The sequence below is a fragment of the Lepisma saccharinum genome, chromosome 6 (assembly GCF_977018435.1).
Source record: "Lepisma saccharinum chromosome 6, izLepSacc3.1, whole genome shotgun sequence".
NCBI lineage: Eukaryota > Metazoa > Arthropoda > Insecta > Zygentoma > Lepismatidae > Lepisma > Lepisma saccharinum.
In genome coordinates, this window is record NC_139234.1 from 51,723,515 (window position 1) to 51,867,693 (window position 144,179).

Sequence of the window (144,179 nt, forward strand, 5' to 3'; positions counted from 1 at the left end):
AAAAGTAAATTTATCAATGAAAGAAAAAGTTTCAAAGTTTTCTTTTTTGAGTAGATCCTAGACTATCAGGAAACAACGTTTTCTTGTTGTTTTTTTTTTTAAAAAATAGGGGATGCACGAAAAATATTTTTTCTGATAAATGGCAACGTCCCCATTTTAGATAACAAATTTGAGGTCTAATGCAAAATTTTGTTTCAAACACTTTTTTGAAAGAACAAAAGACCAGTTAACAATGAAAAATAAAATAACTAACATCTACACTAACAAATAATCTCTTATATTGAATTTAAACACTTAATAAACAACATACGAGGGTCACTATATATATTTTGAGCCTAACAATGAAAAAACGAATTTGGCATTGAAAACTGCTTTACTGTTTTTCGAAGTATTCTCCTTTATGGTCAATACACTTTTGCATTCGTTCGAACCATTTGTCAAAGCAGTTTTTCCAATCTTCTTGAGACACCTCCATAATATGGTTTTTGAACGCATCAACGCCGTCTTCCGCCGACGAAAATCGTTGTCCACGGAATTTATTCTTGACATTCGGGAACAAGAAGAAGTCATTGGGTGCCAAATCAGGACTGTACGGCGGATGATCCATCAATTCGATTTTTTGACTGTTCATAAAGTCGGTTGTTAGACGAGATGTGTGACAGCTGGCATTGTCTTGATGAAGAATGATCCGACGGCGTTTGTTTGTTTTCCGTATTTGACCGAAGACCTCTGGCAAACAAATTGTTGTGTACCATTCAGAGTTGACCGTTCTACGTTCCTCTAAAGGCACAGTTGCCACATGACCAGTTTTCTCGAAAAAACAGGCGACCATTTGTTTCGATGTGCTTCGAGCGCAAACAACTTTTGTTGGATTGGGTTCATCTTGAAACACCCATACAGTTGACTGCTGTTTACGTTCCGGCTCATATGCTTCGTCACCTGTTACAATCTTATATACGTCTTTTGAAGCACCACGATTGTATTTATTGAGCATTTGTTTGCACCAATTGACGCGAGCGTCTTTTTGAGTTTTTGTCAAATTGTGTGGGATCCAACGAGAACATACCTTTCTCACAGCTAAATGATCATGTAATATTTTATACAGGGTGTTGCAAAATACCTGTTACAACGCTTGGGAGGTGATTCGACATGTAAAAACAAGGAAAAAATGCCATGTGAAAAAATGTCGAAATCGGCACCGTTTTCGAGTGACAGGCGTGCGAAAATCGCCTCACACTATGTGTAAAGCACAATAACTCAAGAAGGAAGAAAGATATCAATGTCGGATTAAAAGAATACAAAGAAAGTCGTGCCTGACGAATACAATGGTGCATCAATTGAGGCCCAGTGTAAATTGCGCAAGGGGACTCTCAAAGAAAGTGGAGAATCCCCTGATGGAAAATACAGGAAATTTACTACTATCTGCTACATAATGTTGAGATCGGAATGTAGGCAGTAAAAAATGACGACGTATGTCCACATGTCTCACTACTGCTGGGACACCGTCCCACACTCGGGAAATAGGAAATTCACTCGAAAATGACGCTATGCCATCAAATTACGCTCAGATTGATTTCAACTAATTGATACAGAAAGCCCCACTAGAGGCGCTGTGAGTGTAGGTCACCTGTTACGTATTAGTGTTGGTGGATACTACGTAGAGAGTGTAGTCGACCGTTGTTTTTCCTGTCTGTTCTGCGTCTCGCAGCGTGGAGTTTAGTCTGGCGTGTGTGTATGTATGAATTGCGCCAAGGAATATTGTACGTAGAGTACGTATTTCCGTGTTCTTTCTCGGTTTGCAACAACTGCGTGGACACCTGTGTGACATTACGTGGGTGCTAATCACGGTAGTTGTGATCCGTCACTCGGAGGGACAGTGTCCCTGTTGCTGGGCAGTTCTCGAACAGGACAATGGTGGAGTATTCTACCCACTAACTTGCTGATATGCATCTCGTTTATGGGTAGGCAAACCGAAACAGCCGTGAAGCACGGCGTTCGTATCACGAACGTTTTCCCAATAGGCGGTTACCAGAACATGCACTCTTTCAAAGACTTGATGCTCGACTGCGTGAAACTGGATCTCTACTAGCCCGTAGGTGGGATTGTGGAAGACCCCGCACTGTGCAATTTGAAGAGGACGTGTTGGACGCGATACGAGTCCGTCCTGACACCAGCACACGTGTCATTGCTCGTACTCAACAAACCCACCATAGCAATGTGTTCCGCGTTCTTCAAGAGGAGGGGTTGCACCCATAAAAAATTGCATAAGGTGCACTACATACTGCCCACGTACTTTTCTCTACGCTTGGATTTCTGCCAATGGTACGTGCAACAAACTCTTGCCATTCCAGATTTCCCAACAAGAGTTTTGTGGACCGATGAGGCAATATTCACCAGGGACGGCATGTTCAATAGCCACAACAGCCACGTCTGGGATATGGACAATCCGCATGCAATCATTGTGCGCCATCATCAACATAGGTTCGCAGTGAATGTGTGGTGTGGCGTAGTAGGTGACCACTTGATAGGCCCGTACATTTTGCCCTCTACTTTGTGTGGTGGGAATTATCGGTTGTTTCTACATGACGTATTGCCTGAACTTTTGGAAAACGTGCCACTGGCAGGTAGACAACGTATCTGGTTTCAACACGACGGCGCCCCCGCACGTTTCGACCGGGAAGCCAGGGCCTTACTCAACGGTATTTTCGGCGATCGTTGGATTGGCAGGGGTGGACCTTTACAGTAGCCACCTCGTTCCCCCGACCTCACACCACTGGATTTCTTTGTGTGGGGAGAAATGAAAAGGCTCGTGTATGAAACCCCCGTGGAAAGTGCTGAGGATCTCGTTGCTCGTGTTAGTGCCGATGCTGGGACAATTGTTGACATGAAAGAGGAATTTGCGCGTACCAGACAATCAGTGCTTCGCCGATGTCATCTTTGTCTTCAAGTCAATGGCGGACATTTTCAACAAAGTCTCTGAGTATACCGGTGTTTGTGAGCCCCTATCAGCACCGCATAGTGTCCTTTAGGAAAGGTGCGAGTGAAGATGCTGGATATCGCTGTACTTCATACCGTCGATCTGCATGTGCAGAGGCTGTGCGCTTCTCAGTGGAATCCCTTCCAGATGTGCTGTGCCTGGAAATGTTACATGCCATTGTGTGCGTTTTCTCGCCATTCTCCGTCTTCATTCCTTCGAGGATTATCCACTTTCTTTGGGGAGCTCTCTTGTAGTATACGTATGTACAGCCTGACGACATGCGGCCATTGTTTAACTTTCGTTTTTCGTACTGCAAAGTAGTGTGTCAACATTAAGGGATTGAAAACGTTTTTTTATGATTTTCCCGTATTTTTTTCCATTTGGGATGGTGTCCCAGAAGTAGTGAGACATGTGGACATACGTCGCCATATTTTACTGGCTACATTCCGATCTCAACATTATGTAGAAGATAGTAGTAAATTTCTTGTATTTTCCATCAGGGGATTCTCCACTTTCTTTGAGAGTCCCCTTGCGCAATTTACACTGGGCCTCAATTGATGCACCATTGTATTCGCCACGTACGATTTTGTTTGTATTATTTTATTCCGACATTGATATCTTTCTTCCTTCTTGAGTTATTGTGCCATAAACATGGTGTGAGGCGATTTTCGCACGCCTGTCACTCGAAAACGGTGCCGATTTCGACATTTTTTCACATGGCATTTTTTCCTTGTTTTTACTTGTCGAATCACCTCCCAAGCGTTGTAACAGGTATTTTGCAACACCCTGTATATGCTGGTGGAACTAATGCCTATGGTTGCCTCAATCTCACAGTATGTCACATGACGATCTTGCAGTATTAGGTTTTGCACAGCATCAATGTTTTCTTGAAGAACAACTGATTTTGGACGACCTTCGAGAATCTCGTCGGTGAGCGAATGGTGGCCACGATTAAATTCGTTATAGCTACCAGCGTTTCACAGTGGCAAAGGATGGGGCTTCATCGCCAAATGTGGAAGTAAGTTGATCGATGCACTCTTGTCTTGATAATCCACGTCGAAAATCGTAAAAAATCATCGCACGAAAATGTTCACGAGTTAATTCCATTTTATTGTTGTCGCGCAATCTCTAAGGCAACATAAACAACACAAATGAAGCTATTGACAAAACATTTGAAGTACGTTATGGTCAATAATGCCAGACGATTCCGTGCAAACGTCAAATCGCGCCTAACTTCAATCAGTGTTGCCAAGGCTCAAAATATAAATAGTGACCCTCGTAATATCACAGATTTATCTGAAAACTAAAGCATGGGTGTGTGTGTGTGTGTGTGTGCAGTGGCGGCGATTAGGGGGGGCAGTTGCCCCCTCACACTTTTCTCCACTTTTGCCCCTGCACTATGCTAAATCTTATCTACAAAGAGAAATATACTGTTTTTGCCCCCGAGTTTTGGCACCTTGCACACCGCCCGGTTTTGGAACCAAATCGCCGACACTGTGTGTGTTGGGGGGGGGGGGAGTGAGGAACGTGCGCACTTGTGGCAAGTTAATATCGTATTTGCTAATGCGCGCGAATATTAAATAGTGTAAATTATTAGAATAATGTTTGTTCCAAGAAGCTGGGTTTGGGGGAGGGCGGGGGATTGGGATTGGCAGAAGGGCTTCAAAAACTGTATTCTAAATCCTGGCGTAGAAATCTCTAACTACGACTCTGGACAGTTACCATAAAGACAGAAGCCTCTTTATGACGTCGCACATAATGTAATCGAACAATGACCGTTTCCGTTCAAACTTGTATTTCTTTTCTTAACCTCCGAATTCGCTTCGCTGACCACAATGCGACTAATAACCCGGTATGAGTTGCTTTTAAACAAAGACTTGCTCTCTCATACTCGGAATCCCATCAAGCCGCAATTAACGTCAATTTTCAAGCTGCCTTGATCATTGAGAGGCGTCCCCAACAATGGAAGCACTCTCCCTGGGTGCTTATCCCCTCTGGTGGTGGTTTCTGGAAACAAGGAAGCTGGCCGTCACGTGTCGGAGGCTAACGGGTAACAGTTTTATGAAACCCCGAATTATCTGTTTAATTTTTTTTGCGCCTCGGTAAGGGAGAGTGTGCGTTTGGTATGCTTGTCCGTTGCTAGAGCACCTTTACTGAACCTAGAGCTGAAATTGTATCAACTGTGTTATTTCGTCAACGGGAATCGAACTAGGGTATCAGTGGCGTGCGCAGTGGTTTGCAGGGGTTATTGTTAACATCCTTTGATGAGCTTTCCTTAAGAGCAACGGCATAGAAAAACGTCATGCAGGGAAATAGGGTATAAAGAATGCGCCATCAACTCCTTTCTTACAAGCTCTCTTGGCTTTCCTGGAATAACAAAAAAAAAAAATACATTATAGAGGGACCTTATTTTTCTCAAAACCTAAAACACCGAAAAATGTTAATTGTTGCAAGAAATATGTTTATATGTGCACAGTGACAAGTTCTGAACACATTTTTAATGCATTAGAAATCGCGATATAACGCGAATTTGGCATGGCCTTTTCACGAAATTCAACACATTTTGTGCTTAAATACCACGAAAGTACATAATAATTGTGTGTTAGGCTTAAAAAAAATAATTGTATCATATTTATGGCTTCGTAATGTGCGCGTTTTCCAAAATTCTAACCCCCCCCCCAAAAAAAAAAAACATGGTGCGTGTTATACATGGAATAATACCAACAGCTATAAATGGATGTTTCCCACGATTTCTCACATTCTGTCGGAACGTTTTGCATCACCGAGAAAGACGAAGGGGTCTGGCGGTTATCGGGTGCACACCTACCGTCTCTCGGGTGCCGTAACAACGGCATTTGTCGCCCAAGAAATAATGAAAAATAACTTCTCTAAAATTGTTTCTAACAACTGAATCTGTCACGAACAGAAGTAGGCTATGTGACCTACATGAAGAGAAAAAAAAAATTCAACACCGATAAATCGAGGTCGCTATTTATTTATTCATTTTCTTTTCTTCCTTTTATTTCCTTAGCTTTTATCCTTTCCGTGTTTCTTTTCTGGTAACTTTAGATTTTCATCTTTCATGTACTAAATTCTCATTTATGTTCTTTCTCTTATTGATTATTTCTTCTCCTATTCCTCCTCTCCTATTTACTGTCTTGTCTTATGCTTCATTCTCTACCTCCCTCGTTTTCTCTACACGCGGTCTTCGTATCTCACTTCACTTCTTTGGTTTCATTCAGTTTCTCTCTTCTGCGTGTGTCTGTATATCTCTTCCCATGTGTTTCTGTCTCCCTTCCTATCCCTCCCCCTTTTCTGTCACGATTCTTTTCCCAGTTCCTTTCTCTCTTTGTATGTTTTGTTTCTTTATTTCTCTTATCTGACTTTTTTATATTTTCTCTCTTGTGTTGACCTGTATTTTCGCATAGGTTCAATGACTAGAGGTTCGAATCGCACGTTAAACTGTAGGCCCAGCTTCTATTAGCATATCATAAAGACAACTTTAATACATATATGTCTGTCTCAGTTCAACACATCATTTTTCAATTTATGCCTGATTGATGCATTTTTCAAAAGAACGATACGAGATGTTGATGTTCAAAATTCAAGGGTCATTCTTCTATCAAACTGCACTTTATTTTATATTCCTCTTGCCTTGTCTGTCCTATAGAGTTAATTAGAAAGGAAATCAAACTTTAATACACATACTGCTTGGAAATTATGAATGATAAGGATTATGACGAAAAAGGGAAATATTAAAATTCTTCTACCAACACATTTTCGCCGACCTTCGTGACGGAGTGGTTATCTCAGCGCGCTGCGACGCCAGGGATCCCCGCTTCGAGTCCCGGCCAGGGTATGGGGTTGTTCTTTGTGAGTATCGATTTCATCCACTCATCTTCATCGTCACGATCGACCAAAAGTGGCAGAAAAGCTACGTCTTTTCCCTAGTTCTTCCGTATATACCTTCTATATCTTGTTATATACGATTCATTGTCCACTATAAATGATTCTGTCGCGTTGGCTATAAGGTGGGAAGGAGAGGGTGTGCGAAGACTATTTCACGTTGGGCCAGAGCACTCCCTTGACCCCCTGGTGACAGCGCTCCTAGTCCTGGGTTCGTACCAGGTTCTCAACAATAGAACTGATCGATATACTAAATCTATTATCACGTTATTGAATGTTCATCCTCTGAGAGGGGGTTTCGATGGGGGGAGGGTGATTCATTTCTCTACCGTCAAAAAGAACAATGGAACGCTCTGGCCCCGCCTACCGTATTGCCACAACTCTCGTGCAGAACAGAAGAGAGAGAGGGGGGTAGGGGGCTCAAGCGAGAAAAAAATGATCATATTGCACGTGCATTAGCAATCACCTTTTGTTTTCTAATATTTATCCAGTTCGTTTCGCATTTGTTTGCTGATTGAAACTTCTTCCTCTTCGGCAAGCAAGCTGCCCCGATCGCAGTGTGTGTTGCGTGTGGGATTTGACATTGTAATTTCTAAAATCAAATTTATCGTCCACTCACGACTTGAGCTCGCACTCTGTCTAGACAAGAGTGCGGGAAGAAACAATCTTCCATATGTACGTACCTTGAACACGTCATCGTGTAAACAAGTGACGAACAAGGCAACCCCCACGTCCGCCATCTACACTCTATTTATAAAATGACAAATTTGATGTGTACAGGCATATTACACTGTAAAAAAAACATTTCCATTTCTCTTTTCTTTATGTATATGGCCTTTATAAAGTTTTTTGTCAAAAAATTAGCTTCTGTTATATCGAGACAGCTTCTATAGAATAAAGCATTCAATATAAATCGCAGCCTTTTTTGTTTTAAATGTTTCTTCTCTTCATTGTATTAATTTGTCCCTTCACAATACAGTCTGATTTTTAATTCCTCTTTACACACTGAAATTGGTGTACGCAGGGGGGGGGGGGGAGCTCATGGGGCTACAGTCCCTCCAGAAATTTTGAGAAAAGCATAATTGAAGACTAAAATTGGTAAACGATGTAAGTGCCAAAATAATTCAAACATCGTTTTCCACGTTAAACTGTGCAATGTGCCATGCCTTATAATGTGAAAAACGTGAAGAGTGGCTGGTAGCCCTGTAAGTAGTTCAAAGGGCGTGTAAAGAGGTCACTAGTGTGAACGTTCTTACGGGCTGATATACTGAACGATGCGATTTCCCAACACTTTCGCTTTTGGCACTTACAACATTTACCATTTTAGTCCTCAATTTTCCAATGGAAATAGTAAAGTACTCGGGAAAAAACCAAACTGGTAAATGCAAACGCCCGCCCCTTTAAATTACCCTCGATTACAATTTTTGTCTTTGAACAACTTTTAAAACGCGGGTTAAAATTATAATTACGAAATATTTTATACTGTATCCCCCACCCTAGAACGCAGCTATGTAATATCTATCTTTACAATTCCAGCAACTTCCAAAAAATCCTGCGAATGCCAGTGGCATATGATAGATTAATCGGGGCTGGACGTACGATTTAGGTCATTGTGGGAGTGATGTGATCAGCACCACGCTCCCGCCACCTACCACAGGATTGCTTTCAAGTAACCATTTGTTGGAGGTTGGGTGAAACCTGGTAAGGTTTATGCAGGGACATTGTCAGTATCCTTCGGATTAGATCCCGAGTCTCTACTTGTGACATCCCTACGGGCTGGACCTCGGTGCATAACAGTGCATAATCAAGGGAAGGAAGAACTCAAAATGAACCCACAATCTAATAATTACCGCGGTGTAAAATATACCCATTCCGGGAACTTCTTGAACGTTTCTTGGGAAAAGAAGTGGAAATTCTGACGGGGTCGATACATTCCAAAAAAGAGAGAGCACGTTGGATTGTCGGAAGTAATGTGAGGATCTCAAGAGCGATCATCAGGCGCGTCCAGGAAAAATCGGAACGTTCCTTTCACACAACTTCAAACAACCTACCTGTCGAGTTGATCCGTCCCGTTTCCAGCTAATTGAGACTTGCTTCTCTTCTATGTTGCTATTAATCGTTCGGGTTTTTCTCGTAGCGAGGCGCTCCTAACAATCCGTAATAGCAACCCGTCTCTCACGTCTGCGTTTGATGGTCCGTCACTGGCTGTCTTTGAGAAGTTGGCTGCAAGTAATTTGACTCAAATTATCACACTCGAACCGTACCGATCGCAGCGGATGGAAGAGAAAGCGAAGCGAGAGTCCAGTTTCCCACACTGTTCCTAGAGGGAAAATCGTATTTTCATGCGTACCCCACGGAAGGGGCCTCGACCAAGACCGCTATCACGTTTGACTCGAGACGAGAACTACACGAGACCCTTCGAGACGAGACAGACTACTCCCGACTCTTGTGACGGCGCCAAGGGAAAGTGGTTGGGTGCAAGGCGAGAATGTAACGCTTGAAAACAAGCACGATATAATATTTAGCTCTTTTTATTCGCGAGACCTGCTCTATGCCACGTTGTTTGTATGTGCCTTTTTCAGTACTGAGAGAGGGATGAAAATGGCCTAAAATAGTTATCCTATTTATTATTTCATAATGTAACGTCCTTGTAGAGATGAAGCTGGTGATATGATATTCAAGTTATAATAATATTAATTACGAAAATGAAATGTTTCGAGGAGTTTATTTATTTATTAGTTTCTGCGAAATAAAGATGACATTGGAAGAAAATTATTTTCTTAAGTCACTTAGCCAAAAGCATTTCTCCTATTCGCATGTATTTTGAAGAACGCGTCGAGCACGTGATGTACCTCCAAGAGTTGACAAGCCTCCTTCTCAATAGCAGCGACAGACAAATGACACAGCCTTCCATCTAGCATTCTCTTGCGAGCAACACTTTCAAATATTTCAAACACTGCCCCCTCCCCCTCTTTCTTCTGGCGACGTCACTTCTCGTACCCGCTACCAATGAACAATATCATTTGTCATCCTATTGTGAATAAGTAAACAAAAATTAGCAGGAGGAAGAATAGTAAGCAGAATCACTTTCGAAAAGAATCGCTCATAGAAAATAAGGTAAAAAAAAAGGTAAAGTGCTCCCCTGTGCTTAGCACCACGCCATGAAGGCGTATAGGGGGTGTGGGGGTAACGCCCCACATTTTCTTGATCCGGTCATGAGTGGGGGTGATGTGATCAGCATCACCCCCTGACCGCCTTTACTCCCCAGGGTTTCCCCCAGGTACCCATGTCATTGGACGCTGGGTGGGCGCCGGCGCGGCTTCCAACGTTAAAAAAGTTCCCGGATTTGAACCGGCCGGGAATCGAACCCGGGACCTTGAGCATGGTAGTCAGGCGCGTTACCGACTTTTTTTTTTTAATATTCTCTATTTTATGCAGTATTGACTACTTACATGATCCTATGATAACATTACACATATATCAGATCTAGATTACATAATTAGGTCTACTTACAAGAAAAGGGCCTGCAAAAAATTTGCATAGAGTGTTTTGCGGTTTGCTAGGTCCATCTGGTAATAATGCTCACTGTAGTGATATTGCAGCGAAATTTGCATTGGCGCTGAATTATGTCCTAAAATATAATAAATATATTGAGCTACTAAAAACTGGACCGCTCTTACTTTAGTAAGAGGGAAGAACACAAAGTCTGGTAACAGTAAATGATCTACAGTAAATGTATCGGGCGATGTTCTACATATAGTACCAAGGCATTTACACAAATACTTCCATTGATCGACCGTTGCGGGACATGTTACGAGGCGATGTCGTAAAGTGTATTCAGCTTGATGACAATTGGAACATACAGCACTGTCAGTCATTTGGTATCGCCACTTTCGAGCACCGGTCGCAATGGCATCGTGAACTACTAGGTACCACAAAGATCGAACGCGGTTAGAAAGATGAGAGGCAGATATATTTCTCCATACGTTTGACCACACTACATTTGTTCGGAGAAGCACAATTCGTGGCTGCTGGTGTAACCTGCAAGTCAATTGGTTATAGAAAAATTTCACTGTCATGCCATCGACATCCATGTGAGGTGAACCGATTAGGAGATATCAAAACTCGACAATAGTTGTCCTCAAATAGTTGTAGTGGGAAGGGATCTTCCCGGGATAAATGGGTGTTCGCAGTTCCACTTCATCTATCAGAGTATGTAGTAATCTTGCTGTTAAACTATCAGGGTAGTGCAGAAGCAACTCAATGTTCCGTTGTAGAAACAAGGCTGAGGCTTGTCTCTCCACTTGGCGCAAGTTCAGGCATAGCGTTTCATGTGCGACATGAAACAAATGTGCATGCCATAAAGCGCGTTATCATCTTTCGTACTTGCGCCGCGACTTTCGCAGGGACAGGCAAAACTTGCGCAGCATACCACAACTTCGATAACGCAAACATGTTCACATACTGTATTCTAGAGCGTAAGGATAATTGTCTATAACGGTTCATGTTCAACACTGCCTGGATTTTTGGGAGTATAGTTGTAAAACTTCTGGAGACAGTCTCTGTGATGGTCGTAGTGAAGTTTATTCCCAAAATGGTCACTTTATCAACAATGGGTATAGTTAGTTACAGGTTCAGTCCACAGAGTGGGGTTACGCCCTAGGGGTAAGATTTTAGATTTCTTGTGGTTCAAACTAAGTCCCGTCTGCTTTCGTAACGTTTCAAGTACTGCCTCCATACGAGCCAAGTCTAGCCGATCTTTCACGATTACGGTCACATCATCTGCGTACGCACATATTTTGTGGTCTCTCCCAAGAAGCCTGATTCCCTGAAGTTTTTCAAGCATCATTCGTAAAAATGGAGCCAGAGCTGCGCAGAATGCAAATAAGGAAAATGGACATCCTTGACGGACAGAACGCTGAATAGAAAAGGCTTGCAACAGAAAACCGTCGATAGATAACTGAACTCGAGCTTCTCTGTATAAGCTCTGTATAGATTGTACAAAGAAATCGCCACATCCCACTTTTCCAAAGTATTGGAAAAGATAGTCATGTCTGAGGGAGTCAAAGGCACTTTTGAAATCTAACGCCACTAAAGCAGCTTGAGAACCTTCAATATCTTGCATAGAAGTGATGATGTCACGTACACTAGTTAGAATGTGAAATATTTTACCACTTGTACCATATACATATTGATACGGCCCTAATAAAGTATCCGCAAAATGTTGCAACCTTCGGGTGATCAGACGTGCAAGGATTTTATAATCAGCACATAGTAATGTGATTGGCCTGAAGTCTTCTGGCTTTCTGGGCTGAGATATGTTGGGAATCAAAACCATAACACCAGTAAGACTCGTTCGTCCAATGCGTTTCTTCGTAAACACAGCATTGAGCCAGCGTGTGAACAGTGGAGCTACCGTTGTCCAAAAGGTTTGAAACAATTCTATCGGGACACCATCGATTCCCGGAGCTTTACCTCTTTTTCCACCGTGAACAGACTCGTACACTTCTTTCTTTGAGAATGGCTGTTCTAAATAGCGACGGTCATCTTCCGTTAACATGGGAAGGTCCATCCCTTGCAGTGGAGTACGATGGGAGCGTTGATCTTCCTTCTCTTTAAACTGATCTGCATAAAAGTCCCGTAAGTAATTTCGTATTAACTTGGGTTCGGTTAGTCTCCCCGTGGCTGTATCGAGACACGTTATCCTCTTTCGCTGTGCACTGCGTCTCTCTGCTAACACCTGCACCAACGAGGCTTCTTCTTGTGCGTCAAACATCGGAAGACGACTCCTAACATTGTAACCTTGCATACGCTCTCTGTGCATGCTCAGCAGCACTGCTTGCACTCGTTTCACTTCTTGGCGCACTGGCTTCCCTTGTATTAGCTGTGTTGTTAGTTCGTGAAGCACTCTGTAGTAAAAGTTATATTTCTTATTGAAATCTGAGTATTTTTCACGACTATATGCTAAACAGAAATATTTAATGGAAGGTTTTAGAAAAGTGTCCCACCACATAATAATGTCAGTTTGACGTACGCTCATTTCTTCCCACTTCTTCCATTTTTGTTTAAATTCGGTACGTAATTGTTCATCTTCCAATAACCGTACATTGAACTTCCAAAATCCCCACCCTCGTCCAACTGAAGGTACATCCAAACTCATGTCGAGTTGGGCACTTAAATGATCACTAAAGCACGTTGGGAAAATTCTGATCGCAGATATTTTGCTAATCATGTGTGCACTAACGTAAAAACGATCAAGCCGACTCGCTGTGTCGGCACGTATGTATGTGTAACCGTCTATATTCGGACCTTTAGCCACCCAAACATCGTGTAGTTTAAACCCTTCGACCAGCGGCTGCAAGCTAGGTGATGTATGGAATCCTGGATATTGGTCCTGTCTTCTTAGAGTACAATTAAAATCACCCATCAGCACAATGTTTTGACGGGAGCTACCTAATGCCTTCGCCATGTCTGTAGCGTAAAATATGTTCCGAGTATTTCTAGCGTTGGTACCTGATGGTGCATAAACATTACAAAACCATATGTTTCCTATTTGGATACACGTGATACGACCAGACGGGTGATGGTAAACTTCCGATATACTGTATGTAGGCCTTCTTTCACAACTATGACGGTTCCTAGAGAATTGTGAGTTAAATTGTTATACACGGTATATGCACTGCCCAGACAGAAATCATCGGTCCCGACTTCTTGCAGGAAAATTACATCCAGGTGACTTTGCTTAATATAATCTAAGAATGCATGATGCTTGACACTAGATTTCATCTTGTTAATGTTTATTGTTGCAAAATGATATATGGGGGTCGTCATGTGGGATTCTGTGCTATTGTACCCGGTGGGAATGTTATGTGCAGTTACTAACGTTAAACTATTTACCTTTTTCAATTTCACTACTACATGCGACAAACAGAACCCTAATAACATGATAACGCGGACAACACACTTCATAACTAGGATGTGGTAGACATATATCACACATTGACCTCAAGCGACCAATCAGAGCCGCCGCGAGATTTCGCACTCTGTTCTCGTGTCGCACTCATCGTTCTACGCAGTCGCCGAGACACTGGAGACACCGAACGATGAGGACCATCTTGCCGCCGTGTCGACGCCGTATCGTTCGTAGGGAGACTGCGTTTCTTCTTCTTTTTTGGTTCCTTCGTTGTTTTCGGCAGAGCGCCTGATGCGGGGGGCGCCGTCTCGGAGTTCCCACCTTCACCTGCATAATCATCATCTGCCTGCTGCATCGGACTATGGGGCACCTCTAGGTTAACGTCCATTGTTTCTTCCCCATTCTTCTCTGCTACGTGGGCTGCCTCCATACATTCGTCAGTACTTCCATCATTTGATGCGATTTGCTCTTTGCTGGTCGACATTTGTGGAACACCCTGTATTGTCTCATCACTGCCACGTGCAGGTGGTTCGTTTTGTTGCTTGGTCGTTACACCTGAGAGTATTGTAGGCTCACTGGTTCTCACTTCTTCTGTGCTGTTCAAGTTATACGGGATGGGTCGGGCTCTTCCTGCATACGAGTTGTCACCCACTTTTGCTGATGATCGCTGTCGATTGGGGCATTGATTGAAGAAGTGTTCCTGGGAGTCGCACGCTGAACAAGTCTTAGCTTGACCATTATATGTGACCCAATACCTCCCTCCACTTATAGACACATAAGAAGGTATTGAACGGGTCAAGGTCATCTTTACAATTTTTCTTCTCATACGTACTGGATATATATGATCTTCATTATACTCATCTACTAATGTATGTATGGTTCCATATTCGTTCAAAACTACTCGTATCGGGTTATCGTCTAATTCACTTGGGATCACATGAAGTCGCACTATTACTGTTGCACTGTCCGCCCATGTCATTAAAACCTCATGGGCACCTTCCGAATCATTATACACATAAGATCCATTCGATTGATTCAACAACCGTTCACACAGAAGCTTTGAAACTAGCTTCAGATACAAACATTTTCTAAAGTGATCTAACTCGATACTCACGACCTGATCCGGTGTTAGTTTCAATGTGTCGTTTATCCATTGGTGTAATCCCGTCGACGTGGGTTTGTCTCTGATGTTGCTGAAATTTATTTTCAGTGTGTTGACCCTTTTAATCGCCATTTGACGTCTATGTATTAACTTCCACAAGACACTTACGTAAAGCACTGGCTACGCGTACGCGTGATCGGGAGTTGTACGAGCGAGCGTTCGCACAACTTCCTTGTATCGCAGCTCTCGCCAGACTGTGTCCGACTGAGCCACCGCGGTCACATAAGAAATAAGTGTAAAGAGAATTTGTTGATTCATTAATTTGCTATATTTTACTGTCATTTTGTAAATTGATGAAAAGACAATCACAGATCATTATACTGGCTGAGTCCAGACGCCTCAGCCTCGTTGGCCTCCAACACGGATTTTATTATGTGGTAGTGAGGTTTGACTTTTATGTGCCTTTTATAGTGTAATAAGAACATGTCAGGTTTCATGTATGTAACTCTTTTTCGGGGATCACATTTATATATAAGTTATAACAGTGGTATAAATAAAATTATTTATTATGTTTTTGTTATTGTTTTATAATTAGGACTCTATAAAATATTTCAGTATTATCTTTAATCTTATTTAATTTTGTAAGTATTTGTCTCCAATTTAAAGTAATTGCCTTACTTAATATGGAATCTTAATAATTATTGAGTGCAGAGAAAAAAGAAGTGAGTATATTATACAGAACACAATTTAAAGGGGGAAAAAGTGTGAAGAGAAAATAAAGTTAAAACCTCGCAAGACAATACAAGAAAAGCAATAATTGCCGAATGTAATAAGCGAAAAATTATAATTCAAGTTAGGGATAAATATTTTTATATATATAAATGCAAAAAGGAAATGGCGAGAAGGGAATACAGGAGAATGAAACATCCACAATGATAAGAAACCCGAATAAGGGAAAAGTGGAAAAAGGAAGAGTGACAAAAAATAACCGCGTAAAGGAATAAGAATGAAACAAATGCGCAAGAAAGAGGAGACATTTCCATTTAGAGTTTACTTTTCAACCAGCTTAACAAGTTCACCCCCATCTGCGAAGACAGCGATTCTTCAAGGAGCGAACGAATACTGTCGGCCAGATCGCAAAAATCTTGCGTAAACTACCTACCAGTTCGACACAGAACGACTGTGGCGCTAATAGGGCCCTGCGGGGAACACACGAACCTCATTCCCAGCCGCCATATTTCATCTTAATGGCAAGCAGCACCGTAATTAAATCCATTACCATATGACTCATGGGTCTGTCTGCAGGTAGTGAGGCAACGCTATGTGCTTAGCGCCCTTGGTAAAAGTTGTGATGTACGGTCTTGTGTTTACCGAAAGATATGTCCCAATAATTCCTTTTTTTGTCATCCACAATTTCTTACACAAAACATGCAGGTTTCAGTATCAGATTAACTATTACGTATCGTAGATCAAAGATTTGGCACTAAATGCTTGATTTGTAATTCGTAGGCTTTCAGCAGTGCCGACGATTAGGGGGGCGAGGGGGCAGTTGCCCTCCCCCAATTTTCGCCACTTTTGCCCCCGCACTATACTAAATCTAGTCTACGAAGGGAAATGTACTGTCTTTGCCCCCCCCCCCCCAGTTTTGGTACCCAATCACCGCCACTGGCTTTCAGTGTGTAAATAATATTCAAGATATTAATAAAGACATGCACCTTTCTTTTTTGACGGAAAAAGAAAATTCGAGATTGCACACTGTAGCTCATTTGTGAATAGTGTGAGGTACACTTCCTTTGCAATATTTTGTCATAAAATAACGCAATAGCATGTGTAAAATAAAATTTACAGCTTTTTTTTCGGGAACTCCAAACTTCCCAAACTCAGACTTCTCCTGTGAGTTGTGCAAAAAAGTAAAGAAGACTGATTAATTATGCTAAAAAACCGTAGCTGTGACGTCATCGCACAGGTGATCGTTTAAATTTAGACTTCGAAGTAATTATGCCACTAGCTATTATGTTGATTGACTAGATTCCTTGAGGTGTTCGCTTGATTTTAGTTGTTAATGTACTGAATGACAATAAATTGTTTTAGATGTCTCGGTAGGGGTGATCATTTAACATTAGACACCAGGAGTTTTTTTTTCTATTATGCTAAAACATTCTTAAGTATACCCATTATGCCATACGCCGGTTTGATAAAAAAGATGTATCAGTTCCTAGGATTTTCGAAAGTGTGTGTGTGGGGGGGGGGGGGGGGTATGATGGTAAATGAGAGTTGTGCATTCTTTCCCCCGTATATTTTCCCACATTTTTCTGTATTTGACGTCCTTCTTTAGGAAAACTAAAACAAAAGGGGATTATGTCCCTCACAACCCTCCGCTGAGTAGTGTTAGTAGGTACAGAGTTCTGGATATTTTGAACAGTGAACCTAGCATTCTTTCAGGCCACACCCTTTACAGGTGTGAAGATGTTGATGTGGATGCCTAGAGGAAAGTGCCTATTCTGGCGTATGCAGTTTGTGGTGAAGTATAGCTTATCATTTCGGTGAGAATTTTCCCTAAGGGCTACCATTTTGAACCCCTTTGACACATTCAGGAAGACAACCTGCCGAGTTGAATAATGACAAACTAGCTGAATTATTCTGAAGAAGTCAGAGCTTAAGCAAATTGTTGATAAGCCAGTCAAAACTTTGTCGACGTGGCGTGAGATTGAAATAGTTAAAACCAGATGGCGCACGTAAGTTGTTAATTCTGAAAAATTATAAACTTTAAAATATTAATGTCTCTGGGATAATCTACTTGAATAACAATCTCGTAAATAGTTAGAGTTTCTACGATTTGATACATTCTCAGTAAAGAAGTATTTATAAAGGCTCAAAAATCTTTCATCCGCGAAACCATCAAGGACACTTAAAAGAGTAGAAAATTCAAATACGTTCTGAAAACTTTTCATGCTCCAAAAATAGGCAATAGTTAGGCAGGAGAGTTCATTGAACTAACTGATGTCTATAAAAACTACTATATATATAACTACTAACCGAAAAGGTTTATTAAATTGATTGATTGATTGAGTTGGTGTATTAAGTCCACTTTATGCACAATAAGGCTAATCGGGACTGGGCCTACAGTTTAAAGTTGGATCCGAACCACTATGTGCCTCCACCGGGAATTGAACCCGGGACACTTAGATTACAAGACGACGACACTACCACCGCGCCCTCGGGGAGTCCCTAAAAGGATTATTAAAAAATAAATATAAATTTGTCTTTTATCTGTTCACAATGTCAGATTCAGTATGCACAGGGTTTTGGAAAACAAGAAAATAATTCAAAATGTCTTCCCGTATAGAAAAGAACACACAATTTTATATTTCCTTAATAATTAATTCAATTCACAGTCACTTCAAATCATAACACTGCACCATAACATTAATCTATGATGAATTACACCATAATTCAGATAAATGAAATTTGAAAATGTAATGTTATGCCTTATACTACATTTAAATCGTACTGTGGAATTGCATAGGGCTCCACATCTAGTCCCAAGTGGAGGTGATGTGTTTATCACCATGCTCATTGAGAGAAACATTTCTAAGTTCACTAATTCCAGAAACTGAATCTGGGAACCCCGCGTGGTAGTAAGGCACCTTACCAGGGGTGCTCACAGGGGTTGGGGATTTTTCCCTTCAAATAATATAAAATTCAACATTTATATATTTTCTCAAAATATATGTAAAAATTTTACACCTTAAATGTCCCATATTTAATCCACTAGATGAAGAAAGGTAAGTGTTTAAGTTAATTATCGAAAGGATGGGGGGGGGGGAGAAATATCCAACTCTTACATATTAAGCTTTAATTGACACTTGGGTTCTGGGAGAATTCTTAATTAAACGTTGGGGTGGGGTGGCAGTTTGTTTTCGAAAATCGAACAATTTAAAAATATGGACAGTTTAACATGGTATTTCATTCAAATAGACATTAATTATTACGTATTCATCCAATCTATTTTGGGGGCATTATGATGAACGATACTAGGGGCGGTCTTGAGTGATGGGCACCCCTGTTTAGGGAGGAGGGGCAGATCAATTATAATGTTCAGTAAAGCTAAGAAAAAGTTACTTTCGGTAGATACGCTGTCGTAATTAAATACTTTGTGGGGATTACGATATGGTTTGAGGGTGCTAATGATATGATTTGGGGAGGCCGCATGATTTGGGGGGATGCGCCATTGGGGGGGATGGGAACCCCTGCACCTTACCCACTTACGGTACTCGTGAAGCTTTAAAAAGCTGTTATATTTCTGCTTTGATTATTTTAAATAGATAGATAATGAGACAAACTCATCACACTAACCAATTCCGCCTAAAAGGTCTCAAGATCGGTTATTGTTTCTCTCTCTCTCCTCTTTTTCTCATTTCACTCTTTCCTTCCTTTTCACACTCCTCTGCTTTATAATTATTTTTCTTTAACTCTCTCTCAGTTCTCTCACTTCCTATTATTTCTCTATTCCTTTCTTTCTCTCTTTCTCTATCACTTTTCTTTACTCATTAGGGTCTCGCCTATGGCGTAGTCGTAGCATTGTTGCCTTATAATCAAAGGGTCCCAGATTTGATCCACGGTGTTGGAGGTACATTGCACAGTGTCCGCACCGCATGCACTTTCTACTTAAGTCCAGTTCCGATTAACTTATCAGAGCATAAAGTGTAAAGAAACTTTTCTCTGCCTTTTAACCCCTAAAAGACAAGCTTTTTTGTTTCACATAACTTATTTAGCTAATTTAATTGTTATATTACATAAGTTCGTTAAAAATTAACTGTACATCATATTCGGCCTTAGTTGGAATTAGGAACACATGAAACTCTGTGAATTAAGACAATTGGCCACACATTTAAAAAAATACAGTATATAAAATTGATGTGAGGAACGGTAAAAGTTTTACATTAAATATCGTACATTTCCACGCTCACAAAGCTCGACCTTGAACATCAAACTTCATTGTTGCGTAGTAGAACAACGTCTAATAATGGCGCTGTAAAATTACTTTCATTTTATTGTTTTTTCTTAGCAATAAACATGCTCTGCAATGCTTATATTCCAGAAGAGGGGGGAAAGGGTGATTTATGTCTTCTCATTCATTCTGAAAGGGCATATACAGGGTGTCCTCATATAACACCGACAAACTTCCACAATGCGAAGAGTTCAAGACGAATAACTTTTGGTCAAATGTCTCGTTTCGACAACAGGAGCATTCGAAAAAAATACCGCACTGTGTGCGTGTGTGGGTGTCATGGTGTGTGTGTGTGTGTGTGACATACTTATACATGTACATATGTTATTTTTACATGCGCCGATTTTTCAAGGGTAAATATTGGACTGTCCCAGATTTTTTTTCTTTTTTTTTAAAAAAAAAAAGAAGAAATTCTGGGAACCTCTATGTAAAACTGCTTTCATGGCTGAGCGCTTCCAGTGGTCGAGACACGATCTGGTCACCGCAGGTCCTTGTACACTCAACGGAAAAAGAAATAGTAGGCGAATTGTCCATCACCATATTCAGTCTGTCTGTTTTCCACAGTGTGATTGTCATTAATGGAAATAAAAACGTCAATAAATAGAGGATAACATATCTGCTTCACATCAACAAACTTCTATATTTTAAAACAACACAGGGAGTAGAATAAAGCAGAATGAAAATAGTGAAGGAAAATTTGCCCACTATTATATTTGACGCTGGCTGTACGCATTCAAGACGACAAGGTGCGCCGTAAACCCAGCTCTAACTTACTATAACATGAATCTGATATTACGTTGCTACGTGCGGTAGAACATGCATGATTAGCTCCGTAGCGTGTTAAACCATAGATGAACGCGCTAAGGCCAATTTTTCACCAATCCAAACGTACGTCAGGTATGTCCGAACTGAGCACTGGATGATGAAGAGCACATTTACCTCTTGGTCCGGCCTTAACTGTTGCAAAAGTCGAGGGGGTCCCCTATCCCCATTATGGACTCTCATAATCTCCGATAATAATTGACTTGTGATATTTGCGATGGTCAGACAGCTACCACGGCGACCGTTAATTTCGTGTTTGTTAATGACACCTATCCAGCGAAGATGACACATCTGACACATGGATTTATGGGAGCTGTTGCCCCTCCTTCCCCCGCCTTCCTTTGGAATTGAATAGACACCTGTTTATGCGACCACGTGCCGAGCAGAACCACTTGCGCAATCTTACAGGTCCCAGGCGCCCATATGATAAATCATCTTTTTTATATATAAGTTAATGTAAATCCATGTGTAGAACTGGTTCGGCGACCGTTTTTTTTCCCTTAGCGTCTCTTAGGCGTGTTCTTGCCTTTGTCGTAACATGATTTTGTGCGGGGGTTACATATCCTCCCTCCCCCTTTCCGTTTTTTAACAAGCTTGCGATGCTCCTTTGTTGTCTAGGAAGGCCAATTTGTCCATGTTAACAGACATGCACTAGCTCACCTAATGTGCCCTATTTATATTGATCAAGTACAAGTTCATATTCCTGATGTACATTGGGATGCATAAGTATTACCAAGCAAATTGTCTTTTTGTTTTACGCAGTAAAAGGCTCAAGAATTGAAACAAAATGTTTTTAAAACACCTATACGTATACGTCCCTTAGGATGCTAGAGAAAATTTAATGAAAACAGTCATGAGCAATTTTACGAGCAATACCTATGCTTCCCACTGTACAATATATTTTGTTCTGTGAATTTGTGTATACTTTACACAAAGCTTAATACATATTTTTAAAATTTTTGTAAGCTAGAACAGGCACGTATCTAGAAATATGTTTGGGGGGGTGAACCAAGTGTCTCAAAATAATAATAATAATAATAATAATGTTTAAACAAAAATAATTATTATATTAAATTAATTAAAATAGTATTCATTAAAATATTCAAATTAATTAATTTATTTTATGAATAGGTAAAAGGACGGTACAAGAATAGTGATATAACAGCACGTATTCATTATCTAGCTTACGTGTAGTTAAGGTCGGCAAAATTTGTACAAGAAAAACTGTCCTGGCAAGGAAATTAATGTCAAATACATAAAGAATTGAATATTTATTAAATATAAAAAAAGGTTCTTAGATCCGTTGACGAAAAGTAAAGTTCCTGGTGGTATTTTATGAATGTTACGTTGTAAGTAGTAATAAATCTTGCATAAATCTACTTTTCTACTGCCATTCAAAGTTGTGTGATTACAATATAAACCTTGCCTTCCAATAAGTTTGGCGGAAATAAATCAACACGGATTAAAGAACAAGAATATTTTCATTATTATTTCATTATTTAATTTTTGTAATTAGTAAGTCTTTCGGGGGGGGGGGGTCCGGACCGCATGGACCCCCACTACATACGTCCTTGAGCTAGGATAAGGTAGGATAAAAAAGTGAAAATGTAAAACTGAGCTAAGAATTTCAGGACCTAAAAATCATCAAAATATGGAAAATTAAATTGCCCTTATGACCTAAAAGCTTCCTAAATATGCCTTAAAACACTGGCGTACACAGGACGGAGCTGATGGGACTACAGCCCCTTCCGAAATTTTGAGGAAATCAATATTTTCAAAAGAAAGCAGTAAAAAACTCGAGGTAAACAAGAGTGGCAAATGCAAATCTCTTAATATGACCCCCAAATTCCATTTGTATCTTTTAACAACTTTCAAAACGAAGGTTATAAAATGTGAAAGTGAAAAATTACCATTATAAATAGAGTGAAAGTTAGAAAAGTACACTTCTTAGTGGCTTACAAAGTGGGGATTGATGAGGGTTAAACACCCTATTGCTTACCTTCTTATGCAAAAAAGCTGGATACATGAAAATGCCACGTGAGACCATAGAAAAACAAATATTACCACGCTGAAAAGTATTGTTAAAACCCTACTTCCTGTATGAAATTATTGCCAAGTTAACAACAAACAATTATAATAATAATCTTATTATTAGGCTATCGCCTAATGCCTCTTTGCTAACAGTATTTATATTTTGGGGCTATATTTATGTACTCCTATGACGGCTCCTATGTACTCCTCCTGTCACAGTAAAAACGATAATAATAATAACAGTAATAAATAAACCAATACGTAGCACAATAAAACATTAAAATGCTGACCAAGAGCAAATTTATTGTATAAAAACGTAACATTTCCACCCTCTAACAGGGTCTTCTTCAGACGAAGATTCACAATGAAAAAAATTTCCTTTACAGAATTTATTGTGAATCTTCGTCTGAAGAAGACTCTGTTAGAGGGTGGAAATGTTACGTTTTTATACAATAAATTTGCGTTTGTCAGCATTTTAATGTTTTATTAACATGGAAACAAGACTTAACAGTGTTACAATACGTAGCAGCCTGTACAAAATGTTTGAATATGGGATAATGAAAATCTATTGAATTTATATTTTTAATTATTCTAACAAACTAGTTTGATTATCAATTGTTGAGAACCTTGTCCTCTTAACGTTTAGGTAATCAATCCTTTCTATTTATTTATCTGTATCCGTGACATTTACATTGCCTAATACAAAATATGATGCATATCCATTACAGTAATTGTTTTTCTTTTACAATTTTCCAGTTGAGTAAACTTCGTTCATTGTTTTCATAATGTAGACAAAGATTCAACAGAAGACCATGGACTTGCTTTGAAATCTGCTACTACGGAACATTTTCCGACTGGTGGTGCCATCTACCGTGAATTAATGGAAACACGTACAGGTTGCAGTGCGACGCAAGCTTGTACGTGTTTCGTGAAAATGGGTGGGTAGTCACTTATATTTTCTTACTTTTTACCTAAATGACATTATCTTTCGAAGTGATAAGTTATATGTATATGCATATGGTTGAAAAGTAACAACATGCAAGGTGCAAGAATTGCAAGTTTTTGTAGTATCTTATTTGTCTACACTTCGTAGAAAATGGAATTAACGTGCAGAATGACACAAGAATAGGAGGCTGGAGTAGACTTGTATTCCTACAGCATATTAATAAAACTATCTCTGTCAGTGTGTGTTTGTTATCTCTTTCTCCTTATTCCTCTCTTTCTTTTTCTTTCTGTTTCTTTCTCTGTTTATTTCTGTGTCAGTGTCTGTCCCAACCTCTTTCCTCCTTCTCTCCATCTCTCGATGTCTCTCTCTATTTCCCCTTCTTCTATCTCCATTTCTCTCTCTGCGTATGTGTGTTTGTGCGTGTCCGTTTCTTCATGTTCTCTAGGAAATTCTCCTTTCTCTCTCTCCTTCTTTCGCACTCGCTCTCTCCCTATATATCTCCTCCATTCTCTCTCTCTGTTTGTGTTTGTTCCTTCACGTTCTCTACTTCTTTTTCTGTGTCTTTCTATACGTTTTCTCCTTTCTCTGACTCTCTTTCTCTGTGTGCGTGTCCCCTCCTCTCCGTCTTTATCTCTACTCCTCCTCCTCTCTTCAATTCTTTCACTATATGTGTGTGTGTGTGTGTGTGTGTGTGTGAGAGACCCTTTCTCTTTCTCTCTCTCTCTATCCTTCTTACACTATATATCTCTCTCCGTCTTTCGCTGTTCTTCTTTCTTTCCTTTTCTCTCTCTCCCCTTTTCTCTCTCTCCCTCTCTCCCCTGCTCACACTATATATATAGTGTAGGAAGGAGAGAGAGAGAGAGAGAGAGAGAGAGGAGGGGAAAGAGGGATATATATATATCCTCTCTCTTTACTCAGTCTCTCTCTATCCCCTCCCCTCCCCTTTTCTTTTTCTCTCTCTCTCTCTCTCTATCTCTATACGTGTGTGCTTCTTCACGTTCTCTCCTTCTTTCTCTCTCTCTCTCTCTCTCTCTCTCTATCCTTCTTACACTATATATCTCTCTCCGTCTTTCGTTGTTCTTCAATCTTTCCTTTTCTCTCTCTCCCTCTCTCCCCTCCTCACACTATATATATAGTGTAAGAAGGAGAGAGAGAGAGAGAGAGAGGAGTGGAAAGAGGGATATATATATATCCTCTCTCTTTACTCCGTCTCTCTCTATCCCCTCCCCTTTTATTTCTCTCTCTCTCTCTATCTCTATACGTGTGTGCTTCTTCACGTTCTCTCCTTCTTTCTCTTTCTCTCTCTCTCTATCCTTCTTACACTATATATCTCTCTCCGTCTTTCGCTGTTCTTCTTTCTTTCCTTTTCTCTCTCTCCCTCTCTCCCCTCCTCACACTATAAATATATAGTGTAGGAAGGAGAGAGAGAGAGAGAGAGAGAGGAGGGGAAAGAGGGATATACATATCCTCTCTCTTTACTCCGTCTCTCTCTATTCCCTCCCCTCCCCTTTTCTTTCTCTCTCTCTCTATCTCTATCCGTGTGTGCTTCTTCACGTTCTCGCCTTCTTTCTCTTTCTCTCCCTCTCCCTCTATCTCTTTGTGTGTGTCTTTCTACACTTTATCTCCTTTCTCTCTCTCTCTCTCGTTCTCTCGTTCTCTCTGTTTCTTGATCATATACCTCTCTCTCTCTCTCTCTCCTTCTCTGGTTTTCTATCTTTCCCATTCTATGCAGTTCTCCACATGTCCTTACCTTCTCTTTCTCCTTCTCCCCTCTCTCTACCTCTATGTCTCTCTATCTCCCGAATCGATATAGTCCCCACATTCTCCGTTTCGTTATGAGTCCATGGCATGCAACTGAAAGAATCGCCGCTACTTTTTAGCGGAGCAGAGCTTCCAGTTTTAGATGACAATAAAACGGGAGATAGCAGGGACCATGTCACGGCCGAGGGAATAAGAATACAGGGCTTGATTAAAAACCCCTTCGCACGCCATGCCCATTGAGAGCAGGCTGTGTGTTCCTGGCCTTACTGATTGTTTCAAAATGAGAAAGGGAAGGGAAAAAAAAGAGTAGCGAAACCTTGGGAAAAAGATGGAAGCACAAAGAACAGGAAGCAAAGAAGAAACAGCTGGGAAAAGTGGAAAAAAATAACGCACAAGCAAATCGGAATATCATGAGTTCCGAATGATAGCAAAGGGGATTATGGGAAAAGAATGAGAAAAGGGGGAAGTATAGGTGATGTTCGATTGGTTAGTGTGGGGTTTGGTGGGATGATAAAGCTGGTGTATTTCTGCTGGGGGAATCTTCTTTTGTCTTTTGTTTTTTGTTATTATTTTGCCAGACTGGACGTTGAAATGAGTGGACTTGTTTCTTTCAATTTATTTTCTAACATCGGGTACAAAAGAATCTTGATATTGATGGTGGTATAAGTAATTCTACAACTTGCATTATTTTTAAGATAGTAAGTAAGTGGAATTTTAAAATTTTGGTTTTGATTGTTTTATGAAACTACTGTGTCCAGGAATTTATTTAAGGGCCCTGTGATTTCCTTCTCTAATTAGTAGTGTGTGCTTTACCTTTGCTTGTCAATAGCCAAAATAGTAACTTACTTATAAAAACGACAATAGATGGCAGCACAGACACATCAACGAAATCAAGGTGGTGTTTGATAGTAAACAGATTGGAATTCATTAGAAAGTGAACTCTACTGGAACATCACACTGATTAAAATATTGAATTTTATCTTTTCTCTACTATTGGTTTGACTATAGAAAAGATAGTCATTATACTAGAGTATTCTTTGAAAAGAGGCAATAATATCTAAATCTAATGCTCCTTTCAGGTAAGAAAGCCTGATCACTAAGGGTGCTGCTGTGCGGCATCAATTTTAACTTGGCCTACAACTGTCGAAATGTCCTTATTTAATACAAGAACAATTTTACTGATTTATTAAAAATTATTATGGTTTTGAAAGTTTAACAAATGATAAACGATAATATTCACAGAAGTGATACTTTTTAGTCCTAAACTCATTAATGGAAATAAGTGCCAATGGTTTAATAGTAATAGGAATGAGAGTGAAATAATATCCAGTCCCGAAAATAGCTATGTTTCATTTGGTTTATTTTACATAGCTTTTCTTCCATTTTTGACTAATCGCGACGATGAGGATTGTTGCGTGCCCAGAGAGCTCAGCATATGTAAATAGTTGCAAAGGTCAAACAGAGATTTATTTATTTATTTATATTAAACACTACTGCAGACAAATGCCCAGTTACAGTGCTTTGAGGTATTGTATGAAAGTACAATCTCAAATTGGGTCCATACAACGATATAAGGAACAGAAAATTAACAAGATTACAGCGTTGTACAAATAAAGATAGCGACCACCAGGCACACGGTTTAATTTCTGAGTTAAGTTCATATACATGTTGACAAAACAAAGTTAATTAAGAATTGAGGAAAGAAACTATAAGAAGGAACAGAATAATCGTTACATAACAAATAACAACAATATATAATACAAGGGTGGTATATCATAAAGTATACAACATATTTGGTTACAATGCTTTTATACAGGGTTCACATAATATGTTTGCTTTTAGGTCTAAATAAATCAATGTCAGGGGTATTACTGTATTAGAGACTATATTGTACAACACGCACATCCTCCTTATGGGATCCGTTTCAGCCATCCTGGTTCTACCGCATGAAATTTGGAAGAGGTCATTTCTGGGTCTTAATTTTGAGTATGGAACATAAAAGTTTATTATTGCGAGAAGTGCGGAGGAGTCTTGTTTTTCCATTGACAAGTTTGGAAAGGAAGGTTAACTGGTGCATCTGTCTTCTTTTTTCAAGGGACGGGACACTCAGCATGTTGCGTAAGATGTCACCCGAAGTGAATTTTGAATTATATACTAGGGCAAATCAAAAAGTAAGTTACACCCCCTGTATAAAATAAACAAGACACATTAGAAATAAAATAATTATTGGAGAAAAATGCAGAAACATTTAACTTGTTTCGACATACTCACTAAGGTATTCCAAGCACTTTTCGAATCGTGTGACCAGTTTTTTTATTTCTTGTGTGTAAAAATTCCATCCAATTTCAATTGAGTTGACTTTTGTGCTCATCGGTTAACAATCGTGGCACCCAGTGAGAGCACAGTTTACTATACACCCAACTGGTCATGAATCAGCATGGACATTATCGTATGATATGTTCAGTTCACTTGCAATCTCTTTTAATTTTCACGTGGTGGTTGGCAAGAATGATTGCATTCACATGCTCCGTTTTGTCGATAGTGTTCCAGTTGCAGTCGCTCGACACACTGTTCGTCGTTCACGTTCGTTCTTTCCTCTTCGAACATCTGGCACCATTTCCTGATCATGGTGTGTGACATTGCATTGTCACCATACACCTCGACAATTTGGATGCCTTCGTGTCCACAAAAAGCGGACGACTGTGCCCAACTCAATGTTGGACGCCACCTCAGTACGACACGCCATACTAGCAAGGTGACTACTCTCATATTAAAGCAGGTGCAACATGGCTGCTTTGGGTATGGGGAGAATACATTCCGGAGAGTGCTGCCACCAAGCGTGATTATTTTCTCTCTTTTAGTACAGGAACATGGCTCGGGTGTAACTTACTTTTTGATTCGCCCACGTACTAAACTTAAGAATTTATTTTGGGGTTTCTCTATTTATTCGATTTCTTTTTTGAATAACTGGTTCCAATAACTGAGGCATATTGAAGTTTTGATCTTCCTGTGTGCTTCACTGAGGATTCGCGCAGTGTGTGTCTGGAAATTTTAAGCTATGTCAAAGATGACTCTAACATCAGTTACAGTATTCTCTCTTAGGATTTCTACGTCGGAAATGCTATATGAGTATTGAATGGGACGTTTGTTACGAGATACTACTTTGCATTTCTTGAGACTGAGATTAACCTTGTTGTTCTTGCAGCAATCAAGTACTTAGTTAAGTTCGTTTTGTAGTTTTGTGCAGTCGTGATCGCTTTTAATGTGCGAAAATTTTGACATCGTCAGCAAGGATTAACTCTTCTGAGTTTTTAGGGCGTCGGGTAATTCATTAATGAAAATCAAGTACAGCAGGGGGCTAGGTTCGAACTTTGGGGACACCGGAGCTGGCTATGAAATGCATGACATATTGTCGTCTATTCTGTAAATATGAAGCAAGTCGTTTTATAAGTTGCGGGGAGAGGCAGATGTAGGCTAGTTTCTGTATTAAAGTATCGTGGTGTACCGTGTCGAATACCTTTGAGAAGTTCGTGTTCCTTTATCGTCAATAGTTGACGCAACGTAATTTGTTAATTCGACGAGACTAGTCACTGTTGAACGGTTTTGTACAAATCCATGCTGGTGTGGAGAAAAGATAGGTTTGACATGCGAGTAAATATGATTATAAATTATTTGCTCAAAGAGTTTAGCTGGAGCTGACAGTTTCGCGATTAATCTGTAGTTACTTATGTCTGTCTTATCTGCTGCTTCGGGGATTGAACAAATCTCCGTCGTTTTCCAACTTGCGGGGAATTTTTCTGTTTTCAAGATTAAATTAAAGAGGGTGTGGAGAGGGAACTTGAGCGCTTATGAGCAACCTTTAATAACGTAGACGGGATTAGGTCAAGTCCAGCTGTTCATTTCGGTTTGAGTTTTTGGTGGCTTGTTCGATTTCTTTTAGGGAGATTTCTTTTAGGAAGAAGTTCCAGGGTACCATATTTTGACACAGTTTGCTGTAGACTTTGTACTACAATGTACAATGAACAACATTTTTATATTTATAAAAACAAAATTTTAATCTATTTTTTTCTTGTGTGATGCACGGGACAGTTCTCTCCCTTAAATTGTCACTCCACTGCAGGTGATGTCTGGCTCCATAAACTCTCTCAGAATGTGCCAACACTTATTTAAAAGCATCTCAAGGACAAAAGATTTGGTATTTTAAACCTATACCAAAGGTAACCTTATAATACAGGGTGTTCCTAAATTCCCTTTACCATTATAATCAAACATAACTCTGAAACCACATGACATAGAGCAGGGCGGTTTTTGCAAAGTGTTCTACAGATCAAAAAGTTCTTTATGTTGCCATGTGTATTCTAGGCACATTTTTCTTAATGGAGGACTGATTCCAGGGAGAATTTACTGTGATATACATGAACAGTACCTACTCCCCCAGGTAGAGGAGTTGCAGCCATCCATTATTCTCCAAGACGGAGCATTGGTCTCATGATGTTCGGGATATTCTGAATAGACATTTCCCTGGAAGATGGATAGGCATTGACGGACCAATTGCCTGGCCCCCGCAATCTTCTGTTATCATCCCCTTGGATTTTTTCCATTGAAGGTACGTCAAGGATTGTTTATACCCCTGTTCCAGATCTTGATACACTTCGCAGAAGGCTCATTGCAGATGTGCAAGCAGTTGATGTTGATGTGCTGCAGCAAGTATGGGTAGAATTGGAATATCGCCGCGACATCCTGAGGGCAACCAGAGGGGCACACGTTGAGGTGCACTGATGAAAAAAAAAATATCGAGGTGAAGAATATTTTGCAAAAAACCGCCCTGCTCTATGCCATGTGGTTTCAGAATTATCTTTGATTGTAATGGTAAAGGGACTTTAGTAACGCCCTGTATATTCTACAAATCTGTTATTTAATTCTGCATAATGGTATTGCAGATAACCGCGTAGGACTAAATTTCTGTATCCTGCACTGAGGAGCAGAGAAAGTGTAACATTGTTCACAGCTGCTTCAACATTCCAGGGTGAATGTCAGACATATGTTGCATGCTCAGATACAAGGTTTAAAGGGGGAAATACTGTTGCTTGCTTTGTTTTTGCTCTGTATGAAGCAATTGATCCAAAATCAGAGACCATCCTCAATGCTGATGAAGTTATATGGTCGGATGAACCATTTTCAAAATTAAAAAAAATAGATGTGACCTTGTTTTTACAAGAACTTTGTTGTAAATACAGAAAAAACATTCATCTGGAAATATTTTGCAACTTCACATGGGAAGGAAGTAGTGGATGGAATTGGTGCACAAGGAAAATCACTTGTTCGTATTCATGTCATGAGTAAAAGTAAATCTGCGCCAATTGTACAGACTGCTTCAGATTTTTCAGAACTAATTAGAAATATCTTGCCCAAAACTAAAGTTATTTTCATAAATGAAGAACCAATTTCAAGAGAGCGAAGTTGGGATGATGCTCAGCCAAATTGCGGGCATCAAATCAGTACATGCTATAAAAACTATTCCAGATAGAGGTTTATATGCCCTTTAGAATGCGAGTGCAGGCTGTAGCATGGGTGACTGGGTCATACTAAGATGAGGTCACACTATCCCGGTGAAGTTACGAGAAAGGTTGATCATGAATATGGGATATCCGTAATGGTGAAGGCTGGTGACACCAACCTCTGGAAGTGGCCTTTGAAGACTGATAAAAAAGGCCTCGTACAAGGTTCAGGATGTTATGCACGGGACAAGCAAATTATTTGCACTGGTATTTCACTGGCTTGAATGAAATTGTAATAATTACATTTCCAGTACTTTATGCTGTGTATTGAAAGTATATTTTAGTTTGAAAATGTTTCTTTTTATAAAAAAAATTCTTGCTCCGCAAGAAAAAGTTAACATTTTTTGCGTGATGCCCGGGACAAGGCCGCAGGGTACTTTAAAAATGACAGTTTTGCAGTTTATAAAAACACTAATTCCTGTATTTCCATATTCAATATGCAGCTAAGTAACCAAATATGCTAACTACAAATATCTATAAAAACGTACCCGTACCTGACGTAAGATTTCAGAGATTTTCTCTTGTAAAATGACATTTAACTTTACAGATGTTTTCTTCCTAAATATTTACGTTTTTTTTTTCTTTTTGTTTTTGTTTTTCATTATGGTCTATATTGTACTACTCTACCTAAATACCATGAATATAAAATTAATACTGGAACTTCGTTATTGTATACCATGGTTTCACTTTTCAGAGAATTGTCCAGTGGTGGCGCTTTCCAATCGCGACCCACAGCACCTTTTGGTTGCGCGCCACAACCGCCACACCGACTTGGCTGTGTGACAACGATGACAACTTGGGACAACCGTGTGGCACCAAGTCAACACGTTCGGTTGTATTCAGTATAGAGGCGGCGCGTTCTAATCGACGTCCCACGTCTGGGTTATTACCATAGATTACCTATCAATAGGACTTGGTATTAGTGATTTGAAGGATAAAAGTTGAAACTGAATTTAATACAGGATAGTCTAGTCTTGAACTTGACGAAGGGGTGATATGTATCTACGAGGGTATGAAAATCATTGAAGCGAAGGACCCGCGATTGATGAGATATATGAGAAGCCCAATCCAGAAGGAAGTCTCAGCCTATAAGGAAGTCCCAGTCCAAAAGGAAGTCCAAGTCCAGAAGTAAGTCTCAGTCCAGAAAGAAGCTCCAGTCCAGAAGGAAGTCCAAGTCCAGAAGGAAGTCCCAGTCCAGAAGGAAGTTCAAGCCCAGAAGGAAGTCCAAGTCCAGAAGGAAGTCTCAGTCAGGAAGCCCCAGTCCAGAAGGACGTCTCAGTCCAGAAGGAAGCCCCAGTCCAGAAGGAAGTACCAGTCCAGAAGGAAGTCCCAGTCCAGAAGGAAGTCCAAGTCCAGAAGGAAGTACCAGTCCAGAAGGAAATCTCAGTCCAGAAGGAAGTCCAAGTCCAGAAGGAAGTCTCAGTCCAGAAGGAAGCCCCAGACCAGAAGGAAGTACCAGTCCAGAAGGAAGTACCAGTCCAGAGTCCAGAAGGAAGTCCCAGTCCAGAGTCCAGAAGGAAGTCCCAGTCCTGAAGGAAGTCCAAGTCCAGAAGGAAGCCCCAGTCCAGAAGGAAGTCCAAGTCCAGAAGGAAGTCTAAGTCCAAAAGGAAGGCTCAGTCCAGAAGGAAGCCCCAGTCCAGAAGAAAGTCCAAGTCCAGAAGGAAGTCTCAGTCCAGAAGGAAGTCTCAGTCCAGAAGGAAGTCCAAGTCCAGAAGGAAGTCTCAGTCCAGAAGGAAGCCCCAGTCCAGAAGGAAGTCTCAGTCCAGAAGGAAGTACCAGTCCAGGAGGAAGTACCAGTCCAGAGACCAGAAGGAAGCCCCAGTCCAGAAGGAAGTCCCAGTCCAGAAGGAAGTCCCAGTCCAGAAGGAAGTCCAAGTCCAGAAGAAAGTCTCAGTCCAGAAGGAAGTCCAAGTCCAGAAGGAAGTCCAAGTCCAGAAGGAAGTCCCAGTCCAGAAGGAAGTCCAAGTCCAGAAGAAAGTCTCAGTCCAGAAGGAAGTCCAAGTCCAGAAGGAAGTCCAAGTCCAGAAGGAAGTCTCAGTCCAGAAGGAAGCCCCAGTCCAGAAGGAAGTACCAGTCCAGAAGGAAGTACCAGTCCAGAGTCCAGAAGGAAGTCCCAGTCCAGAAAGAAGCCCCAGTCCAGAAGGAAGTCCAAGTTAAGAAGGAAGTCTCAGTCCAGAAGGAAGCCCCAGTCCAGAAGGAAGTCCAAGTCCAGAAGGAAGTCCAAGTCCAGAAGGAAGTCCAAGTCCAGAAGGAAGTCTCAGTCCAGAAAGAAGTCCCAGTCCAGAAGGAAGTCCAAGTCCAGAAGGAAGTCCAAGTCCAGAAGGAAGTATCTGTCCAGAAGGAAACCCCAGTCCAGAAGGATGTCCAAGTCCAGAAGGAAGTCTCAGTCCAGAAGGAAGTCCCAGTCCAGAAGGAAGTCTCAGTCCAGAAGGAGGTCCCCATCCGTGTGTAAAGGGAGAAAAGCCGTTGGACGAGTGATTGAAACGGAAGGACATTAATTGGGATACAAAACATTGTGAATGTTTAATCGACGACAGTGAAATAAGTATTTCAATGTGAAAAAAATATTGAAGCAATTATGATAAAATTAAAATTCATCTGAAAGTTGATTATTCTTATATTAATGCATATGCATACGTTGTCAACTACATATATTATATATGTAAAAAGAAAATGTATAATATGATTTGCTAATAGTCTTCATTGGAAGGCGCACTGTCTGGTTTCAATTCCAAAAAAAAAGAACCCTCAACCCTGTATTTAGCTGTGGTAGAAAGATTTGCACCCGAAGAAGGCAGCAGGATGATAACTGATGATGGGATGATCACAATAAATACCCATAGCTCTGATACAGAACCGGCTAACCGCAGAACAGAAAAGTGCAAAAGTAAAGAAGAATATACCGGGTGTCCCAAAAGTTCCTTGACCGAGAAATAAATATTTGTATTTGAAAACAATGCACCCGGTATACAATGTGACAGTGTTTCACGGCCCAAACAGCAGCCGAAAATTTTGGGGCTTCGAAATCACTGACAAGAAGCTGCCAAGGGGCGAACGTCAATAGAATAGAATAGAAATAGAGTAGAATAGGATCGCATTTATTATTGAGCGGGCGTGTTTTCGCCTCGCGGGCCGCTCTTACAACAAACCCCTGTCAAGTACATATTACAATTGATACCTTACACTTGCCGAAAATCACTTTTACAGTAGAAAAATACAGACAAATTAAACATTTACACAAATGTAAATAATTAATACGCTGAATATACAGATTGAAATCTAAAACCGAAATTAGAAGGCAAGAGCAAATTATTTATTTGATTTTCATACATTTACTTAGATCTAAAATTGCATTATGACGTTAAAACACAGTAATTCTCCCTCGATTTCAATAATATAGCGTTATCATACTGGCTGATTATTCAGGGGTGGGGTAGCTAATAATGCTATGTGTTATGGCGTTGTCAAAAGTCACACCTTGCCATTTTCAATTGTTGACCAATTTGCAGCACCTTTCCTGTACCCCAACCGGTTTCTGACAGTGTCATCAACCGAACCCACGGATAGCTGCATTGCATCCACAATTTGTCTTATGGTCTGTCCCAGCTATTTTTACCTACTCCATGAATGAAGAAAGAAAGCTTCGTGGATGAATATTTACTTCTGAAGAACTGAACAATGATGTGGCGGGTATTCGAAAGAAGTTCTCAAAGAGGGATTCAAAGCAGCATTTCAAACGTGGATAGGAAGATGACACAGGTGCACTCAGATGCAATGAGAGTACTTTGAAGGATTCTAAAGCCCCTCGTATTCGTTTCTCCTATCTTCTTTTCTGTTTCAGTACCTCATTGTTTATGCTTACTTCCTATCTACTTGACCATCTTTTCTGCATTTTGTTTTCCGTTTTCTGTATCTTTTATGTCCTTTTTGTCCTTTTCTTCTCTCTCTATCTCTCTGTTTTCTGTCTCATTTTATCCTTTACTCCCTCTCTATTTTATCTCTCTCTCTCTCTCTCTCTCGTGTGTACGTGTTCTCTTTTATTTTTCTCTTATCTCCTTCCCCTATCTCTCTCACTATCTCTCGGTTCTTTTAATTCTTGGACCTCTGCGATTGCATAGTTGTAACGTCGCCGCCGCCTGGAAGTGGCACACTACATTTCGGAACTCACTTTAAACTGTAGGTCAAGTCCCTATTAGCCTATCTGTGCATAAAGTTGACTTGAAAACTAAAATTCTTTTATTCCTTGTCTTTTCTCTTATTCTTTACCGTTCTTCTTTCCCTTAAAACTTTTCTCTTTTATAATGATAAACACGACGCCAATATCTTCTATTTGACACAAGTTTTGTTCCCCCTTAGAAAAGTTTTTGCTTGCGTTCCAAGGCTGTGGCTCTCGCCCCCATTCGATCAAGAGATCTCGGTGAAGGCACACAAAGAAAAAATCTTCGGCCAAAAAGTCTCCGCGCACCTTCCCCTCCACGCGGGAAGACGATGACTGGAGTTGCGGGTCTGCGCAGGTTCTTTTGCCTGTGGTTCCTCTTTACGGCTTACTTTCACTGCAGACTAACCTAAAAAACTAACACAAACTTTATCACAAAGTCTTAAACGGGATGAGAGTATCGGGTGTAAATCGCGGTCTCTCATCGAACTTACTTCTTTCTATTTTCGGTTACTTCATACCGTTTTTCTACCTCCATGTGTGTGTGTGTCTGCTATGTTTTCCTTCGTCTTTCTCAGTCTGTGTCTCGATTCATATGTTTATTTCTTTCTCCCTTATTTTTCATTTGTTTGCATTTAGCTAACTCTGTTTTGTTTCTTAACTTCTCTTCCATTTCCCCTTTTTCTCGTTTCTCTTTTTTTCTTCATTCTCCCACCCTCTATATTTTGTTTCTTTATTTCTCTTCTTTTTCTCCATCTCCAAGTTTTCCATTACTTCTCTCTTCCCTCTATCTCTCTCTCTGTTTCTTTATTTATCTATGTTTTCCTCTCCCCTCCCTCTGTTGTAAGTGTGTTCTTCTCATCCATTCTCTTTCAGTGTTTCTCACTTCCAATTTCTCGTTCTTTCTCTCACTGTGTATCGTTCTTCACTTCTTTCCTCTCTATATTCTATTACTTCATATCGTTAATCTACATCTAAGGTTAAGCGTGCCCATGCAATAAAATAGACAATGGGACAAACAGAATGACCTACACAGCATACGAACCTGAAAGCCCTGGTTTCGTAACGCGTTACGCCAACCACTTCGGCAGGGAGATCGGTTTGATATCGTCTCAATGAATACCAAAGAGACTTATCTTGGCCTCGGTACCATCCACTCTGCTTTAGGAAATGAATAAGTAATGTAATGTTCCTACAAGATTTTTAAACTTCACCTAAACTATCCACGACTATGGCAACACTTGAACTAGAAACCGAACACAATTATAACCAGAGATAAAACTCAAGACAAAAGAAGCCACAATTAAACGATTAAAATAAAAGAGGAACGAAGATCAAGACGAGAGACAGGACTTCAATAAAAGCCTAGACGCATTCTACCACTACATTCGACAGGTACGAAACAGCATTAGGCCACTTAATAATGTCCCGAAGCAGTAACTGCTATAATTCCGAACAGACCGAGTTATCACATGGTTTTATGGCATTGCCTACAGGTACGCAGAGCCATGCAGGAACGTTTCTCTTATCCAAAACTGGTTACAGGTTCACCCTCCCTTCACCCGTGCTCCTGCTATGCAAAAGTGGAGGAGTAATGAAATTCAAAATATTTTACAAGTGTACGCTTTTTATTTTTCTGAAGGGTCTGGCAATATCTTTGAAGGCGCACGTGTACTTCTGCAAGGTTAAGTGGTGGTAAGGTATTCGGTACGACTGGTAACCGTGCATTTCGTCTTTGTAACTTCACGAAAAGTGTTTGCAATGTAAGGCAAAGTTAAAATAAATGGTGTACGATTTGAAATAGTATTACTAAAACTTTGAGTTTGCAAGCATGATGTGTAACGTCTATTGTCAATTTCTAAACAATGTTCATATGATGAAGAGGTTTTCTCTGCATATCAGTCAGGTGATTTTCGGATAGGCTTCCGAGCTTTCGAGAGTTAAAGTCGCGCTACGACGCCAGAGGTCTCGCGTTGGAATCCCGGCTTGGGAATGGGTGTTCTTTGCGAGTGTTCCTTCATGAATTTCATCATATCATCACTCATGCACATCGTCGCGATTAGTCAAAAGTTGGTGGAAAGCGACGCCAAATAACAGGGATTGAAGTTGAGAGTGACGGTAGCTCTCGAAAGCTCGGAAGCCTATCCGGAAATCACCTATTCATCTTTCGCCGCTCGGAAAGCTTCAAGAATTGTTTCAGTGTTCATAAGTTCATATGGTTAAAAAAAAGAAGGTACAGTCACAAACAATAAAAGTGGGACACATACGTGATCCTGAAATACTGGCTTCTCTACTATGCGTTATGTGTGTTGCCTAACTCTACGGCCATGGGCCAACTTCAATAGCAACTTTTCAACAGAAAGTTCTGCTATCGATTGATTGATTTCTTTATTTTACTTCACCTTTTGTGCCACTTTTGGCTAATTTGCGAAGATGGGGATGAGTGATGATATTATGAAATTGATGAATGGACACTTACAAACATCCATGCACAGGCCGGGATTCGAACCCGGGACCCTTGGCGTCGTAGCGCGATGTGATAACCACTTCGCCACGAAGGCCGGCAGAAAGTTCTGCTATCGCCGCAGAGTTAAGCAACACAGATAACGCACAGCAGGAAGCCAGTACTTGAGGATCACCCATTGTTATTGCCGGTGACTGTACGTCTTACACGGTTAAATGGGATGTCGTACGTACGTAATTGCATGCAAAACCCAAGATGTATAAACTGACATAAATACAGGGTGTATCATAAGAAATAGCGCAAACTGACACAGTTGAAAGTACACGATAATAGAAGCAAAATGGTCTCAGTAAACATGGGTCTGCAAACGAGCCGTTTTCGAGATAATTGCGAATGTGTGGTTACAAGCCGCCACTGACTTCACTGTTTGTAAACGTCGTCCTAGTTGGTAAAATGCTAATAATGTGTGCGAATGTGTGGTTAGAAGCCGTCACTGCTTGCATTTTGTAATCACCGAGTGCTTTACTCCTTGCGCGTTCCGGGGGTGTTAGAAATAATTCGAAACTCAATGCGGAATCGCGTACAGTATTGCATCCAGATTCAAGGACGACACTTTGAACACCTCCTTTAACAGGTACGAGTGTACAGTAACATGTAACATACTATCGTTTGTTAAAGTAAGTAGAATGTTCAATAAAAGCAATGAAATCTCCAATGACTTTCTTACTGTATTATTAGTATTTTACCAACCAGGACGACGTTTACAAACAATGAAGTCAGTGGCCGCTTTTAACTAAACATTCGCAATTATCTCGAAAACGGTTCGTTTGCGGACCCATGGTTACTGAGACTTTCTTGCTTCTATTATCGTGTACTTTCACCTGTGTCAGTTTGCGCTATTATTTATGATACACCCTGTATATTGAATCCAGTAACACATTAAAGTGCATGAACTGCAAATGATGCATTTTTGAATCATTAATATACACGCTGAAATGCACAGAATATATCTATACTTACCCAAAACGAACAAAAACCAGCCTAAAATAACACACACAAACTCTATCGCACTTAAACACAACCAAGACAATAAACCACGAAGCAACCCACCTCTACCTTACCCAATCAGACGTCTTATTTCTTCCATCATCTGTAGCCTGTCATCAATTCAACGTTCTTCTCGTCGTTGGGTTTAAACTGAAGAGGCAGTAAACCGATATAAAATAACGCACTAGAAATGCTTCTATGATACCTCAAACACTTTGAGTGTATTTTTGTCATCTTTGAAAATTCCTCGTACATTTAGCATGTCAGATCTGGATCCAGTGGAGAAATTTAGGTGGGAAGGAGGGGGGTCACTATATCTACTTCTGGATTAAGGTTTGAGTAAATATTTGATACCTAACACTGTTCGGATCCACAGTTACGATGCAATCTCAATGTAGACCATACACTTAATTTCAAAGGTTTTATTGACAAATTGTAGCCCAAGTAGTATTCCTATGAGCTTCGATCCTTAGGCTCTATAAATGTAGTCGACACAGACCTTTGAAAATATATACGGATACAAGGTCGCTAGTGTAAACATTTGATTAGGATATATTCGCGCCCTAAACTCGAGATCCTTGCATAACAACATGACATTTGGAAAATACACTGAATGGGTTAACATCGCTACATTATTCAGATGGCCTCATCTCAGCACAATGATTACGAACTTATCATTGACAGTTGGCAACACTGACTGCAATATACCAGATATCGACACCAGATCTGATGATGTCTTTGATGGTTCGGTATATGAAGGCAATTCAAAGGCCGGAAGAACGGTTTGACTACGAAACTGAGGCAATTTGAAATGGTAGAAATGGTGAACCATTCCTTTACGACTATTGTCTACCGCCGGCTGAAAAAAAGAACACACTCTAGGTAGGAGGGTGGAATGATGTTGATTATAAAAAATAATGCCTTGGAGGGATTTTTCCAGTCCAATTTCAATAAAAGACCACGGTGGACCAATCTGAAGTTTAGGGGAGGTATGCCTCTTGTTGACCTTGAAACGGAAGCGTCGGTAATCGTAAATGAAGCCTGGAAGGTGAGGAGTGGGGGGATGTGCGTGCATGTTCCTTCTGTGTGTTCCCTCTGGACTGCTCTACCAGTAGCGTCCAGTTCTGTAGGTTCATCTGCATTGGATATTGCCTCCTAGGAAGGGTGGTGGGTTGTCCTGTGTGGATGGTCTCTGCACGCGAGAACACTCCCAGATCGATATAGTCACTCATGGGAAAGTGGGCTTTTGAACAAGCTAAGGGTCGTTCTCGTATGCTGCAGTGTTTTAAATTTTTGATCACAATTCCGACTACAAAGAGAAGAACTGATGCAGTTTCACGAGGTGCAGTACCTGACATGAAGAAGTAAGAAGTTTGCAACATCCATCGAGTTCTACTACAGCTTCTGGTGAACCTCTGTCCACTTCAAGGTCCACTCTTGCTACGTCATCCACCATTTCCCATCTGGCCTTACGACTGCGACCGATACGAGACGGACATAATAATGATTTGATTTGGTTTGACTTATTTTATCTCGCCAAGTTGAGAATGAGTGATGATATACGATGAAATTGATGAGGGGACACGCACAAGAACACCCATGCGCAGGACGGGATTCAAACCCTGTAGCCCCGGGGGCGCACGCAGTGCGCTAACTACTCTGCCACGGAGGTCGGCAAAGATACACGAACGAGACCTGAGAAGTCGATACTTTTGTTAACTATAATGTACGATATTTCAAAATTGTACCTACGCAGAACCCAAAATTGAAACAGACATCTATTTTTTTACTCCAACAACACATTAAAATGCATGAACTGCTAATGGTGCACTTCTGATACATCAAAATACACTTAGAAAATGCATCAAGCTGTACTTTTATCAGCTACTGGTTCGTACGATGCATTAAAATGCATAACTTGAACATTTCAAAGAAATGATATATGCACGTCAAGGACGTATTTAGAAGGGGGGGTCAGGGGGTTATATAAATTCCTCTGAACTTATTGTAAGACAAGGATTATAGTGGGATCATACAGCTTTTAAGGACACAAAGGACATATTTCGGGGGTCTGGACCCCCCCTCTCCCAACCCGATAGACTTATTAAGTACGAAAATTAAATAATGAAAATATACTCGTTTAGCATTTGTTGTATAATTTCCTCTGAACTTATTGGAAGACATTACATTACAAAGAAGATTTATGTACACTAATACTCAAAATAATATGCATAAAATATTAATCAGAAACTTACTTTTCTCCAACTACATGTAGCATCATTTTTGTTATTCAATAAATATTCAATTATTCATCTATTTGACATTGCCTGGGCACTTGTTTTTATGTAAGTTATTCCGATCTTAACTACAGAAGCTCCGTAATGAATATGCGCTGTTATCTCTATTCTTAAACATTCTTTTTTACCTAATCGTGTAATAATAATATATTAATTTATGTATTGTAATTAGTATTAATTTGATTTAATATAATTATTTTAATTTAAACATTATTATTATTTCTTATTATTATTATTATTTCTGAGACACTTAGTTCGGACCTCCCCCGAAACATATTTCCAGATACGTGTCTGATGCACGTATAACTATATATTTTAATGCAATTTAAATGCATTAACCTTGACTTGATGCATTTCAGTTCTACGTTTAAACCAAAATTACTTTATTATGCAACTTGTTCAGACATACCAAGCAAGATATCTACCTGATTGCTTGAAGATAAGTCACATGTTTTGTTTATCGTAATTCCATTACTAGCAACAGTGAACATGGGCAGCGTGGTTGCATACATGCAGTATAAAATTATAATTTTCGACGGTGCGTAAAGTCGAAAGGAGGTGTTTGCCTTAATGGGCGTCGCGAGGGCGGATCAGTAGCGCCCGCTCTGGAAATTGAAATTGTTTTATCATGTACAAGTTTTTAAGTTTTTGTTTAGTTTTTGCCTTCTATCAATATAAATCAATTAGATTTCACACTTGCATTTGCCTTGAATTCTTGTTTTACTTTCATTGTGCATATATTGTTAATGGTATAGAAAATGAAGTCACACGGTGTAGGTCTGGTGATCTTGGGGACCAAAACATCGCACAAAACACTGTGAGTGATGTGGCTGATTTGAGTGTCGCCTAGCGGCAGGGATATGAACTATCAGCTTAATGAAAAATAAACACACAAACTGTTTGCGTTCCTCGATCGTTCCGGATTGGTTTGATTAACGTAAGTTCAAAAGTTAACTTGCAATAAATTTTTGTAATCCCTTAATTATTTATGAAACACCCGGTCGAAGTCGAAACAAATTGCTTATCATTGTTGTTATGACAAAAACTCTCCTCCCAGAATTTCTTGTTGGGTTGGAACAAGATTGTTGATTGGGAGAAACCCCCCTGTTCTCCCCCAAGGTTTCGCACCCTGCTTGTAAATGTTTTTAATGCTGTCAAAATACTGTAGAATCAATACCTGGTATCAACATCCTACATTTACGGAAATTTCTCACAGTGCATGTAACAATACAGTTCACTGTAATAACATTTCAAAACAGGAATTTCAATTTACATACTAAAGTTGCATTATTTTCTAAAGTCTCCACATTGTATTTATTAGTTTGACGTGTTCGAATATGTGTCTCCATTTAACCGTTTACACATGTAGCTCACACACCTTTCCAAGTGTAAAACATGCGTATCACAATATGCGTACATGTGTATTTCAAATATATTGTGCGTGTTTTGAAGAATACTGCTCCAATTCAAAACGCATGCTTTCTCACCTACTGAACGAGATGTTCCTCGAAATTGGTTCGCATGCACGCACACACGCACTGACTGTCCCGATATGAATTACGTGTCACGGAAAAGGATGTCTTAACATAGGTGCAGTCTTACCTGCTGAATTCTTAAGGAGAAAACAATGAGTGAAAATTATGAAGTACAGGGTGGGCACGAATTAAGGGTGCACCTTATGTCACCCTGTAACTCTTGTATTAATTGAGCTAGTATTTTTTTCTCTTTGTCTTTCTTTGTATGTAAAATGTAACCGACATCGCTGAGGAAGTGGATGTTGTTTAGAATAGCAACAAGTCGCCTAAGTATTGAGCAGCGTGTCAAATGTGTACGTTTATTTTCCATTACCAATAACGTGGCAGAAGTTCTACGACGAATGTTGCAGCAATATCGACCTCCTCCAGCACCTAAAGGAGACACTATGTCAAGAATCAAGTTATTTGATGCAAGGGATGTGTTTCAGACGTTAAAAAATCAGGCAGGCCACGGAAATGAACATTCTCACATGCTTTACCATGGGCGTATTTAAGGGGGGTTTCATCGGGTCCAACCCCCCGCCCCCCCCTTTTAGGTTCAGTAAAATTGCCAGATTAACTGTTCTATCCGCTATGCGCAGAGACTTGTTCGTAAAAATTTCTTCAGACTTATTTTGTCCTCATAAATTAATTACAAGCGTATAGAACGGTGTACGGATGGGAAAGAAATTAATTCCACACTCCAGATGGGACTGGACCTACAGTTTAAAGTGGGATCCGAACCACACCGGTAATCGAACCCGGGGCTTACTATAAAGAGTCAGTGCTAGGGTGCATATATGTTCAGTCCGCAGTTTTCAAATAAAGTTTCCACACATAGTGGATGTAAATGACAATTATGTTGTACATACATACAACTTCATCGGGTCGAGGCCCCCCCACCCCCGCTCCCTAACAAGCTACCGGTCAGTAGAGTCCCGTATTTTTACTTATGAAATATAGGAACCCTAATTGAACCAAAAGTTGACCCTACCCCCCTTACGTGAGCTATATATACGCCCATGTGCTTTACGACACATTTCAATAGGAACTGAAGTGAATTCCTCAATGATAACAGCTCGAAGATATTCAACACTTTAAATAGTATGACTATAGACTCTGTCCTTTAAGTATCGCTAATGAAAGAAGTCTGGGAGAGACAAGTCAGGCGAGCAAGGTGGCCATTGAGTCTTGCGACCCTAAATCTAAAAGGGCCCGACCCTCAACCTTCAAATTTTAAGGCACGAAGGAACCAACCCCTCAGATCGATTGTTTGATTCATCACCGCCATTGTCGCGAAAGGATTTTCTCTTATTGCAGTTGAATCCCGACTGAAAGGCTATGGTTCCAGATTGTTGCCAGCTTAACAATATTCGTTGGAGCCATAGTTGCATACGATGGAAGAAAAATTGTTTCAAAGTTTCAATTTGAATCACATTGGAGATATCTGCTACACAGAAAAACACACACACTCACACACACATACATATAAATAAATAAATACATAGTCTTATTACAAAGTTTCAAATATCTCAAGAAGGGGATTTTTGCCACCACTTTCCAAAATGTTGAATTTTCCCTAATATTACATTAATATTTTTAATATTAATGCATTTCTCACAATCACACAAATCATTTGTGTTACTATTATTTCCGAGGTAGACCATTATTTTCCCTCTGTTGCCTGTACTATACCTACGATCAGAACCTAAGGTTAGAACCGCGTGGTGCCAACCACTACATCATAAGAAGCTGGCAAGTATTTCCCATTCACATTACTACTCAGACTTTCTATAGTTTTTGCGAGCAAACTCAAAGAAAATTACAGGTTATATTAACCTTGTGGTGCTGTAGGATATTCCGCGCTTCGATCACAAGGTGAAACGATAAAAAATTACAGTCATTTCCGCAATATCCCAGCATACATCGTCCCGCAATTATTAAATAATAACTTCCATCCTCAAACGCAAAAAAAAATAACACCAAACATACTCCCCCGTGTCTTTTTCCCCATCTCGGCGTCCATTCTTGCGTCTCTTCTCGCTAAACGAAGTGGGGAGAGGGAAATAACGTTGCCATAGTTTCATGTTTGACGTCATTTTTCTGCCCGCCCCTTTTCTTCAAGGTAAATTCCCATTCAACTCGGCCAGACGAACGGCAAAGCCTGGCTGACTAGCGAAAGGGCGGAGAAAGTCATGCAATCTTTGCAGCGAGTGCTTCTTCAATATTCATTTCTCTGACGTATCCTTTGCTGGGAGGTGGCCAGTCATGACATGCGAGTGTTAGCGCCATCTTGGTATTTTCAAAGGAGTCCACTGCTGCTCCATAGCTGGGAATTTCCAGAACAATCCTTTCTCAGACAACTGAAATTACCACAATCATCTTCTTCAATATCATTATTATCAATGACAACTGAGCACAACTTTTGTTAAAATATTCACATAACACTTAAACCCTGTCTCAGCTAACTGTGGAGCAGGGCGGCGCATAGCGGTAGAGGAGGAGGAGGGAAATCGAGTGGTGAAAGCGCAGCGTTGCCAACCGTACGGTCCTGACCTTAGTACGGCTTATCAATATTAGCACTTGCTGTTATCCCTAATATTCCCCTAAGAAGTTCTTAAACCAATCGTACGGGCCTGGAGTAAAAAATACGGTCCGTTTGCCATGTGCGTACGGTATTGTAGCTTTCAAAAGTTTGCAACACTTCCAGAGCGAAGCAGGGAAATCGGGTAACCCCAGTCGCCCATTACGCAATCCCGTTTCTCTCACTGTTCATTGGTGGAGCCGTCTCGCGTCACTACTTGCGCAGAGACTTGTTCTCGTTCGCCTGGTCTACAGTTAGCTGGTACAGGGTATACATCATTTATGATGCACATATCTGCCTCAAAGTTACAATCCCGTAGCTACATATTTTGGCGCCCAAGGCGGAATTCCCCCCCCCCCCTCCTCGCACTACCAAACACCGACATTTTATGTGTGTACTTCATATTTTTTCCCTGTGCTATGGTTTGTGATATTTACATCGTACCAGGGTAGTCGAGGGTATACGGCGAATTAAGCAGTATACCCTCTGGTTAACCTTACTCAGTAGCATATACATTCTGCTTTCGATTACTGTAGCTTTTATGCTTAAAATACTTGCTTCATATTTTTATTTTATTTTAAGAATCCTTTCGCTAATCCTCAGTGGCGTATACTGAGTCCAAGAACTGGGCTATCTCACTATGTCACGTGGTCCTAAGCTATGAATGGAAATAAATTTACCAACTCCTAAGAAATCAGGTTGCCAACTCATAAGGAATCAGGTTACCAACTAATAATAAATCAGGTTGTCAACTCATCAGAAATCAGGTTTGCCAACCCATAAGAAATCAGGTTTCCAACTAATAAGAAATCAGGTTGCCAACTCATAAGAAATCAGGTTGCCAACTCATAAGAAATAAGGTTGCCAACTCACAGGAAATCAGGTTGCCAACTCATAACAAATCAGGTTGCCAACTCCAGAATCAGCATCATCATCTCACTGATATGAATAATATTATTTACAATTTCCGATCGATTTTTCTCCTGTATTTTATTCTCTAGACTTCAGGCTTCGTAGATAGCCTAGCTAGCCTAGAAGATACGCTCCTGCTAATCCTCTTTTATGCCAAGTGTAAGCATATCATCATCATCACTCTTCTACCATCAATGACATGTTTTCTAGAAGTTAAATGATTTCAGCCATATATGGAAACACGGTCTCTACTAAAGTTTAACGAAACTTAGCGTACACCCATGAAAATTTCGGCTGCATCCTACAAATTTTGAAATGAGGAAACAAAGAAAAAAATATTAAAAAATAATATAAGTTATACTAAAAATATTCGTTGTTTGTATTTCTGATTAAAAAAGAAGTTTAGCATATTTTAGAATATTTCAGTTATGTCTTAGTGTCTGAAGAACAAATTTAAATACGTATCTGCTATTGCTACTACCTTGGGAGAGAGAAAACTCCAGCAGTGTGTTACCAGAATATAGGCTAAGCCTACAAATAAACGAACGAATAAAGGGTAATAATAATAATAATACATAATAATAAATAATACAGTGTGCAGTGTGTTAGCAGAAAGAATTGTAACTTTAAATTATTCAACTCTACTTGGAAAATATATAAGATCGTTATAAACCATGTATTGCACATTATTCTAAGTAAAATTTACAAAATATTTATAAAACTCGACTGATATCTCAATGAAAATATTTAGAACTTAACTTTTTCTTGCTTTCAATGAAGCAAAATCGTCAAAATTGACCACATTTGCAATTTATTTTTCAACTGACAACACTGAGGGATTATCTAACCTGTCCTGATCCATTGACCATCTCAGGTAGATTTTAAAATCATTTTTTAGCTTGAACAGGGAAGGTCATGTACCGAGTGGAGTGGTGACGTCTATTTTCACGTGGTGACACCCCAAAGGACGTATCTAGGGGTCGCTTCATCACTTGAAAATCTTCAGTGAGAACAAGGGTCGAGCAACATCTTCCTTCTCCCCTTATCTCTGCCAAGTGTAAATTTTTCGGTGGCATATTCTGGCTTCGTTGTCTAAAAAAAAGGCCTTGTATGCGCGCTAGCTTTCACCTCGCTACAGGTCTGCAAAGTAAAGTTCCATTAAGCCAAACAGGAGTTTATCTTTAACAAGCACGAACCACATTGATCACATACGCTTAACATTGCTTAAGATACGACACTAGCGCCACAGATTCCAGTTCAGAGCTACAAATATGGTGGCAGAACAGTTGTCCTAGACCCTATGTTTCTCTTCCATATCTTCCCAAACGGAAATGTCAAATTCCTATAGGAGTACACAAAATAAATAATGATTCCATCTGTTTTCTAAAAGTTCCAGATGTAGCTAAAATTTAAGGAATGCAAATTTGTGCATATTTTGAAGAATCTATAATATTCACAAGAAAATGTACAGCAAGTGCAGACGAAAATATGCAAACTTTCTTTTTTAAAAGTAAAAGTTTAAATATTCCTCGAATTTGATGGAAATGGTAAACAGATGTAAAGATTACACAACAGCAAAACAATTGGGAATGTTAGGAACGTGTGGACAGAGGACTGTCTTCAAGTACTCATATATTCACTTGTACAGTATTAGAACAAAGGTTACCTTCGCGAAGTTCAGCAGCCCGGATAGTGACGTCATCAAAAATAAATTAGTGAAAAAGCAGAGGGCGGGCGGTATTTTATCGGATATTTGTTTTTATTTATTTGTCTCTTGTAAACCATGAAAAATGCATATTTGGTTCCAAGAGTATCTATATTTATTAGTTTTTCTTCTTTAGAGGGGGCAGATTGGTCTACCGAGGGTGATATCCGCCTCAACCCCTGGCGTCATCAGTGTGCCCGTACGGGGTGGGGTGGGTGCGGAAGATTGACTTCTGAAATCAAATAGCCCTACATGTTTCGATAAAATAAAGAAAAATCTGTTGACAATGTCAATAAATGTTAATATAATACATATAATACATTTATGTACATTCCCATATATCCATAATAATATGCATAATATCCATATGTATATTGTAATAATTAAGGTTGTATCCCGCTGTATCTGCACCTATTTGTAAGTCATAAACTTTGCTTTCTCTTGGTAGACAAGGTTTTGCATTATGAGGCAACATTGCGGAGGGGGGGGGGGGCAAAAATTGGAATGCCCCCACACCACCTAATCGCCGCCACTGGCTACACACAATCAGCCATTCCTTCCCGGCCTTGCATGCAGACTGGTTCGGCTCGTGACATCTCCCGGGTTGTCCATTTCGTGTCGTATGGTCGCTGCACGATTTGTTTGGGTGTCTTCGCTTGCAGAGTCAGACAAACTTCTGAGAAACCCTGTAAAACCTTAATTAACCGCTTTCTGATCAATAGGAACACTCTTCAGAGGAAAGAAATGATTTGGTAGAGGCCTATTATGTAGGGCCCTTGCTTACCTGTCGTTACCTTTGGATTATGGGGAAGAGGGTGTGTAACACCCTAGTGTTGCACAACCCCTAATACTCTATCTCTCTCTCTCTCTCTCTCTCTCTCTCTCTCTACTTTATACAGGGTATACACAAATGAATGGTGTGGTTATAAATGTCAATAAAAAATATTTTTCAACTTACGTGGTTCAGCAATAATAACGTATGCAGTGCAGGACATGTTACACCGTGTCTGGAACGAGTTTGATTACCGCGTTGATGTGTGTCATGTGACCAGAGGAGACCACATTGAAGGATTGTAATTTTAACTCACATATCAAAAACTGGGACAGTTTCCGCCTTTAACGGTGTTTGCTGCAACCACGTAAGTTGGAAAATATTTTTTTTTATTGACATTTATAACTGCTCCATTGATTTGTGTATAGCCTGTATATGTATATGGGTAGGGTACGGATGTAGGGCTCCACGGATTCATGTTACCTGCCATTTGTGGAGATAATTGATCAGCACCCGTTCTGGCCGCACTTATCCTCCACGATTAACTACAGGTACCCATTCTTTTACAGGCTGGGATAATCCTAGAGCTACAAATATAGGTACATTTGCTAAACGTCTCACCAGAAATCACCCACCACGGAGAACGAACCCGGGTCTCCTGTGTGGTAGCCAGTTAGTTGATTATATATGTGTATATGACCTCTCGCCCACAATCGTAAAAATATGTTTTCTCATAGTAATTACCTTCTCATTATTCATAAACGATTTATGGAATAACGTAGTATATCTTTTCAATGAGAAAGTGCGTACCTGTACTATTAAAAAAAAAATGTTTAAAAATGTTAAGAAAAGTCTCAGTGACTGTTTGCAAAGAGGACTTAAATAGCCTATTGTAGCTCAATGCTAGTTATTATAACGAAATAGTTTGAACTGACTCTCGTGTTAAGATAACTTTTAATATTATAGATTTTTTAAGAAAGGAAAAATTCTGGTTTCCACCTCCAAATCTATAGCCGGCCCCGTGGCGGAGTGGTTAGCACATAGCGCTAGGGGTCCCGGGTTCGAATCGTGGCCTGGTCATGGATGTTTGTGAGTGTCTATTCATCAATTTCATCATATCATCACTCATCCACATCTTTCCAAAAGTGACACAAAAAGCGAAGTAAATAAACCAAATCAAATCAAGTCCAAAACTATATTTTCTTAATTTCCAAGAATAAATGGCAGCAATCATAATAAATAAAACATATGAAAGTTGATATAAAACAATTTAAAGTTGTTCAAAAAGTGTTAATTAAAAGAAAACATTTTCGTTCCGGAATAGTTCGTTCAAAGAATAATTTTACAAGTTGAACTCCAACCCACAGATTAACAGATGAACTTAAAGTACCTGCAGCGAATTAGATGTTATGCTCTCGTTTATACACTGATTTTACAGACTTTATAAACATCGTTAGAAAATTTGTCATCTTCATGTCACCTATCACGTGTGTTTACATAAACATAAAAAGAAATTAGTACAAAATGGGAATCTTAATATATTTCTAAAATAAGCTATTTAGAGAGATTCTTCAGAAAACTAAACTACTTTATTTATCTCAGATAAACCTCCTCATAAAATGTTTCAAAAAAGATAAAGGCAACTTATACAGTGTAGCTGATCATAAACTGTGGATAATCTATCAGTCAAGACGCCATCCGACGTGTTGATAAGAGGCTACCAAGCCTATGTCAGCAACTAAAGGAACTCTGGAACGGGTTCACAGGTTATTTACTAGAGCCTTAATGGCCAGCTTAGAGCGAGAAGATTACATATAATAAATGGACCCGTGAACCTCATTTTTGTGATGGACGATTGGGTTAATATATTCAATAGCGCCTGATGTGTTTTAAATTGCACATTTGCCAGGAAGGAGAGGGGGGAAAAAGAAGCATCTGGGTCCTACTTAATCACTCTTGCGTCATTAAGGAGATGGTGAATTTGGTCCAGAAACGGGAGGCTGATGAACGAACCATCTTTTAATGTTAACAATTTATACTTTGACCTGAAATACTTTTATAATATAGCTGATTTGCAAACTTGAAATAAGATTTTCTGAAAGTTAAGAATGTGCACTTAATTATCCCAAAAGAATTGATTTTCTAACATAGTTGAAAATTTTCTGCTGTCAAACGTCATGTCACTGACATCCATTGTGAACCTTAACAATGTATTTGTCAGTTAACTTACTCTTGTCATTGGCTAAGATGGGTTGAAATGTACAAATTTAACAGAAGGCTTCTCGTAAATATTCATTAATTTGAATACACAGCCACATGGACACTTCGGGGCTTAGCGGTTTGCAGATCCGGCACTGCTAGCATCTATCAATATTACAAATGAGATTTGTGATAATTGTTCATCAGTTTAATTGCTTTTAAAAATTGTAATGCAATTACATTTTTTAAATTCGTAAGTATTACAGGAAATTGTATAGATATTTTTTCTCTAAATATTAGGGAAATAAGGCAAAATTTGCCTCTAAATATTTCCAATTTCCAAATTTTCCTTCGGTATAGTCTACTGTATATCAAATGGAATATGTAGGACGTATATTCGTAAGTGGAATGGTTCCACTACACCGATCTGCCATGATGACCTAAAGTTTTACAAAATGACGCTGAGAGACATCTAGGAGAGATTGCGTATAATGCGAACACCCCTGAAACTTGAAACGGTGTGGTGATTCATAAGTCCGTGATACGTTTTAGAAATTTACTACAGATAAACGATACAACTGACTGGTATTTCCGATGGCAATAGAACGACAAACTCTCCATGTTTTTTGTACACACGTCAAATGCTCTATGCAGATATCTAACCGATACAGCATTTCGTCCCACACGCGTGTTAGAATATCCCTGACAGCCTTCATCTCGGAATTTCTCATACCATTTATTGATACCGTTGTACACAGGTGGTTACTTCTGAAAATCTGCTCGAAATCGTCGCTGTAGAGTCACAGCGGACAAGGTTCTTCCGTATTCAAACGCATAAAACACCTTCTCTCGTTTACTTAGCACCATAATTGCTATATTGCTACTACTGCCTCCTAGCAGCAAATCATGGTAACTAAGCGCTCGTGCGGTTTCCTACAAGAACTTGGAGAATTTGTCGTTCTATCAGCATGAGAATAACTACTATCGTTTGCATAGTTTATCTTGTATGATGGGCTTATTTTTGGAATCATATTTCGTAATTATTTTTCTCTCCTACACTACGGAACACCCGCAGTTGGTTAGCGAATCGGGTTTGCAAGACAATCACAGGTTTGTCACAGGTTTGATCCCCACCATTAGAAAAAAGAAATTGTTCAACTGAAGGTATGCTTTCTCGAGACGTAGTGTAAGAATAGATAGAAGTAGAAGAGCACTAGACATAGATAAAGTTCACTTAACATGAGGCTCGGTAGGGGCTTCAGCCCTCCCGAAATCCTACAAATATATAACTTAAATAGTGTATAGCGGTAATTAATTTTACTTCTTTAGCAGAATTAAACATCTTGTACAATAAGTTGTATTATACTGAGAAATTCATCTTCACGGCTTCTACCCCTCACATTTTCGCCTTCAGATGGCGGCTGTTGATAACGGATAAGTCCCCAATCCCCGAAATAAAATTCTGGCTACGGGCCTGCTTAATATTGTTAGTAGTAGTAACTATACTTCGGATCTGCATATCCAATAACCTACCTCACAGTCGAAACAGTTCCCACAAAGAACAGGAAATGTCGCCCCAGATTTCATCCACACGGAAAAAAGCCGAGAGAGGAGTAAGGAAGATGAGGGAGTTAGCCAGGCAGGAAATCTCCTGTCCATCACACAGTCATTTGCCTGTCTCCTTTCCCCCCATATGCGACAAGCGGAACAATGGGTGAGAGTGAAAGTATTTCTCTTACAAAACCGCATCCTCAATCCCAACTTTAATGCTTCACTTGGCTGTCAAGTGTTAAGTTCAGTTCGATAATCAGCAATGTTGAAAGGAGAGAGAGAATCTTACGACGGATCCACCTATGTCACAACTCATTTCCCAGTAATTAGCAGAAATCTCGAAGTCGTTAAAATCGCATGAAATCTTAAGTTAGTGTATTGTAATCTTTCTCTGCGTGAAGGATATATATATATTAAATATTACGTCTCTGCCAGTGATGAATTTAATGGGTGATATTTGGCAACAATGTTCACTTGGGCTTTCTTTCATTACTTTCATGTAACGCAGAACGTACTTTTTCCGGCTTTGTAGTAATAATAAACACTGGTTGAGTTTTATAAATAAAAGTCAAAATAATGAACAAATTTTAATATCATCCGTTTTGATAACTGCTAACTAGTATATATAATAAAATTCCATTACAATGCTGACGTAATGTGAGCTTGTTGTAACGAATTTCAACTTCCTGCAGCTATTTTAACGCTTAATCCTGTTTTCATGTAACGATTTTACGTTTCATAACTTTGTTATTCTTTAACAATATGTGGATAAACTCTGTGTGTATTAAGAACTATCTCAATAAATACACTAATTTTTGTACATTATTAAGAATAGTGATGTATTGTTTTCGAGTATTGTGTACTACATCGAGTACATCAGAATGGACAAATGGTCTGCTTCGTCACATAACAAAGTTTTGCTGTGCAACAACATATGTTTTTCGTTTGTTTCTTTTAAAAGATATAATTTTGTGACTACTGTCAAGACATTTGAGTAGAGGTTGAACCTACTCATTGCGATAAAAGGGATTTCAATTAGTCCGATTGTCACTTAGTGCAAGTCAGAAAAACAATACTGCATTCCAAACACTGTCTTTGGAACTACAGGGTACTAGAAAAGTCACTCAACCCTAGTTGATACTGCAAGAGATATTTTCAGGAGTTTGTAGTAATCCAAAAGTTCATCCACCAGATATTTCAAAAATGCTTTACTCAATGTCATGCAGAAACAATGGTGCAAGGCAGAAGAGTATTTTTTTGTGACCCAATAGATCGAATTCCAAGTTTTTGAATGCTACTATGTGATTCTATAGTATGTGACCGACTAACTTCGTGCAAACCACCCAGGTGAGTGGAAATAGTGAATAACTAGTAGCCTGGAAATTCTGGCACTAGGAGGCTATCCATCCGTGAGGATAAACAATGGAGAGTGAACGGATTGTTAACACTTCGTGAACTATACAAAAGAAGGAAATAGTTATGTATCTGTTTTGACAGAAGGAAGTTAAAACATCGTAATTAGCGGAGGGACATTTAGCACGTTTATGGAAGGCTTCTTTTTATTTCAAGGTGATTGAATAAGCCCGGGAAATATACTTCAGAGTAACTAGACATTAGATGAGGCGTTGATAATAAGAAGTAGAAAAGAGAAAGGTATAAAGATTGGCAGGAGGAAATATTTAGAAACAAACGAGAGAGGGGTGTAAGGGGTGACCTTCCACGTAGTACACCAAAATGTCAACCTCACTTCCACGTTAGTACACCCTGGACTGAAGACTAACGAGGCTCTGGCGACTGGCCCCATGGCCAGTATAATTTTGTTTGTATTGTCCTGTTCTTTTGTCCTTATGTGTGCTGAGTGCCCCTTTACAGCCTCAGCTTTTAACAGATGTCAGAACATTTTAAATTGTTTAGTTATGCAACGTTAGAGTTGTTCTTTGTAATGGTAAGGGGCTGGCCCCCGTATAATGTGGCGGAAGCAAAATAGCCTAAGTGCTGACGCTCCCAAAATTTTAAATTCAAATGAAATCAAATCAAACGAGAGAAAAGGGGACGAGCAACACCACGCATAACGGTCGAAAAGGAGGGAAAGCAAGTGCGCCCTCCTGCAAACGGCTGGTTGCCTGGTATAGCTGCGGTACGTTGCCCCCTCTATGCGCATCTTATCCTCTCACGCGCTCATTGGTCGAGTCACTATACCTCCGCCACGATAACAGCCGACGCGTAGAACATCTTTTTGGTAGTCACCCGCTGTTGCCACCTCTACCTACGAAGAAACTTGCGGTCAATCAGCCAATTAGGCCTACCGGTGCCCCCTGTTTGGACAACAAGCGGCAACCTTAGAATCCCTCCTCCCCGAAGCAGCCAGCAAGGAAACAGGATTTCGTCAATATAACCGTTCTGCTCTGTGAATGGGGCCGGTTCTTAGGGTGGTCCAGGTATAATTGCGCCGTCGACTTGTTTCCGTTCTCTTCCTCCACAGACTCCTGGGACACAGTATAGATGAAGTAAAGGGTGAGAAGAGAGGAAACAGGAAGAGGTAAGGAGAAAGAGTAAGAGACGTTGATAAGACATAAATAGAGAGAGAGAGAGAGAGAGGAACAAGCGATTCATGAGAAAAAAGGGGAGACAAACAAATTAGAAAGAAAAATATGTGAATTGTAGAAGAGATAGGCAGAAAAGGAAGATAAAATAGAAGGTACCTAAATTACAAACAAAAGTAAATAGAAGAGAGCATGGAAAGTGAGGAAGATAGAAGAAGATAGAGAACCGAGGTAGAAAGAAAAGTGAATAATAGGTAGATGATAGGAAGAATAATGGAGGAGAGAAATAAGATGGAAGGTTAAGAAAACGAGTGAGGAACAGATTAATAGATTACACGACATGTAAGAGCGAGTTGGAGCTAAAGATGTACTCTTTAGCTCTCAAGTTTTGTAAAAATTCCCACCGTCTCTCAAAGCAAAGGGAAAAACAAATTGCATTATGTTGCAAAACACAAGAACTTTTCGAAAAGTCGCTCAACAACTTCACATGCATTCCCGGATGCAAGCACCATAATTGCTGGGTTGACAAAGAAGCCCCCCCCATCCATGCTTCTCATCCCCCCTCTCCCTTCTCCATGCCGCTGCCAAACTCCTACGGACAATTTTCCAACTGCACAACGCGAATCTCCTCCAAGGCAATTTAATAACCGGCCTCGCTTTTAGGACAATAAAAGAAACGAGAGGAAAGTTATAAGGAATGGGGAGGGGGAAGGGGTTGGAAACCTTGGGAGGGTATTAACCTCCACAGACCTTGTCTTGAATAGCACGACAGTTCTCTTCTATATACTACTTCATGAATATCGCTCTGGGTGTTTATGGCTCAAAGTCAATATGTGGGTTTTTATACACCCAGGACTATTTAGTTACTGTCTACGCGTAAAGAATGAACCACGTCGTCTATGTCTAGACAGTGTGTAGACTACAAGGATATTCGGAGGGATGGAAGCAAGGGGAGCTAAAATGTCACCCTACAGGCCAAGGGCGTATCCAGGGTACGGTCCAGAGGGTCCGGACCCCCCTCCCCCACCCGAAATTCCTTTCTTCTTTTTTAAAATACTATGATAGATTCAGCATACTTTCCGATGAGACACTTGATGTGGCAGGTAAAGAGCATTCTCTCTGTGTGTACTGTTTGTGGATTCTGAAAATAACATCCACTAAAAGTTTTTTTTTAGTTTTACACTGGGTAGCGATATAGGCAGCTGAAAATCTAACTACAGTGAGAAACTGTTTTGGTACAGTAAGTGAAGTTTGTGTTTTCTTAAGAAATAATACATGTAGTGGTGAAATACTAAAAACAAATATATTGCATTATGTACCAGACAGAAAAACAAAGTATTGTCAGTGTGTGAAACTCGATTTCTAGAAAAACATGATTCACTTCATGTTTCTGTTAAATTTCTTCGACCTTGTCAGTTAAGTGGAGCTGTCCGGGTGAACTATCCCTAGCAAGTGATATTCTAGCTGCAGTCGAAAAGGGGACTTTCTTAATTGTAATCTTTATCTGTAAAAATGTTTTGTAGTTTCACTGTACAGTTGTCAAGGTATTTAGAACCCTCATCACAATTTAGCCTCTGCTCGTCACAGAACTGCTTCAGAGACTATGGGAAATTTCAGATGAAGAGTTCAGCCAAATATTTCAAACTGCTTCTGAAAAGCATCAACAGACATTCAATTCTCAAATTACGATTTCAAGAATAACAAAACACACACAAAAAAAAGATAACTATCCTCTTACTATTATAGAAGGGGAGAAGCGCCATTGGCTTGGGGGATGGGCACCCGTGCAAGGATGGGTAAAGCCAAATGTTCTTTCTGGATACGCCCCTGCTACAGGCTATTCACTAGAAGGAAGTGTCTTCGCGCAGGCGCCATAGTTTTTGCACAACTTTCGGTTCATAGGCCCACCATATAGTACAATGATATGATAGTGTTTAAAAATGGTTATTCTCGATGTTTTGTGCTCTGTAAGTGTCTAAAATTTCTTGAAACTAGCAAATTTTATTCTATAAATACAAACACAATCACTTAAGTGGGGGGAGGCAGTGTGTACAATATTTTTAATATTTTCCGAACCGAATATTTCCCGATTTAGTCGGGAGATTACCATTTTTTTCGTCCCGAACGTCGGGATTTTAAATATTTCCCTTCCTGATTTAAAACAGAATTGTAGGCATCCAAAGATTTATATGCTGTAAGCGCCTGTCTTCACACCAGTACTTTCAATTATAAATATGTATGAATATGACGACATGCAGCAGTGGGTAGTAAAGGGTGTCATTCCGAAATGATCCCATATTACTTCTTAGTTGCTCATCCAAAAAAGAAAAAAAGCCACGAGCATGTGCTTGAACTGACCACTTACGGTAACATTTAAACCTAACCGAAAGTTTCTGTGCTAAAGTTCCACAATCGATTGTGCCAGTCAATTTGCTTTTGTTTACTCGTGGATGATTAGAAGTTAAGAAAAAGATAAAGGATTTAAGAAGATATACTGTGAACAAGTCTGGTTGGAGATAGATTGTGTTTTGTCTTTGTTGAATGTCTTTCGTGTAGTTTTTATAACATGAAGTTATAAGTTAAATTAATGTTGTTTTTTCTGTTAACGTTTTGCCTAATTGAAGATCATTACAATTGGCGACGAGGATGAGCAACTATCAATGAATAGCAAAAATTTCCTTCAAAAAAATCAACATGTATTCTCTGAAAAGGAATCTCTGTTTGTTTCCATCTGACATATTTCTTTCTGGAGGCTCCTCTTTGAAAACTATTGCATTCTAGACATTGATTTCCCAATCTGTTAAGATCTTCATCTATTAAAGGCCCTTAGTAAAACTCTCTAGCAATTATTTTCATTTTAGGTGTACCCACATGTTCTGCATGTAACAGCTTCAACACTGTATCTCTGCATTCTTTCGGAATTATTATACGTCTTCCCCACATAAGTTGAAGATCAGTACAGTGGATAGCCCCTATATATTCCATACACATATAAATTAATTTTAGTCATGGTAATTTCCATTAATTATTATGAATGGCTGATAATTACAGTAATACTGGTTCTGATCATTGCAGGAACACGATAACTCCAAACTGAAGCAGAGTTTTCATGGGAGTTTCTTTCTGAGTGTCCCTTCATCAATTTCATATCATCAATCATCCTCATCGTCGCGAGTAGCCAAAAGTGGCAGAAAAGCGACGGCAAATAACAAAAATCAAATCAAATCAAATATTTCAAGCAGTTACCGTTGCTGTTTTTACATCCTCTAGCCACAGCACGGGGAAGTGACGTCATGAATGCACGAAAAAGCTTTTGCATCCCTATTGACGGTAGAATATTGCAAATGCTAATTCCAAGGTGCAAAAATACCTCAGTGGAAATCAAATGTTAACATTATCCAATTGAGCGTTCATGTAAAACTTGCGTGATATCATAATGCAGGAATCTTACCCGCTTTGCTGCAAATATTCTGTGAAAATTGTCCCACACCCCCGTCTGGTTTCCGTATTTTAAAATCTCCTTGATCAATGCAAATCACACGTTTCTGGTAAAGAGTTTAACGATGTGACAGCTGAACATGCAACTTCGTGAAACAATCTCTTTCCCACGAAATACCATGTAGGTGGTATGTAATGGGTTCTGCAACAAACACATAGAGGTGTAAATAGTCAAAATAACGGACGTAAGCGCATCGTTGTCTTTATGAAGTTCACATTTTAATAATTTAGTACAAAAATCGGTGTTATTAATTTGTCTTCTCACTATAATTGTATTTATCTGAAAAATATTTCCTAAGGAAACTCGGTTCTAACATAATGAACTGAAGAAGTTGAATGAAGAAATTACGATCTAAGATCGTCAATTTCTGAGGATGCATTTGCTGGTCACTTCAAGTCAGTTTATAGCGATGACAAATTAAGCTACGAAACAACATTCCCCTCGGATAACACTAACGAGCTATGAAGGTTACGTTTTATTTCTCCCTAAATTTCGATGTTATTTTTTACTGCAATTCGGTGTTATTTTTCGTGGTTTAGAGCAAAATTCGGTGTTATTAAGTTGTTGATTTGGTGGTTTAAGTCCACTTTATGCACAGTAAGGCTAATCGGGACTGGACCTACAGTTTTAAGTGGGATCCGAACCACTTGTGCCTCCGCCGGGTATCGAACCCGGGGCCCCTTGATTACAAGGCGAAGACGCTACCACTGCGCCATCGGGGAGGCCCTAGTCGTGTTATTACGTTAAAGTCGGTTATTTTTACATGCATTTTTTTCTGTTCCTTCTATGATTAAGATTTTCACATTGTTTTAATTCTGGAAAATTCAGACAAATTTTAGTTTTAATGACAAAGAAAAAGTTGCTTACCATTGTGAGAAATAACCAAATTTTTCCATTTAGCAGCCACTAAATATGAAATGTTTATTGAATGATAACATCCAAATCTTTGAACACAATCATTCACATCACATTTCCCTAATAATGCCAAAAAATCCCTCTGCAATCTCAAAATACCGTTCTGTGTTCACACGCCCTCCCCGAAACATAACAGGTGCTTCTCCCTGACAATTTTCCCGTTGCTACAAAATTTCCCTTCTGAGAGATCCCCCCCCTCCCCAAGAGCGAATTCTATTTCAGGACAAGGTTAAACACTGTCAGTCATGTCTGTGTAAAACTGCAAAATGAAGCGTGACAATCTCTTTTTAATCGAACTATCACCAGCTAGACTACAAATTACAGATCTAATAGCGCTTCAGGTATTCTTTTTGTAACAGAATAAGTGATATCCCCCAGTTTATATTGCATATTTCGCGGCGTTATTCGCGTTAAAGTGTAAAATTTGGTCTTATTCTGGAAAATAACAGAATTCGCAATTCCGAAACACCGAAAACTTGCCTCCTTTACCTATCCAAATACATTTTAAACACTTTATTTTGCTTTCCTCAACTTTTCGGTGTTATCGTTAAAACTTTATAACCCTGATGCTTGACAAGAGAGGGCAAGTCGATGTAATTTATACTGATTTTTCAAAAGCGTTCGATCTTGTTGATAATGATACGCTCCTCCAAAAGCTTCACCATCTTAACCTATCGGCCCGTGTTTTAAAACTTATTTCCTCTTACCTTAAAAACCGGAAACAGTATGCTATATATGATAATAGCATGTCTACTGTATTTCAGAGCTCCTCGGGTGTCCCGCAAGGATCGAACCTTGGACCACTGCTATTTCTTGTGATAGTTAATGATCTTCCAGAATACCAACTGCATTCAAAAGAACGTCTGTACGCAGACGACCTGAAAATATTTAAGTCTTGTCACGTGTCTGTATAGCCAAAACAAATTATAATTAGCTAAAAAAGTGACTTACAGATGGCAGCACTAGATAAAGTCTGGAATTTCTATTGCTTAAACGATTTAAATAAGATAAAGGGAAACGAAAACCAAATTTGTATATTGTTAATAGATAATTGATGCTTGATTTATATTAACCCGACAACAATGGATTATGAAAAAGGAGAATTAGATTGATTGATTACTGTAACAATCACATGTGTTGCGGTGAGAAGATTAAAGAAGTCAGGAAACGATTTCGGATTTGTGTCTACCTTTTGTTTGGAAACGAGTTTTTCCATCAGAGGTTTTGGTTGTTTCCCTTAGTGGCGTGAAGTCCTAGGCTGCCCCAAAGCACGGCGAGTTGCGCACTTTATTGCAGCACTGCCACTGAAAGAACAGATTAGTTGCAGGGGCAAAATATATTTTGCTGGAGAAAATTTCTTACGGTTAAACAAAGTTTTGTTACTCCTACAATGCAACTGTTTACATAAAAAAATTTGGTTGAGTTCCCTTAACAAAACTATTTGTTTAACCTTATTTCGTTTCACCGAAACATGCATTGTGCACCGTGACAATCTCTTGTTACACTGAAACATATTTGTTGCTTATCGGAAACAAACCTGATGTTTGTACTGGCAAGTGTGACAAAAACAAACATGGAGGATCCCGAAAGAAAGGGATCGAAGATCTTCGATTTTATTTTAAAGTTGTGGGGATTTGAAACCGTGATATCTACATTTGCTGGTAAGTGTAACAGTATTGATGTTAAATGTTGTTAAATATGTTAAGTAGGAAGTGTAAATTATAGAAATGTATAAATACAGGCGTATGCAAATTTTGAGGTGGTTTTGTCTTATGCAAATATGTAATATCTGATCATGCTGAATATAAAATACAATATATCACAAGTGGTGCAAGCGTGTTTTACGTTAACATACGCGCAATAGCTCAGTTGATATAGGCTAGCATCTTGACTACCATACGGACAACCTGGGTTCGATCCTCGGGTTAGGTGATCTGGGCCAAGCAGGCATTTCCCCAACAGTTAAGATAATTTGTATAACAATGTACCTTTTGATTGTAAGCTACTGGCGTAGCAGTGCAACGTGTACCGTGTTAGTTTCTATCACATACTGCATCTTGTTACATTATGGGGTTCGTTGTTCCACTGTACTCCCTCGAGAATTGCTTTGTTTTTTTTTAGAACAACAGAGTTCGATGTTTTACGTAATATAAAATTATTTCCAGCATGCGGAAAACACAAATAACGGATATATCTAATCCCAAAATATGGTCAGCATAAGTGCTTTTTTCCTCTAAATAGACGAACAAAATTTATATCCCCTGAAAGTACGTACCTTCTACTTCCATTTTCCGGTGTTACTTTTCCGATTACTATTATATTATTGTGCGCAAAAAAAGTTTTTCCTGCTACAAAAAGCAATGCATTTCTCCATTCGTTCGCGTCCATGTTTACGCACAGTTGCTGTCATTTGTTTCGGGGTCTTCCTCTCAGCACAAGAGTTTTCCTACCTTGTGTTCCAACGTCAGACGAGGAATGCCTGTTAGGTTAGGTTCCATTAGCATAAATACAATGAAAAATTATTCTTTGGGCTAAGAGAATTAAACTAAGCCAGCCTACAATATAAATGCTTTGTGCGATAAGTGAGACCCTTCGTTTCGCAGAATTCGAGTTTCTTTCATTATTTCAGACGAGGAATGCTTACAAGGTTAGGTTAGGCCTGCTAGGTTGGGTTCCAATAGCATTGACAAATGTTTTTTCCTGCTACTAAGAGCAATGCATTTCTCTATATTCATTCTTGTCCAACCACGTTTCTCCTAAGCAGCCCATATTCTGCAGTCTTACTGTTCTGCTTCATGTTAAAGTAACAAGTAACACTTGTACTTTTCTTCACATTAACACATTTCTGCAGGCTATAAGCAAGGGAACAACACAATCCTCATAAAGCATGAAGAATATTTCATTTCCTTGAGAGGGTTAACACATTATTGTGATGAAAAGGTCAAACAGCGTGAAATGAAATTTTTGAAATTTGTATTGCATTTTTATTCTTTCACTCAGCAACATTCCACAAAATAAGTATTTTAATCTTGTGCGCATAAAAATGGTGCATCATGGGTAGTATGTCATAATGTTTCCTGTGCCTACTCGGTTATTTCCAAGTTTTTACCACAAAAATGGTTGCCAGGTGCAAAGTAAATAGTAAGGTGATTAGAAATGTTCTCCCACCTCAGTATTTCCTTTGGTTTTCCTCAAGAAATATTTATTTCTTCAGTTTTGGTTCATATGTAATACAGTTACTTGTTTTGCATGAACATTCAATTTAGTGCTTGTTTGCTTTGATTGTTAGGTTCAGTGTCTCTCTTTATATATGTATAATCTGTGCAAAATCCCTATGCTTAGTATGTTAAGCAGTTAGATCGAATGGCTCTCTTCATAAACTCTATTACGGTAATTTTATTTATGCTTAGTGCCATTGATTTTACCTACAAAACATTGGCAATGTGTGAAATATAGAAAGTACGTGATGAAATAAAATACTGGTGAAAGTAGTTACTCTGAAAATTTGTTGTGCCCCTTTATTTTGTTGGCCCCCACTCCACCAACATACCACACAAAGGTAAAGTGTTTTAATGGTGGTATCAGAAGATTTTAGAGTACAGAATCATGAAACATATGTTTAAGTAGTTATGGTAGTAAGAATGTATTCTGAAATGGTATGTTTCAAGCACAACGGGAATGCCATTTCACAATTGTACTTGAAATGTTTAAACATATATATCAAATCATAATAAAATCATGAAGATATATGTGAATTAAATGTAATTGAAAGAGGGAAGACTAAAACTAACTGCATAACCTACTCATGTGTGAATACTTCTCCCATAATTTTTAGACACACATTGGTAGGCTCAGTCTTGATTAGCCTACCGACAAACTTTCATTCAGAGAAATAATGAAGAATGAATATTGGCAGGAATCAATAGAAATTTGAGCGTAGCCTTTTTTTCTTTACTTTTATTCTCATTGAGAAAAATGACAATTTAGAATTTGTTTATGAATTCTCAAATAAGAACATTGTGTTTTTACATTTTTTTTCACTCGTAATGTTGTTCTCATACCTGTGGTTGATAGTATACATATTTCACTATTATTTATATTGTTATTAAAGTTTAGAAATGTATCAGAGTGGAAAGTATAGTTTAATATTTCCTTTTTTTGTTTATCTTAAAGATGACTAGTGGCCAATAGCAGTGAACCATGAACATTAGAGCATTTTCACAATACCTGCTGGAGCATGAAGAAAAAGGAAATCTCAAAAGTGGCAGAATTACACATGAATCATTGGCCTGTGCTACAGCACAAACTGAGATATACATTGGTAAGCATTTGTCTAATTGCTTTATGAATAAATAATTATAACATTTCTAAACTATTAAAAGTGATCAATACTTTGTACAAATTAAACATTTTTTGAGAATAAAGTTTAACAGTAGGAATTGATAACTCACCAGGTAAAAATCCTCTCTGGATATGAGTAGGTTAACTGTGCATATGTGGGTTTTGTTAAGATTTCTGTAGCATTGAATAGTATATTTTCCTCTTTCAAATGCACGGCGAATATTTCCAATCGTTACAACGCACTTTATATTTTTCATTGTTGTTTATTTGAAGTCTCTCCTGAGATCAACAAACCTCGTATCAAGTGGTATATCACGGATCATTGTTAAGGTTTTTTTTACTTACTTTATGCACAAATAGGCTAATTGTAACTGGTCCTGCAGTTTAAAGAGAAAGTCAAACTATTGTCATGTGCCTCAAGGCAAATGCAACATGGTAGGCTCACACATGAGTGATGCACACATATATCTTTCCCAAGAGCTTCATTTCCATATTTTGTACTGGTGTATGCAGTATTTTCAATGCTATTTATACGTATTAACAGTATTGGCCAAAGGATATACCGTATTGTGACTGTACTTTTATGATATATTAGTTTCGTAATGTTATGATATTGGCAAGGGGTCCCGAGTTCAATACCTGGTGGAAGCACATAGTGGTTTGGATCCCACCCTAATCTGTAGGTCCAGTCCCGATTAGCATTACTCTGCATTACGTGGATTAAAAACACCAAATCAATCGATTATCATAATATTGGCGAAATATATTATGTCTATAAAACACATTTATTCACTGATACCTCACAAATTGCATGTATCTCTGGTAATTGTTTAAATATACGATGAGTTAATGAAAATACAAGGAAGCAATTGTGTAGCCCAGAATAGTAAAAGTGCCTCTTTCTACCACCTCACCATTTTCTGTGTTGCAAGTTGAAGATAAACAACCATATGCTCAAGTTGATTGGTGCATGAGGTCAGATTTTGTGGTGCCCTTAAAAGAGCATTTCATAAGATGTACAGGCAATATTATAAATATCCTAGTCATTCATCTTGCAGAACTTCACATGAAATAAGATATTTACGTATACCTGTTTTAAAAAATCCTGCTAATGATGTATTGTTAATATCACAACATGGAATGAAAGCACAGATATAGCTATATAGAAATAATATATCTACCTTTTTTCTGTCTTTTGGCTGTTAGTTAAGTTTATTACTTCTGCTTTCATTTTTATCTTTTCTAAATATTAAAGTCTCAAGAAAGCTGGAAAGTTAGAAAAAAAATGAAAATTTTAAATTTTTTCCAGTTGAGGCTAACCTATTTTACATGCAGTATCAGTTGTGAGTTTAGAGATTCATAATGTCTTAATTTGGAACAAGCTAAAATATTCTACATGGTGTAGCAGTCAAGAGACAGATTTTGGCCGTTGCTTCTTTTACTAATTTGTTTTTGCCATACGTTCATATGTGTGTGTGCATACCAGTGACATAATGGTAACACTTGTCTTGTAATTAAGGTCTAACAGGTTTGATTTTCAATGGAGACATATTGCACTGTGGTTGACATTCCATTTTAAAACTTTGAGCCCTTCTGAACATAAAATGAAATTAAAACAAACTTTCACGTGTTGGTGCTTCTTATGTATGTACAATATAATTTCATTATGAAGAACACCCATGCTAGGCCAGGATTCCAAACTCTCTAGACCTGGGGTTCTAGCCCACCGTGCCAACCACTCTGTGACAGAGATCAGTGTGCCAAATGTATAGTTTCATGTGATAAAATTGCAAACGAATGTTATAATCAACTGCTTAGAGGTTTTTGGAAATTAGAAACTTTACTACTCTTACTTGTACACCTTTTACATTAGAATGCATATGCACACTCCATTTAATAATGAAAGAAGATTTCATAATTATTGCAGCACATGATGTTCAAAATTTTAACTGGCTGGGAGGAGGAGGTGTTTAGTTGGGCGTGGGAGTCAGCTGGGGAATGCTTTGCATGAATTTCTGCTAGCTGGGGGATACCCCCATATCTCCCTCTCACTTCAAGACTGTTTTAATGTGACCTGTTGATACCAGAATTACTTGCAATTGCGAGTATTGTTTTAGGAAAAAGACCAGCATATTGATGAAAGTTATGTGAAGGAATTGTACTCCCTGATGGCAAGTAATGGCTTGTGCATCCTTGTAATCAAGGTGTTCCAGATTCAATCCCCAATGAAGGCACAGTGTGGATTCAGTCCCAATCTTCATGTCTGGGCATAAAGTGTACTTACACAATTTTTTTTTTCTGAGAGAAGGCCAATTTGGACACGTTTCAAAAGTTACACAAGCTTAACGTGTTAAATGAGTTATGGTAACTGGCTGTCCCATAAGTTTCATTATGCTGTTCCAAAAGTCTCATTTCGTGCAAGAACGAGATTCACCAAACGTACGAGCCAGGAGGCTGGTTTGTTTGGTGAGAATCGTCTGCTGCTTACGGAAAACGTGCATGCTGATGGATTCAAACTGCACTAGTTTGGAAAATGTATTATAATTTTAACAGATAGCGATATGAAGCCACATGCACAAGATGAGTATACCTTAACTGTTCTTGGAATGCGATTAAAATGAGTAACAGTGTCCAAAGTAGAGTTTATTTTGCCATAGGGACATTGCTTCCACTGGACTTCATGTGGAAACTTTCTCTAAATCAAAACGCTGCACCTGCGCTTCCGCCTAGAGTGTCCCATAAGTCTGTAAAATAACTGGTTTCACCAGATTCATGAGCCCAGTTATTTTCGTTGAATGCGTTAGTTTCGTTAAGACTTTTGGAACACACCTTATGTTTTATAGACCACTGTGCACTGGGCCAGTACTCTTCATTGCTGGCTGTAGCTGGGTATTAGGCCCTAATATAAATCGTACCAGGTAATAAGAGGTCCAGTGGTTACCAATTAACTTAATTCCAATTTTACTTTTGTCAACAAGCATAGACAGAACAAGCTTTTATTATTTACATTTATGCCATTATTTATTAATATTTCAAAAATCTAGGGTGCAAATGAATGTATAAATTTAAAAAAATAGAAAGGGGTTAATTGTTTGGGCAGGATTTCAACTTTTATTAAAAGAGGCTGTTGTCTTACAAAGATTGAGAACCACTGCACTAGGTGGTGAAGATACATCACCACTTGCTTGGAATACTCTGAGTCACTGTGGTCCCTCCCTGACAAGGAGGGAAACTGAAGTTTCTATTTTTTTTAGGCGGTTGGGTGGAAAATATTAATAGTTTTGAACTTCCATAATCCGCAATGCAAGTTGAAGTTGGTCATAAGTGTTTAGAAGTGTCTACTAGAATTTGCAACATTGTTACATAGAATTTTGTAAACTGACCAACCAACCAGCAAACTATATTTTATGTTTTTTATTTTTTTCGTTTTAGATTTCTGGAAACATTCAAAGGCTGAGGGCCAAGAAGAATCTATGCTTTCTTTAAATCAAGTGGTACTCTGACTGCAATTATTTTGAAGTGTTTTTATCATCAATAATGTATCTGTGCCTACAAGCAACTTTTATATGTAATCATTTTTTAATAAGAGCTGTACAATAAATTTCTAATAAATTTGTCAGTGTTAATGTATGTGTTATGTTTGGAAGAAATAATTCCTTGTGTATAGCATTTAGTTTAAATTACTTTTGACAATTCTAGCCATATCATGTAAAATCAAAGTAAACCTCCCTGTGTTCATATATAATTTTGTGTACTTGTGCATTCGAGTAGTATAATGTAGGGTGAAAATCCATATTGGAAATTTCATGCCATTAAAGGAAGATTCATAATGTTTTTCCATTAACTTTTCTTTCTCTGCAACGTTCATTGAACATTACGCTGCATGTTAAAAAATACAGTGTCGTCTTACACAATCAACATCCCGCGTTACAAACATGTGCACACAGGTTAGAGCTATTGTAGTATATACATGTACCATATATAGTATAGTATATAGTATGCAAATTCATAGCATTTCCAACATTGGTGGTGTTCTTTATATTCCTTTGTCCTTGTGTTTCGAAATCTTGGGCCTCCCCGATGGCACAGTGGTTGTGTCCTTGCCTTGTAATCAAGGGGTCCCGAGTTGGATACCCGGTGGAGGCACATACTGGTTCGGATCCCATTTTAAACTGTAGGTCCAGTCCTGGTTAGCCTTTCTGTGCATCAAGTGGACTTAAAACAACAATTCAATCAACCAATCGAAGTGTTGGACCTGGTTCAGGAACAGAATCAGTTGATTTGGTATTCAATGCTGCTGCTCCAAACCCCATACATTCTTGATTGTGGTATATAAACTGAATATTACAATAATATATAAAATAAAACATGGAATATCAACAAGTATAAGTTCAGGTACAAATGACTAAACCAAACCACCCACCTTCCTGTCATTTAATGACTTCTGAACCACATGATAACCATCAGCATTCTGTCTGTGCGACAAAAGGTTGACCTGCATTTTATCTTTGCATAAGAGGACTGTGGTAAGTAATTAAATTTATTTTCCTAATTACGATTTAGTTTAATATACTATAGCTATCAACAGTAGAGCTAATTCCCCTCCTCTATTGAATGGTTTAATAATACTTCAAGATATTATTATTATTTATAATATCAATGTGACAAAATGGAGTACATCACATAGTTGTCTATATGGTGAAATATACTTCTATAAAGGTAATGCAAAAATGTGTAGTGAGATTGCAATGTGTGTCTGCAACATACACAAGACATTGCCTCAAAATAAAGTTTCACTGTTTGAGCTAAGTGAGCTCAACAAGTAGCTTGAGCCAAAAATGAGTGGTGGTCTGGGGGAGAATGGAGGCTATAGCATGGCTCTGATCACATTTCCACTTTGTAAAATGGAAAAAAAAATATATTGGGTCTACTACTTTCATGTCCCCTTTGTACTGCAATTAACAGGAAATTGCTGTACTCCAGGATGCGAAATCATTGAAGACTGGTGAGGGAGGAGGAAGAACTCCATTAACATGAATGCGTGTGAATTATTATGATATGTATATTATATTTATATATATCACAGTATATATTAGAAAGTAGTGTGTGAAATCCTGGAAGACAGGGGAGGATTTTCCCTCGCCAACAATTCTGTCCTACAATCCTTCAAAGATTCAGATGGTAAAGGAATTAATTTGATACTTTATATACTTCAATATATATATATATATATATATATATATATATTGTATAGTGTGCGTAATATAAAATGAATGTATGTATGTACATAGACATTAGCACTGTATATTATGTATATAAATATATAACAAAATATACAATATTAAATATGTGTGTATATATTTATATATACATTAATTCATTCTGTATTTTATATACACCTATGTCAGGAATTAGAAAGTAGCAAACTAATTCCTTTATCAATCGGATTTTTGTAGGACAAAATTCTTGGTGGGGGTAAATTCCCCCCTGTCCCCCAGGATTCCATGCTTTTTAATAATAATAATTCCAACAAAAGATCCTTTACTGCCAACAAATTGATTTGTTTGATGGTACCAATTATTTTGTTCAGAGAACTACACCCGATTCGATACTCCATACAAGAGATTTGGTTGGATGAACAAAATTAAGTCAATCAAATAATTTTGTACAGGGAACCTCAACGTTTTGCTCGCGTATAACAAACAAGGGATTTGGTTGCTGTAACTAGGATTTGTTTCAGCCAACCAGACTTTTCTCTCAGTGTGGGTTAAGCTGGGCGCGTGAGGGGATACGAACCTTAACTGCCCCTTTGTTGCCATAGTTAGCCGGTGGCGCAGTATAGTTATAAAACAGCGACCCTAGGAGGGCGATAGATAGTTCTGCAGATGCCTAAGAAACGTGTAAAGCGGGCAGGCCGCAAAACCCGCGAAGCTGTATTAGAGAGACGCAGGAAAGAAGATGGAGAGATTATCCAGCCACCAGTTTGGGTTCCAGATCCACTGGGCCTGAAACACGACATTGCTAAAGAGGAGAACAAATTTAAACTGTATCCATTAGATACTTCGGGGATATATGAGGATATCAAGAAAAGTAATCCTAAAGATCCCAGGTGTGAACAGGGGCAAAAATAGAAGAAGAAGAAGCATGTAAATAGCACAACAGGTTGTTAGCGGATGTAACAACTAAAATAAATTTTCCTGTAATAGAAGAAGAAGAAGCCTTCCCGAGCTAGAAGAAGAAGAAGTCTTCCGTCATTATCAGAAGAAGAAGCCTTCCAGTATTAAAAGAAGAACAAATCTTTCTGTACTACATTTCATATAAGTAGTATTTGATAAGAAGTTTTCCTACGTTATATGTATCAAGATGAAGTCTTCCAGTATTAATAGAAGAAGAAGAAGCCTTCCTGTAATAGAAGAAGAAGCCTTCCCGAGTTATAACACCATTAAGCCTTGTTTCCATGATATGAAAAACTCAATATGCTGACCAAGGCAGAAATTTATTCTATTATAAAACATAAACTAAACGTAACGTTTCAACCTTCTGGCAAGGTCTTCAGACTCAAGTACAAATGTAACAAGGTACATAACGAGTCCAACCATATTCTCTTTCAGGTGAAAGTACAGTTGACAAGGGAAAGCCACCTGCTACATTGTTCCAGAACTACTTTCTAATAGTCTGAAGGGGAGTATTTTGTGTATATATTTCGTCCTGTTGTGTACCTTGTTACATTTGTACTTGTTACAGAGTCTGAAGAAGACCTTGCTAGAAGGTTGAAACGTTAAGTTTAGTTTATGTTTTATAATAAAATAAATTTCTACCTTGGTCAGCATATTGAGTATTTCTTCCCGAGTTAAAAGAAGAAGAAGTAGAAGCTCATCTGTAGACAAGAAGAAGAAACCTATCTGCAGAGAATAAGTAGAAGCCCTTATAGGAATATAGACATCGAAATATCTTCTAATATATATGTAAATGAGAGAAGATATGTTCAATTAATTATATATATATACAGACAGCTTAAAAGGAATATGTGTATCAAACATGTCAACCTGATGATACAAGAATATATGAAGTGTCATTACTCTCAGTTGTGAGTTAAAATGAGTCGTTTCCTATCTTACCTTAACGTTGTTATTCAGCTTTAATAGCCCTAGGTATCTCGTGTTCTACCCTGGCCTAAGCCGGACTGGTGTTACGCAATAGGACGTGGCAGTATGTGCCTCCACCGAGTATCGAACCCGGGACCCCTTGATTACAAGGCGACGACGCTACCACTGCGCATCGGGGAGGCCTGACCACACATTAGACAGGGTGTCAAGCTTTAAAGATCTAGGTGTTCAGTTTGAAGAAAATAACAGTTTCCGAAGGCACATCGACCGGCATTATGGTAGAAGGTTACAGAAACCATGGGTTTAATTATAATAAGAATGTGAAAGGACTTCAAGAAGACACATTCCAATTGCTGTACAATAGGTACCTACGTAAGGCCAGAATTGGAATACGCGTCTATCGTCTGGTCCCCACAAAACCTAAATGAAAATAACAGAATTGAGAATGTACAAAACAAGTTCATTAGATTCCTAAAACTGAAAAAGGACGGCGTTTTCCCAAAGTATAACTACTCCTTATGACACCCTAAAAAACCACTTCCACGTACAATCCCTGGTAGAAGAAATTACATCAGTTACTACGTTTACATAAAGTTCTAAACAACTCATTAGACTACTCTCAACTGCTCTCAGAAATCCCTTTTTATATACCATTAAGGTAAGACCGCGGAGAGAGCTGTTTCAAGTACCGAGAGCTCTAAGAAAGTCAGCTAATGCGGCATCCACTCCGAAAATGTGTAGGTTGTACAACGAAATTGCAAAATCATATGATAAGGTGGACATCTTCCAAAGCTTACAAAAGTTCAAAAGGGAAATTGAAACTTACTTTCAAAACAAGATCTGATTAGCAGTTCATCCATTTTCTATGTACATAATTGGTTTGTTCAGGTAAAAAAGAATTAATGCTAAGGACCAGTTTCCTGCAAGTTACTATCATTATTTCTATACCTCATCATTTATATGTAATGCGTGGCTCATATGTTTTTTTTTCCTTTTCTTTAGTTGTTCTGTTTTTCGCTGTTACTATTCTTGTCATATCCTGTGTAAGACTTAACCTCCCTATCAGGTTGCTACTTTCTATTACTTTTTCATATTAATTTTTATATTAACTAACTAACTCTCTAGCCTTCTTAAACCCGAAGGTTCATGGCTGCAGCAACACAGGCCTTCCATCTGTCCCTATCTTGAGCAAGATCTATATACTCTTTTCCATCTATTAATTTTTATATTAGGCTACTTTAACAAAAAAGTAAAAGTAAAGTTCTCCCCTGTGCTTAGCACCACGCCATGAAGGCGTATAGGGGGTGTGGGGGTTACGCCCCACACTTTCTTGATCCGGTCGTGAGTGGGGGTGATGTGATCAGCATCACGCCCCTGACCGCCTTTACCCCCCAGGGTTTCCCCCAGGTACCCATGTTATTCGACGCTGGGTGGACGCCGGGGCCGCTTCCACCGTTAGAAAAGTTCCCGGATTTGAACCGGCCGGGGATCGATCCCGGGACCTTGAGCATGGTAGTCAGACGCGTTACCGACTGAGCCACCGCCACCAGGCTACTTTAACACATATTATTATACCTTATCGATTCTATTGATTGCATATTCTGTAATGTGTAACAAACAATGTGAAATACAAGGCACTGTCAATGGGCATTTGCCTGTAGTGTCATGTCTTCAAATAAATAAATAATTTTAACGGCAGATTATTGCAATGTGCTGTTTCACTTTCACGAAATAAACTTGTCACTGTTTATAATTTCAAACTTTAGTTCGACAATGATATATAGATGGTGCATCCACGTAATATGATACCATCACCATTAAGTGTTGACATAATCACTCACAACATTTTTTATTTACAATGACTTTTAACACAAACTTGAAGCTTGTGAGTTTTGATTCTTAAACAATGATATTGCTAGTGCTTCCACTTCTTCTTCGAAAAGACTTCATCTTCTCAATGTAATTGTATTTGAATGTTCTGAAAAATATTTCGTAAGAAAACCGCTGTATAGCAAGACTGGTTTCTCACGTTTGATTCTAGTAAAATTCCGTGTTATAACAGACCAAAAACCTGTTCAAATACTTTATAGGTGGAGAGAAAGAGTAGATCAGACACTTATGATTTGTAGAGACAGACCTCTCTAAAATCGATATTATCTATTAATTAAATAAAATTAGCTTGTCCAACAACTGTCGTTACATCAATAACCGTTGTTTTTGAAATGTTGTAACTTTAATTAACTGTTTTCTTTCACCCACACAAAAGCGTATCTGATGATTACTTTTAATAATCGGGACTGAAACTAAATTTTAGGAATTTGCATTTCTCTTTTGTTTGTAGCTGGATGCTCAACGATTTATTTCACGGGTACAATCGACACGAGGTTGACTCACGTTACCCGTACGACATGTCAGACGCGAGGTCGCCCGGTCTACCATAATCAAAGAGCATCAAATACAAACAAACCCTTATTTACCTGTTGTTAGGACATCAAAGCTCTAGCCCGGCGAACCAATATTCTTCCAGTAATCATTTACATCTGTCCTCCAATGCAAGCCTAGCAAAATAGTCTCTGCCTTCCATGTCACAGTTCTAAAACAAACGTCCCCCACCATCATCTCGAGTTTATAGAAGGTACAGGGGAAAAACAATCAAGTCCACTTTTGGTGAAAATTGAGATTTTGATGCCATGCTATTCTATGTCTAATTTTAGAGAATACGCTCATAGTCCTGCAGAAATCAGCATCGGAAAAATTGTTTTCTGCACCACTCTGCATTCCTATAAAAAGTGAAACATTTGACTTTGTTTTATCTTTCGCTGTACCCTTGATTTGGTTTCGTTTCGAAATTTGCCCTTCGAGACTGAGACAAGAACAACACGGGATTTACTATAAATGGGAACGAGACCGAGAACTAGATTTGGCACTTACAGTTCGAGCCAAAATCGAGAATTCTGCTAATTCTCTTCGCGACACCATTCCTGGGCATGGGTGTTCTTCGTGAGTGTCCCGTCATCAATTTCATTATATCATCACTCAATCCTCATATTCGTGATTAGCCAAAAGTGGCAGAAAAGCGAAGTAAAATGAACCAAATCAGTCAATCAACCTACCGAGGGTGTATGTGAATTCTTATTGGTCAAGGTCATCTGAAGAACTTTCTCCCAGTTAAGAGCAAGCATGGTCTTAATTACAGTATGGTACAGCGTACCACCTCTTCAAAAAGAAACTGAATTCGAAATTCAGACGTAGCAAGCTTACTTGTAATTATCAATCGCAGTATTATAATTAATGCAATGTGCGTCAAATGAAATCACGTGTATGAAATATAAGAATTTTTCGATTGGCATCTACTAATCGAGGGAGCTATGGCCCTCCCCAGCCCCTCCCTTACGAAGGCCTATGATTATTCCTCTCTCCTTTCAACAACGCTACATTGTGCATTTCTTCGTATGGTTGTAATTATTATTATTACTTTATAGCACACAGTAGTGTGTAAGTAAAGTTTTTGATTAATTATACCTCAAACTCTGTGGACGAAACTTACGACGAGGAAGGCAACAGATTTATAAATCGGAATAAAAAATAAAATATAATAAGAAAATAGGGATAGTTTAATCCAGGTTTAGGCCTATATAATTTTTAATAGAGGCACACTTTACTAGTGTACAAAGTTAAACCTAATTCTTATGCAACTCGATATGTTTCACAAATACTGCTTTTCTTTTACTATAGCTTGTTGCTCTTGTGCTTGTAGAAAATTCTCATTGTTTTATTTTTAAGTAGCCTGACATCTCTGATTGACTTCGGCACCTATCTGTTTTCTGATGCAAAATATACGGATGAGATAAAGAATACTAAAATCCTTTCCTTGTAGATAGAAAAAGTCGTTAATTGAACGTGAAATTGGGTTTGGTCCCGTCGAAAGTTGTGCTAAAAGTTACATTCAGAAGATTAGAACCTTTTCTTATACATAACTCTCTGCCTTGCTAGCGAATAGAGGTAGCATGTCAAATTGGACCGAATTTTGCCAACAGCTGAATGTGTATGGGTTTACAACAGGGAGCTTGTAATCTTCTGGGAAATCGAGGAAAATGGCCTTATGGGGGAGGGAGCGGTCAAAAAGTGAGCAGGGTGAAGAAAACAAAAAGGGCAAGCAGTACCTCGCTTCTGGTTGGGCCCGAGTAATCGTTAAAGATGGCGGCAAGCCATGCAGAGATCAAGGTACGGCATGGCTCGAGGCGCTGGGCTCGAGGCGCTATGTCGCGTTCGACCAATCAGAGCAGAGCGTGGATACCCAAAGCGGGAATTCTTTGTTCGGTGGGCGGAGTGTGCGTTTGTGACCCGCCTGCTTTCGCCCACGTTCGCAGTCTTCCCCTCCCGTAGTTGTTTCAACAGAGGTGGCGAGTTTCTTGATCCGAATGGCGCTGAAGAAAGAAAAAAAGCAGCCATGTAGACCCGTTTGACTCATTTCGAAGCTTCCATTGCAAGAGGTTTCTAATGGAAACAAGGGAAACCAATTTCAAGGATCAAATATTTGACAAGAACTGTAAATGCTTTAAAGAATTTATTTACTTAGTTCACATAGACTTATGTAATTGCCCATTGTAGGCTAAGCTTTCTGATTTTATGTCCGAAAAGGGAAGTGGTTGTCGTCTATTTGATTCACATACGAAAACATATTTCTCAACAGTTGTGACGCTGAAGGGGGTCAGGGGGACTACCCCTTCCTGAAAAGTGGCTGCCTTCCCCACGTGCACCTCAGTTTTTAGAGAATGAAATATAACGATATTAATTCCTTTTCCTTTTGCTGTATAAGCAGTTAAAAAATTGAGAAACTGTGTACATTGAACTTCGAAAGCAAGTTTCAAGAATAAGTTTGCAAATAGGACATTAGTGGCAATTTAGTAAAGAGGTACTAATGAAATTTAATGTCCCCCCTCATGGGCATTCTCGCGGAGAACCTAGGTCCATTGACCCCCTTGGAATATATTCTTCTTTTCCCCATTTTATTTGCATCTCTATTCTAATTTTCTTGTATTCTCTTTATAGCTTTCCTCTCTATTTTCTCCACTTCTAGCCTATTTAAATTTTGTTCGCGCTTACTTCGTAATTTCTTAGCCATTTTTTTCTTTTCTATAGTTTCTCTCGCATTTTGCCTTCTCATTTTCTTCTTTCTCTTCTCTCTCTGCCGGACCCCGAGGCAAAGTGGTTAGCACATCGCGCTACGACGCCAGGTGTCCCGGGTTAGAATCCTGGCCTGGACATGGATGCTTGTGTGTGTCCATTCATCAATTTCATCATGTCTAGTGTTGCCCACGGGACGAGACGGGACAGGCTTTTAACAATTCGAGACGAGACGAGATTGATCATGTGTCCCTTTGACAAACGAATATTTTCGAGACGAGACAGCATTTTACAGCATTTCCACGAGACGAGACAGGCCAAAGTCTCGTCTCGTGGGCAACACTAATCATGTCATCACTCATCCCCAAATAAAATAAAATAAAGCAAATCAATCAATCTCTCTCTATCAATATTCTGTTATTTCTTTTCATCTCTCTCTCGCTCTCCCTCTCTCTATTTGTCTCGCCTTTTTTTATACCTTATCGTCTCCGTCCCTTGTTTCTCTGCTCTTTTTCCTTACCTTCTCTCTCTCCGAAAGCCTTCTGTCTGACAGTGGCGTCAGTAATGACATAATCTTTCGATTGTTACCCCCTCTCCCTTCGATAATTTTTCTGTTGCTACCCAATGTTTCCCTGGTATGTTTATTTCTTGTAACATTACGTATTTTCCATATATAAAGGTTCAGCGACTTATCTGCTAATTTCAACAGTCGTATCAAAACGTAGTAGCTACAGTATCATATATTCACTGCTACAGATTAGGAACTTGCGCTCTGATATATTCGTCATTTAACAAATCAGTAAATATCCATTCTCCTTGTCTTGACTCGAGCAATTGAATTTGTTTCAAAATAAGGGAACCTTTTGCAAAGCCGTAATCAATTTAAACATCATTGGAAAATTCCCTTACAATACTTTTTGTGTAACTCTGGCCCTCCCCCCAAATGGTACATGTGATACTTGGGAGGGGGTCGTTGCTGTTTGTGGATTAAAATACATATTAAACTAAACACGGTGTATTATTTATGGAGGTTTATTAACCTGAGCTCTCACCCAACATATTTTGAAGTTAATAATTAGTATTAAATGTATCACCAGAAGCTCCAAATTGGCAAAGTGCACACCTTAAAATACAATATCCCCGCCCTGGAATATCTTCTAAAGATTTACCTACGAAATATGCCATAAAATTGAATATTATGTTACAACGATAGAAAAAATAAACACCCTAACAAGCGACTGGTGAAAGGTTGCATATTGAGAAAATTATCATTAACGTTTAAGTACTGTACAGTATTGTGTGTTTGCAGTTTTTATCTTGCATTGCGACCCTTTTCTGTCAATTTTGACTATCTGGGACGATATAGAGGCGAATGATAATTGGATAAAATTTATGAAATATCAATAAAGTTTGACGCAGAGAAACCCGGAAACAGAACTCAACACACACAGAAAACCAAATACATCATATCGATTGATGCACTAAAGTGTGTTTTATGGCTTCCTCAAAGAATCAGATTCACATTTGATGCATTTGGGTGCTTTTCTTTGTATGTCGTGAAAGAAACACCAAAGTGGATAATTTGATTCAAGTGAGGATTTAGTTCAGTCGAGATGCACTTCAATGCATCAGTTGATGTTCCTTGATGCACCTTCTTGCATCTTTTTGGATGATGCACTTAAACGTTTGGTCTGAGCAACAGAGTTTAAGTGCATCATCGAAAAAGATGCATTCTGGTACATCAAAATGCATCAAGGTCCATCAAAACGCATCAACTGATGCATTGAAGTGCATCTCGACTGTAATAAGTCCTCACTTGAATGAAATGATGCACTTTGGTGTTTCTTTCACGACTTACAAAAATGCATCCAAATGCATCAAATGTGAATCTGATTCTTTGAAGAAGCCATAAAACATACTTTATTGCATCAATCGATGTGATGCATTTAGTTCTCTGAGTGTACCCGATTCCGGCGTCTCAGTGGGCGATAACCTTAAGATAATATGCAGATTTCTGGCACGGAAATTCCTGCTTCGGTTCCGCTCGTTTCCGTGTAGTGGGCGTTACACCATTTGATTTCAATAGAAGCAGACAACAGAAGATCTGTTAACGCATTTCTCCGCGACTCAGTGGAGCTTTACAAAGAAACGCCAAAGTCCATGCAGGGACTCGAACCCGGAACCTTGGGTAGTGAGATCGAGAATCAATCGCTAGGCATGAACGACTATATACAGGCGGCACTCTGTCTTGTCATGATTACAGCTATCATTATGAGTGTGTTAGCAGGTTCAACTTTGCACGACAAGCCTTCCCGATGGCACAGTAACGTTCTTGCCTTGTAATCAAGGGGTTCCGAATACAAGGGGGGAGGCACATACACACAGAACTCAAAATCAAAGTTGATACACTTTTTGGTACATCAATGGGTATAGTTATAACTTTATAAAAATTTATAAACGTATAATTTGGGCTTCTTTCATAATGATCCTGATCTCCATTGGTGCATTTTAGTGCATGACACGGAACAGCAGTTGATAAATATACTACTCTTTGATGCATTTCACTGCGTATTTTCATTCTCAAAAAGAGCATCATCATCAGTTCACGCACTTTAATGCGTTACTGTATAGTAAAGCAGAAATATAGTCACGTTTGTGTCAATCGGCCGGTCTCCGTTGCGGAGTGGTTAGCACAGCGCGCTGCAATGACTGGGGTTACTGGTTCGAATCCCGTCCTTGGCATGGGTATTCTTTGTGAATATCCCTTCATCAATTTCATCACTCCTCTCCATCTTCGCGATTAGCCAAAAGTGGCACAAAAGCGAAATAAAATAAAGCAAATCAATCGACACATTTTGTATTCTGTGTTCAGTGGTTCGGATCCCACTTTAAACTGTGGGTTCAGTCTCGATTAGCCTATCTTGTGCATAAAGTGGACTTAAACCACAACTTTGAGCTACAAAAATTGGTATCCTATCCGATTTTGGTGTAGTAAAGGTGTAAAATGGAAATGAGGAGATTGGTGTAAAATAATGCTTTCCATATTGTTGTTGTTATTATTAATATTATTATTATTATTTGATTCAGAATGAGTCGATTATACAGCGCCTTCACTCTGAACCACAGCAACGAAGGTTGACACGGCTAACGTCTCCTTGGTCTCAAACGTCCACTTGCCGAGTATTCTCGAAGAGACAGTCGCTATCTGATGAATTGTAAAGTCGTATCAAAACCATGGTTATTCGATATAACAAATGAACTCTGGTTTTCTGATCATTCATAAAAGGACAATTGTATTTATTATCAATTTTAGATTTTGCATGATATTTATGTAGATATATAAAGTATATGAAAACTGTATATATTCAAAATTTTTAATTTGATGTAACAGTATCATGTTACATGCATGGCGTATGTTTAGGACCTTGGTGTAGAGCTGATATACGTCTAAAACCAATAAAGTATGAATGAACGAATGAATCATAAAAGGAACCATAAATTGTATTATTTAATTAAATACTGAATTGCATTATAACAGTACAAAGTTTAATATTTTTAATGGTTTCTGCATTCGAAGTCTGTATTGGCAACAGCCACGAGTTTTTAAAACTATAAATAATAATAATATCGACAACAACAAGAGTGCTGCCATTGCATTATTAAAATTTTTATGTAATTATATTTGTCTGTGCAATCAAAGCCATAGTTAAAAAAAAAATATGTTCTCTGAGGGCGCCTCGGTCTTCCGGCCTTGTCAGCATCAACTTTCAATGCATTTCGAGTTCTGTGTGACGCATGACCACAAATAATTTAATATGTAGAACTGTTGTACGCAAAACGTTTATCGCTATCGTGAGTGTGTAGAATAGTGAAATGTAAAATAATTTATGGAGCATAAGTTAATTGCTTGATACAGAAATATTAATTCGGTTTCGCAACTAGCAGTTCGTTGATTGATTGATTGATTGATTTGCTTTATTTTACTTCGCTTTTTGTGCCACTTTTGGCTAATGTGATGATGTGATGAAATTGATGAATAGACACTCACAATTATCCATGCCCAGGCCGGGATTCGAACCCGGAACTTTTGGCTTCGTAGCGCAATGTCCTACCACTCCGCCACGTGGGCCGCCACTAGCAGTTCGAGAAAGAGATTTAGTTCTTAAATCGGTTTACCTTTGCTAAATCTCTTTTATGCTACGGTGTATGGATATGCGTATATCATCATCATTTTTCTACCATCAATGATGTATTTTCCTATATTTAATGGAAACATAATTCAAAGTTGGAAAAACTGCTCCTACCTAAAGGTTCACGAAACTGAGCGTATATAGCCTGTGAAAATTTCGGGAATAGAGCACTGATGGTATAGCCCCTCGGGGTTGGCTGACAACAGGTTAAAAACGCCACAGTAAGCTACAAAAGTATTTAAAGCCACATTGTGAAGAAGCTCCATAACCAAAACAGTCAACAAACTATTAACCAATATATTACATACCGAAATGCCTCATGGGCCAACACGGCACTACGGGGCAGCACAGCGTGCCACATGCATCGCTCGCATGTTCAGCAACAGCCCCCGTCGCATGCTTTCTTCTGGATTTCTCTTTACATGGTAATTTCTCTTACACGTAATATTTCTGTTTTTACTAATTACCACCACTCTTTACCACCTGTCTTAAGTAAATGAAGAGATTTTGTCATACTTTTAAACAGCGACAAATAATAAAATTATGCACACGCAGAACTATATACACTAGCATTGCCTCAACTGGCATGTTGCATGTAAGTTTATTTTATAGTCTGTCATTACTACTGTTGGCCAAGTGATATATATTTTTATGGTTGTTCTGCACGAAATTCTATTTGCTGCTTGGGGAAACGGTGATTGACAGGCTAAGGACTGACTCGATGTGCCTAGCACTTTTTTGCATTTTAGGCTAAATTTACTAAAATATTGTGCTTTCTTAAAACAATACTAAGACAGGTCTGGGGTTAAATAAATCAACATGCATATAGAAATTGAGAAAAAGAGTGGCAGTTAAACATTCACCGTAAAGGTATCTAAATGTATACACACACGCGCAAGCATACATTTCTTGCATCTTTTGATTGATTGATTGAGTTGATGTTTTTTTAAGTCAACTTTATGCACAGCAAGGCTAATCGGGACTGGCCCTACAGTTTAAAGTGGGATCCAAACCACTATGTGCCTCCTCCGGTTATCGAACCCGGGACCACTTGATAACAAGACGACGACGCTACCAGTACGCCAATTTCTTGCATCTTACACGAATTTCTATACTACTGCTGCCAAGGCTTGAAGATAAATTAATAAAAATGCAATAGAAATTAATACTAATAAAATATGCACCATAAAAGTCAAACTATGTACAATTCTTATACACACCATAGAGCAAATTTGCAAAAGTAATATGAATATCATAAAAGTGTGGCCAAACTCTTAGCAAAATCTACGAATAATATTTTATATTTACTTACTGTGAGCTTAATTATGTAAAACTAAGTGTTCAATGATGCTTTAGTGGGTAGGTTCGGAATATAATAATTTTTTGAATTTGGTCACATAGTCAATCATTTTTACATTTTGTTGGGTTCTGAAACTCTTTCAAATTATTTTATTTACACCAAACCATAGTAATTATTGTGGGATGCACAAGTATTGCTCGGAAAATTGTTCATGATTATTTTCATTCATTTTTCTCTTGCATCCTACATGTTTTTTAGGAATAGATTTTGAAGTATGTTGGTACAGAGGCTGTCTGCAGTTTCTTGGCGTTTTATTTCAATTCTTGAAACTCTCATTGGGTTAAACAAAATGCATGAACATGGTGATGGACAATTTGCTTTTTGCATCCAACCGTACATCTCATAAACATTAGAGGAAGTAAACAGTTCATGTGAGAATTATCAAGTCAATATATATCGTAGATTCAGTAACTTGAGCGAATTGTAAGGATAATTACTAGAGACAGGATTTTAAAGGTAAACATCTTCCTCTAAAAAGGACCAAAAAAGTGAAAATTATTGCCCAAAAAATGAGGGGAAAAGGACTAGTTTTTTCCACTCCACTAAAAATACTATTTTAAATGAAAGCGCAATATATATAACATTCATACATAAAAAGGGATACATTAAATTTCGTATTAACGTATCCCTTTTATATATTAATGTTATATATTGTGCTTTCATTTAAAATAATATTTTTAGTGAAGTGCAAAAATAAATTATGGGAGAGTTGTACAGTACCGGCCACCTTAAGCTTATTGATTATAACTGATAAAGGATTAGGAGATAGTCGGATTGAACATAGTAATATGATACCTCAATGCATAGTTTAAGGAACACGGGTTTAATTTCTCTAACATGTTTTCATAACTACAAGATATATATACAAAAAACGAAAAGCTGAATTTTCAATGAGTGGAAAAATTGTCGTCCAGTATCGGCCAGTCAATATTTTAATTTTAGGTGGTGGTAACTATTGATAAATGCTTTAGTTTTATGAAGAAACTGTAAACTATGTGTACGTACAAGGGTGTGGTAGTTAACAAATGTGGAAATAAAGTCCGTTAAAGCGGAGTTGAAATCCCATTTTTACAATAGTCACAAAAATACAAAATATTTTCTTGTTCTACGCATTTAACATGTGCCAAACTCCACATTCGGTACACTGAACCCAATCTTCCTCAAAGGACACTAGACAAATTATGCATTTTGCAGTTTCTACAGTTGTCTTCCTTGTCTTCTTATTTACTGAGGGCATAAACTTATTGTCCAAGTCTTTCATATACGAAAGTAATTGTTTTTCCATTTCGTCATCAAACTACTTCTGAGGTGTCAGGCTCACATCCATAACAAGTTGAATTGCTCTCAATCTATTTCCTAACGTACTTCTTGGTAAACAAGATATACTAGCTGCTTGTCTTGCTGTCATTTTGTTTGTCATTACCTCATTTAACGCCGCTTTCATCTTTCATGGCCTCTTCAGTCCATTTACTTCTATCGTTGCCCTCCTAGTCTGCCATCTTACTCTGAAAACAAAAGCAAGCAGGACTGTAGTAGGTGCGTACAAAATTCTGTGTGGCCGATACTGGACGACACTTCGCTGGCCGATACTGTACGATCATTAGGTGGTAACAAAAGTTCCGATTACATTTTGTTTATAATCAATTTGCTAAACTATTTACAGGTTTTCGTATCCTTATAGAATACCGATAAACTGAATCTGACAATAAAATCAAACACTTACCTCGAATATGAATACCAGGGCCCTAGAAATAACTTCTCTCACGCAGCCACTTGACTCTTCAAAGTAACACAGGCACAGCTCTCACAATACTGCGTGAAAGCGGGTGATCCCGAACTATAGCGCACACGAATACATACCCTTCTCTCCTGCTGCCGTAAACTACTGCTATGTAGCGTCAAATACCCGAACTAGCAATTGGCCGATACTGTAGGACGGCCGGTACTGTACGACTCTCCCCTATAGTCCTTTTTAATTTCCTTTTTTTGAAGGTAAAGTACAGCGATGAAATCTTCCTTGCAACAGCTTACCGCATTCCAAGCTTGCTACCACTTGTACCTGGCTTTGCTATTTCACTGACACTCAATACTGTCGTCACTGTCACACAGTTAAGTTAAAACTATTCTAAAAACCTTCACAATAAAAGTCTATCTAGCAGATAAGTACACTTTCAACCCAACAGGCATGCCGCTTACAATGTGTTTGTTGCTGCAGATCGCATTGTTTCAACAATCGCTGCAACGTACTCCCAACACTCATGGAGGGAATGTAAGGTAGAAGGCGCTTGTTCTTTCTTTCCTCTAAGCTGCACCGAATACACAATTGTTGAATGTTTTGTTTAGGGAAAATACAGTCATACAAAATATTTGATATCTTGTCAATAAAGGGACAAAGGAAGGGGGAAAAGGGGGAAAAGGTATGTAGAATGAAAAAATAGTCAATAAAGGGACCAGAAGGGAAAATGTTTTAAAAAAGGAAACGTGACTTGAAAATGGGGGGAAAAGGGAAGTCAAAACCATGTAATCTTGTTGGTGGAAGATAATTATCAACACTGTTATTATTTATTCCATGATCCATGTTGAAAAATAAAAAAGGACTTCCCTTTAAAATCCGGTCTCTCAATTCATTTTATGCTAAAAATCAATTGTAGAATAAAATATTTTTTTCGGTTCGATTATGGTTTGACGAAGAGTGTTTTGATTAAAATTTCTCTTTTTAAAAAGATGATGATAGACGTTACGTATGTAGTAGTTTATTTCAAGCTCTTGAAACTTACATTTAACATATGTTACTTCATGCTATGACAGATCTAACACATCAGGTAACAAAAGCATGTGTGTTACAAGTGACGTTAATTCCTAAATATTTACAACCCAAGTCTACCTTATACATTTTAAAAAGAAAAACTTCGGTGTGTATGAAACAACACTATATCTTGAATATTTTCCCAGTGACTAAGCTGAAAAAAAAGACGATAGGCTCATAAATATCCACTCCCATTATTTCGTTTGACTTCTGTATTGTTGCCCGAACACAAACGTTGCAGCATCTGATACATTTAATAGATCCACGTTTACAGGTATTTCGTGTGGCACGTATGTTTGCCCCTCATACGGTTTCGTGTCTGCTAAGAAGACGATCGTGATGTCGACTCGGAATGTACCCCTGGCAATTGCTCAGATGATAATCAATGTTGTTATTGTGGAAGACGTAGGGGTCAACGTCAGCTCTGCTTATTTGAATAAAGAGGATGAGTCTGTGGAATTTCATGTATTCTCGGATCGAAATGCTATGTCACATACGAAACTTCTTATTTTCATAACTTTATATTCTTGTTTCATTTTATTTACCAACAATACAAAACTTCAGTGAAAATAGTTTCGTCATAATGGCAACGCTGCAGCAAAAGATATGTAATTGTTCATGTATTTGTAAAAAAATCATTACACACACACACACACACACACACACACACACACACATATATATATGTATATGTACACACACACACACACACACACACACACACATACATACATACATACACACACACACACACACACAAACATACATACATACATACATACACACAAACATACATATATACATACACACACGCACATACATTCATACATACACACACACACACACATACATACACACACACAAACATACATACATACATACATACACACAAACATACATATATACATACACACACGCACATACATTCATACATACACACAAACATACATACACACACACAAACATACATACATACATACGCACACACATACATATACATACATACATACACACACACACACACACACACACACACACGCACGCACACACACACAGAGGCAGAGGTAGACAAAACTAAAAGTAATTCAGGCGGCAGCAACTCTTAAACAGGAGTCAGTTTTTCTCCAAATGTGCTGAACAGTGGCGGCGATTAGGAGGGGCGAGGGGGCAGTTGCCCCCCTACTATTCGTTACTTTTGTCCCCGCTCTATGCTTAACCTTATCTACAAATGGGAAATATACTGTCTTTGCCCTCCGGTTTTGGAACTCAATCGCCGCCACTGATCATGAATAACTAAGCAATACATTCTGACATATGGCCGTATCTACCATATTGCTGCAGATATTAAAATTCGGCTAGCAGAAGTGCAAAAAATTATTATCAGATTTTTACTATTCTGATTTAATGATACGCGTGATTCAGAACCACACAAACATTAAAAAAAAACATATTGTACTCGTTAGCTTCAAGTTCACTTATGTACAGATAGGCTAATTGGAACTGGACCTACAGTATAAAGAGGGATCCGAACCACTATGTGCCTCCACCGGGTATGTGTACACTCAACTGCAAAACATCAATTTTATGCATGATAAAATATTCAATTGCGCGCTACGAATCCAGAGATCCAGGGTTCGAATCTCGGCCTGGCATAGGTGTTCTTTGAGTCTTTCATCATATCATTACTCATCCTCATCCTCGCGATTTGTCAAAAGTGGAAGAAAAGCGAGGCAAGATAACAATTCAATTCAACGAAAAATATTTAGATTTAAATAAAAAAATTACTGTTGAGCCCCGTCCTTTTAAATTAACATGCGAACTGTTATTAGGGCAACCATAATATTTTTACCCAAAAAACGGGACATCGCAAGGAGGTCAATTTGCCCCCTTCCCTTTCCTGAAAATTCAGTTAAGCCTAATTATAAAATTATTATTATTATTATTATTTATTAAATTATGGGCCACATAATGATACATCACAAACAATAAATGAAATATGATCGTTTTCAAAAGGTATTATTTATTACAATCTCGATGTGACTTACACTGTGCTTTCCATCCCTTCTGATCAAACTTTTATCTTAGTCCTAGGCTAAAGTTGAGGAGTGCCAGAAGTATTTAGCAGAACCAGTCTTCTTGAGAACAACTATATGCTACATCAACCATTCATAAGACTCCCTACATATCGGAAACACAACGTGAGATTTGTGTTTTAATATGATTAAGACTTGTTTCCATATTTAAAAAAACACTAAGTTGCTGACCAAGGCAGTTTATTAAGATGTTAAGTGTTTTTACATCTTAATAAACTGCCTTGGTCAGAAACTTAGTGTTTTTTTGTCTTTTAAGTTTGTATCAAGATGCAAAAATTTAAATTCTACTTGCAGGTCCGTTTTGAAACTACATGTGCGCTTCTTGCCCATGCTCATTCATTGCTCTACGGATAACAGAACACTCACAAAAAAATACAACTCGCTACGCGAGTAAACTGCTGTCTGCTTGAACATTCTCTACGACTATGGAACTTTTTGATTGTTATGAAGTGCTTGAAACACAGTCAAGCTGTTTGGCACATCATGAACAGTGATGTCCACAACGAGACTATTTTGAACACGTAGATGACGTAATATATGTAAACAAAATGGCGAAAGCTGATAACTTAGCAAAGGGCGGTGTAGAAGTAAAACAAAATTACACTGCGTATCAGTCGCTAACGTGTAAGAAGAAACTTTCGCACCCTTCCTTGCAATTTTAAACAATTTCTCACCTAGAAAAAAACTTAACGTAGGAAATAATTTACTGTTTTGTGGGGAAAAGACTTATTTTGCCTCACGACTGCCATCTGTTGTTTTTCTTGCATACGATTTATCTTCTTCCATAGTTGAGAGAAGAGAAGATAAATTTTGTTGTAAATAGTATTCTTGTCAGTTCGTTAGGAACAAATATAGTTAAAAATGTCACTTTCCTTTCATGAAAGCCTTGAAAATTAATTTTAATGCACTTTAGATTGTCTACGTAGTCTATGTAAACTACAACCCAATGTAATCTACGCGTAGATTACGTGTAGACAATGCATGTGACGTAAACTTATAGTGTACGGCACATCACTGGTCATGAGTATGACACTAGTTTAATAATTCCAGCAATATTCTTTTAGCATGAAGTATCTCTCAAATTTAGATTTGGTTTTCAAGCTAACTCATATACTTTTATTTAACGGGACAAATATAGTTTTTTTAAATAATATCGACGGGACGACCGGAACACACCTCTGAAACGGGACTGTCTCGGTCTAAACGGCACGTATGATCACCCTAATACTGTATATTTTGTATATTTAAGGTAAATTGCGTCTAATGCAGGTGAAATCTCCGCAGTTGCATGCTATTTCATAGGCTCTATAGATACTGGTTGCCCTCTTCAGTTATGCACCATACTTTTTAGAGCATATCTTGTTCAGAACAAATTCAATTCTCCAAAATGTTGAATGTGAACATTCTTTGAAAGGAGTTAATATTTTGAGGAAGTTCTTGTGGCATAAGTCCAGCGGAATCTAGAATGTCGGCTACTGATGCCGCTGCGAAGAACAGAAGAGGATAAAGAATTCCATCTGGCGGCACTTCCAGTCCAAACATCGCTCCACTAATGGGCCCGTCTAATTTGCGGCGTCTTGAAATCCCTCTTTTTCGGAATCGGCAAACAAAAGAGAATCGACACATAGGGGGGATTGAATGTAGGTTCCCGAATGAAGCAGCCAATTAAAATCGGCCGGCGGTGCCGACTTATTCTTTTCAAGAAGAAACGACGGCTATTTTGTTCAACTTGCTCCTTCCGCTGGTCCTAATTCTAGCTCTGGATAATAATAATAAAAAAAGTAACCTCACACAAGATAATGACGTCACCTCCCTCCCGGCCAACCAATAAACCCGGTGAGAGTGATGGGAGATAAAAGAGTAGCCAAGATCCTAAGAACGCTGGAAGAAAATTCCAAACAAGTAGCTAAGCTTTCAGTTTGCATTAGGATACAAACAATATTTTTCTTCCTGTTAGATATTAATCCTGTCACGAGAGGCCACAATACTCACTAACCTCACATTCGGCCTAATAATGTTGGTTGGAATTGAGTTTTTACGTTTTAAAATTTACCTACAGTTACATCACTTGAAAAGTAACTCAGTTAAGTCACACTTACTCTAAACAATAACTTTACATTACTTTTAGATTTATTACATTCTATCACATATACATTTTGTATTTTTTTAATAAACTACAGACATATCTTCCATTATGGCAAAGAACATAATTTTAAATTATTCTACAGCTAATTATTTGTAATTATCCTCATACGTTTGAATATAAAAATTCAGAGGATAGAAAATTCAATTGCTATTCATGGAAAATTATATATTGGGTAAAAAAGAGTAATAATAATAAATCCTCGAGGATTAAGCTCAAAGATGATATTGTCTTCAATTAAAAAGGCAACTTTTGGCTCATCGCAATGATGAGCGCATTGAGTGACGATATGATGAAATTGATGAAGGGACTCTCACAAAGAACCCACATGCCATGTGCATTTATAGTTCAAAATTGGAAGATTTGTATTGTAGAAAACGAATATTTTACCATCCTCTAAAGAGAGCCATCTATGAGGAAAATGATGAAACTACACATTTTATTGTGAAATTAAGGCAGTTAATATGTTGCCGTTTTCTGAAAGATGTGATGGGTAAAAGTGATGAAATTATTCAAAGACAACAGTCATCTGTGAGACAAGACATCTAAACCTATGTCGACCGGTGATATCATTCTACTAATGTTACAAGCAGTGCTTCTAATACTATTAGAGCTACGTCATAAAATATGAAATTGTACAAAATTTCTACGTGATATGCCGAAACTAGTACTATATCTGACATCAGGGCACTTGATTTGGCTCATATCACATAAAATATTTCGTGCCGCAAAATCTTCGCAGGCCTATGCAATCCATTGTCTTGGAGACTGGGCGGTTGTTAGCAAATTGACGGAGACACTTACCAAATGATGACCATCGAACACAATCAAGATAATGTTGTACTCACCTGAAAGTAGAAAATATTAGCATGTACTGAAGGGAATTACAAACAGCAAAATGTTACAAAGAAATAATTATCATTGCATAACGATATAAAATGATAAAGTACGGAAACCAAGGATCTTACACTAGAAGGAAAAACAACTCTACAAGAATAACTCATTTTCTATTGTAGTCCCATAAATTTTGCACTGAAAATAAGAGAGAAACTCTTTGAAGTCAATACAGAGATATATAAATGTAGCTCCAACCTACATTTTAGCTCAAGAAAGGCGACCATATGCAAGAAAACATGTTAGAATATAGGAGTGTGACTGCTAAAATACGAAAGGCTTAACCCCTCACGCACATATATTTACGTGCGGGAGAGAGAGAGAGAGAGAGAGAAAGATTACTTATAAAGTAAAACATTATGGGAGTTTGTACCCCTTTCCTACTTCAGAGGCGTCTCCTCAACGATTGCAGTGCATGCTGCGCATGCGTCAATTGTGGGAAAATGGACAGCTTGCTCTGCGACGACATTAATGAGCATTTCTACATTCTAATTTCTTCATATAGGAGAAGTATTTATTTTAGACGAGAGCGCTCAACTACGCTTATATTACATTTCTTGGATTTGAAGTGTCGCATGCGTCAATTGTGGGAAAATAATTATTACTTTCTTTCACTTCAGATCCAAGAAATGTAATATAAGCGTAGTTGAGTACTCTCGTCTAAAATAAATACTTCTCCTATATGATGAAATTAGAATGTATAAATGCTCATTAAAGTCGTCGCAGAGCAAGCTGTCCTATTTCCCACAATTGACGCATGCGTTCAGGAGACGCCACTGTCCTACTTACTATGACGACTCTGTATGGAACAGTTAATGAATGGTTGAAATTAAAAGTGTGGTTGAGTTAGCACTTGGGCTATTGAAGCTCCGACGCCATATGCTTCTTGCATGGTACAGTGGAATGCATAAATATTGATCGACAAATTGTCCATGAATATGTTCATTACTTTTCTTTCGCAGGCCCTTAGCCAGGTAGGGGCCAGGGGGAGTCCCCTGGCAGGGTAGCCAGCCCCTTGACATTAGGTAAAACTATTTTGTATTCTAATTTATTTGAGGTGAAGAGTAAAAATGTAGACAGCATACATTATTATGTTCACAAGTTCGCGAGAGATAAATTCACAGAACATGAACAGCAGCTATTAGATTTCATCATCTTGTTTGTGAGCAGAAGTCTAAGTACCGGTAAGTGTTTAGAAGATACTCTAGATTTTAGAAAGTTCTTTCATAGGGGAAGTTCTTTATCTGTAACTTCCCTGCCCCTGTTGCAACCTCTTGTTTGGCAAATATGTTGGACTTAACGTCATCATCCACATTCCTTCCACAGCTGCGTCAAATGCCAACAGATCCATAGCATTGGGAACGAAGAGGAGTTTTATTGCTTCGGCCAGTGCACTATGATTGAAGTGAATATCGTACATTTCTACTTGTATGATATAAATACCTGTATCATCAAAAATAGTATAGTGTGTGTAATAAGGGATGGTGTCAGTAGCAGTCAATATATGTTTTAGAAGATATAGAAAAAACTGTAGTTTTGCATGATAATTCTAAATTTTATGTTTTATAATAACATAATGCCCCCCTTTAACCTTCATTTAATACTTTTGAAAACTGGACTTGGTTTACAAAGCCCCCCTGGAGATCAAATCTAGCTACGGATCTGCTTTCATCCCACATATGTATAAGGAGTGGATTTTTAGGTGTGTTGTTGCAGAAGTTGCCAGCAGCTTGTTTGACGGCTTGTTTCAATTCTTGAAGTTCTCATGGCGTAAAAGAGATAAATATGATGATGGACAATTTGCTCGGTAATACTTATGCATCGCACTGTACAAAGCTGTCAAATGGTTTGTTATATTCTTTAAAAATATATTTTTAACGTATTTAAAATAATTTATCTATTTTTCTAGGACTGAGTCAACCGTCCCATACTTTTTCAACGTCTTGATCGTTTGCGGGTTCCGAAAAAAAAAAGCCAAGCGACATTTTCGCGGAGTATAATTATCCTGCACGTTATGCAAAATTTGAAATTTCCATTGATTTTGCACCAATATTATGTGAAAAACTGTATTTTGAGAGTACATAACAGGTATTTTAATATTCTGGTGTAATTTTTAAAATATTTTAAAGCAAGACGCTTATAATTAGAGTGGAATACTCACCCACTAATATTAATCATATTTTGGACAACTTAATTAATTGTTTTAATCTTCATGCATCAGTATCGGCAAGAGTATCGGTATCGATATGGGTATCGGTTCACAGTGGTATCGACTCAGCCCTATTTTTTTCACTTTATGATCCATTTCAATCAATTTTTCACCAGTGGAGACCTATTTGAAAACAGGGACGGTGCAGGGGGTGTAGTTCCCCAAAACCCTCCTTACATCCAGACGCAAGGATGCAGTTGGCGGGGTGAAAAAAGATTGACACTTGAGTTCTATCTTAAATAATTACAGCTTACAGCCCTGGAATTGTTAGTCAAAGACAGTGGAGGCGATTTGGTTCCAAAACCGGGGGCGTAAGGTGCCAAAAGTTGGAGGGAGGGGCAAAGACAATATATTTCACTTTGTAGATAAGGTTTAGCATAGTGCGGAGGCAAAAGTGGCAAAAAGTTGCCCCCCTCCCTCGCCCTCCTAATCGCCGCCACTGGTCAGACAGAGCAAAAGGACAGTCCGGGTATAGCTTATTGCAAGAAAACCAGTGGAGACATGCTGTCGGGCTGCAAACAGTATGGACAGGTCAGCTGATTACACACGAGATAAGAGGAATCAGGTTTAAATGCCTCGAGGCTGAATTCTCGATTTCCAGAATTTGCAATCAGTAAATTTGTAATGTGACATTAATTACCTGTTGGTAGAAATACAGTGACTATACTTATCGACATTCTGTACCATGAGTTTCGACCGAGCGAAATTGCCACTGGAAATATTGACAGTCCTCTTGCGGTACTTCGTTCTAAATTGCTCGCATATCTAGTACACAGTTATAGTTAGGAAAAGGAAATAAGATGGGTTGCGTTTACTATACAAATGTAATAATATTTTGTGGCTATTGACTTCAAACTTGCAAACAAATATTTCATTGCCTAAAAATGTAGAATAAACTAGCCAATCACATTAGATGATAATGGAATAAACTAGAATAAGCTAGGTCTGTCAATGTATCAAATTATTTATTTTCCTGTATCTAATGTTATGTGGAAAATCAACATGTACACATCAATTCGCCTGTTTAAATGTAAAAATTGTTTTCCAACTGTTCGACTTCTTGCTAATCTGTTTCTACAAGGATGTGTTCTTGAATGCATAATCGGATAGCTCAATGTTACCTATAGTTGAGACTAACCACTTCAAAATGGATAGTACCATGAACTAATAATTTCAAGGTCAGTGCAAGAAGGTCCGGACTTGAGGGGGGTGGTGTAACAGCCCCTGCTCTCCATATGCAAATGGGTCTCTACTGAAAGATAATGTTTTGAAAAGAACAACAAAATTTAAAACAATGAAATATTTCAAATGTGGTAAAAGCATTTTAAAATTATAATTAACCATCGTGACATAAAAGTTATAACTGAAGTTGTTCATAAGGGAGGCTAACGATGTTGTTGGTTTCGGCCGTGTCGTGTCACCTTTAAAAAGAGGCGTTTATGTACCACTGAATTCGCGAAGAGTAAACCTACATCTTTCAGTAATAGTAATAATAATAATAATAATAATTATTATTATTATTATAAAGTTAGCATCATAAATAAGATATCGTAGTGTGCGATATTGTTCGTAACGCATTTAATAAAAACGAAAATTAAAACTTAAAATATAAATCCTTCTAGTATTGTGATATTTTGAAGTGAAGTTATTAAAATGCCAGAAAAAAAATCCATCTGGTTCGTTTGCTGCAATTCGCATACAGTGATTCGAACACGCAAATTGTCAGACCAATCCATATCTATATCTAATGTACGTATTAATGTAGCCGTAGGTCTTTCGTATCCCCTTACTGCGTTTTAGTAGTTTTAGCTCTTCCTTAGATACCGAATATTCAATACATATCAATTGTTGACTTCTCATTGTCTTCCATAGATATGATTTCTATTTATTTTTGGCCGACCCCTTTTTTTTTTTAAAAAAAAAAAAAGAATGCCTAGGTCTGTAGCAGTTTTTGAGTAATCGAATGTTATCTATGGAGTTGTGCTGTTGACTAGATCCGACAGATTGGTGCGCTAATACAGAATATAGATATCTCGTCAAGTTGATCCAAGATGTAGAAATATTTAATAATGAATTTATACATTATTGATTATAATCATAATTATGCTACTAGGGAATATGATAGTCTTCAGCGCCTGATGATTTTTAGATTCATGTTTGTTGTCTGCTGAGATCTCGACGTGGTATTCAACTGTGTCTCTTATGACAATACAGGCTGGGCAATTAAATTAATTTATATTATTTTGAGCTGTAGACACATAGATGGATTCAGCAGTTGTAAAATAATACTTTTGTTCCGGTAGCTAAATACTTTCATGTGGACTTTGCTTCCGTGGCCATATATGGCTGGCGATAGCTACGAGTTTTTCCCTTTGTCTTGTCTTCTATCCTTGCTTTTATCTCTGTATTTCTCTACTTATCGTCCTCCTCCGTGGCCGTGTGGTCTAAGGCGCTGTGCTTTGGACTCCGACTGCGGGACGACATGGGTTCGAGTCCGCCTGGGTTCAGTCTCTGGGTTCTTGGCCTGTGTGTAGGACCGGTGGCAACCCAATCGTGAGGGAATTGGGGAACTACGAGTGAGTAGCGTAACCCGGTCTCGGAAATCTCCTACAAAGACTGAGGGTTCGACGTGTGAACCCACGTCACCACACCTCTAGGTAGGATTGTGGGAGATCGGCCTAGGCCCTTCAAGGGCTGTCGAGCCACGGATTATTTATTTATATTTATTTATTTCTCTACTTATCACTTTATCTTCCCCTATCTCTGCCATCCCTTTTTTCCATTTCTGTATCTCAATATTTTTTCTTCCTTTGTTATCGTTTTTCCTCTTTTCTTCCCTTTCTATCACTTTCTCTCAATTTATGCTTCCTATTCTTTCTCTTTATTTCTACCTCGTTCTATCTATATGCTTCTCTCTCTCTCTCTCTCTCTCTCTCTCTCTCTCTTAATTTCTTTCAATTTCCCTTTCTTACTCTTTCTCTTTATTTCTTTCTCATTCTTTGTATATTCTTCTCGCTTTCTCTCGTTGTCCTTCTGTGTAAGTGTGTACTAGTGTTCGGGAATTTTCCGACCGAAGTGGCAAATGATACGGGTCTCTTGGACTCAATGTTTCTGGGAAGAAAAGAAACAAAAAAAGGAACCTTTCGAATCAAAGCGACACGGGAAGCTGCACCTGTCGCTTGTACCTCGAACTGAGCTGTTTTTGTGTCGCATCGTGTCGCTTAGATCTGCTATTTGCAAATGCGCTGTGAATCTTAATAGAGTGACGGGGACAGTGTCTCTTGTCGGTTCGGTCTGAAAGCTACCCTAATGATTCTGAAATGTTCTATTGCGGTGATATGGGTAGCAAAAGAGTTGGTTCAAAATGACGATCGAACAATTCCGTAGGAAACCTTACGTTGTTTTAAAAAAAAGTGCACGGTGGAGAACGAGCGAGGGGTCAACATTCGGGAGTCCTTCTCAAGGGTAAACTATTTATCTCCAACACACAAGCAGCAGCTGAGGGGGGCGGAGTGGGGGGTTGACATAGTGTCACGTTCTCGTGAGATCAGAGGCATATTTCGAATTGAATAAACACCGAAACAATTATGTCCCACAGTGCGTACTTGCTGGACTGTGTACGAATAGTCAGGAAAGTACAAGTCGTGACGAAATTTCTGAAAGCTGAGACAGTGGCGTGTTCAATATTTCATTAAGGGGTCTCGAATCTCGAAATAATAGATTCATAATAGATTATAGTGCGATTACAGACTCCAGAGCGTCGCTAGTCTGTGCAAATTGCACTTAAAGGGAGGTGGACATCAGTGACGTGCCCAAGGGGGATTGGTGGGGGATATACCCCTATTTTGGTCCAGTATTTCTAAAAAAAAGAACGTCGAAGGCAGAAAAATATGGCAAAATGAGGGCTGACTACTTTAAAAATGTTAATATTACCCCTCCCTTTCGAAAATGCGGGGCACGCCATTGGTTCACATTCACATTAGGGTGTCTTGATAAAGGGCCAGCTTTTACACCTCACTTTTATCTTGTATATTTTTATTTTTAATTTCTTATCTTTTTCTGCTCACAACTACGTAATTTTGTGTTACGCTTTTCTTGCTCTTCGAAATTTCCTTTTTTATTTATTTTTCCTTATGAGAATGTTAAGAAATATCACCAAAAGCTATCAATTAATTCACTAATACCTATTAACATAAAGTATTTATAAAGTTATATGCACGACATTAGAGCGTGTACGCGCACACACAACGCGTAAGTGTATGTAAATAAAAGGTAAAACTGTCTCCTTCCATGTTGCAACATGCCGTATGTGGAATAGAGTGCTGCAGTGAGAGGATTTTGTTCGAGTATCAAATAGTTCGCACGGACGACTCTAGATAGTGAACGGAATTGAGAGCTTCTTCGCTCGAGCTAATAACGCTCGAGCAGGCAAAACGGGCGGTATACACTCGAAGCCCAGTAATACACGTAAACCGCAATTTGTCTGTTGTATTGGACTCTCAAATATGGACCGTGACGTGAGGTGAAAGACTTAAGTAAACATATTCATTATCTCCATGTAAAAATGTTGTTTAGACTATCTTACCAACACAGTGATATATGAAAATGAAATAGATGCTTGTGGGCTGAAACTGCCAGGACGGATATTTACATGTATGTGTCTACGATTATTGTCACAATAAAATTATTAGATGCTGGGCGAACCCCACAGTCGCTCTGTTCTTTAGAGACATTATTTGAAAAATTCCCATCCGGGATGAACTACCAAACGTAATAATGTAGATAAATACCGCATAAAAGAAAATAAACATTTCCCTGTTGCTGACCAGAATTTGCTTAATTTAAAAACATTTCTCTGTCAAATTTGATGAAATGCCGATGAGCCTTGAAGCGAAATGGGAAGGAACCAAGCTACTATCCTTCTAACACACTATAACCACTGCACCGACAGAGCAACACAAAGAAGCTGGAAACGCACTCGTCCTTCAAAAAATCTCAAGCTGAAGCAACGACCAGTGGGAGTGTTGTTTCCAGACACAAAGCAGAGCAACAATGAATGATGTTTTGTCTACTGAGGCGTGACGAGAGGAAATGGTTTAAAAAAAAGAGAGAGTAAGATGTGGAATACAGTTGATCCCCTACTGTAGGTTCTCAAGGTCAAGGGCATTGATTGAACAAGAGACAGCCACCATATAAATCTTTTAGCACCCCTTACAACATATCAGACTATCTCAGTTGTATTCCATCCTGATGAACATACTATTGCATTCTTATGTGAAAGTGGCATTTACATGACTTTGGGATAAAAATCCCGAAATAACATTCCCGTAGTTATCGACTTGTGAAGTTGTCAAGTCTCGTTCTACGTGTAGTTTAAGTTTATTGGATTACATTATAATCTATATATTATATCTCTTCAATATATGTGTGTGTAATTTACCTTATTTGCTTATGTAAATAAATTTATATTTCCTCAATTTGATTTGATTTTGATATTAAGGGCATCATATGCTTTCGCAGACTAATTTATTTAGGGTGCCTTAAGGAAAGTTTCAATTGACTATCTGGACAATGTTAGCATAATTGTTGTTTCTTCATGTTCCTTTTTTACAGAAAGTATTAGGTATATGAAGATGAATTATAACATTATAGTCTCCGAGTATTCGCTATCATTTTAGGATAGGTTTTTCCTGTCGTTATGTCAATATTTATGTTATTGAATAATGAAAGTAAACAAGTGAAACTAATATTGGTACAGAGTAGCCAACTCTTCTTGTTCTTGTGGGTGAGGATCCGATTGCTACTGCAATCTTCTTGTTATGAACAAATGTAAATAATCATCTAAGCGTTGTGAGTTGAAGAACGTTTCGTTAACAATGGAGGCTGTGCTCGAGAGAACATTCCGAATACGCCATTAACGTCACACAAAAATTAACAACCACAAAAAGCGTTCTATGGACCAACCTGTATGTTTTCAATCTTGGATGTCACCAAAAATGTTTTTTTTAAAAAGTAATGTTCTGAAGGCTATATGATGCAGAATGTTTTGAAACCCATAGAAATTGTCTAAAAAAAGTAGCAATAAAGTTTTCTTGAGTTTCAGATGTGGTTTCGTGCTTTTCACACCAACCCGAGTTGCCCATTTCAAGTTTTCCGGCCCAATTCAACGACACTAATGTTGCTCCACTGTCCGCCGTTTTCGCTGGCGCTCTCATCTTGCGTGGTCGACCGGAATGTTCGTCCCGACAGTCGGCGAAACGACACGCAATGGGACTCCATGACACCACGCTAAAGCATGGGTGTGTCCGCGTTATGGCGGAGTGAAATTTAGCAAAACGCAACACGGCTTCCACTTAGGAACCTGCTCCCCTACACAAAACAAGAGATGTGACAAGTGTCAGCAAGTCGGTCAAATTACACAGGTTTCTCTTCAGTAAGAGGTGGTTTACAACACTAAAAAACAAAAAAAACTCGCCCTTTTTTTAAACTGCTCCAGATTATAACTCAGCAACACTAAATGTGTTACTGAAACGTCATTCCTTTTGAAATGTAACTCAAAGTTATCGTTACTTTGAAACGTAAAGATACGTTACGTTATTCTAGTTTGTCAATAACTTGTTGAGTTGATGTTTTAAGTCCACTTTGTGCACAGTAAGGCTAATCGGGTGTGCCTCCACCGGGTATCGAACCCGGGAGCGAGAATTTTTTTTACAAACAGCTATGCCATATCTTAGAGTTTCGACCAACAGCAAGCCAGAAAACTAGGTACAAGGAAATAACGCTTGGTGGCGCAGCATTCGTCCGTCGTCTTTTCGGCTGCATGCCTATGGTACGATAAAAATATTGTTATTCATTTAATAAAGCATCGAAGAAGAATATATCAGTGGAAGAGAATTTTACATGTGGAATGAACACACGTCTCTTTGGTTGTCGTAGCATATGAAATGAAAAAATAAATATGATATGTTCGATTTCAGTGATCGTTTTCAAAATATTTGCGCAAGATCGTTTTCGCATTTTGGTATGCAAAGCATGTTTTCGCCTCTAAATAAAATACCAATCAACATTTAGTTGACATCTATGATAATATGCAATTGAAAATGAAGAATACTAGAGACTTGCTTCATTTTCGCTTGATTTTAGCACAACGACATGTTTGGAAATTTGATAGAAACAGCTAGTTCAAGGAAGACTAATGATATACATGGACGACCGGAGCATTTTTTTTCCACAAAGAGGGGAGGGGGAGGGCAAACTGCAACGCTCTTATACATAAATTACTGCGAAATGAAATTATGTGTGTCAAATATATAATTTTAGATAGACAATCATTGTCCAGCGAGGGCCGTAGCCCCCCCTTACACTCCAAGAAAGTGCTAATAGAAAGTGAATATTCAGACACACGTTCCAGTCTTATTGAACTATGCAGTAAAATACAAAATAAAATTCTCCTTGCCTGTAAAAACACACTTTTTGAACCTTTGCAATACATTCTATCATTTTAAGAGTTGGTGTTTTCCCTTGAACATAGGTGTTGAAAAAAAGGGGTGCTGAAGAAAGTTAAGGGTTCGCAAACACCCCTTGTCTTTTTGATAGGTTATTGCAGGGGTGCCCACAAGGGAAGGGGGGGGGGGGGGTTGGCGCAGACTGCGCGATCGAGATTTTTGGGGAGGATTTTTCCAGTTCAAATAATATAAAATTCAACATTTAGATATTTTTCCAAAATATATGTGAAAAATTTATAGCTTAAATGCACCATATTTAATCCATTAGATAAAGAAAAGAAAGTGTTTAAGGGTATATTCGAAGAAGGGGGGGATTATCAAACTCTCACATATTAGACCTTAATTGACACGTGGGAATTTGGAGGGGATTCTGAATTAAAGGTTGGCGCGGGGGGGGAGGGGCAATATCCAACTGTAGGTCTTAGAATGGCGAGTATTTTAGTTAGAGGGGGATTGAGCATTAAATTGAGGGGTTAGTCAATTCTTGCGTATTAATATTGTCTTAGAATGTTGCGGAAATTCTGCTGTGGACACTGAGAATTTTTTTTTTTTTTTTGGAGGAGGCAATATGCACTCTTCAATACCAACAGTAAGTCTGAATTTTTCATGGAAATTTTGGCGATAGGATGGAGTATTAATTTTAAAGGGGGAGATAGGAAGCTCTTGATAAAGTGTTAAATCTTAGATTGCCAAGAGATTTCTGTAGTGGAGAGAGAGTCCGAACATTAAATTTTGGAGACTGTATTTAGCGATATGGTATCCACAAGTTTTCGAACCAGAACGTGCCAAATAAGAAAAGACTAAATATCTCGGGATCCTAAGAAAATATTGACAGCCCATTATATTAACAATCTTGAAAGCCTGCAAAGAAATGGATGTAAATGCATTACAAGACATGAACTATATTATCGATAACATCACATCTTAAAATATAATGCTTAGTATTAGTATACTGCTTAATTTAAGCCAGGTGCATTATTTGGAACAAAAATATATCGAATTCGCATGTCTAAATTCTTGTTACAGGAACATTTTACTTTATGAAGTTGAATTTGCACTGAAGAAAAATATCACGTAATTATTGTTATGGGTTACTAAAATAATTATATTACCTCAAGAAAATGGAGGGGGCGAGTTCTTTGAAAAAGTAACCGTATTTTATTATCGCCCTGAGCTTGAGAATTTCTGGCTAGGGTTCTGTAATGTCTCGTGAAACAATAATTGAATCTGCCATACGGCTGAAGCATATTATTTGGTTTGCCAAGATTGAATTTTCTATCTTTATCTTAAGTTGTGTAACAATTTGTGTTAAAAACTCAAATATCAAATCATGAGTTTTATAAACCCATTCACAAACACTATTTATATGCATATTTACATAATTTAATCTACTACATTTAACCAATCAATGTGCTAGCTTTAAGATTTTTCGAGAATCGAACAATTTAAAAAATATGGACAGTTTAGCATTGTATTTCATTCAAATAAACATAAATTATTACGTATTCATCCAAACTTTTTTGGGAAGATTATGATGAACGGTTTTAGGGGCGGTCTTGAATGATGGTCAGGACACCCCTGTTTAGGATAGGGAGGTGGGGCAGATCAAGTGTAGTGTTCAGTAAAGATAAGAAAAAGTAATTTTCGGTAGACACGCTGTGGTAATTAAACACAATTTTGGAATATGGAATTTACTAGTCTACATTGAAATATTAAAAAAACAATATAACAATTACAGAGGAATAAAACATAGAAATAATTATACATCTATACATTTCTATAACAATAGAAATTTAACCTATACACGAGCACACACACACACACGTTTTTATCCCCGCACTATGGCCTCTTAATGCTAAACCTTGTCTACGAAGAAAAATTAAACTGTTGACACCCCCCACCAGGTACGTAGTCAGGAGGAGGTCTCGGAAGCTGAAACCCCCTCCCCAGAATTCCTACAAATATGTAATTTAAATATTGTGTAGTGGTAATAAATTTTACTTCCTTAGCAGGAATAAACATCTTGTACAATTAGTTGTAATGCACCAAGAAATCCATCTTCAGGGCTTCTACTCTCCCTCCCTTTTTTCGCTTTTAGATGGCGGCTGCCTATAAGGGATGATCCACCCCGAAATAAAATTCTGACCACAGGCGCTCTACCCTCCCCAGTTTCGGCATCCAATCGCCACTATTGATTTCCAATGTTTATGAAATTTATTCTGCAAACACTATAGGAAACACAAGTAACGAATAAAGTATGTGATAATGTTAATAACAAAAAAACAAAATACTAGAGAACGAAGTTGGATAGTTCAATTACATAGGAAATAAAATGCGCCTTTCCGTAGTTGCTTGGAATTTTCGACGGCTTAAAAATACTTATTTTCTTCCAGAGCATAATACGCACGGGCGAGGGGAGCAAGAGGGGGCCGTGCCCTCCTGGAAAATGGATCTTACCATAATTTATATATTACACACATAATATCTCACTTCAGTCACAGTAATTTAGTTAATTATTAAAAAAAATGTTGCAGGAATATAATAACTTCAATCTGAATAAATGTTTTTTGAGGTGGTAACACTACTATGGGGGGGGGATGTGTCTTGTTTACCCCCCCCTGGGAAAAAAATACCTTGCTTGCCCCTCCCTAGAAAAATCCTGCGGACGTACATGATAATACGTATTATTTGACAACGGTGATAAGATTGCTCTACACAAAATTTCTAAGTAAGAGTATTAGGGGGGAGCAACTGCCCTCTCTTGCACCCCCGAGCGCAATCCTATGGTTCGTTGCCATTGCCGATATCTCTTGCAAAAGTTAAAACAAACTCTTCACCAGAACCATCCATCGTAAGTTGGATGGAGACGACAGAACTACGCGGGAATAGGCCGGAGATGCAGACGACAGAAACGCGCGGGAAGCAAATCCTCGCACCTGATTGGATAATTCCCTAGATATGACATAGCTGTTTGTAAAAAAATATTCTCGCAACCCGGGACCCCTTGATTACAAGGCGACGACGTTGGCAAAAACTCTAGAACGTGTTGCATATATGAACTCCAGAAACACTGTTCTTTTCTTTACAGGACACCATCTAAAAATTAATACGAATTTCACTAAATTGTTTAAATATGAAAATATAGAGGTAATAAAATTTATACAAACACTTCTGGTTGAAAAAGTTACGTGTCACAATGCATTTGCTAGTAAAAATGTACGTATATATGAAGGTTAAAATTATATTTCTATTATTTTTCAGCAAAACATAATTTTGATCATTACTGTTGAACGTACAACAAATAAATTTAAAAATAAATTTTACTTTGTTACGTAAAAAAGATACTCAGTTCGAGCTTCACATTTCAACATGTAAATAGTTCCAGTAACCAAAACATTAACTATTACTTCAAAACACTTCTATGTACAATATTTTTCAAAATTGTTTAAAAGTATTCACGGGTCTTCTTTTCTCCTACACATCAAAACGAGAAACATTTTCAAAAGAGTTCTAGCGTCATTAGAAAGTTCTTAGTACATTCGAGCACTTTGTAAGGGCTCCAAGAAATCGCTTAGTGGTAAAGTTTCTAAAGAGTGTTTTTTTCTGTCAACATTGAAACTAAACTAATTAGTACATCAAAAGAGTACGTAAAAAAAAATAGTTCCACTAAATTATATGTTTAAGGGTACCAAATCTAACCATGGAATTACACAATAACGTCCAAAGATATATATGTATGTTGACCCTTGTACAATTTTACGGAAAGAAAATGTTTGAAATGATTTTATACATTTAGACACTATAAAAATATATCGGAAATCATCTACATTGCTATTTAACGTTTGAAAATACTAACTGTGCAAAATAATTCTCTCAAAACCATTATTATTTTTCACACATGTCACAATGGAGAAAATGTACAGGGTGCATTGAAACTAATATAAATAATACATCAAAGTAGTACGTAAAAGTTAATTGAATTAATTTACATGTTGAAGGCTACTACGATCTAGCCATAGAATAAATAATGGTATATTCTAATATAATTCATTTTTAATATCGGATCATTTTGCACTGGCAGTGATAAGATTAAAGGAAAATTCAAGTGCTAATAATATCTTGTTATATTTGTAAATTTTGTTGATTTCATTCATCTCCTATCTCCATCTACTTTTCTTATCTGAGATCCATTCTAACAATGAGATTTACTAACAATTTAAAAATTAATTAATTGACCCCGTTCGACTTAAATTTAAGCCAATTAACAAATTTGCTTGTTATTTGGTTAAGTCGTTTATTTTTCTCTTATTTACCCATAACTCCGCACGATATTTTCCCCCTCCTTAATTCCCCTCGAATTCTACATACTATGCAATGAAGCAAAAATATCCAATGCGATACATTATTTGTGTTTCAGTAATTCATAGAACATTATAATTTCACTGGAGCAATTTAAGATGAAATAACAATGTTATTGATTTGTTGTATTAGTGTTTTTTGTAATTTTCTTATTTCACTTCGCTTCCTGTCACATTTTGGCTAATCGCGACGATGAGGATGAATGCTGACTGGATGAAATTGATGAAGATAGAAACAAACATCCTTGCCCAGGCCAGGTATCGCGGAAATTGCGGTGGCGATGTTGAGACAGGGGTCACCACTACGAAATTTAATATTTTAGGCGCCTGTAAAAACGTTATGTTCCTCATGATGTTAAATAAAACATGACAAAACGGTAATGTAATTTTCTAAAATAATTTTGAACAGCGGATCATCTTGCACTTTTGTCAGTGATAAGATTAAAAGAAAATTCTAGTTCCAATAACATTTATCGAACAATAATCGATAATTAAAAAATCAGTGGTTGAAAGTTTATCACTTTCAATATTTCGCCATTTTCTCTTGTGTTTGTTGCGCTTGTTAACTTCAAGAAGTATAGTTTGAGAAAAATTTTGTTGTGAAGTCTCTGCATTAGAATGTGTGTGAGCGTCGAAATAGAAACTTAAAATATTTTGGAACTATATAGGTAGGCTGATAAATGTGTTTGCATGTACACACAGAGATAGAATTAATAGTATCCCAGAGTGAATAAGAAAACGCAAATATAGGTATATACACATATCTTATTATACTAATCCTGGATACCCATATAAAAATACTGAGCGAATATGTCAAATGCGCTTCACACATACATTCATATTGATTTATTTGTTCCAGGACCGAAGTCACACGTCTGTATAGCTAATACACAACATGTACAGGAATTATTGGAGTCACATGTTTATAAACACAGTTTAAACACTCTTTGCAGTCTGATTCAATAAAAGAGGGAATTTATATTTTTTTTTCTTAAAGGCATTGCAGGTATGTAAGCTATAAATATACAAGTGATAGCACATTAAATATTCTTATATTTTTACAATTGGAGAGTTTCGACGTTCATTTAGTCTGGAGAATGAAGTGTAATATGGTATTCTGTTCCTTATTGTAAAATGTGTTACATGACAGGCATACATTCATAAGAAGAGGTGTTCATTAATTTTATTATTTCCATCACTACAAGAACGTTTTTTCTAATATAACACAAGAAAAATTCTGTGTAATTGAAATCCTAAACTTCACGTTATTTCATACTAAATTATTTTACTTCGTAAAAACACAGAAACAAAAAATGTCTCAATTGACACAAATATATTGACTCCTGTAACATATTAAAGTGCATGAACTACTAACGATGAACTTTTGGTGTTTAAAAATACATACAGAAATGCATCAAGGAGCACTTTTCCGTGTGCTGCACTAAAATGCATCAATTGAGAAGATTAGACACGATCACTTCAAAGAAACCAAAATGATATGTTTAACTATGTCAGTTGATGCACCATTAGCGTATCAACTTTGATTTGAGGGATTTCGATTTCTGTAAATGTAGAAGTGCAAAAACAATTAAGTATCGCATTACTGGATGGACAGTGACGCCGGCAGACTTTCTAGTCGGGTAGGAGGTGGAGATCTGGAGGATTGTCAATGATGTTTGTCAATTTAGATATTCAGTGTTATAAGGGGATCAAAACAAGGAAGGTCCCCATTATACTCACCATTATGACAGAGCAGCATGATATTGGTTGGGCCATGACCCACGCTGGCAAGTCCTTGAGGCCGCCACTGGAAATAGAGCACTGAAAGGGTTATAAAAGCATTCCTTATTCTTGCAATAGGCATGGCTGTATCTCTCAGTTCTTACATTCTTACGTTGTTATTTTATTTTCTGCCAGGGCTCGGTTAGGCAAGAGAATCATGAAACTGCCCCAGGGATTTGAACCAACTTGGTGCAGGAAGGAGCGAAAAAAATATTAACAAATCCAGACGGCATCGCCCTGTTACAGCTCATTTCCATTTTTCGCCCGGAGTATATATGCATTTCTTCAGTCCTTCGCCTCTGACACTAAAATAAGTTACATATAATGACTACCTTGTAAAATACCATCGGAAGAACAAGTCAAAGGAAAACAAGATTGCCCGAAAGGAAACGGAGTGGAAGAATTCATTGAAATGGAGAGTGGAAGCAGAAGAATTGGAAGAAGCAATTGAAAAAAGGAAGAACGGAGGTCATATAAATATATACAGTAGTCGAATACTCGGAATAATCTGTTTTGCCTTCAGCTTAAAGAATATATGGCCACCTTCTTTCTTTCATGCATCAAGAAAAGAAACTCAGCTTAATTTTCAAAACGTGTTAAAATTTTAAAAAATGTAACTTAACATAATGTATTGTTTTTTTTTTTAGGTACTGTACACTGCAAGGAATTTATTATAGTAAGCGAAGACTTGTTATCCTCTGTCCCACATTATTGGAACTACTTCTGTCAGTTCATTGTCTTAGTTTTGTTTCTGTCTACTTCTCTCAAGTCTTTTGTGGAAATCACAGGCAGAATGATTGTTCACCGAAGAATGCTGTATTAATCATTATCGTTGCTAATCGACCATTTTCCTAAATAGTCGTGATTTTACATAAACAGACAAATTGTACTGATGTCACAGTAAAAATATCCTGCACTTTAGTATTTTTGTAATATTGCCGAGAAAAAAGTTATAGTTTAATATAGAGATGAGCCGATGTCACTTTGAAACGATATCCATAGTCCGATACAGATAGTGATGCTTCAAAATTGTAACAAAATCCAATCACTCAAAATATTGGGTGATCCACTCCCATTGTAAGCATCATTTCACGAGAATGTTGCTTTAAAATATTCAAAAATTACATCAGAATGTAAAATGCCTGTTATGTAATCACAAAATACAGATTTTTCGCATAATATTGGTACAAAATCAATAGAAAATTCAAATGTTGCATGACTTCCAGGACAATTAGAATCCATGAAACTGTCGCGCGGCATTTTTGCGGACCCCACGAACGAACGGTATCGGAAAATAAAATTCAACCGATACTTTCCGATACCAAACCACTGCATCTCCATCAAAATACTGTTTTCAAATTATTGTTATTGCGGTGCATGTTGCCCTTTAACCCATACCTATGCCCTGAATACACACCTGCCAAATTTCCTCTAATTTATTCCAAAAATTGGACATGAGAGCCTGATTTTTTTTAGTGAATGTTTGTTTATCTTTAAACCCTTCCAAGAATCTCCTAATTAATTTTTCCAATTATGTTTTTGTGTAAAATATGTTGATTGTAATCAACATGTGCACTCATACAATTTCACCATATTCATGCCTCTTTCATTTGTAGTTTTCAAAATAATTATACTGCAAATTTTTATATTGACATTAGGTACTGGAAGAAATTTCTCACTGGGAATTCACATGGAATTATTTTCTGACTAAGAATTCTTCTTTTGAAAACTTTATTATTTGGCTATTACCGTGAATTCATATGGAAATATTTCCTTATCGCTAGTTCTAATTAACATCAAAGAAAACTACTGCGAGTTTTTATTTGAACTATTAAATGTCACCAGTAAACAAAGATGTGTCAAAGGGAGCATTTCTCTGCATGGACAAGCTATTCTTCATCTGCTGTAAGAACGAAGTCAGTGTAAAGAAAAGTGGTTAAAGGTCCAGAAACACATAAATTCCAATGGGTTCTATTGGGTTCCGCTACAGGATCGGAACCTTCTTTCTAGCACAATTTAAATTCGGTCCAAGTCCATGTCTCATTTCAATACGGAACTTGGACCCTATCTAAACTGATCAGGAAAAAAGATACCTGGACTGTATTTAAATTCATCCGGATAAAAGGTTCCTGGGCCGTATTTAAATACATCCGGAAAAAAAGTTCCTGGAACGTATTTCAATTCATCCGGAAAAAAATGTTCCTGGACCGAATTGAAAAACTTTACAGATAAAAATGTTCTTTACGGTCGAGAACCCATTTACGCTTGCTAACTTTCTCTTCTGGACCGGAATTGAATTTATTTAAAATTCCTGAATCTTTAACAACCCTGGTACATATACAGCTACGACTAATATATTCATGGGCAAACCAGAACTAACAAATAGGAAAGGAACTATTTCTCAGGAGTCGAGTGGATTTGTTTACATTACCATCGTTCCTACAGTGGACGGAGCCACTTGAGGGAATGGCTACATCGATTTTAGGGCAGAATTAACAAAAAAATCATCCTGATATAAATTGTGTAGGTTCCGACAGGCATAGAAAATATCTTGCTGCAAAGCTACCGTCCACCAGAAAGCATTCATTAGTGCGGCGTAATGCATCGGTCGTCGAACCGAGATCTCTAACGATACCAGATGGGGGGGAAATGGCCCTTGTCCATCGTCCAATCTATTGGCCTGGCACGTACCGAAAGAGTTTTACCTCCGGTTGATTTTTCCTCTCTCTTCCTCTTCTTCTTCCTGCCGTCCACAGAATATCGCAATTAACGATCTCCCTCACAGATTATATTAAAAGCGATCGTTCTTCCCCGGCGTTATCAGCTACCGGGGCCTGCATATATTTTCCAGATAACACAAGAGATCGAAAAAAGGATTGTGGACGTCGATTCCGGGTATTGCCGCAGTGGTGGAGACCACGGAGGAAGCGAGAAGGGGGGACAAGCAAAGCGTTATTGGAGGGAAACTCCGTGTGCACAAAAAAACGACTCGCAGCACCTGAGTTGTTATTGGTGTGTTTATGTACGGTCGGGTTTCATGAACGAAGCAGATTAGGTATATAGCATGTCGTGCTACCTCCGGCGATGCATGCTCGCCCCGCCCAAAAGGTTCCACCCTTGCCTTCCCCCCGTTCCCCGCTCTTTGAAAGACTTTCAACACGCCACGAGGAAAAAATAATACACAAGCACGTCTTGGCACGGCCCGAAACCAGCAAAATCAATTTGTTTTAGAGCGTGATGCGGAGCTACTGATGCTAAATATTATTAAAACCTTGCAATATCGTCGTTCTTACCATTGTTGTTGTTTGTTTGGTTTCTCACACAGCCTTTAGGGCATCTTATGTGATTGTTTTTTGAGTGGGGAAGTGTATTTTCTGATCGCAAAATGAAGCCAACTATCGGGAATTATATTCTCACTGAAAATTAGTATTAACATAACTGGAAAATCTCATGGAAATATTTTTATAACTTCACTAACATTACTGATAATTCTCGCGAATTTTTGCTAACAGTACTGCTAATTCTCATGGAAATATTACATTACTATGAATTTTTGGTAGTAACTACTGTTGAGCCTCATGGAAATATTATATAACTGCGAATTTACGCTAACATCTCTAAGAGTTCTCGTGAATTTTTTTCTGACTGTAGCCTAAATTATACGTCTAACATTACTAGTAAATATCATGCAAATATTTTCTGGATGCAATTTTTTTGGCTTACGTTACCCAGAATCTATATGTAAACAATTTTTGATTCCACATTTCCGCTAACATAACTGAAGAATATCACAGGAATGTTTTCTGATTGCGAATTATTATTATTATTTTCTAGTCGTCAATTAGATTGCATATAGAGTGGCCCCGGGTTCGAATTCCAGCCTGGGCAAAGGTGTTCTTTGTGAGTGTCGTTTCAGCAATTTCATTATCATCACCCATGCTCATCTTCGCGATTAGACAAAAGTGTCAGAAAAGCTATTTATTTGAGGAAGGCCCCGGTCTGTGTGCGTGTGTATGTACCAATAGTACATACTCTATGTACAGTCTGTTGCATAAGTTCCTCTAACATAGATACTAAGCTCGAAGGAGTGAAACTGGTTATTGTAACAAAACGCCTTGACAATATTTAGAAATGTAATGGATTGCTCAAAGCAAGGAAACTCGAATACGTACATCACTTTGGCTACAATCGTTCTCTGCGCATAGTACAATGATTCATTTTTCGTAACATTTGTAGTGAATGCTGCCAAATGCAATATGCAAGTTGCTCCCTAGTTTCATATCTACTGTGGCTCACTTTCTGTTTCACTTATTATCTAGGTTTATATCAATTTTCAGGACAAACTGTACGTTTACTTCTTGAGACAAGAAATGGTGCAAGCTCAAAAGGAAGCCATCTTGACAAGATGGATTCCTTTTGAGCTTGCATTATTTCTTGTCTTAAGAAGAAGTAAATGTTTTGTATATTATCCAGCCATTTTGTTCAGCTGTTTCATGGTTGAAAGGGAAAGCAAATTCTTCCCATTTGCTGACATATGTGTGTGTGTGTGTGATCCATTATAAACAAATACGGAATAACCCACTCCAGCATAGAGTGCATAGGTCATGCCATACTGAACATGGAACCGTCTACCAGCATGGTTCACGTGCAGCACGGAAAGGGAGAGAGTTTTGTTTATGATATGCGTTTGCTTTAACATTCCACCTTTGGTGGTTTTTGTGTTTTGCCCCCGTCACATTGAAAGTTTAACATACGTGCATACAAAAAGTGAGATCACGCCATAGCTACCATGTGTTGTCTGCGGGCTACTGAACTTCTTGGAACCACAGCACGTGATTTTTGATATGTGGTAGACTGAATTATATTCTTTGGTGCATTAAAAACAATTCTCTACATCAAGTTGCACGTGAGAGAATTTTCTTTCGAGTCTATATAGGTCTCTTGACTTCGGAGCCCAAATCCAAAATATTAAATTCATGGCTTCACAATGCGTATACACCAGTAACGACAAAAAAAAGAAAATAAGTGAATATTTTCCACGGGGCAGGCATATTTAATGTAGCCTTAAACACCATACAAAAATGAGTGGTTTGAGCTAAAATTTAGTTATTCTTGATTTTGGGGCCCGAATTGCCCGTTTAGCTAGGACAATGGTTCCTCCTGCTCCCACTATGGCGTTGTCACTAGGTACACCAAAATAGTAACTTCAAATTGTCCCTTTACATGTAAATAAAAAAATATAAAATTCTTTTTCATACACAATTCTAATTCAATGTAATCCAAACAGTAATTGAACCCTTATCAAGATATATCGAGTTACACGACTAAATATAACACTGCGGTATGGTTTAAAATTCGGATAAAATCGGGAATCATTGGGTTTACCGTTACAATATTTACGCTAAAAGTATATGCAGCTTTGTAGATTAAAGGACACCATTCGGCAACTGAAAACTGCATGGAGCTGAGATAATAGAAGGCTATTTTCCCACATTTTACAAAACTGAGCACTTCTCGAACCATGAATTTAATAAGAAATACCGTAATATGTGATATGATCAACCCTTGCTTCTGATCTATGCAAGAGTCATATTTTGTTAATCTTGCTTAGTTAGAAATGAAACTTACGCTTTATATAGTGTGACTTCTTTCTTTTCCTATATTTTATCCACACTTATTTTATATTTGTATTATCTTTGTTATTGCCATACGATTGCCATCAAAGTCAATAAAAAGAAATTTATGATAATATTAGTTTATACATTCAATAAATGCAATATTTGGAATTCCATGTGTTTCCACTATGTAAAAAATTAATGCAAAGGTATACAGTAATCAATGTTAAAAACTTTTGCAATTGTAAATTTTGACTTGTCCCATATCATTGTACCTATTGTACTATGTATGATTTAGTGGATGGAATAAATAAATCCATCAATAAATTTTAAACTTTCATGACATAGTGCTGATATTTTACATGTATTAAAGTGTTCACAAGAGACTTGTAGACAGGTTAGATGTGCATTATGTTTGATGTTGGCAATAGAAATTTGGTTAAGTTGCCGGTGTTAGTAGTTCAATAGCTCTTTCTTGTATGAGTTTAGGTTTTCTTAGAATATAAATATAGTAAGTGTTCCTAAATTACGTGTAAATGTTATCATAAGATTTAATTACCTAGGTTATAACCAAGGTTCTAAGGTACCGGTACTTAGAACCGAAAGCTAACAGTTCAATTTACTGACTTGTAACATGTAAGTTTGCATACCCAAAAAAAGGAGCCTCGCGGATGGCGTAGTGGTAACGTAGTCACCTTGAAATCAAGGGATCCCGGGTTCGATACGCGGTGGAGGCACATGGTAGTTCGGATCCCACTTTAAACTGTAGATTCTTCTCGATTAGCCTATCTATGCATAAAGTGGACTTAAAACAAAAACTCAAGCATACTCAAAAATCCTTGCCCCAAAATTATATTACAAATATGCCACTGAGTGGGCATCCCCCCAAAGCTACAACCAGCGTAAATACATCTTTAGTTAACTAATTCATGAATAATAACTCTGTGGAAACGTGACAAAAACATGAAGGTTTGGTTTGATAATCTTACGTTATGTGAAATAAGCTAGAGTTATAACTAGACCTCGGATTTTAGATTTTTAACCTATTTTTGTCTTTGCAGGTAAATAAGAAATAACAAGTTATATTGGCGTTTCATAAAAAAAAAAGCGAAACTACTGACTAAGTTTTATAGTGCCTAAAATAACCTATTTTGCATGTTAGAACCTATCTTAGGTTTATGTGCCTAAATGAAACCTTTTTTTTTAGGTTTCTATAATTTTTTTAAGTTTTTACAGGATTTTTATATCTCACAGAGGTATTTACTCCATTCCATACACAGAAATATTGACAATATAAAGGGTTTGTATGATTCCAATGTAACAAAAAAATTACCTAATCAACTTCAAGATATATTATTTTGTAATAATCTTCCGTTTGTCACATATATTGTTTTGTAAAAGACACTAAGAAAGTAAACGGATTTTGTTTTATTTTCTGTGTAGCTTTGTTTTTCATCCTCAAAAAAATGAATGAAATAAAAGTTAAACTGAGAGATACTTGCCTCAGGGCATTTTTAAACACGTATAAATTTAATGGGATATGGATTAATAAAAGTTGCAATTTTTCACGTCTACGGAGAAAAAAAATGGAATAGAGAAAACATCCGCTTGTACCTTATTTCATGTCTTGCCAAAATTCATGAATAATTTCCAGCGACAATAATTCACTCATAACTTCCGGTGCCAATAATTCACGTGTAATTACCGGAATTCAAGGAATTCCAAGTGAGTGGCCACCCTGATATTGTGCAGCAAATTATACATACGTAATTCATTTTTCATATCAACAAGTAGCTTTTTCTAACAGCACAAGTGCAGCATTATAATATTTTTTTGGAAATGATATAAAGAAATTAAAATTTGTTTAGAAAATTAATATTTCGTTATTACGGTTCTTGTGAGATTTTGTTTTTAACGATTGTATCTAATCAGTATTTTTCAGGAATTTTGTACCAAATTAAGTCTTTTTGCAACCTTTTTCAGGATTTATCGAGCCTAATTTAAGGTTTTTAGAACCTAATTTAAGGTTTTCAGAACCTATTTTAAGGTTTTTCGAACCTATTTTAGGATTTTTAGAGCCTATTTTAGGAACCTAAAAGCACACTTTTTAGAACCTAAAAATCCGAGGTTTAGTTATAACTTATAGCCAGATTAGGTTAGAGTGATTTTACTAGATTTTAGATTATTAGATTTTAGGTTTTCAACCTATTTTTTCCTCTACAGGTATGTAAGAAATAATAAGTTAATGTCAGCGTTTCGTTGAATGATGAACATTTATAGTGCCTAAAAGAAGCTATTTTTCTTGTTAGAACCTATTTTAGGTTTATGCGCCTAAATCAAGCCCCTTTTTTTAGGTTTTTATATATTTTTAAAGGTTTTACAGGATTTTTTCTCACACAGAGGCATTTGCTTTTTTTGGTCACGAAAAAATTCAATGAGGAACGTGTTTGAAACGTACTTTCTGTCAATCTCCTTTCCTCCAAGTCCATGGTGATTTTTGAAAGCTCTAAAGAAAGCAAAAATGTCTGGTGGCACTGTTACCTGTACAATCCAAAGTGGTCCGATCTGTGTAGTCATGCTCACTTTCGCGTCACTTCGGTGCTTTGTGGCATTCACGCCTTGCAAGTTGAAGTTTGCACCACTGACTATGTTTTTGTTGAAAGATTATTTTCAGCATATAATATGATCCTCCAGACAAAATGGCGGAGTTTGACCGTGGATAACATGAAAAATTATTTTTGCCTATCTATACGGCGAAGAGCGGATTGATTTTAATAGCAAATTTCCAATTGTAAGTTCTGCCATCGCCGTAGGGTTAGGCAACACACATAACGTTATGCAAGATAGTGAGTATTTCAGGATATAGGTGCCCCATTTTCATTGCCGGTGACTATATCTAATCAGCATTTTTCAGGAATTTTGAACTAGTTTAAGTTTTTTTAACCTGCTTCAAAATTTTTCGAGCCTATTTTAGGAACCTAAAAGCACACTTTTTAGAACCTAGAAATTCGATATTTAGGACCTATTTCAGAATTTTTAGAACCTATTTTAGGGTTTTTCGAACCTATTATAGGATTTTAGGACCTGTTTTAGAATTTTTAGAGCCTATTTTAGGAACCTAAAAGCACACTTTTTAGAACCTAGAAATCCGAAACATTACTGAGCATGTGAGAGGACATCATGTTGCCCTCTTCAAGAATTTTCCAACACCGGGATCAGATTTTTAATGAAACAATTTTTGCTAATTTTTAAAATTGGCGCATATCTTTAAAACGATCTTGCTAATTTATATGTAGAATCCACCAAGGGAGCAAATTCCTCTACAGTTTTTAATTACAAGCCATCTGCTAGTACTTGCTGTGTGGTTAGGATTCTTAAATCACGGAGTTACAAGTGAATCAAGTAGAGATTTATCTTGAACGTAATGTCAGGGGTCAGTTCACACACTGTACTACGTGTGTGAATTTGGTATTCCCGTGTTCTCTTATAACTAATAGATCAAGTCAAACACTCTCTAATTGCAGGGAGTAATGTTATTTTCTCTTCTGGGTTAAAATAACAGACTTACTGGTTGTTCCTTGTGGCCTTCTTTCTTCGTAAAATATTAGTGAACTAATGCATTATTATGCTCGCTTGTCAATGCACAATGGAAATACCTATGCAGCCGGGAACATCACGAACATCATGTTTTTCCCGCAGGACTGAACCGAAATGGTAAAGAGTAAAATTACATGCTTTATGCCATTTCAGTTTCCTTCTCAACCTTTGTAATTTTAAGTTAGGTCTGTTCGTTTTCGCGACAGCCATGCGTTACGTACAGAACATATGTGAATCATCCCACATGGAACAGTCGATCGAACCCTTGCATCAGGGTTGAAATGACGTCAATGTCTTAAGGTTCTTGAATATTTCAACGGGCTCGAAACCCACAAAGCAAAAAAAGAAAAAGTACGAGTGTTTTGAAATTTCAAAATCCTTATTGATTCAAGTTGTTCATAGTCTGTGCAAAGACCACAGAAATTGACCTCTATGTCTGGGAATGAATAAATGCCAAGTGTACGTTGATAATGCATGGTTGGGTTGTCCGACATCGTAGTGAACTCTTCTGGGGGACATGGGTTACAATCGAACTACTTTGTGCAACATCGAAAAACTTTCACAGCGTGTTGAGTGCATCAAGAAAAACAGCTTTTCCAGTAACATTTTTGCTTGTTTAGGCCTCATTTGGACGTTACGGATTCTGCATTTTCTAGCCTAAATGTATGAAGCACAAATTCACTGTAGCCCCTGACAACAGATGATATTCAACTTGACGTCAACACGCAGTGCACTTTGGAAAGAAACAGCATGAAGTTGGGCAAACAGATTCGCGTTTATTAGGAAAGTGCATGACAAGCCTTCTAACAGCGAGAACATTTGCTATATTTTATGTGTACACATTCCTCATATGATCATGATAATCTTACCTTGAATGACTTGGTCAAGGACCACATGTACAATGTTTATTCGGCATGTTTTCAACGCAGGAAATGATCTGTTTGTCGGAAATATGGTTGCGGTTGAGATTTCGCGCAATGCATTGTGGGGGAAGTTGTTTGCTGAATATCATCCATTACGCATACTTATCAAACCATCGCTAAACAAATCATTAATTTTATTAGATACTGATGATTTTAAAACAGTGCACATGTACAGTCACGGACACTACTGGGTTGTAACAATCTCAATGAAAGCTAATGCTATCGTTACAATCCAGAAGTGTTTATTTTTAATTACGCATAAATTCATTCGAATGTTAAAATATTTATGTTAAAGTTATAGAAACACAGTGTGTATCGATCTTTGGTTAGCTAATACATGAATGATTACACCATGGAAATGTATCACAAGACATAATGGTTAGGTTTGATAACCTTACCTTATGTAAAATGTGTTATTTATTAATATAAGTTAGTTAGTGATTAAAAATTTGTCACCGTTGCGAGAAAATTCTTAAGGGCAATTTCTGAATATTTACGTCACCACAATACAGTCCTCCATACACTATCCAACTTACGCGTATATCGATTTACAATGTGTTTTTATTTTATTTTAGCATAAATATTTTAACGGTAAACTCATAAATTCCTGATGATTTCATCCGAACTTTAAACTACACAACAAAGTAAAAAAAAAAAAAAGTAAAGTGTTCCCCTGTGCATAGCACCACGCCATGAAGGCGTATAGGGGGTGTGGGGGTAACGCCCCACACTTTCTTGATCCGGTCGTGAGTGGGGGTGATGTGATCAGCATCACGCCCCTGACCGCCTTTACCCCCCAGGGTTTCCCCCAGGTACCCATGTTATTCGACGCTGGGTAGGCGCCGGGGCCGCTTCCACCGTTAGAAAAGTTAATTTGATAATTAATTTTATCTCATATTGACGATTTTTAAATAGTGCACATGCATTTCCCACTTTAAAATCAACTATGGCGCTCTCTTTTACTGATTTATTAAGGTGAATAATACCAAACTACAAATTTGAACATTTAAAATTATGTTTCATACATGTGTAAAACCTAACTTAATTTGAATGTTCAAAATTAAGCACTATTTATTCATTGTAAAGAGTTATATAAAATATTATATAAAGCACCAATAAACGTCTTCCATATAATGAGAGAGGTAAAAATTCAAGTTTAAAATCAGGCACTTTATGTATAACGTTCTCCATATTTTTATGCGTACCGAAAGTGTGCAAGTGTTACATAAAAAGGCACTGGATGAAGGATTGCAGTAATTCGTAAATTGTGCAATTCCGACATACATTTCACAAACTTAAATTATAACATACTCTTTTCCAATGTCGAAACTTTTCATTCCAAGGTTAAAAAAAGAACCTGATTTTGTAACATTCCTAGCTAAATCTTTCTGCAATATTTATTTACATAATTATTTATACATATGTTCTGCAGTCGTAAAATATAAGTATATTTGAAGTTCTCTTCAATCAGTTGAATTCAACATCTCGGTTGATATTAAATTCATGTACCTCCATTCTTCCTTCGCAAGAGTAATGGTTGGGCAATCAAAATGCAGATTAAAATAATTAACGGTCACTAACATGCAGGATGATATTGAAATACTAGTAGGTATTAATCAGAAAGAGACCTAATCTGTTGATTTTAAATTCTGTTTCTAGTGCTGAAAGGATGAACAAAATTAAGGTATTTGGATATAAATCTTTTAGTTATAATATTGCTCAAGTCCTTCCTTGGAAAGGAAAACTATTAAATTAATTGTTACAGACTAATCTTGAAAAGAAGTATTAATATATAAATTCCAGTCAGAACCTTTTTATTTAAATTAACCTTTATATCGTAGCACCGTAACAGTTGGGCTGAAAAGTTCGTAGGCTGACTCATAGATGTCGTTACTAGAATTAAATCCATGTGATTTTTACTTAGTACTAACCTTCAAAAGATACGTGTATAAATTTCACAGCTGCCGGATAATTAGTTCGTGAGATATAGCATTGTGAGTGAAGCAGCTTTTGTTATTGTGAAAAAATGGATAAAAAAGAATTTCGTGTGTTAATAAAGCATTGCTTTTTGGCGAAAAAAAATACTGTTGAAGCCAAGGCTTGGCTTGATAAACATTATTCGGACTCTGCACCAGGAAAATCAACCGTTGAGAAGTGGTTTGCTAAATTTGAACGAGGCGAAATGAGCATCGAAGACGATGCACGCAGTGGACGCCCCAAAGAGGCTGTTACCGACGAAAACATCAAAAAAGTCCACAAAATAATTTTAAATGATCGTAAAGTGAAGTTGATGGAGATAGCTGAGACTTTAAAAATATCAAAGGAACGTGTTGGACATATTGTGCATGAATATTTGAATATGCGAAAGCTGTGTGCAAAATGGGTGCCGCGCGTGCTCACAATCGATCAAAAGCAACAACGTCAAGACAATGCACCGTGTCACAAATCAATGAAAACGATGGCAAAATTATATGAATTAGACTACGAATTGCTTCCCCATCCACCATATTCTCCAGATCTGGCCCCCAGTGACTTTTTCCTGTTTGCAGACCTTAAAAGAATGCTCGCTGGAAAGAAATTTAGCACTGATGAAGAGGTAATCGCCGAAACTGAGGTCTATTTTGAGGCTAAAGAGAAATCGTACTATAAAAATGGCATCGAAAAATTGTATGACCGCTATAATCGTTGTATCGCCCTCAAAGGCAACTATATTGAATAATAAAATCGAATTTTGTCAAAAAAATATTTTTTACTATGTTAGCCTACGAACTTTTCAGCCCACCTGTTACTTGCCGTTTGTTAAAAGCTACCGCGTAAAATTTACACTGGCTTACAATTAGATCACATAGGACACCATATTGAATTAACTCAAAAATTAATGCCTTGTGAACCAACGAATATGTGCTGTAAAAGGCTCATTCAATATACAGGGTGTCTCATAAGTAATAGCGCAAACTGACACAGGTGAAAGTACACGATAATAGAAGCAAAAAAGTCTCAGTAAATATGGGTCTGCAAACGAGACGTTTTCGAGATAATCGCGAATGTGTGATTACAAGCCACCACTGACTTCATTGATTGTAAACGTCGTCCTAGTTGTTAAAATGCTAATAATGTGTCCGAATGCCAATGATTGCATTTTGTAAACACCGAGTGCTTTACTCCTTGCGCGGTCCGAGGTTCAATAAAAGCAATGAGCTCCTGTACTGTATTATTGTTATTTTACCAACTAGGACGACGTTTACAAACACAGAAGTCAGTGACGGCTTGTACCCACACATTCGCACACAGTATTAGCATTTTAAGAACTAGGACGACGTTTACAAACAATGAAGTCAGTGGCGGCTTCTAATCACACATTCGCGATTATCTAGAAAACGGCTCGTTTGCAGACCCATGTTTACTGAGACTTTTTTGCTTCTATTATCGTGTACTTTCACCTCTGTCAGTTTGAGATATTACTTTTGAGACACCCTGTATAACCAGAAATATGTTGTAACAAATAATTATTACAAGCACCAAAAGAACTACAGTACTATGTTTCAACATAGTCCCCTTCCAGTTCAACGCCAGCGCTTGATAAGGGCACTGATTCCACAGGGAAAAAATATTTTGGACGTGTGGGTCGATCCACTTATAGTCTATTTTTCAGTTGGCCAAAGGTGTGGAAATCGGAAGGTGCGAGATCTGGCGAAAATGGAGGGTGGGGGTAAGCACTCAAACTTTGGGTCCTCGATGGTAGACAATGTGATACTTGCAGTGTGTGGTCTCGTATTGCCATGGAGCAAAAGGACACCAGTGGACACCAGACCACGTCGTCTCTGCAGAATGTCTGGTTTCAGTTTCTCGCGCAAAAGGTTGGAGTAGGTGGTACTGTTTACATTATGACCTGTGGGCATGTAATGTTCGAGAATTGGCCCCTTGTGGTCCCAAAAGAAAATTAACATGACCTTTCCGGCACTCCGTTCAGCACGCACTTTCTTCGGTCTGGGAGACGAAGGAATTCCATTGTTGTCCCCTTACGTTCTGGTTCATAGAAATGAAACCAACTTTCATCTCTAGTGACAATACGATGAAGAAATGCCTCACAGTAAGCTTCATAACGGCGCGAAAGCTCCCTGCACACATCAACACGTCTCTTCTTCATTTCCGGTGTCAATCGTTTCGGAACCCACCTCGCACACACTTTCCTGAACCTCAGTATGTCTTGACTGATGTGGTGGGCTGATCCTACACTTATTTCCAACGGGGAAGCAATTTCACTGACAGTAATACGCCGGTTCTCCCGTATCAAGTCCTCCACTTGAGCAATGTTGCTTTCCGTGACTGCAGTGACAGAGCGACCTGAACGCGGAGAATCTTCAACACTGGTTATATGTTATGTCCTGTTTGAACTTCTCAGCCCACTCGTACACTTGTGATCGACTCATAAAGTTGTCACTGTACTGAACTGTCATGCGGAGATGAATTTCTATCAGTTTCACGACTTCACTCAACAAAAATCTCACGACACTTCGCTACTCCAGCTTGGAGCACTCCCGAAAGGGTGCCGTCATCTTGTGTAACTGTTTCCCAGCGTCCTGTGAGCGAGGCAGGAGTGCCAGACCCTGCTATGAATAGATTCAGATGTCTTCACAAAATGACAAACATATAACAATCACGGTCGTATTTTAGATTTTTTATTCTACTTTTCTGGTTATTTATTGAATGCATCTTGTATTTTTTATATTCATTTACATGCATGTAAATCAGAGATCTAGGGAGATTGCATCATTTTCTGTGGAACCAACATATGTGCTGTAGTTTCAAGAATGAATTGGATTCAATTTTACCTCTACAATTTATAAATATTTCAGATTCAAGAATATCTACTTATATTTCATTATCTGAATAGAGACATTACTGAGGTGAACACTTTTCTAATATTTTCTAATTTTGTCATTTTCTTTTTCTTTTCTACCTCTGTACGTAAATCATTAAGGTCTACTCTAAGAATGGATGATAGATATATTTAATAGACGAGGGTGAACACAAGCATAGGTTGCCCAGTAATGTAAAAACTAAGACTCCCCTAGCAGGGGCGCCGACTTGTCAAAATTATTGGGGGAGTTCTGATCACTGAAATAAATTAATGAATGACTCACTCCCTCCCTTTTTTAAGTTTTGGCTTCAGTGTTCGGAATCTCGTAAAAGCTTATGAATTCCTCAAAAATATCAAAATTTTCATTCACAGTTCGAATGCAGAATGTCAATTGTTCACGGATGGATATGTCACAGGTTTCGTCAACCATAATAGCAAAATATTCCCGACTTTTAATATCTGCTACCACGGAGCGCAAAACAGATCTCCCTAATATATCAATGATCTCGTTCTGAATGTCATATGAGAGCCATTTGTAGCCCGAACGTCCCATCCACTCCCCTAGATCAGGCACATCGTTTTTTGAAACTCTTTTTAGTAAAAATTTGTAATAATACTCATAGTGATATACGTAGTATATAGTAATAAGTCATGTGTTTTGCTGTTTTTGGTCACAGCCCCCACAAAGTTGATGGTCTAGAACAATTACCACATCGTTAACATTTGGGGGGAGGCTCGAGCCCCCCACCAAGCCCCATGGAGTCGGCGCCTATGACTCCTAGCTTTTCAGACGGTTAAATTATACCCGCTTCGTCGAGGAAGCCGACTATAGTTGATTTCTTTCATTATTTGTTTAAAGTAGAAATATAGGCCTACATAAGCTTGTAGATGTTCCCGAACATGTACTACGATATAAGCAGTTCTACTTTTCAAAGTTTCTAAACTTTCCTGGAAATTCATGGAGAAATTATTTTTTCTTGTTTTCCCTTAAATGAAAATATTTTTGTACAGCTTACTTAACATGTGGCATTTAGACACATAGACGAAAATTGATGCAGTATACGTCAATATGGACTGTCAATAGGCTATGGACTGTTGTAATATGACTAAATGAACAAAGAAACTAGTATAAACGTATATTTTGTTTCAAATTCGAAAGAAAAACAGTGATTTCTCTTATCTGAAAGCGTACGCAAGTGCTCTCGTACAAATATATTTTATATGTATACATATAAATTCAACATAAATAAATATAAATATAACTAAGTCAGTACCGCAACAGCCCGAAGAACCAAGGTCTGTCAGGCGGCTTTTCCTTGGGTGACTCGTGGTCAGCGAATCGGAAACCACAATGGCTACTTTCGAGACGGGAGTCCGTTACGATTGCTTTCAAGTATGCTCTCCAATTGTCCTTGTGATACTGATCATTTTTCATGATATTCCAAACTATTTTTCCTATCATAGAATTATTAATAATTTCCAAGATAAACGAATTAAATATCATTTATGATTTTTTTTTTAAGAAAGTCGCCTGTAAGTTTAAAGCCATTAGAGGGAAATTAGACCAATTTGTTTCATTACTAATTTATATCATGTATAAAAGATGGAACATGGTACATAAATATTACTTACGAAAAACAAAGTACTAGCAATGATGTAACTGCATTCAATACAAAAATTATAGTATGCACAAGAGATAGACTAGATCCCAAATGTAACAACAAAAAACGAACACTAACTGCATTCATATTTTACAAGATTGTGCCTAGTTCAGGATGAAACAATCGCCAGGGGTCTTGGGTTCGAGTCCTGGCCTGAGCATGTTTCTTTTTGAGTGTCCCTTCATTAATTTCATCACATAATCCCTCATCCTCTTCGTCGCGATTATCCAAAAGTGGCAGAAAAGCCAAGCTAAATGAACCAAATCAATCCATTTTAATTGAATTGTCTTCTTATTTACAAAATGACTTGAGCTGAGTACGTGATTTTTAGAATTCGAATTAGAGCTCAGGAACTGGTAAAGTTCGAAACTCTGCCTACAGGTGGATGTCAAAGAAGACGGAAATATGGTATTAAAAATATCTCGATGAACTCGGTAAATTGAATTGGGTTTGACTGACCACCGGCGAAAAATTCCACCCCCACAGTATTTATGCTGGTTTTTTTTCTCTCGCACCCCTTTGATTTTAACATTTATAGTTACATGATGGGAATCCACAGCTCGGCCTCTCCAATAGACCCAAGTACAACAGTAAATTTTTATTCGTCAAGATCATAACATAAATACGAGCCATTCGATTTTAAATGTAAACTTCACCAAGCAAGTATTGTTTCGTGCTTTCTAACTTTATAAGTGTGCAACCTCTCCACTCGCAGCACCATGAATCTGATAGCTTTTTATTAGGAACAATATTTTAAAAATTTGCTTTTGTCAGCTAAGAAATAGTAATGTATTAATAAATATAGTGCGAAAGTCTATAAAACACGCCCAGATTAAATCCTTGCACAAGAAGGTGAAGAATTCAATAGAGTATATTATCCCCAAGGATACAATAACTTTATTAATAAACTGACAATAAGAGAATACTTATTATTATTAGTTATTATTATTATTAATAATAATATTATACTATTCAATTTTATGACCCTTCCTACAAATTTTCTCACGATGTCCGCTATGGCCTTCCTGAGGCAAAAAGTTTAATTAGCACACTATACATTAGATAAATTCAATAACTAAATATAAAATAGTTACGAATTACATGAAATATAATGGTATACGTTTCGTTATATAAAGACGTTTGTAACAAGAAATAAATCTAAAATAGCTAATTCCGTGATGGCGAATCCTTGTGTATGGCTCTACGCGTCTCTGACGTTGCGTGGCAAGTGCTTCAAACTACACAGAAATTACCTAGTTCGGTCAAGAAGTTGAACATTTAAACAATTTCTATTAATGTTACTTAAAAATTGCAATTTTAATTCAAATACAATTAAAATATCAAACCTGTAAAGTAAATACCAATAAAAAATAAACATTATTTTATCTTTTTTAGGGTTCTAACTGGAAAAGCTAAAAAATGATACCCTTATTTGCCAGTCATGTCCGGCCGTCCTTCCGTGTCATACCAGAGCTCTAAAGACAAAATTTGGTGGACTGATAGACCTACATATAATATCATTCTAACTGTTCAAACTACAATTATGAAATATGGCGAGTAGTAGTGAATTAATTTGCTGACATGTTCGTTTTCTCGATCAACCCGCGCATTTTTCTCTTCCAATAAAGAATCGAATCGAATCGATACCTACAGATTATTCAGAAACCACTAGAGATGAGATACACATATACCATTTACTGGACTGAAAGATCTATCTAGTATACATATGAATCTATAAAATTACGTGGATTGGAGGAGGAGTAAAGTTTCTGTAAAAGAAAATATTTAATTTCGGTATTGATCTGTCTGTTTACCAACTGATAGTAATAATCGATATTATAGTGTACCATCGCTAATCAATAAATAAAGAAATATCACATTTGTGAAGTGAAATGTCGATAAAATAATAACTTCATTCAAACATTCATTTTCTCGATTTAGCTATTTGGAAAACTACGAGAAAACCATAAAAAATTTTATAACGAAATTCGACTTAAATGATAAGTAATTACGCTTTTATCTCAAGTTTCCTCTAAACATACAATATCTTACATCATAAATTATTCATTATTCTCTTCATTGCTTATTCAAAAACATATTTTCCGACATCCGTGGCGGAGTAGTAATCACAACAGGCTATGACGCGAGTAGTACTGGCTTCGAATCCGACCTGGGCATGGGTGATCTGTGTTCCTTCAATAATTTCATCATAACATCACTCATTCTCATCTTCGCGATTAGCCAAACCTGGGCAAAAAGCGATGTAAAATAAACTAAATCAATCAATCAATTAAATTTGCTTTCCAAGCTTTTTATGGCATCAATGAAGTTATTTATCCTGTTGGTTATCTCGAATCTGAGGTACATTCACAAGTTGGTGAAAAAAGTCATATTATTAATCTGAATGAGATGCCTATTTGGCAAATCGAACTCGCGGGAAGCTTTTAGGAAGATTCGAAAATTTTCATGTGATGTAGTTTGGATGCACTGACAAACTTAGAAGAAATTACAAATTTTCAAAAGTGTTTTTTTTTTTTAATTAATACTTTACACTGATAATTCAACGTAACTTATTTAAGCAATGAATGGCACAAGTTTTATTCTTCAGGATATCGTTATCCCAGGTTCTCATTAGTACCCGTTGAGCAGTAAACGGAGCTCGACTTGTTTAATTTGTGTGGTTATGATCATACCGTTTCTTCGGAAAATTCAAACTTGAGGAGCAAGTAAATTTTCTTCAAATTAACTTACATTATTGTTTCCCTGGTAATTCATATGCTCGTATACCGGTCGCTGTACGTAAGTTCGTGCCGCAAAAGTGATAATTAAATTATTTACAACTTTATGTCTCTTTCACAGAAGTAATTTGGGGTTTATTTTGTTTTTTCTCGCGAACACAACAGGGAGAAAATAGGTGGAATCTGTGCACGCTACATTACATGTCAACTTATTTCTGCATTCTCCTTGTATTGTCATCCACACTCGTAATCGCTTTTTGGACCCAAATCCTTCCCTTGCTGTATCTAAAACAGTCGATTGACTGATGGCGTATTTAGTTTGTATTATTGTGTTATAGCATTACATTAAGTATGACAAAAGAATGGTGGAATACATAAAGGTAGACCCACCGTACACTTTTTTTTCTGTTTGGAAATTCTCAGCTCTTTCGCTTGTTAAGTAAAGCGCTCTAGATTTTGGCGCCCCCTGCACCGAATTCTCTTCCCCCTATACCCCAGCCCCTGTTTACATTATATTTTAATATACTCAGTCAACCAGCACTCGCAGACAACGAAAGAAACCAACATTAAAAATTATATCAACTTTGTTTCAAATACGCGAACTCCTCTACATCAAAAACCCTTTTAAGCGGCAAATAGTTAGAGTGCATATTTGTTTATTTATTTCATTGTTGTGTGTTGAGTACAACTATTATAGTATACATATATATATATCATTATTATGAACAATCGCATACGATATCTGTTTTAAAGGAATAAATATATACTTGGTGTGACTCACAGAAATGGTTGCATTCAAAGTTAAAATAATATTATTGCAAACTGGCAATAATATTAATTTAACAGGGCGCCAATACTTTCACGAGGTGCCGTGAAGTTTATTATTTTCCTATTTACTCTTTGTTTTAAATTTAGAGATTATTTAAATACCTTTAGAATTTATTTAAAAAGCACATGAGGTTCAATCAATTGTTTATTCAAGAACACAGACAACGTAAAATGATGGAAATCTTCAACTTAATAATATTTCCAAAACATTGTTCATTAGTTCATAGGCGTAATGGGAGCAAAACATATATTTGCAAATAAACAGCGTGTTTCAGAAAATTCGAATTTAAAATGGTCGTATATTTGAAGTTTACATGGTCAGAGAAGTAAGTGAAACGTCTGCTCATCATGAAAAACCATATCCCACAAAAAGACAAGTTGTGGAGAGAAAATATGTTGTAATACTCTGAGACAAATATTTTATGTCCTATCTAGAAAAATACTATATTGAAGAATAACTTCTTATCGCGTTTAAAACACCCTCTAATATTTGAATTTGAATTTGAATTTAACATTTTGGGTGCGTCAGCACTAAGGCTATTTTGCACCCGTCACATTATACGGGGTCCAGCCCCTTATCGTTACACATGACAACTCTAACGTTGCATAACTAAAATCATAAAATATTCTGACTTTGGTTTGAGTTGGTGTTTTAAGTCCACTTTATGCACAGTAAGGCTAATCGGGACTGGACCTACAGTTTAAAGTGGGATCCGAACCACTTGTGCCTCCACAGGGTATCGAACCCGGGACCCCTTGATTACAAGGCAATGGCGATACCTCTGCGCCATGGCGAAGGCAATATTCTGACTTTCGTTAAAAGCTGAGGCTGTAAAGGAGCACTCAGCACAAATAAGGACAAAACACAGGACAACACAAACAAAAGTATACTGGCCATGGGGCCAGTCGCCAGAGCCTCGTTAGTCTGCAGTCCAGGGTGTACTACGTGGAAGTGATTTTGACTATTGGGTGCACTACGTGGAAGGAGCACCCCTTACACCCCACCCTAAAATATTGTTGGATTTTCCATTAATTAAAATTGTATATAATTTTTATTTTTATGTATATATTTATATAACTACATAATTAATTATAGAGAATACATGTTAAGAATTAATAAATAACTTATAGATGAACGAATAACTGAATTTTCAAATATTTCACGATCTTGATATGTACGAAGCTTGAAAACCATTCTGAAAGAATACACTACTACTCGTACTAACTTTCTGTATACACTTCTTTCAAACTTCCGAAACACAGAAAGTAAGATATGCAAGAAGTCGATCAAGAGTTAAGTAATTGTATGTACATTTCCCTAAAACAACGAACCATCAACCTGGCTAGAATTCTGCCCGAATACAAATGTTAAATAATTTCACCAAGACTTGAAAAAAAAATTGGCAAATCAGAAATAACACTTCAGGTACTCACGCGCGCACATATACAATCACTCATGTATATAAAAGCAATGTTTGACATGGGATAGGATATGTTTCGTTCCTGATTAAAAATTGCTTTGAATTTTTCAATGGAAACTACTACATAATGAACATTTTTTTTAATAAAAAAATTGATAAGCTTGCAATTAGAGTTACTATTAATATCACCAGTGATGGCATACCCATTGTTATATTTTACTATATTATTATTACTATTAAGAAGATTTTGTTTTTATACGGAAATTAATTGCAAAACAGATGTAGACTTTTGTTATTAAACAAGAGTACAGTATATTTTTAAAAATTAAATAACTAAGTACAGTGCGTTTATTTTGGCTCGGGGCAGACTGCAGGCGGAAGCTTTTCTTCGCGTAAAAATAAGCAGGACGTTACAGATCGAAAATGCCGGCATCTACGTAATGCCTCGCCGTCTGCAGTCACGCCCTATCTCGGCCCCGAGTCAAACTGAACGCACTGTATTATGCTAATTAAACGTTACATTGTTTACCAACAAGTAGGCACATTCTGCTTATCCTAACGCTATGAAATCTACCATATAATATCGGTCATTGTTTACTTTAAATGCCTTTTATAGCCAAAATATTATGATGTACTAGTACCTAGCACCTATGATTATTCGTCGTATTGACAAATGCATTTTCTTTATTCAACTAACAAAACTCTCGTAGTTCAATAACACCATCGCGTATTTTAAACATTGACTTAATAATTTGCTAATACCTGCTTAACATATGATCAGTCATTAGTTTGATAGATTACACGTAACTGACAATAGCAATACTTAGTTACTTTGAAGAGATAATTTTTCCAGAAAATTGTCATAAGAAATATGTTTAATGTGTACATTTGGAGTATCTTTGATGATGCATTATCTTGTACATTTTATGCACAAAGTTAATTTAGAATTTATGTATATCTTATATTAATATAATATGTATTACAATGGAACATATACATTTGTCACAGTACATAACTTTGAGTGAAGTTTTGAGCAAATCGTTCACATATTGTATTAAACGGGGTCAGCGGAAATTAAATAATGAAGATAACAAAATGTTATTACAAGGAAAAATTGCTTTGACAATGCTTAGTTTAATTTTCCATGTGTTTTGTCACGGTTCTACTTAGTGGGGAGCGTGTTTAAGAATTACAAAAAGGCGGGATTGATACTATTTTACCGTTTCGAGGAATGCGAACTTGGAGATTACGTTTTGCACGAATGTGCGTGTGTGTTTTCCTCCACATTTCTTTTGTAAACCTACAACTTGCGTAGGGCGGGGAAAGGCCTGTGTTAAGTTTTGCTGCATTGGGCTATAACGGAACACTTGCTTAAGGTAACGCTTTGCGTTCTCGAGTCACACGTTACCGACAAAAAAGGAGGCTGTGTATATTTCAAACATTTGTTACTCGCCTGATGAACATAACTTATATTTAAGGAGGTTTCAAGTCTCGTGCCATGGCTGCGAACAAGGGATAGGAAGTTTTAGCAATTACAGATATCCGATGATGATTTAGGTCTTTATACTTTGCTTAGCTTTGCCCCCCCCCCCCAAAAAAAATATCTGAAGAAATCGGCGCCTATGACTGTAGTAGATTTCTACGAGAAAACAGTTCTAAACATGAGTATGTTACAATTTCTACTGTAACTACCGGTATAACTCAATATATCATCCACAAGAACTTTAAAACTTCTTACTTGTCCTTTTTCTGTTAAAAAAACGACTTTTAGTGTAGTACTACAGAAATATTGATTTTTCCAAAAACAATAAATTTCCCTGACATTTCCATGACTTTTCCAGAAAAAGTATATTCGCTGACTTTTCTAGGTTTCCCAGACTGGTAGATACCCTGACGTTATTGTAAATAACTCTTTTCTTAGACGTACACAACAGAACACCGAACCGGCACCTTTGTTTATATAGCTGAGAGCAGGGTGGCTTGATTTAAATAGCGATTTATATCAAGATTTAAATCAGGTGATTTTTTGGAAAAAAAAATACTGATTTAAATCACTCTAAATTAATATTTTTTAGAATAATATACATAAGGATCTTGTAGATATTAGAAGCACTTTTGGTGAAAGTACATTAATCTCGTAATCATTTAATGGTGATTATTAGGTTCCAAGATAGGAAAATAAAGGAAATAAAATATATATACTGATGGTGTGAAGCTCATACGAAACAAAATGTAAACACAGGATTTCTCTTTATTTAAAATTCAATAATTTTATGAGCAAAAATAGCAGACATTTTGTGTAGAAAAATATACAAAATACTAATCATGTTAAACCATAAATAGTGTAATAGCTTTTGTTAAACTGTAAATAAATATAGTAGCTGGTATTTTTTCAAACTATCATTAAAGATATATCCACAATTCAGCTACAAAGACTATAAAAATATTTAAGTTAATATTTTAAGTTAAAATTAGATAGTACATCCAGAATGTTTTATTTTCACTGGAAGAAAAGTTACTCAACTTATTATTATTTTCATTAACACACTCAACAAACATTTCCATAGTAGTTACAGTATCAGAAAAATGTATGTTTACGTATATGTTACATTTGCTTTCATTAAACTGTTCAAATATTTTACAGGGTCGTTTACTAGAAAAAGCCTTTCTATAAAATACATATATCTATGTGCATGGTGCCGAAAACCATGCAAGCAATTTTAAGCGTGTTTTTTATAAAATCAAAAAAATCCGATTCAAATAAAAAAAATCAACAATTTTTTTTTTCAAAATGAAAATCATGATTTTTATCCACCTTGGCTGAGAGTGAAAGCTAATACGGTTGTGTTAAGGAAGGGAATACAGATAAAACTGTTGGTTCGAAGTATCATAAATGAGTATACCACAACAATTTTAGTAGCTCTTATGATAGGCTTTGTATAATTATCACTTGTTTTAAAATATCAAACCAACTTATAAAGAGTACCAAAACATTTTGACCAGGAAGAAATGCACTGTATGTGTGTTTGTAGTCATTTTTGCCCATTTTAACATTTTCAAATCACTTTCTCGATAGAAACTCAAGTAATTTTATGGCATGACCTGTCCTATAAATTAGTTTTAAAAAATAATTATAGAATTGATAGTTTAAGGGGGACCCAAAGGAGCTGATTTCCATTTTATGATCACTCCAGGTGCCTTAAATTTAGAGAATTTTAGTTAAAATATTTATAGCCTCTACAAAACTTGGGGGGGGAGGGGATCACATAGTATTGAATCTGATCCTTAGATTTGAGTTAAAACGGTCAACGAGTTTGTAAATGGTACGGAAAACAGGTTATTCACATTTGACCGGGTAAATACTTTTCCCTCAAGTCAAGAATGTACGGTATTTTATAGCTATGTGTTTAATTCGGTATTGTAAAGGGGCAATTATGATTAATTTTAATCTTGAATATCCTTCTTATTCGGGAAAACACCTTCACTAAATTTTAATATTACGTTGATCCTCAAGTATACTCACTATGGTCCAAATTTCAGATATGTCCTCTGTTCCCCTTCGCATCTCAAGAGCATCGAACTTCTGACTTTTTTTTTTCAAATTTTTTAATTTTGGGGAGTTAATATTAAAAAGGGGGCCTAGGCACCTCATATGTTTAACAATTTTCAGACTTACTTGGCACCACACAACAAACATAAGGTGTATGGTTAAGGTATTTTGTACTCTACGTGGTTAATGTGCCCAATGATGGGATATTATGAAAAAAATATCTATCGGATTCGTTGTAATACCACGGAAACTACTAATCTAAGACCAAACGTGGCAATAAACAAAATGAAAGAGAATTTATTTCTGAAGAATATGGTTTTTGAATCAATTACAGAAATTACAGCAATAATCGTCCAAAACGCTAAAAACAAACGCAAACCTGAAAAATTGTCAATGTCGGTTTTGAACACTTGAAGGATACAGAAATACATATTTAAATTATTAATATTTTTAAAATAGTGAAGAGACAAATTAATTCAAAATTGGTCGAAATGGTGTATAATGACTACGGCTCGGAAGTTGATAAAAAATCCTTTTTTTTCCTAGTGTCCGAAGACGAGGCCCAACATAATGTATGTTCATTTTGGGTCATTGTAGGCCAGAAAAAGGTGGGTTTTATTTGTCCTTTTTTGCCTTTTTCGGCGTTTTTTGGCTTATTGGTCCTTTTTTAGCCTTTTTTAAAGTCATAAACATCATTTCTGTAGTAAAGAAATAAAAAAAATAATAAATATATTTGAACCATCCCTGAAACGAGGGAAAAATATTTTTGGACGACTGAAATAGGATCCGAAGTCCTATTTCTGTAACCCTAGTGTGGTTAGGCAAAATATGATTCTTCAAATATGATTTTTCAAATTATGTTAATCTAAAAAATAAATAAATGTCTGAAAGCAGATGCATTTCATTCATATAGTTTTTTGCACTGTGTGTTCCATACCACCAGAATTTTGTGTTTTTTATTCATTAAATATGTAATCAAAACTGAAGTCATTAATTACTTTGGAACACATTTATACGTACTTCTTCCGTTTTTAGGTCCTTTTATTGATATCTTTAGGTCTTCTTTTGGCAATTTATAGGTATTCAACTTCCGAGCCCTAGTAATGACCCTACATTAAACACTTATTTTATTGAAGAACACAACATGGCTGATAAAGTTTATACTCGTTTATATGTGAAAGACGCGTCAAGCTCGAGTGGACGAGTTGAAACACAAAAGGGAAGGTAGGGAGAAAGATCCGTGAAATTGTACTTTGGAGTTTTTGGTCAATATCTTACGTATGTCTGATCGGTTGTTCATTACAACTAACCTTTTGGTGTTTGTGATTTGTGATGGCTGTTAAAACCAGTAACACACCCTTTTGAAGTGAAACAAAGAAGATTTTTCAGGGAATATCCTACCCCGTCTGCGTCCCACTTGCAGACGTCACCTCTATTGTGCCATTGAACTCGCCCAGTTAGATCATGGGCACTTACTTCGACGGTCGCAGCTAACGCGGACGGACTGAGCAATAACTGATCCCATTATGCAACTTTCACGCTCTGTGAAGGAAGACTTCGAGAATGAAAGATGCAAAACAAACTCTTTCGTACCCGCCTCACCTCAGGTACAGCTGGGCCACCAACGAGAAGGTAGTGATTGGCATCTCGTGTGACAGTTCACTCCGGATAAATTTTCTGAAGGACACCCCTGTTTGTTTTGAGTGAATTTACTGGAACTACTCCCCGCTGTCGGCGAAAAAGCAGATTTAAAAAATTGCTCACCCACCCTAACGCAATATGCATGCCTGTTTCCGATTATGTTTCAAATGGATGCTTCTATGTGTAACACAAAATGCGGCAATAGAATGTGGCCGTTTTCATATCGTTGTTGTGAGGTACTTGCGGGAATTGAAATGAAACAATTTTACTAAAAGACCAGATGCCTATTTGTCATCGAATACATTCTAACATTCTCACTGGAAACTTGATACACCACACCATGCAGTAACATTCACACTGGGGAATGATTGTTGTTCATGCGTCTGAGGTTTTCGTTCTAATACAGAGAATTTTCTTTGTTTTAATCTAGGCCGGTCTGTAATGCATTACTCAAAAATAATATATCTTGTGGAATTATTTAATCAATATGTGACATAGAAATATAGTGGATATAATTGATTGATTCATTTATTTAGTTTATTTTGCTTCGCTTTCTTGCCACTTTTGGCTAATAGCGAAGATGAGAATGATGTGATGAGATTTATGAAGGGTCACTCACAAAGAACATCCATTTCCAGGCCGGGATTCCCACCGTCGTATCGCGTTGTGCTAACCATTCCGCCACGGAAGTCGCCCACAGTCGGTTGATCTCTGTTGCCAGATGTCGTCGTTTATATCTTATTTTAATAGAACCGCCGAATTATCAACTAGTACGATTTACATTTGGCAGGTCATTTTAACCTATTTATCTGAAATGTAAGTGGCAACTTATCGGAAATATAGAAAAAATCCGTGTATACTTGATTATATTTTAATTACATTTGTTGGACTTCTTTATCATGTGACACAAAGTATTTCGCGGATTTTAAGACCTTGATATGATCCATATTTTTATGTGACGTCACAACTTTAAAATATGTCACTAATATATTTATTTTGAGCAAAGAAAGCGTAATTTCCGTGTTATTATATGTAATATTGCACCTTGTTTGTAATGTATATCCTTTGTTTAATATTTATTGCATTTTATGCTCTATTATGAGTAGTATAATGTATCTTTAGATTTGCGAGAGTGCACTATGTGAATTTGTATTTCTAAACATGTATAGATGTCAGTTTTGATGATAGCATCCTTTTGTAGATAGTAAGTGATTCATCTTTACTTGAATCTGTGTTCTCGAAAATAGTACGAGAAAAGCGAGGATATCGCATAAGAAATATCACACATTCGCCACGGATCGTCGAAGATTTTAAACTTTAAAGGAACTTCTCGGTGTTGTGCATACATCTTGGTATGGTAGTTCGGGGCGCACGCTAAGCTTATGTGACCTTAGGTATGCCGATGGCCATGCATTGATGCTATGCACAATACTGCAACCATTCTACGTTAAGAAATAAAGCTAGCCTAAGGATTAATTTGGAATAAAAGGCTAAAGAGCAAATATTGGCTCTGTTATTATTACATATCTCTTGGTGTGATAGTTCGGGGCGCAAGCTATGTCTATGTGATCATAGGCATGCCGATAGCCACGCATTGAGTTTATGCGTTTTAGTTGAGTCAAGTCATCGTCAAAGCGAAATCCTCATCTTCGTACTAAGCCTGTTTACATTATAATCGCAATTAATAAAGAATAAATCCTTTAGTTTTGTCTACTGCAATAATGTGGTTTTCTTCCTCTGTGCTGTGAAGCATTGTCTTTGCCTAACACTATCCCTGTACCTGAGAGGAGTCTGTGTACTTCACCGAGTCTCATCGCTCACCGCTGATTAATACTGAGTTATTAATAATAAGAATAATACAACAACATAATACCAAACTTAATAATAATACGTTTAATAAATAAAGCAGCCTGAACGTGTCAACCTCTATATGCTCAGATAGGCTAATCGGGTCTGTACACACAATTTAGTGTGGAATCCGAACCCTTCTGCGATGCGGAACTGGAGATATATGGATATATAATATCTGAACAAGCAAACCCAGGTAGTTTTGTGACGTCACTAGAGAAATGGGAGCAAGAAAGTGATGATGTACCACATAAAATTGCATGCTTGAGGTAACGATTCGTTTGATTACAAAGTTTTACTTTTTTTGTTGAGAGTGGGGAGGTCTTCTGACTACCAGAAGCTTCTGCCTCAAAGAAAATTATTTAAATTAAAGAACATATGAAATATGGTGTAGATTCGTAAAGAGTCCATAAGGATGAAATAGTAGCCTAATTACACAAAAACAGTAAATTGTTTGAAAAAAAAAGTGGTTAGCACATCGCGCTGCGACGCCAAGGGTCCCGGGTTCGAATCCCGGTCGGGCTTGGTTGTTTGTGAATGTCCATTCATCAATTTCATCAATTTCATCATTTCATCACTCATCCCCATCTTCGCAAATTAGCCTAGAGGCACAAAATAAACTAAATCAATCAATGAATCAATCAATCTTTGAGAAAAATGTATTTACTTAAATAATTGCATTTTTTAGAGAGTTGAAACAACTAATTACATCATTAGATAAAATAATTTAAAATTTGCTTTTTAAAAAGCGCATTATAATTGTAAAACAACTCATTAAAAAGTGGCATGAACTTATCTAGTGTCGAATTAGTAAACAAAGATTAATATTTGAACTTCGCAAAATAATGTTTTTGGGTTTTACAAAAAAGTTACAAATGTTGTCTGTGATCAGGAGCAAAGCTTCGGAGATTCAAATGTAACAAACATTTTTATCGAATAGTCCACTTCCCTAAAATATGTTGAAGAGATTTTCTACCAATCTAATCTATAGCCTACATTTCCTGAATACCACTTCTAATCGTATATGAAATCAATGTGCATCCCACGAATGTTGATAACTTCCACTATACGAGGGGCGATCAGGTTGCTCTGACCCTAACATAGAAAGAGCGGCAATAGAGTTTCAATTTTATTTTTATTTTTCAACATACTCCCCTGCAACTCCAATGCACTTCTCCCATCGGTGCTCCAACGCGTGGATACCTTGCAAAAAAAATCTTCCGACTGGTCCTCCAACCATGAGTCCACAGCCCTTATCACCTCAGAATCATCAGAAAATTTTTGCCCACGAATGTCATTCTTCAAATGTTTGAACAAATGGAAATCACTGGGGGCCAAATCTGGGGAATAGGGTGGGTGGGGCAGCAATTCGAACGATGCATCTGCGATAGCGGCCCTCGCAATGCGTGAGGTGTGGACAGGTGCATTGTCCTGGTGAAGGAGCACACCACGGGTCAACATCCCACGCCTCTTTTTCTTGATGGAATCATGTAATTTCTTGATTATGTCACTGTAGTATGTGCCAGTGATGGTTTGGCCTCTTTGTAGATAGTCCACAAGAAGGACACCCTTGCAGTCCCAGAAAATTGAGGCCATCACCTTCTTGGCTGACGTTTGTACCTTGAACTTCTTCGTTGGTGGAGAATGTGGGTGTTTCCACTCCATGCTTTGTGATTTTGTTTCTGGGTCGAAGTGATGGACCCATGTTTCATCCATAGTTACAAATCGGGCAAGAAAATCGTCTATATCAGCACGAAACTTGGCAAGAAGTTCTTGACTGATGAGCACTCGGGTGCGCTTCTGATCTGGGGTGAGGTTTCGAGGGACCCATCTTGCAGCAATTTTTTTCATTTGCAATTCCTGGGTAATTATGTTTTGCACAGTGCCATATGACAGGCCACACATATCAGCAACATGACGGATAGTGACTCGACGATCCTTCAGCACGATATCGTGGACTTTGTTAATGTTTTCGGTCGTCATGACAGTTTTTGGTGCTCCACCTGCATTTTCATCCTCACACGACTCTCTCCCACAATTAAATTCACGACACCATCTCTTCACCATATTGTATGAAGGAGCACTGTCCCCTAATGTATCCACCAAGTCCTCATGAATTTTGGATACCGTCCACTTCTTCTTCACAAAATATTTAATCGCAGCTCTCACCTCAGTTTTCTCCATTCTGGCACATTGACACAACTTCACTCAGTTAAACCCCTGTAAAAAGAAAACTGTACGTTACTTAGACTTGCAATTCAGATTGAAAGCATATAAAGGATCACTAAACAATAACAAAATAAAAAATCAATCGTGACGTCATTCCTTCTATGTTAGGGTCGGAGCAACCTGATCGCCCCTCGTACCTTCTAGTTCAATTGTCCGTTTTACCGCTGCACAAATTACACAATGATTTACCGTATATAAGACCAATCGCTTAATTTTTCTGACACCATTTATTTTGCCTGCATAACGTTTTCAATCTTGATTATACCACTGTGGTCATCACACGTCATTTCAAGTTCTGTCATTAATACTACTTCTAAAATGCTATTAATTATCTTGTACCTCCAGATTCTTCTAACTTCAAAAGTCAACTGTATTTAACAAAATTCATGACATCTTCAGAATCTTATCCTTTCTCGTACATTCTCAATCTCAAATAACGTCTAAAACTTCAAACGTCAATGTTACTTGATACAGAAATCCTTCCAAAATACATCTCGGCAATTCTTCTCTGCCAGTGGTAAACTTCACATCACGTCACCTACTTTCACGTTCTTTGTGTACAGTAAGTTGCATGAAGAAGATGCAAGGAACCGATACCTTCTCAGTATTCATACTGACGTCAGAATAAGTGTAATCTAGACCTACGCATTGTAAGGAATTATTTGTCAAGTTTGGAGTGAGTCCACATTTCAAAGAATCTTTCTTGAGCATATTTCTGGACTATCCTTTACAGTGAACACAACACATAACACAACACATAACATACTGAACTCTTGTTTGTGCACTGGCGGATTTAGCGGGCACACAGGAGCACGTATCCCCCTCCAAAGAGGTTACTATTATGAAAAGTGATGATAGTATTATATCCCAACTAACAAAAAAAAGTTCCGAGTGTTTGCATGTTTATTGTCTATATTATATATTAAGCATAAGAATTATACTGAAACTTTGATAGCGTTGTGAACTTTAATTGGGTCGGTTGAAAACAGGAACTAAATAAATAACATGCCCACAAAAGATGTTAACTTTTATTATTTTTGGGTCACACTAATACACACACACACACACACACACACACACACACACACACACACACACACACACACACACACACATATATATATATATATATATATATATATATATATATACATAGATTTATATATACTGATTGATTGATTGATTGAGTTGGTGTTTTAAGTCCACTTTATGCACAGTAAGGCTAATCGGGACTAGACTAAAGTTTAAATGGGATCTGAACCACTATGTGGCTCCACCGGGTATCGAACCCGGGAGCCCTTGATTACAAGTGCACGACGCTACCACTTCCTTTTTTTTATTTAAAAGGAATGCCCCTAAGCGGTTGTATCCCCCGTTTCTCGTTTTTTCCCCAATTTTTACATTTCTCGGTTTTTCTCAATTTTCAGTTTTTCTCTTATTGGACAAACACAAATATCCATGTCTTACAAGGGATTCGAATCCGGAACCCCTGGCGTCGCAGCGCACTGTGCTCCGCCACGGAGGTCGACGTGCCACTGCGCCATCGGGAGGCCATTTATATATATGATTGTTAAATTTTGTATTTTGTGCACATACTAATCAATATCCTTTTTCAAATGTGAACAGACAGTCTGTAAGGGCATGTAGAGTACGGCTGTGTGTAAGTTTGTGCAGTACTTATGCGTGTAGCCTATATGGTATATGCACACATACATAAATACGTATGTATGTAAGTAAACAACTCACATTTGTATTTTTATCATCATCGTTGTATGAGCCAATTTCATTTACGGTTTGCAATTTTGTGCATATTAATTGCTTCCAATGGGATATTATATTCCGTGCTTGTTTGTTATCTGATGAGGCCCCACTTTAACTTATTCCTAAAACTTCTGAAGTGTTTTGTAACCATGTTAATGTTTCAGAAAGAAGTGCTGTGTGTGTGTGTATGTGTATACAAGTGTGTGAGAGTAAGAATTATGTGTATTACTAATGCAAAAATTAGAATTAGAATTAGAATTAGAATTTCTTTATTCATGGGCGAAGTTCAGCCTGTGGCATACCACTTAGCATACGCCATATGTAGATATTTTTCCCAATAAAAAATAACAATAAAATTCATCGAATATTGCGTCAACTTCCAATTCTCCGCTCGATTTTTTCTTTAATCCTTACTACGCGATATTTTTCGTCTGTATTTCTTGGGTTCGTCGCTAAAATTTTGTTTCATCTGATTTAGTGCCCCTTTTTGAAATAAAATAATCCAGATGCTAAATATTAATGGTGTGAAATTGAACGCTGCATCGAAAGCAAGACATTGACACATAAGGTGCCATAAATTTCAGGAACGATTTTATGACTTTGGAATATGTTTTCGGCAAAAGGTGTTATGCAGATGGTTGCCTTCGCTTCCCTGCCCCGTACCTATCTTCACTTTATGTTCCTGAGCTCATTGACTTTTGTATGAAGGTCAAAGCTTTATCTTGACTTTTTCTTTCTTCCCTCATAATATGTACCCGGTATATGCGGTTTTGTGTCTGTCATAGATATGCGTCTACGATTATTGTCACATATAAAATGATATTCCATTGTAAACGCTGGAGTGTGAGAGACTCGAAGGAGTAAGATCGAGCGAAAGTGATCTTTTGATGTCACATTGATTTGCTTTATTTTACTTTGCTTTTTGTGCCACTTTTGGCTAATTTGCGAAGATGGGGATGAGTGATCATGTGATGAAATTGATGAATGTATACTCACAAACATCCATGCCCAGGTCAGGATTCGTAGCGCGAAGTGCTAACCACTCCGCCACGGGGGCCGGCATCTTCATTAACAGTACTCGAAATGAGTGGGGGGAAACGGGTGGGGGGAGGGGTGGCATCCCCTGCTATCAAAATTTTCGCAAAGCTGTCTTACCTTCACCATGTTAAACCAAAAGCCTTCCAGCTAGTCCCACGGCTCGACCAAACGTCCCCCTAGCTACCAATTTTCACTTAAAGCGTTGTGCATTAATCTTCATAAAGATTTATTCAATATATTCAATTTACTTGATTGCAGTCTTATTTTCACCCAGATATGTATAATGCATACATATACACACATATTCAACCATATTTAACGCCGAAGAATGCTTCTTATTGTGTTGCAGTAATGTTGTGTAAATATTTGTTACCAATCATGTGTCTTACCAAAAAATTGAAATTTCATACAGGCAATATAATCCTTAGCTTCTTTTAACTATATTTAAAGCGGTCACACATACTTTATTATATATGGAGCAACTAAAATTTGGAGAACCCGTTACAATTATTTACTATATTAAGAAGGCCAGTATATAAATGTTTAAATTTTATTGTAGATTTATTTTGTATATGTCTTCTTAAAATGTACAATGTGAATTATTCCAACGTTTCAGAACACTTTGCGGGATATTTGTAAATACATTATATTGTAAAGTGTTCATATTTTCAATATGCTCAAAACCATCATACTACTTATATTTTTCAAGCGTGTTCAAGAAATTAACTTGCATAATGTAAATAATTTCACCTTTACGAACCAGTAAATTCAATAAATAATTCATATAATGTAAATAGAGAAAAATCAAAAACCATTTATTAAGCGAACACGAATTTTACTTATTATCGTTAAACAGTACCTTCTGCAAGACATTAAATTCTCCCTTTTTCGACATTTGCATGTCTTGTAGGAAACACATGGGCATTTCTTAACAATCACACCATTACAGTCTTTGTCTGTAACATTCACACGCAAGCATAAAAGATTTGAAATTAAAAGGTTGTTACCTCCACCCCTCAAGAAAAACATGACTAGAAATTCCAACTTTAAAAAAGGATGGAGATGATTGTGAGATTCAGATTGTTCACAATAATTGCAGTAGGAAGGTCGAGTTGAAATTAGTGTTTCGTGTACGTTTGACGACCAAGTATATTCAGGATTTGTAAAAACATTCGGATTATAATTGTAACTTAAAGTTGGGATTATGAATTCTAAGCAAGAGTTCACAACATTTTGCCACAGAGCCTAATTAGAACTTGCATCAAATACATATGTCATAAAAATACCGAACAAAATATGACTGTGTATTATAAAGCACTATAACTTATTTATGTAATTCCTAGGCTATTCTTCTTTTACATATAGTGCAAAAACAATTTTAGACTTCAGAGCAAATTTGAATAACTTAAGGGTGCAGAAAAGTTAATTAATTATACCCGTAAAATAATTATTACATTAGCCTCTTTACAATTGTTACGTGATTCAAAACAATACGAGATTTCGCATTTCTTACACATGCAAAGGTTTCTATTCTGAACACGGTATTGTACAAGGGTACTCGCAATAATTTGAACGTAATTGTACATTTTTAGGTTTAATTCAATTTCACATGTTCATATCTTTTTATGTAATGCAATGGTATTAAGTAGACGGGGTACAAAGATGTTTTAAAATTCAAAGTTGAACGCATTTATGCACATTTAACGTCTAGGAAAGTAGGTATAGGCAATATAATGCGTATTTTTTGTTACAGCATTTCATAACAAATATATTGAGGTCACATTTTTCACTCTACAACAAAAAAATGAAGCAATCTATTAATAACCGAAGTAAAGATTATGACCGGTCTTCGGGTAAAAAAGGTATCATTAAACTATTATTAATGATAGTTATATGAATAGTAGTAGAGTAGTAATAATAACACGATGATGGAGCTGACGACATGGGGATAATATTGAGTCTAAATTCCAAAAATTGATTTTCCGCACAATTTTCATCAAGCATTTTTGCTTTCCAAATGAATATTTTCAAGAAATATTAGTTGATGTCTAGATGTTGTGGACAGCTGGTGAGTCAAATACCCATCGTACTCGCCACCGAAGTGTCTGTTACCACTAATAGTAGCAAATATTATATCAAAGTTGGCATATATATATATATATATATATGGAAAATTAGGAGTTTTCGCCACTGTGTATAGCCTATGTATAATTCTAAAGTTACGAAGTATTTTTTTTACGATGTGAAGTTTGTGTGGTTTTCTCCAAGTTTCGCTACGAATTCAACCAGTTCTTCCAGTTTTTCTTTACATTTCTGGACCTATGTACATCTTGCACGTCTCAAGCTAAAGTTCATGGCTACAAATATCATTGAGATTCCTCATGGAACTCAGAAACTGATTCGGCGGCCATTTTCTCTCACACACAACGCACTGGAAGACCTTGAACGGGTGCAATTACCATAATTGCAGCCGTTTTCGTTCCTATTTTTCTTATTCACAGCCAATCTTTTTTCGAATCTGTCGAAATTAATGCTGCCTTCTGTTTCTCTTCTTCTTTCTCTCTCTCTCTCTCCTACCCTCCCTCCTCGTCACTTGGAAAGAAAAAGAAAACACGAGGCTTGAAACTTTTATGGTCAACAAGCCCTTACCACTGGCACAAAAGATTAAACGTGAATAGCAAGCAGGTTAAGTATTTCCTTTTCAGGGGCTCTTCTGAGAACTCCTTTGCTTCAAAAGGAAGAGTTGAAGACAAAAACAATTGAAGGAGAGGAAGGTGTAAGAGTAATTTCATGTGAATTTCTCGTCTTCAGAAAATCTTATCCGGTTAGGTTACCACAGTTGCAAGCCGCCATAAGCAACGGCCATGTCGTTATGCTAGACTTCTGGCGCCAATGTACGTACCATTGCTTTTTTATTTTCGTTTCTTTTTCCCCTCTGCTCTCCCCCTTTCCGAATCGGCAAGCTGCCAGTTCCCGGCATGCATTGCGGGCTTCTCAGTGACTGATATCCACTCTTGATATGTACTAACCCTACCAAATGGACTTCGTTTTTAATTGCAGCCTTAGGGGGTTGCTGCATGAATAGGTTCGCCCACCAGTATGTGCGTATGTGGTAAATATATGTTTAAAAGGGAAACAATGTGTTCTGAATTGGGTTGTAAGAATCAAAATGGACGCCAGCGACTTCGTGCTTGATAGCTCTTGACTATGTATCAAGTAGCCAGTTGACGTCGATGGACACCTTTTAGAAAAATAAATACACAACTATACTATCTTGAATTTGTCATAAAAATTTCATCTTTTTCATCTTCCTCTAGAATAGGTTATAATATATTATCTTTGCCTTTATTAGTCAATATTCTTTATTTATTTATTCTATACGTGTAGCCTATATTTTAATATAACTTGAAAACTTTAAAATTGCTTCAAATTACCGTTTGTGGCGTTGCAGTCGTTCAAGAATGTAAATGGATGTTCGGAAGGGGAAAAACTTTATTTAAAAACTTATTGCATTAACTACTTTTTTGTAATAAAAATCAACAAATACCGAAAAAAATGTTTAGTATTTCTTGATTTGTTCCTATCATTTGTGTTTGTCGGGGTGTGTCCTAATAGTTCCAAGTACCACTGTAGTCAAGGGTTCTTGGAACTATTGAATGGGAGATCCCCCATTAGAAAACTGTACAAGAAATTTGCACCTTACAAACTATAGCCTTGTTGTCTCTTTGAACTTTCGACAAGTAATAAACATTCACTTCCGAGGTTATGAAAAATCTTATCACAGGCCATTTTATGCCAGAAGGAGATTACTAACACGACATTACCTGCGAGAAGGAACAGTAGAGTTTAGTTAATTCCTGACACACGCTCAAACACGCATAAAAAACAAAAGAAAAACCACGCTCACGGTAATTTTTTACTGAAAAAAAAGAAGTAACAAACCTGAGCGACAACTGAATTTTAAAAAAGCCGGCCATTTTGAACACGCGAATAGCAACATTCACTTTCATTTTGTTGTTTCTGTTATTAAGCGGCCCTCTAGTTATTTTTGCACGAGTTGGACGACACAAAATGGACGACTTGTTCGTGCAAAATGGCCCCGAGCGGGCAAAGATATAATTCCAGCCTTCTCGCATGCGAATATTATGAAGATCGCCTCTTCGGCACAGGATGTTGTTCCGACGCCCCGTGCAGAAAAATTATCGCCCAGAGCTTACAAAGCGGGACATAGGAGGGGCCACTCATTACAAAGAAAGGCAAGACAGTGAATTTTCATAATAGCTATATCGACGGGTCGAAATTTCCATAACTTGACGAGAAAATGGAGCTTGTAGAGTTGGAAATTGCAAAATGTGACAAAGCCATTTTTAAGAGCTTGTTTCCTTCTTTTTATTTTACTATGTGTCTGTGTGTTCTCGCTTTGTCTCGTCACGAAATGCTTCGCGGAGTTCCAAGTCAGTACACTGTGTGTGATACTCTTGGATATACAGGGTGTCTATCAAAATGACAAATCCAAAATTTGACTTTTTAATGACTTTTTCTTGATCTTTATTTCCTTTTTCTTGACCCTTTCCCCCGTTTTCTTAACATTTATTTAATTGACCCCTACGTAGTTGGAAATTAAGAAAATATAAAATTGTATTCAATGAAAAACCTTACCCAAAGCTGGTTAAGATAAAAACTGAAGCTGTACTTTAACAAGAGATTTAAACTTACTTTAATTATAATTATTAATGCATGTAAATATTAATGCTTCAGACTTCATCCTGGATGGTGAATGACCACGAAATTCTTAAGGAACGAAGTGAACAAATCTCAATACAATTTTAGATTTCCAAATATTCAATTTTATCAAATCCCAGTACAGGTACATAAGAATGTAAATTCACTATAGCTGCTGTAAAAAATAGCAAAGATTATTGACAAGCATAATTTCTTGAACTTCTTGACCTACTTGCTGATTTCTTGACTATCTTGACTGGCAGACACCCTGATATATTATATTGACAGAGAGAATTCGATAAAAATAAATACTGCTTGTGCAAACACTTGCACAAAGTACTTGGGCAGTACTTGTCTTGCAATGTAAATTTGTTCAGAAAGGGATAGTGTGCAGGCACATGTCAATCATATGAGTTAATATTATGTCCGTCACTTGTCTTTAGAAAATGAGATAGCGAAAATACATATTTTCGTTGTGGTAAAAAATAGACAGAAAATTCTGGTCCAGAACATATGCTAGGAAAATAAATTTTCCAGTTCCATCCATTTATAATATATAAAAGAAGGAAGGAATGTACTTGTACATTGTACAATGTATTTTACCGTTGACATGTTTTATGTTTATCAGAAAATATAGAACACCGTAA